General features: G+C 45.1%; 1 protein-coding gene across 1 annotated transcript; it reads right to left on the bottom strand.

The window, feature by feature from the left end:
• Positions 1 to 6607: 6607 nt before the first annotated feature.
• OTUD4 (OTU deubiquitinase 4) lies at positions 6608 to 76853 on the bottom strand. Its single transcript, XM_088448434.1, has 20 exons — positions 76224 to 76853; positions 68529 to 68612; positions 61049 to 61099; positions 59892 to 59938; positions 57761 to 57833; positions 56920 to 57001; positions 55128 to 55275; positions 54704 to 54761; positions 53898 to 54009; positions 52554 to 52618; positions 50239 to 50339; positions 49703 to 49827; positions 49444 to 49615; positions 33287 to 33449; positions 31689 to 31803; positions 25904 to 25953; positions 11657 to 11786; positions 10845 to 11102; positions 10685 to 10725; positions 6608 to 9243 (listed from the first exon to the last, which is right to left on the bottom strand). The coding sequence occupies exons 1-20, from the start codon at positions 76371 to 76373 to the stop codon at positions 8095 to 8097; spliced, it is 3174 nt and encodes a 1057-aa protein (XP_088304560.1). The 5' UTR covers positions 76374 to 76853; the 3' UTR covers positions 6608 to 8094.
• Between the last annotated feature and the right edge of the window lie 50919 nt (positions 76854 to 127772).

Genomic DNA, 127772 nt, shown 5'->3' with positions numbered 1-127772 from the left:
GGAGAGCATTGAAGACCGCACGGAGTTCCAAGATATTTATTGGAAGCTCCGCTTCTGTCGGCGTCCACCTGCCCTGGAACAAGTGTGGACCCGAAACTGCTCCCCAGCCCCGAAGACTGGCGTCCGTTGTCAACAGGACCCAATTTGGAACCCAGAACGGACGTCCCTTGTTGAGGTGGGTCGTCTTTAACCACCACGCAAGGGACAGGCGAACCTCCGGGGTGAGCACAATCGTCTGGAACTTCAGAGACTGAGGCAGCCCGTTCCACTTGGACAGGATCAGGTGCTCCAGAGGTCTGGAGTGAAACTGGGCGTATTCCACCATGTCGAACACCGACACCATGGAGCCCAGTAACCTCATCGCCGAGTGTAAGGACACCCGGCGGCTGTGCAGACAACTGCGCACCCTTGACTGTAAAGCAGAGATCTTGTCCTCCGTCACGAAGATCCTTTGCTGTCCCGAGTCCAATAAGGCTCCAAGATGCAGAATCCTCCGAGACGGGATTAGAGTGGACTTCTGCCAGTTGATTAGCCAGCCGTGCCGTTGCAGCAGTGCAATGGTCAGGTCCAAGTGGTGTAACAGGAGCTCTGGAGATCCTGCCACCAATAACAGGTCGTCCAAGTACGGCAACATGCGGACTCCTTGCAGCCGCAGAGAAGCCGCCATGACCGCCATCACCTTGGTGAAAACACGAGGTGCTGTCGCCAGGCCAAAAGGTAACGCCCGAAACTGGAAGTGGTCGCTGCGGATTGCAAACCGAAGGAACTCTTGATGGTGCAAAATAGGGACATGCAGGTAAGCGTCCTGTATGTCCAATGACACCATGTAGTCCCCAGGTTCCAGCGCCAGAATGATGGACCGTAGGGTCTCCATCCGAAACTTCGGGACCCGCAAAGACTTGTTGAGTGCTTTGAGGTTGAGAATCGGACGATATGACCCATTGGGTTTCTGTACCAAAAATAGATTTGAATAGAAACCCTGGCCCCTCTGGGAGAATGGAACAGACACTATAACTCCAGCCTGGAGCATAGTGTGCAATACCTTCCGCAGCTCCGTAGCCTTGTTCCGGTCTGATGGTAGACCCGTGGTGAAGAATCGAGCCGGGGGTCTGTGCCGGAAGGAGAGGGCGTACCCGTGGGAGACCACCTCCAGAACCCAAGTGTCTGTCGTAGTGAACGACCAACACCGGGAGAACTGCAGCAGGCGGCCTCCCACCCTGGGATCCCCCAAGGGGAGACCCGGACCGTCAGGCCGCAGGCTTGTCATCTGGCTTGGGGGCCGGACGTCTGGTACTCCATGCCTGTTTCCGGGGCTTGACCGATTTCTTAGGGCCAGCCTGTCGAGGAAACGACTGTGGTTTGGGCCTGCCCTGGGCCCTAGATGACCGAAAGGACGATGGTCCAGAACCAGAAGGAGCAGCGGCCGACGGAAGACAAGCAGATTTGGCTGCCGCCAGCGTGGCCACAATCTTATCCAGATCCGGACCGAAGAGAACTTCTCCGGTAAACGGCAACGCTTCCAGACCTTTCTTGGAATCTGCGTCCGCCTTCCAGGATCGCAGCCACAAGGTGCGACGAGCAGCTACCGCTGCTGAAGAAATTCTAGACACCAGAGTACTAATGTCTAGAGCCGCCTCGTTGATGTAGGTGGCCGAATCACGGAGATTGCCAATCAACTCCGCCTGTTCGGCCGGACAGTCGGATTCAAAAGAAGCCTCTAATGAATCCGCCCAGTGCTCCCTCGCTCTGGCAACCCAGCAAATGGCCATAGCCGGCCGTGCTGCCCCCCCAGCAAGGGAATAAGCGGACTTCAGGCAGATTTCTACCTTGCGGTCCGTAGCATCCTTAAGGGAGGACATGGATGGCATCGGCAATGTGGCACTACGGACAAGACGGGTCACGTGAGAATCCACCTGTGGAGGGGATTCCCACTTAGCAAAATAGTTATCCGCGAACGGATAAGCCACCGCCAGGCGTCTCTGCGGCTGGTATCTTTTGCCAGGTTGTTTCCACGCCTCCTCTAAATCGTCCACCAACTGACCCGAAAGAGGAAAGACTGTGGCATCGCCCTTCACATCTTTGAAAAAGGCATACTTAGATTTAGCCGCTGGGGGAACTTCGTCCTCAATCACCAAGGCTGTGCGGACCGCCCGAATAAGTCCAGGAATATATACTTTGGACTTAGCATCAGCATCCTTAGTATGGAGAGGTTCCTGATCGTAAGGATCCAGAATCTCCCCATCATCAGACGTCCCTTCGTCATCCTCATAAGGAGCGGACAGAGACGCCACCGGCCTTTTATGAGGCCGCATCACAGACTCCCCTTGCAACACATCCGATAAGTGCTGTACAGAACTCGTCAGGGAGTTAACCCACGCTGGCTCCTGAGAACCCGGGAGCGGGGAAATAGGGAGACTGTGGGGTACCACCAATTGTCGTGGGAACCCCTGCATGGGTGACGACACCACAGACTGCTGGGACAAACCCATCGGAGTAAACGCGGGCTGCGGAGCTAACTGGCCCACTAAAGCTGTTAACGCCTGAGTGAAACAAGCCCAGGGCGGCTCCTGTACCGGTGCTGTAACCGTAATAGGCCGCGCCATGGACAAACACTGCCGGCAAAGGCCCTCCGCGCTACCCTCCCCCTCCGCTAACGGTACTTTGCACGTGGTACACTGTAGCCGGAGGGGAAAATCACTTTCAGACATGATGGCACCACGTATGTGACCTCTCTCACCAATTAAGTATTAAATAGGCGAGAGACCACCCTGCAGCACCGCACCGCAAGAGCTTTAGCAGAAAGAACAGGGACAGTAATAAAGCTGACAGTTTAGAGAAGAAAAGTTACAGGCAGCGCTAGCACAGTCACATACAATGCAGAGAAATAACAATTCCTGCACTAACAGCGCTGATCACTCAACTACACAGACACAGGGCCTGGTAGGACACAGCGCTGCATACACAGACCTGAGCCACAACAGAGGAGAGGTATGCGGGGGGACCCAGACCACGATGCTTCCTTCCAGACTTCCAGCAGCGTTCACCATGCGTTGCAGAGAAGATGGCCGCCGAGGAGCAGAGAGAAGCTGGCCTGGGGGAAGAGCGCTGACACAGGGCCAGTCAGCACAGTGCAGAGAGGGCTGTGTGCAGCGGGGGAGGCGCCGGCTGTGAGACAGGGAAGGCGCACTCCCCTGGCATGCATTTAACCCCTGGGACGCCGCAGCGCTACCGCTCTGCTGCGGTCCGCTGTCCCAGGGGGTAGTGGAAAGCGCAGGTTCAGTACCTGGCTCCACGCTGCAGCCAGTCCCCAGGGAGCCCCCTGCCTGGGGACTTAGGACCATGTGACCAGCGGTGACCCACCGCGGGACCCCGCTGCTTACCTTTGTCCCCCTTGGATCCGGCCATGGTCCGGAACATCTGGGGTCACCGCTAGCTGTGACCCCAGATGCTCACCAGCATCCCCGGATCGGTACCGGCGTTCTGGTACCGGCGGGGGTGTAGGGAAGACAGCATGGACGTCAGGACTGACTGTCCATGCTGTACATCCAGATGTGCAGCCACAGCTGCACTGAAGAAAGCTTCAGGGGCTCTTCTAGCCCACACTCCGACAGGTGCACCCGACGCCGGCCGGGCACCAAACTAAACTGAGGTGCCTTGGCCCAGGGGGAACGGGGTATCGGAGGGGGATCTAGTGCATCCTGGGAGGCTGAAAGCTTAACTCTTTGGTGCCCTGCGACTGACGTCACACCTATACCCCAAGGTATCCTGTGGATACCCTATGGACCCTGAAGTAGAAATACACATATATACATACATATATATATATATATATATATACATACACATATATATAACTGTCTACATACATAGACAGTGTGTGTGTATATATATATATATATATATATATATATATATATATATACATACACACACACACACACACACACTATTGTGTAAAAGTTTTAGGCAGGTGTGGGAAAAAAAAGCTGCAGAGTAAGAATGCTTACATAAATAGATGTGTTAAAAATAAATTATCAATTAACAAAATGCAAAGTGAATGAACAGAAGAGAAATCTATATCAAATCAATATTTGGTGTGAAAACCCTTTGCCTTCAAAACAGCATCAATTCTTCTAGGTACACTTGCACAGTTTTTGAAGGAACTCGACAGGGAGGTTGTTCCAAACATCTTGGAAAACACCAGGTCTTCTGTGAATGTAGGCTAGCTCAAATCCTTCTCTCTTCATGTAATCCTAGACAGACTCGATGATGTGATCAGTCAGTGTGGGCGGCTGCAAGAATAAGATCCTCCCGAAGCTGCTGCTCTCAGAGGGACATTTCGGTCCCTCTGCTTCACTGCACCCTCCCCCATTGTCTGCCGTGCTGCCGATCACTGCTGATTGGTCAGCACAGCAGGACCCCCCCCACCCAGCGGGCGCAGAGATTAGCAGCAGCTGGGGAAAAATAAATTAACCCCCCCCCCCCACCCAAACCTCCTAGTGTGTACCTGGTGGCTACAGCTGCTGGTAAAAGGAAAGTCGCGATGTTCCGATTCGATGTTCCAATGTTTGAAATAATATATCCAAAATGATTTAATTAAATAAATTATATATAAGTAAAAATACATGTTCTTCACCTAATTTACTCATAAAAAACCCAGACAATTTAGGAGTGTTTTTTAGAAAAAAATTGTGTCAGTTGAGTGGTTAAAGATAGATGGGCGTTACTCTCATCATATTTACATTCAGTTAACAAGACTATTCACACCACACTTCAGACAACCTTACTGTTTCTTTGAGTTATTTCCTCTTATTCCATGCCCCTCAGAAGCTATAACATTTGCCTAAAGGAAGGAGAGGCACTATATTGTGTGGCTTCATAGCAAATAATTCAGTCACTGTGAGGAGCATTGGGGCAGCATGATTCTTACATATATTTTACTAAACTTTTATGTCCTACCTCAGCCCTAAATAGCAGTGGTAAACAGTAACTGCCTAGCATTTAAATGATACGGGCACAAAGCTGGCAGTACATTTCCCTATATATCTATAAAACAAATACAGTTGCACCCCTAGATCACAATATGGCTTACATAGATGCATATTTTTACCCTTTAGCTGGACATCTATTTGTATAAACCAGTATTTGCCCTCACATTGAGCCTGATTTAGAGTTGTACGCTATTGCTGCAGCAGCTACAGTTCTTTCAGCGTTAGGGTTTGCGAAAATATGCTAATGGCACAGTCCCCGGAACTTGTACCGAGACACCCACCGGAGCCATCGCTACTGTCCACAACTGCATACGTATACACAGCATCGGACGCAGATCATGCAAACATCGACACCTTGAGTGAGTCTATGGTCACTCATAATGGCTGCCGTAACGGACACCGGAGCCATGTTTCCTGCGTATGAGATCGTCCCTGAAACGGTGGAGACACACCTGCGTTTTTAGCTGACACTCTCCGTTGCCTCCTCCAAATGCTCCTTGCCTGTCAATCCCACTGTGAATAAAGACTGGCAACGTGCGACTATGGTAATGTACCGCCACACATGCGCAGTGCGACTCAGACACATGCACAGTGGAAATAAAACACTCCATTTGCAAAAAACATTGGTATTGCGTACAACTCTGAATCAGGCCCATTGTGAATTAAATTGGGTTCCTAAATTTGAGCAACGGATTCCTTAATACTAAATTATTTTGTCCACCTGTGTAATGCTACACACAAAGGGGTTTAATCAATTAGCCACAAGAGGGATAAGTTGTTGCTCTTGGGGATCTTTGTAAGCAGGTTGTGAACATTAATCAGCGACTCCAGAGCTACTCTAATTGAATCAAGCCCATGGTCTAACACACTGTTTCCCAAAGTCATTCCTCAGGGAGCACTAACAATGCATGGTTTCCATTTTTCCTAGTGGGTGCACCTTGTATATTGTATTCATTACTGACTGACACATTTTAAAAGCTTCACAGATGGAGCTACTTTTTTCACTTGTGATTCTGTGAGGAGACCTGGAAAACATGCACTGTTAGTGCTCCCTAGGGAATAAGTTTGGGAAACACTGGTCTAGCAGCTCTAAGGAGGTGATTCAGCTTAGGACGGAATTACAAAGCTTCACGCAAGCAGCTTTGCAATTCCGTCCTTGCTAATATGCAAATGCAGCAAGAGGTGATCCTGATGGTGGATGGCGCCGGGCCACCCGGCTAGCTAAGAAAGCCTCTGATTACGCAGGCTGGCCGGCTTGCAAGGCCAGGAAGCTGTGTCTGTGGACGCAACCCCTGGCCTTGCCACTCCTGGAAAACTGTTGCTAACACCCCGTTTCCTGGCATCACCACACCGCCCCTTAAACTCCTCTGTCTGTCAATCAGGCAGAAGCATAGCAGGGGGTGCGTGCGATCACGCAGGACCTGTTCTGCACATCCGCAGAACGGGTCCTGCGCACGCACACAGATTCCCGATAATCGGGAATCTGTGTTCACAATTGCACACTGAATCAGCCCCTAAGTAAATACTATGGTTCCATGTACAAAGTTAGGATTTATCAGCTAACTTTCAATAAACAATTTTATTTCGCATTACAAATAAAGATTCTAAGTGCAGCAGCCATTTTAAATAGACAAGTTTTACTTTTTATTTGTCAATAATCTTTTAACGTTAAACAAGACAAACACATAACTGATGTTCTGTTAACATGAATACCATGAGAAACCAAAGTTAACCATGCTTATGACTCCTTTAATCTGGATGTAGGGAAGAAATAAAAACCAACATACATAACATGTAAACATGATGACAGCAAAAGCTGCTTCCAAAACACACTGCACTCAGGAGATAGAGTACAAGAATATACAGTATGCTTCTCAGAAACCTTTACCGGAAACAATAAGCATCAAGTACATTCTAAATTTGCAAAGAACACATTCAAGAGTCCACCAAAAGCAACAAAAACCAATCTAAATAAAAAGGGTAAAAGTGAAAAGGGTGTATTTACATATATCAGCATAACAAAAATAATGTTACATTAAACTAGGTCTAAAAAACAAGAACACATTGAGGCGCAAGGATCAGCATAGTGTAAGTTCATCAGACTTAAAATAAAAAATAATTGATATGCTTACACGGCTTTATGATATGTCAGTGCAAAGTGTAGCCACCATGGTTGCTTTTAGGAGTTCTGTGCTGGAACAAAAGCTATCAATCATTCACTCTGCAGCTTTAAGTTATTGCTAGCAGCTATCGACCAATGTCCAATGTGCACGCTACCACCCCAATTAAATTAAATGTCCCTGACGTACGCTTCTGACCCACAAGTGGCATAATAAATTTCTACCACCAAGCAGAGCTTTAAACAAAACAGCTGCTAAATGTTAGCTTCCATCACAATAACCTCTATGGTGCTATGATGTATACGATAGATGTTATTACAGAATAGGGCAACTGAGAAAACACACACACATTATTCCCATGATGACTTGGGAGTTACATTAAAATAAAAAATACTGATTAGTTTATTCATTGCCTGAGACAATGCAACACTGTCCCTAGCACTGAAGTGGTTAAACAATTTTATTTACAAGTCACCATAAGCAACATTCAAGTTTCTCCCTCTTGATTATTGACAAGATTTGGGAAATCCAAAAATGAAAGGCCTTTGGAATGGAAGCACATTCAGAAGCAACATAGTCATCAGAACTCTAAGGCATTTATAAACGATCAAAGAGTGACACCTACATTTGGTGTAACAATCCAAAAATTTCACTGCATGAACAGTAACCCAGTGCTGAGGTGGGGGATGTCCCCCTCTTAGAACACCAAAGGTTTCCTTTTTTTAAACTTCTATTTAAATAAATCATGACCACATGGTCACTTTATTAGAAACAATCCCCACTTGTCAGTTTATTTTGCAATAACCACAATATTACCAAACACAAATGGTTAATCTCTAGCCAGGAGTTACAATTTTCCCCATATTAAACCTTTACCTGAAAATTAAAGAATAAAGGATTTTAATTTTATTATCTTGAATATACTATCCAAATAAATAAAAGTGAAAAGAAAAACCCCTAAAACTGACATCAGCTATGAATTTTTATTCATGATGTGGTCTATATGTGTCCCCCATTGACCGTCTCCGATTAGGCCTGCCCCTGACATTTCGATGATGCTGATAACCATCTTCCCTGTTTCTCTGCCCCTTCCATCCCTCATCATTTCTAAAATACTGGTAGCCTCCCCTGTTGGGCTGATACAACCTCTCATTCCGGGGCCTCCTGGTACCATAGGACTGATTGTAAAAGTTCTTTGACCTGCCTCTACCCAGTACATTAGATACCTCCCTCTCATCCTCTGAGCTCTCTTCCCTTGCTCTGTGTGGCCTCTCTTCAGGAGGATTTAGCGGTGCTGATGCTATGGCTACTGGATCCATTTCTTTCTCAGCAGACTCCCTGTCTTCTGATGTTTCAGGTAAAACAGACGGAACCGGCTGGATATCAGTCAACTTTGTAGGAAGACTCTGCTGCTCCAACATCTGCGGTCTATTTACAGTTATCACTTGTTCTGCTTTCACCAACGAGGTTTGTGGCCCAGATTCGCTGGCCGTAGCACCAGCAGAAAAGGGAGGCAAATCTGGTTTGCATTCACTCATTAACTCCTGGGGCTGCTTTATTGCTCTTTGAACTGAAATATTTTCCATGACAGCCCCTGTCGTAAGGGTTCCAGACAAATCTCTATCCTGAGGGGTGACAAAGACATTCTGTCGTACCAAGGCGTTTTCAATGTACCCTTGATATGGATAGCCATACCAAACAGGTGGGAAAAACGGTGACGCTATTGGAACAGGTGCCATGTAGGAGCCCTGTCCAAAAGGAGGTTGTGGGTATATGGTCTTGCTTGCTTGTGAGTCTTCAAAGTCACTACCCTGTGGCTGGAACTGGTGCTTTTCCGCTGATTGGTTAGGCTGGGGGGGAATTGATCCAGGCAATACAGGCATTTGGACAGGTGATGATAGCACTCCTGGGGAACATAAAGTTGCAGGATGCACGTTATGATTTTCATTCCTCACACCACTCTGATGAGCAAAGACTGAAGGGTCTACATCACTTTGGTCGACAGTGGTTTCCTGCACCCAATGGTTTTGTGGGTAAACATGAACATTTGGATACATGCTGCACATACTCAAGTACGCCTGATGAAGAGGGTGCAAGTACAAGTGTGGGGGCCACATCGGACACGTAAAAGCCTAGAAAAATAAAGTGGAGATTGCAAATAATTAATGTTTTGTTATTTAGAACACAAACAACATACAACATTTAATAATAGGATATAAACAGTCTGTGGAGAAGTATTGCTACAGATCTTTTAGTTATAAGTCCCTGACATTATGTAACGCTATAAATTGAGGGGTTCATGACATGAACAAAGACATTGCACAAGGTAAAGATGGCCCTGCCCAATCTAAGAGATATGGTGATGGCATCGGTTATTTCCATGCAACTACCAGTGGTATGGCATGGTTGCAATGATGTTTTTGTAAGCAGTCATATAGGGGTATTCAATATGGAGCGAAAACTCAGTTTTTGCGATGTTTTCGCACCAATGACGTCATTTTCAGAGGTTTTGGTTTTACACCGTAAAAAAACGGGGATAACTTTTCATCACTGAATAGGTGGCAAAAAAAAAGTGCAGAATTGGGGTTTAGGGGTGCAGGCTTAAAAAAAAAATTTAATTCCCAGGGGTGCAGGCTATTTTAAAAATAACGGTCAAAAAAAAGTAAAAAAAAAAATAGGGACACCCCAAAAAAATAATTAAAAAATTGGGGTGAAAAAAAAATTGGGAAAAAAAGTGTTTAAAAATAGGGAAATAGGTTCAGGGCTATTCTGCAAGTATGCAGGTGTATTCTAGAATAGGCTATTAGCGGCAGGTGCATAGTTGCAGAATTTTTTTAAAACTTACTTTAGGGACATAAAAATATGCTAGTACCCATTTTCATGTACCCCAAATTTGATGGGACCACTTAAAAAAACGAAAAAAATAACCTAAGTGCTCTTCTGCATCACTTCTTCAATGTCGGGAAAAAACACCTGCTGCGGCTATTTAAATCCCCGACTTTCATTTGCAGGCTAAAACGGGGGTACCCATAGTGATCCCCCATGTTTTTACAACTTTAAGGGGGTCCTACAATTTATTCCAGGAAAATTTCGTTTTTTTACGCAGATCCCATTTCGCAGCTTCCTGTTTTCGTAGGTTTTATATTGAATACGGGGATAAAGCGGGCGCGCGCCCGATACTTTATCCGGGGAAAATCTCCGATGTGGAGCGAAAAGTCCAGCAGAGACTTTACGCTCCCATATTGAATATCCCTCATAGTCTACAAATCACCATATAAAAAAAATCAAAACAAAACGACCCTGGTAACTACTGGTAACCCATTATCCACATCCATAATTATCTAGCAGCTGTTATAAAGACAACAACAATTATTAGAAGAAGAAAAATTAGTCTTCCAAATTGAAACAAAACAAAATGTGGTCATGAAACTACAAATTGAAATCTTTTTCAAAAGGAGTGAGGCATGTTTAAGGCTCAATGTATTTAGTACACAAAGATGCCAAGTACTGTATACTGTATATGATACAGCATACTCAAGAGAGGATACCCTACTGGGGAAAAGCAAAACTAACCTTTATGCCAAGGTTGTAGAAGAAATGAAGGATGCTTTTATCTAAAGGGTGACAAAAAAAGGGGCAAAAAAAAATTAATGCTGCATTCTTATTCAATTTCATTGGAAAACACACATTTTATATTATAAAAGACAAATCCCCTTCCCCCAATAAGACTTACCACTAGGTAGGTCATCTCCATTCTTACAAAGAGAGTAAGGAGGAGGTGCAGTGGCTCTCTCACCCTTTTCATTCACAGGAAATCCAGGATATAGTGGGTCCTGGTAAGCACTCAGAGTCTGAGGCAGAGGCAGTAAGGGCTGGTTAACTGCTGGCATAGAAACTGTAAGTGGTGAGTATGGAGAAGATGTCACCTGAGGATGTAACATAGCCGAGTCAGATCCAGTCTCGGGAGAAGCAGGCATCTGTTCTGGAATACCTATGAATAAAAGGCACTAGATTAGCCATTTCCTTCTGAAAGCACCTTAGGATACACATATATGTGGACAAAAAAAAAAAAATTAAACCCTGGAATAAACGCACAAAAAAAAAAAAAAATCATGGAACATTATTTAAATAGTAAGGAACTTGAAATGAAAATCAGCAGACAGTTTGTGTGATAAGTAACATTGCGATATCAACATGTGACTATCAAAATTCATCCACAGCGGTGAAACCTGCATGCACTCTCTGATGCACTATGCTATGGACACTGGTACCAAATACTCCATTGTGCAGACTTATTCATTTGTTTTTATTATGAATGTGAGCAGAAAAGTATTGAAGGTAAGAGGAGAACATGGCACAAATAACAAGTAACTTTAAAGAACAATTCAGCAGCAGCAATATTATATCTATTTAGACAATATAACATACATTTATTTAATGCTCAGTTGAAGTAGGTATTACATAACCTTCTTTACATATACATGAAATGCTTATTGAATATGAAGTAATGGTAGGATTGGATTGCCGTTTAGGAAACTGACTGACCTGACCAGGGTGTTACCATTGGGGGTACAGAAGGCACTTCGGTGGGTGTCTGCAGCTCAGCAGGGGATGGAAGAACAGTGACATCATGTAGTAAGACAGCTTCAGAGGTAGCAGGCGGCTTTGTGATTTCCTGTGAATTAAAGCCACTCATATGAGTGCATAAGCAAACATACCTACTTCTATCATTTCAGGCTTCTCACATTCTTTCACCCAGATAGATCTCGAAGCGTAATCTTCAGCTATACTTCTAACTATGGGCCCAATTCAGAGTGGTGCGCTAACCCCATGGTTTGTATACAACCCCGATCTGTACTGTGCTTGTGCCGATCAGTGTCTACGAGATCGCTAGCAGTGCCCCCCCTAATTCGCAGCACGATCGTCAGGCTGCTACCATTTGGGGGCGGAGTCAGGCAGCGTCTAAGAAAACAGGATCGTGTTGGCCTAGTTTTCTGGGCATGCTAAAGCCAGTGGCTGCTTCCTTGTACAAAGCGTCACTGGCCATCCTGAGTATCCTAAAGGTTACTCAGATGACTGAGGTTCACGCAGTGATTCCATGCTGCATCTTCTGACACAGCAGTGGATCACATAAGCTGGCAGGAGACATCTATTTACACAAGACTCCTCCTGCAGCATAATTTCAAATTGCCTCCGTGTACAAATACGCAGCGGTGATGCGATTAGCATACAACTCTGAATCAGGTCCAATAGTAAACTACTAACTGCTTTCTGCACAACCATGGCATTACCTCCCATAAAACACTCTGCCTATGATATTCTTAATTTCTGGAACACCTATCCATTAACATCTGCTCTTCATCATTTTAAAACCATCGTTAAGCAACACTTGCCTGGAGCAGGCATTTAAGCATCTATCCCATGTTTTGCACTTTTTCATCTAGAATAGCCAACATGTTTTCCACATAACAATTAGGTCTTTCCTCTCCCAGAATGCTACCAAACTGATTATTCACTCACTAATCATTTCTCGGCTCGACTACTGCAAACTTCTCCTCACTGGCCTCCCACGTTGCAATCTTGCTCCCTGCCAATATGTTCCCATGTTGCAGCTAGACTTCTTTTCCTCTCCCCTCTGCCCAAACCTGCACTGGCTCCCATTCCCCTACAGAATCCTCTTCAAACTTCTCACCTTCACGTACAAGGATCTCTCGAAGGCTGCGTACACACCTAAAGATATGTCTAGTGGGAAGAAAAATCTGGTAATGTATGGGAGCAAATAAGAATAGAAACTTGGGGACTTCCGGTGGGCGGACCAAACGACCTGGCCGCACTTTTAATGGGCTCCCAAGCCGGCTCCATATAGCCGAGACATAGCGCCGCCGGAGAGACTCACTGCCTCACCTAAAGCGGGTCTCTAGGATAACGCGGGTAAGAGCGGCGCATGCCCCGGCCCCCCGCACTGCCCCACAACACCGGAGTACAGCCGCATTGGAAAAGCGGCACTGCCCGCGGCCGCCATCTTGGATCGCGGCTGGGCATAATTTCTCCCCTCCCCACCTCCAGCAACAGCCACCGGGGCCACCATTAGACCCGAGGAACAAGCGGGACGCCTGGACACTGTTTCAGGGACGTTCCTCAGTTATAAGCTCCCCGCTGGCCACACATCACCCGCGGCCGCCATTTTTGGGACCTGAATAAGTTGCTGCAGCCAGCGCTTACCTCCTTTCACAATCCTCTCTATTTGCTGCTCATACCAGGGAGCAGGGTGGTGTTGCTGGGTCCTCATACTGTGATCTTGTCTTGTCTGGTCCAAAGATAGTGCTCACAAGCCATACTATAGGTTCTAATTTACAGACCCAGTGTCATATATATCCTGAACACCTGGGGCTCCCCCTAGTGGCTCCTGATTAAATCGCACGTCACATCCCTATACCATGGAGAAGTTTGTGGCCAGACCACAGCGTGCACCTAAAGGTCAAACTACTAAAGGGAAAGACAAAAATGTAGCTCCATCATCAACTCCTGACTCTCCTACTTCACCTCCAGCTGACAATATCCTGGATGGAGCCTCTAACTCGACTCAATTTAGTACCGCCTCAATAGCTAAAGCCCAAGAAATATCCGAGCTTCTTTCTCCCTTGCTTGACAAAAAACTGTCCGGCCTCAAAGAAGCTATAGAATCAGCAGTTTCGCAACTTAAGGAACATGGTCGACGCTTTACGGAAGCAGAACAACGTATCTCCAATGTTGAAGATGAGCTAACAGAGGCACAAAGCGTAATACGTACACAGGAATCAGCGATCTCTGCTATGCAGGAAAAATTGGAAGACTTAGAGAATAGGAATCGCCGCAACAATTTAAGGTTAATAGGCCTACCGGAATCTGTTAAGCAAAGAGATCTCATGGATTTCGTCTCTAAATGGTTACCCTCTGAGCTCAATTGCTCGGCTTCTTCCAGTACCCTCATCATAGAACGAGTTCACCGCATAGGCCCTGACCGTGCTTCTGACCAGAGAAGACCTAGGCCTGTCATAATGAAAATGTTGAACTACCTAGACAAAACTCGCATACTGGATGCCTACCGCAAATCAGAAGGCCTCACCTACCAGGGGCACAAATTGTTGTTGTTTCAGGACTTCTCGTATCAAGTAGCAATGAAAAGAAGGGAATACTCTACTATTTGTAAAGCATTATTTGATCTGGGACTGAGATTTGCATTAATGTACCCTGCGAAGCTGAAAGTCCTACATAATGGCAAACAACACTTTTTCGATTCTCCATCGTCTGCAAAGACTTTTCTGGACTCTCTAACTGACCAAATCACTCCTCAAAATGATATCGTGACTTAAGAAGATACATTTAATTGTACAAATCTGTCTCCTATCGCAAACATGGAGAGTTTGTTATTGGAAATCTATATCTTATGTTTGTTTTCAAGATTTCTGGTTATTTCAACAACTGCTAAACGTCAACGGCAGAATTGTCAAGATAATCTCTGGTTTGTTGTTTTTTCCCCTTCCTTTTGCACATTTACCATTCCTCCTCTTTCATATCCCCTTTTTTATTTTCTTTTATTTCTTTTTTTCAATTATCGATACTTTTATACCTCACTGGGTTTAAATAGGCCCGTAGAGCCTTATTTTTTGGTTCTTAAAATTATCAAAAATTGTAAGACTGCATTATGTTTGTTATATTCCATATATTATGGCAGGTCATGTTTTTGTTTTTGTGTTATGTGTATTTCTGTAATGGCACTTTCAAGGTTTTACTGCAGGCGCTCTCTGCATGCTGGGACTGAGAGCGTGATGGTCTCTTTACGATGGTTCACTTTTTTGATCTACAGGACAGGTATAGGATAACACAATGTCTCACTCTATTGCTGATCTCACTAAAACACAAAAAAACATAAGATTTTTAACTTGGAATGTAGAGGGTTTAAACACCCCGATTAAACGGCGTAAAATACTACAACAACTTAAAAAATTTAAACCTGACATAGCAGTGCTACAGGAGACCCATTGGAGACAGGGTGACCCCAATACTCTTAGAGACTCATGGATAAAAGATTATACAGCTGCATCTTTCACATCTAAAAAAAGAGGGGTGCTGGCGATTTTCCATAAATCTTTAAAATACACAGTTGTAGACTCGATCCTGGACACCGAGGGCAGATTTCTCTTTCTTAAACTGAATTTAGAAGGTGAATTAATCACGCTTGTCACTTTGTACGCTCCCACAGGTCACAACAATGCATTCTTCTCCGATCTCTACGCCCGACTCCAGAATTGGGCAGAAGGCGCCCTCGTCATAGGAGGAGACTTCAACACTACTCTTTCTCCTAGTCTGGACAGAACGGGAGCATCCGGTGAGTGGCGGGGCAGCACATCTCCAACGCTACAACTTCTAATTGAATCCCTCGCCCTAGTAGACCCATGGAGACATCTCCACCCCTTAGCACGTGATTACACGTTTTACTCCCACCCCCATCACTCCTCAGCTAGATTGGACTTCTGGCTGGTCTCAAGCTCATTAATTAATAGGATTCAAACATCTCATATAGAAAACATAGTCATCTCCGATCATGCGCCTACATGGTTCACGTTACAACTATCTACCCCCAAAACATCTTCCTTCAATTGGAGATTCCCCTCATACTTATTCACTTCTCCAGACTTCAAAAAATACTTAGAACAACAATTTCTTAATTATAATAATGATAATGCTTCTCATATTGGCGACATATCATTGTTTTGGGCTGCATCGAAACCAGTAGTGAGAGGGCATATTATGGGATATGTTTCCCATAAACGCCGTAAACTTAACACACGTTTCACGGAATTGAGTAAAGCCCTATCACAATCGTATGCCATTATGCTGCAAAATAACAACACAGAGACACGGCGGAATTATTTGAATAACAAAAATTTATATGACACATTGTGCACTGAAAGAGCCCAATATTATCTAGATTTCCAGAAACATCGCTATTTCCGTTGGGGAAATAATATGAGATATGGTAAGAACTTACCCTTGTTATCTCTATTTCTACGAAGTCCATAGGGTTCCACAGGATACCTTGGGGTATAGGTGTGACGTCAGTCGCAGGGCACCAAAGAGTTAAGCTTTCAGCCTCCCAGGATGCACTAGGTCCCCCTCCTATACCCCGCCCCCGGGCCAAGGCACCTCAGTTAGTTACCAAGCCATAGGCCGGAGGAGGAGAAGGAAGAGAGAGAACAAAGATCTGGACACATACAAGAATCACATTCTCACCAGAGGGAGACGGAAAACCGGTGACCAGAGCAAAGCCCATCTGCAGCACAGGTGCGACAGGGCGGGAGTCCTGTGGAACCCTATGGACTTCGTAGAAATAGAGATAACAAGGGTAAGTTCTTACCATATCTCATATTTTCTACTTCAGGGTCCATAGGGTATCCACAGGATACCTTGGGGATGTCCCAAAGCAGTATCCTTTAAGGGTGGGGACGCTCCTGTGCAGAAAGGAGAATCCGCCGCCCGAAGGAAGCATCCTGAGAGGCGAAGGTGTCAAACCTGTAATACCTCACGAAGGTATGGACAGAAGACCACGTAGCAGCCTTGCAGATCTGAACTGCCGAGGCACCACGTCGAGCTGCCCACGAAGGACCCACAGACCTAGTGGAATGAGCCTTCAGAGAAGGAGGGACCGGTAGGCCTTCATGAAGATAAGCTTCAGAAATAGCCATACGGATCCAGGCTGCCAAAGTTTGCTTTGAAGCAGGCCAACCCTTTTTACAGAAGCCATAGAGGACAACAAAGCGTCCGACTTCCTAAACAAAGAAGTGCGGTCAACATAAGTCCTTAATGCCCGCACAACATCCAAAGAGGCCTCACCCACGGAAAGACCCGGTGAGTTAAAGGCCGGAACAACTATTTCCTCGTTAACATGAAACTGGGAAACAACTTTGGGAAGAAACTCGGGCCGAGTGCGGAGCACTGCCCTGTTCCCATGAAAAACCAAGAAAGGGGGTCTACAAGAAAGAGCCCCTAACTCAGAAACACGTCTGGCTGAAGCAACGGCCAGAAGGAAAACAGTCTTAGCTGTTAGCCATTTAATATCCACTGAGCCCAGTGGTTCAAACGGCGGTCCTTGGAGAGCCCTCAGGACCACAGCCAAATCCCAAGGCGCCACAGGTGGAACAAAGGGCGGCTGAATACGGAGAACACCTTGCATAAAGGTGCGCACATCCGGGATTGTAGCAATCCTACGGTGAAACCAGACAGATAGGGCCGAAACCTGTACCTTCAAAGAAGCAAGGCGAAGCCCATGATCTAGTCCCGCTTGCAGGAAGGCGAGAATCCGAGACAGACGAAACTCCCGCGGTGCATAACCTCTCGGTCGACACCACTGGAAGAACGTATGCCACACGCGATGGTATATCCTCGCGGAAGACGGTTTCCGAGCTCGTAACATGGTACGTACCACAGAGCTGGAAAACCCCCAGGACCTCAGCATGGCCGTCTCAACAGCCACGCCGCCAAAGACAGCCGAGTCAGGTCCGGGTGAAGACAAGGACCCTGAGACAGAAGGTCCGGTCGTAGCGGCAACCGCAGAGGACTGTCCACGGACAGACCCTGAAGGTCTGAGAACCAGTGCCGTCTGGGCCACGCGGGAGCTATCAACAGGAGCGTCCCTCCTTCCTGTTTGAATTTCCGGATTACCCGTGGAAGAAGGGAGACCGGAGGGAACAGGTATGCGAACCTGAACGTCCACCGGACGGACAGAGCATCCACCAGAGACGCCCCTTCGTCTCTTGTGCGAGACCCGTACACCGGCAACTTGTTGTTGTGCCGGGACGCCATGAGGTCGATTTCTGGAAGACCCCACCTGTCCACCAGTAGTTGAAAAACGTCCGGGTGCAGGGACCATTCCCCTGGATGAACGTCCTGGCGACTTAGAAAGTCCGCCTCCCAATTTAGCACTCCCGGGATGAAGACCGCTGATATGGCCGGAAGATTGCGCTCCGCCCAAACCAGGATCCGAGAGACCTCTACGAGAGCCGCCCGACTGCGAGTTCCTCCTTGCCTGTTTATGTAGGCCACGGTGGTAGCATTGTCCGACTGGACCTGCACCGGGTGACCCTGGAGAAACCGCTGTGCCTGCAGGAGAGCATTGAAGACCGCACGGAGTTCCAAGATATTTATTGGAAGCTCCGCTTCTGTCGGTGTCCACCTGCCCTGGAACAAGTGTGGACCCGAAACTGCTCCCCAGCCCCGAAGACTGGCGTCCGTTGTCAACAGGACCCAATTTGGAACCCAGAACGGACGTCCCTTGTTGAGGTGGGTCGTCTTTAACCACCACGCAAGGGACAGGCGAACCTCCGGGGTGAGCACAATCGTCTGGAACTTCAGAGACTGAGGCAGCCCGTTCCACTTGGACAGGATCAGGTGCTGCAGAGGCCTGGAGTGAAACTGGGCGTATTCCACCATGTCGAACACCGACACCATGGAGCCCAGTAACCTCATCGCCGAGTGTAAGGACACCCGGCGGCTGTGCAGACAACTGCGCACCCTTGACTGTAAAGCAGAGATCTTGTCCTCCGTCACGAAGATCCTTTGCTGTCCCGAGTCCAATAAGGCTCCAAGATGCAGAATCCTCCGAGACGGGATTAGAGTGGACTTCTGCCAGTTGATTAGCCAGCCGTGCCGTTGCAGCAGTGCAATGGTCAGGTCCAAGTGGTGTAACAGGAGCTCTGGAGATCCTGCCACCAATAACAGGTCGTCCAAGTACGGCAACATGCGGACTCCTTGCAGCCGCAGAGAAGCCGCCATGACCGCCATAGCGTCCTGTATGTCCAATGACACCATGTAGTCCCCAGGTTCCAGCGCCAGAATGATGGACCGTAGGGTCTCCATCCGAAACTTCGGGACCCGCAAAGACTTTTTGAGTGCTTTGAGGTTGAGAATCGGACGATATGACCCATTGGGTTTCTGTACCAAAAATAGATTTGAATAGACACCCTGGCCCCTCTGGGAGAATGGAACAGGCACTATAACTCCAGCCTGGAGCATAGTGTGCAATACCTTCCGCAGCTCCGTAGCCTTGTTCCGGTCTGATGGTAGACCCGTGGTGAAGAATCGAGCCGGGGGTCTGTGCCGGAAGGAGAGGGTGTACCCGTGAGAGACCACCTCCAGAACCCAAGTGTCTGTCGTAGTGAACGACCAACACCGGGAGAACTGCAGCAGGCGGCCTCCCACCCTGGGATCCCCCAAGGGGAGACCCGGACCGTCAGGCCGCAGGCTTGTCATCTGGCTTGGGGGCCGGACGTCTGGTACTCCATGCCTGTTTCCGGGGCTTGACCGATTTCTTAGGGCCAGCCTGTCGAGGAAACGACTGTGGTTTGGGCCTGCCCTGGGCCCTAGATGACCGAAAGGACGATGGTCCAGAACCAGAAGGAGCAGCGGCCGACGGGAGACAAGCAGATTTGGCTGCCGCCAGCGTGGCCACAATCTTATCCAGATTCGGACCGAAGAGAACTTCTCCGGTAAACGGCAACGCTTCCAGACCTTTCTTGGATCTGCGTCCGCCTTCCAGGATCGCAGCCACAAGGTGCGACGAGCAGCTACCGCTGCTGAAGAAATTCTAGACACCAGAGTACTAATGTCTAGAGCCGCCTCGTTGATGTAGGTGGCCGAATCACGGAGATTGCCAATCAACTCCGCCTGTTCGGCCGGACAGTCGGATTCAAAAGAAGCCTCTAATGAATCCGCCCAGCGCTCCATCGCTCTGGCAACCCAGCAAATGGCCATAGCCGGCCGTGCTGCCCCCCCTGCAAGGGAATAAGCGGACTTCAGGCAGATTTCTACCTTGCGGTCCGTAGCATCCTTAAGGGAGGACATGGATGGCATCAGCAATGTGGCACTACGGGCAAGACGGGTCACGTGAGAATCCACCTGTGGAGGGGATTCACACTTAGCAAAATAATTATCCGCGAACGGATAAGCCCCCGCCAGGCGTCTCTGCGGCTGGTATCTTTTGCCAGGTTGTTTCCACGCCTCCTCTAAATGGTCCACCAACTGACCCGAAAGAGGAAAGACTGTGGCATCGCCCTTCACATCTTTGAAAAAGGCATACTTAGATTTAGCCGCTGGGGGAACTTCGTCCTCAATCACCAAGGCTGTGCGGACCGCCCGATTAAGTCCAGGAATATATACCTTGGACTTTGCATCAGCGTCCTTACTGTGGAGAGGTTCCTGATCGTAAGGATCCAGAATCTCCCCATCATCAGACGTCCCTTCGTCATCCTCATAAGGAGCGGACAGAGACGCCACCGGCCTTTTATGAGGCCGCATCACAGACTCCCCTTGCAACACATCCGACAAGTGCTGTACAGAACTCGTCAGGGAGTTAACCCACGCTGGCTCCTGAGAACCCGGGAGCGGGGAAATAGGGAGACTGTGGGGTACCACCAATTGTCGTGGGAACCCCTGCATGGGTGACGACACCACAGACTGCTGGGACAAACCCATCGGAGTAAACGCGGGCTGCGGAGCTAACTGGCCCACTAAAGCTGTTAACGCCTGAGCGAAACAAGCCCAGGGCGGCTCCTGTACCGGTGCTGTAACCGTAATAGGCCGCGCCATGGACAAACACTGCCGGCAAAGGCCCTCCGCGCTACCCTCCCCCTCCGCTAACAGTACTTTGCACGTGGTACACTGTAGCCGGAGGGGAAAATCACTTTCAGACATGATGGCACCACGTATGTGACCTCTCTCACCAATTAAGTATTAAATAGGCGAGAGACCACCCTGCAGCACCGCACCGCAAGGGCTTTAGCAGAAAGAACAGGGACAGTAATAAAGCTGACAGTTTAGAGAAGAAAAGTTACAGCAGCGCTAGCACAGTCACATACAATGCAGAGAAATAACAATTCCTGCACTAACAGCGCTGATCACTCAACTACACAGACACAGGGCCTGGTAGGACACAGCGCTGCATACACAGACCTGAGCCACAGCGGAGGAGAGGTATGCGGGGGGACCCAGACCACGATGCTTCCTTCCAGACTTCCAGCAGCGTTCACCATGCGTTGCAGAGAAGATGGCCGCCGAGGAGCAGAGAGAAGCTGGCCTGGGGGAGGAGCGCTGACACAGGACCAGTCAGCACAGTGCAGAGAGGGCTGTGTGCAGCGGGGGAGGCGCCGGCTGTGAGACAGGGAAGGCGCGCTCCCCTGGCATGCATTTAACCCCTGGGACGCCGCAGCGCTACCGCTCTGCTGCGGTCCGCTGTCCCAGGGGGTAGTGGAAGCGCAGGTTGGTCGCCTGGCTCCACGCTGCAGCCAGTCCCCAGGGAGCCCCCTGCCTGGGGACTTAGGACCATGTGATCAGCGGGGACTCACCGCGGGACCCCGCTGCTTACCTCTGTCCCCCTTGAATCCGGCCATGGTCCGGAGCATCTGGGGTCACCGCTAGCTGTGACCCCAGACGCCCACCAGCATCCCCGGATCAGTACCGGCGTTCTGGTACCGGCGGGGTGTAGGGAAGACAGCATGGACGTCAGGACTGACTGTCCATGCTGTTCATCCAGATGTGCAGCCACAGCTGCATGAAGAAAAAGCTTCAGGGGCTCTTCTAGCCCCCACTCCAACAGGTGCACCCGACTCCGGCCGGGCACCAAACTAAACTGAGGTACCTTGGCCCGGGGGCGGGGTATAGGAGGGGGACCTAGTGCATCCTGGGAGGCTGAAAGCTTAACTCTTTGGTGCCCTGCGACTGACGTCACACCTATACCCCAAGGTATCCTGTGGATACCCTATGGACCCTGAAGTAGAAAAAGCGGGCAAACTGCTAGCTAATATAGTGAGAAGTCAGAAAACATCCTCTCCCATTCTTTCTCTTAAAGGTCCCCTAGGATCATTACATACCAACGAGGACATTGCGGCCTCTTTCTTACAATATTACACAGACTTATACTCCGCACAGGATGATAACTCTGTTCTGGGGATGAACTTTTTGAAAGAGGCTAATCTACCTTCCCTCTCTGAAGAGGCCCGCGACTCCCTAACAACTCCTGTTTCGGAGTTGGAGGTTGCTCTAACTATCAAATCCCTGGCCAACGGAAAGACACCCGGCCCAGATGGCCTTAGTGCCGAGTACTACAAAATATTAAATCCACTTGTAACCCCTCATTTAGTTTCCTTATTTAATTCAATATTGAAGGGAGCCTCAACACCACCAGACTTTAACCAGGCCCGAATTATCCTTCTCTTGAAACCTGAGAAAGACCCTACGCTGACCCAATCATATAGGCCAATATCTCTGCTCAACCAGGATTTTAAAATCCTCACTGGTATTACCGCTCAACGTTTACAATTAGTATTGCCACATCTCATACACACCGCACAAACTGGGTTTATGAAAGGACGACACTCAGTGATCAACGTCCGACATTTGATTGCAGGATTAACTAAATCTCACCAAATGAGAAATAACCAAACGCTCCTTGTCAGCTGCGACGCTGACAAGGCCTTTGATAGGGTGTCGTGGAACCACCTACTGCGCATCTTCCAGCTACAAAACTTTTAGATTTTAAAAAATGGAAACATCTCCCACTCTCATATCTCGGTAGATGTCAATTAATTAAAATGATATCTTTTCCTAGGATTTTATATTTTTTTCAGATGCTCCCCTTGCTTCCTTTAGAATCTGATTTAAAATTGATTAACAAAGCGATCAGCAAGTTCATTTGGGCGAACAAAAAACCCAGGATTTCATTATTCAAACTCAGCCAACCACCTGCTTTAGGCAGAATTAATCTCCCTTGCTTAAAATCTTATGCTATTGCGTCAAATTACCGATACGCAATTGACTGGATTAGAGGAACAAATGGATTTGCTGACATGCTAATAGAGCAATCTTTTAGTGTTGAAATGCCATTAGCTAGTTTGCTACACACACGACCCTTGTCTTTTCCACCTCACGTAGCACAAAATCTACTACTACATACTACATGCTTGGCTTGGCGACGAGCCAGAACTCAAATGAGAGTCCCTCCCAATGTCTCCTTGTTCCTTCCTATCGGCCATAACCCAGGGTTTGATGCTGGTTTTCTAACACAGACTTTCAAAACCTGGAACACACAGGGATTGCGTTACATATATCAATTATTGGATCTCTCCACAATGACTATTTACTCTCATAACCAAATACAGGAAAAATTTCCCTGTATCCAAATCCCTTTATTTATATATTTCCAAATACGTAGTTATGTCAATACTTTACTCCCTAAAATTCCCATTATACCTGGGAAAAATGGTTTGGATGATGTGCTGTCTCGCTGCCTCTCTATGTCATTTTCCACTTCTATGCTATACACCTATATACGCCGGGAAATAAATTTGGAAGTGGAGACGGTGGGATTTGCATTCCACATTCCCTACCATACCCCTATCCACCATTTTAAAATCTTTTGTTAGACTTAATAAGCAATTAATTTCGGCTTCATACGCGGAAATGCAGTATAAATTATTGTATCGTGCCTATTTCACCCCCAAATTAAGACTCATCACAGGTACTTCCACAGACTCAAATTGTTTTAAATGTGGTCAACCTGATGCGGATCTAATGCATTGTATGTGGCACTGTGCGGAGGTACAGAGGTTCTGGTCCTTGGTACACACCTATATATCCACCAAGTTGGGAATTGCTTTTGAACTAACACCCGAGTGGGCTATGTGGGATATTGTACCATCATCTGGGTCATCCTGTGCCCTTGGAGGTGCCCGTCTATTACTAGCAAAGATTGCAGCAGCTGCGAAAAAAACAATATTATCTCAATGGATATCCACTGACACTTTAACGCTCAGTCTTTTACAACGTAGAATTACATACCTATTTAATATGGATTGGCTAGAACTATCCCTTAATAAAGACAAGGAAGCAGAGAAGTTCTTTAATATCTGGCTTCCATATGTTCACACATTAACACCTCAGGTTAAAGACACGCTTCGAGCTGCAGTTCAACTTACAGCCTGGTATAATGAAGAAACCTTGTCTTCAGGTGAACCACCATTTTAATTCCTGTATTGTTACGTTCCTCATGGATCCATTGTATTGCACATTACTGTTGTGGTCCTGTTGATGTCTTGTCATTTTCTGATCAACATGTTATATTGTTTATTGCGGTTTTACAATAAAAATATGTTTTAGAAAGAATAGAAACTTGCTCCCAAACACTGGAAAATTAACCAGATTTTCCTTCCGACCAGACAGATTGAACAGATATATCTATAGGCGAGTATGCAGCCACACTCTACTGCTCCCTACATCTCCAACCTCATCTTCTTACATACTCCCTTCCGTCCTCTCCAGTCTGCCAATGACTGTTGCCTCTCCTCTACCCTGGTTACTTCATCTCATGCTCGTGTCCAAGATTTTGTCCGTGCAGCCTCCCTTCACTGGAATGAGCTCCCTTGCTCGATCAGGCTCTCCCCGACATTGCACAGCTTCAAACGTGCACTGAAAACCCACTTGTTCATCAAAGTATACCCTTCCTCCACATAACCATGTCACTGTCCCTCCTGCCTCAGCCATCTCTACCTTGCCTACTTCCTGCATTCAGGTCCCGATCTACACACTCAGACAGATGACATGAGGCATGTCTCCCCTAGATTGTATGCTCCTAAGAGCAGGGTCCTCCTCCCCCTACTGTCTCACAGCTCTCTTCTCTAGCATTTCTATGACAGCCTTCACATTCCCAGCTGTATTGTGTATGGAGAATTGTTTTGCTAATTGTGACTTGTGCTCCGTTTACATTTTGGTTACTGTAATGTAATGTTCTGTGTACCCTGTACTGTATGTACGGCGCTGGCGGACCACTTGTGGCGCCCTATAAATAAAATGTAATAATAATAATAAAAGTAACTATATAAATATAATTTATTTTCCTGCAACATACTATTTAACCTATATTGCAGTCTTATAACTTACACAACTTCTAACTACACATATATACTTTTTTTTATTAAAGGCATTGGTTAAGTACTGTGCAGGGGTCAGAAGTAAGCTGAGAACAATAACAGACAAGATATAACAGTTAACAAAAGACCCCAGGATTGAAATTATTTTAAATGAGGGAGGGAAGTTAAGAAACAAATGAGAAGGAAAGGTAAAAAAGGAGTGGTTAGTAAGGGGAGAGAGGGAGAGTGGGGGGGGGGGGTTAATTAGGGGTGCTCCTAAACATTGAACAGGACTAAGATTCAAAGGTTTCATTCATTCTACTTATACTGGGTAAACACTGGGCGTTACATTGGATATTCAATCAGACCACTGATTTATTACAAGCGCGTTTGTCAGGTGGGTACCCCAGATATGTCTGAACGACGTCGTTCAGATATATCAAATCGGCTGTGCAGCATAGCCGATGGCCGATATATCTGCACATATATCAGTGCATGTTGCTGTGTGTACACTTACTGCAGGGACTGACGTCACAGCTGGGCAGGCAAATTCAAATGCCCGCCCAGCTGTGACGTCAGGACGACATGTCGAGAGGCCGATCGGTAAGTGTGTATACTTACCTGAATCGGCAGCTCGGTCGGCGCGACGTGCAGTCGGCCGTGAAGTTAACCTAGTGGGTACTCGGCTTAAAGTTGCAGCAAGGGGGTGTTATTAAAATCAGAACATTGACCCCATGTTATCTACAAAGAGGTTAATGAATTTCACGAGTTACTGATAATCCATTTCATAGCAATGTATGCATCTATTTCTTGAAATCTGGGTCCAAAAGAGCATTAGAATTCATTTAGGACTTACCTCACTTAATTTCTGGTCACTCGCTATTTCTGGCTGAGCCAGTTTGGAACCTTAAATAAAAATGAAAAGCACTGATTACTGCAAATGTAATACTACTAAGAATATTTACACTATAACCATCTTTATATACTTTTCCCAAATGATAACCGCTCCATCAAGACCATAAACCTAGCATGTGCTGGAATGAACCTGCCTGCTCCCCCCAGCCCGCTATAGACTTGAGAACAAAAGCAGCTTACATATGGTAACAGACGAACCCACAAATCAGCCTGAACACATGGACAAAACCCAGCAAAGAAATACCTCCAAATAGGACCTTCTCTCTAGTACAAGCTAACAAAGGACCTTCTCTCTAGTACAAGATAATCTGCCTTTTGAGCCATTTTATGTTTTGTGGTATCAAGGGTCCATGGGGGGAAATAATTTAACCGGTGTAGTTCAACAGGCCCGGAAAACACCTACTATAATATCAGACCATCATGGCTTCCTGCAATAAAGACTTGACAAGCCCAAAGCCTGTAAGTCCTGAATTCTGTCACAGCAGAAAATCTATTGCTTATGTCAGGTGTTCCCAAACTTTTTTGAATCACGGCACCCTACAGTATCAACATTTCTTTCATGGCATCCATAGGCCGTAAGTTTCTTGTTGAGAAACTCACCAAATATTATTACATTAAGTAATTGTGCTGATTTGCCACCCTTAGATAATGTTTGCCCACATATTTATGATTGGCAGCAATCAGCTTTGGTTTTGCCTGTCACACTGACTATTAATAATATAATTTGGTACTGGACCATCAAACCATGGCACGCCTGCAAGTGCCCCATGGCACCCCAGGGTGCCACGAGTTTGAGAACCACTGGCTTATGTAACAAACACAAAATGAAAAAAACATTCTATATTTGTTAAACTGGAATTGAATAACCTTAACTGAAAGGGGTACACGTGTTGAGTAGTGTGTCTTTCCCTATTTTATAACGGGGGGAGACATACTCCTGCCAACAAAAGGCCTGATATATAATATTATGTTTCAAGGAAAATAGAAGCTCACTGAAAAAAAAAAAACCCTTCAGAGCATTTGGAAGCGATATTTTTTGCCAATTATTCAGTCAGAGCATTCAGCAGGTAGGGCAGAAATGGCTGGTGCACTCTGGTCATGTATGGAGAAGTTTCTTTTATGTTCAATATCCTAGTCAGGCCACATAACCATGATGACTACAAACCCAATGAGGAAAATCCAACACTGCTTGTATGTTCCAAATTCTCACCCAGATGGCAATAGCAAAGCAAGCCTGCTTCATAACATGTAATGGTGACGTGAAACAAAGCAACATTAGGATTTAGTGGGTTGATTCAATTGCGAGTGATGACCACAATGTGAAAGTGGCATGATGGTAAGTAAACCCCACAGCAAATATCACAGTTTAAAGTTCGCAGCTGAGCCAGCTATGACTGTGTACAGAAAACTGTGATATTGGGGCTACCATAAGTGTGGCAAATGCACAAACTCACTCACTGGAAGCCCACAATTGAATCAACCCCAGTGAGTAAAACTGAACATTGTTTCACCTGGAAGTACTAAACTGCATAATTAGCCCAATCACGGACATTAAAGAGAGTTGTTAAGGTCTAGTTTTCATTTCCTGGGCTCTAGTTGCGCAGAAATAGATGGGTTACAGGACCCAAATTAGGCTAGCCAGGGGGAAAATGGAAATTATAAACTTATTTGAAACTTCTTTTCTTTGAATTTATTGGAGAAGACCAGATCATGGGGTATAGAGGCTACTCCAGGACAGTTAGCACTTTCAAATATTATGTTTTTGCTCCCCCCCCCCCCCCCCCCTCTATACTGCATCCTGCACAGCACGCTCATTTTTCTAACCAAGCTGAACACGGTAGAATTAGAGAAACATTTACCTCGATAAAACATTTATATTTTGGTAAGTTTTAACAGGAGAAAAATAAAAGTGTAATCTGGGTATATGCTCAGTGTCATCCAAAGAGAAAGGATTTAACATACCTATAAAAATCCTGTTTCCTCTACCATCATCTTGGGGGTTACTGGATCATGGGAATGTCAAAAATATGCCCCTTCGGGTGGATACACACTGACAGTACTGCAGTGCACAGCACCTTCCAGGCAAAAAATGGCTTCTTTAGACATTTACATAAAAATTCCAAAATTTAGCAGTATGTACAGAGAACCACGTGGCTGCCCGACAACTGTTAAGTCGAGGCACCATGCCACATCATACACGAGGTGCTCACCAGTCTGTTAAAACATGCCCTTACAGTGTACCACACCAATGTGCATGTGGCAAATTACAGATACACCTCGATATTGTTTGTTTAGATGCAGACCAATCTCTTTATAGGCATCAAAGAGGACTGAAATACCATTAGATTTTCTAAACATGTGGTTTTTTTTTTTTTTGCTATATAGCTTCAATGCCCTAATGGCATCCAATGAGTAAAGAGATCACTATTATTCCCTAGATAATTCTGACCCAGTGCTGGAATCACAAGGTCTTCATTTAACCACTAAACTGACTCATTTTACCCCCCAAAAAACGGTCAAAAATTGTCAGTTTTTTTGTTAATTAACGTTATAATGTATTTTTTTTAAAGAATATGTATTTTATTATCGAAAAATAGAACTAGGGGTGTTTTGCAATCCCCATCCCCCCTCATAAGCCCCCATTGTAAAAACATTTCCCACCCACCAGTAAAAATAGCTCCTTCTCTGGCAAAAGATCCCCAGCAGGATCACCCCCTACCCCCTAATGGTAGTAGATCCCAGTGGCAGTGCCCCCACCCCCCCGTGTCAATGGGCCCCCACTTTGCTACCCTCTCCCCATATGTCACTTTATATGCAGGTGTATTTTTTTATATATTCCCCGTCCCTTCTGGCCAAAAATCCTTTTTGTGGGGCATAACTCCTAGCCCGCTTGTGCCATATGAGGCCCCCCATTATCCACCCTCCCCCTGTGCCATAGCCCTGTTCTCCCTCACCTTATTGCAGAGCACAGTTGGAGCGTGGGTAAGGGGGATCTGATCATCTGTCCCCCCTGCTGCAGCTGATCTCTACACATGCAGAGATCAGCACATTTGTGCTCTGGAGGAACCATGTTCCTCTAGTCGTACTACTGGTTTACGGCGCATGCAGCCCAGAGTGCTGTTCGCATGGCATTCTGGTGAGCAATTTAGAGAGTGATGTCGGTGGTCACAGACCATGACATCACTCCTGGGGGGCCAGAGCAGGAGAAGAACAAATTTTCACCATAACAGATGGGAGACACAGTTGCAAGGGAGGCTGCTGTGTCAGCTAAAGCCTATGGGATGCAACCGTGCCAGGTAAGTGGCTAATTGGTATTTAGACATCACTGTAGGTGAAAAGATGGTCTAGTACGGAGAACAGCCCTATTCTCATGGAAAGTCAGAAAAGAGAGATTTCTAAAACAGTTCACAACTCAGACACCCTCCTGACCGTAGAAATAACCATTACAATAACAGTTTTCCATGTGAGGAACTTTACATCCACTGTATTGAGTGGTTTAAAAGAATGTTGTGCAATGTGTCAACACTAAATTCACATCCCATGGGACTAATAAGGATTGTACGGTGGTCCATAAATGCATCACCCCTTGCAAGAAAGTCTGCACCTCAGTTAAGAGCGCCAATTTCTTCGGGATAAAAACCAAGTGCTGTCTTTAGAGAGTTCAGTTTTAATCCATTGTGCAAACAAAATAATGCAATAAATCACAGCAAAGCAATATACATAACAAAAAACTATCAATATAAACACAAAATAAACTAGATATTCATGATTGTGACAAGAACTACTTAATATGACATAAAATCTGCATTTAACAAAACAAGAACTTTTAAAAAGGGTGTGTATTTATACTGTATAGAGTTGGAAGCAGCTTGCAGAGGTCACATGTAAGGAGTCTGATGAGCATTAGTGGAGTGGATGTTAGAATCTCACTCACAATATCCAGCAAAGCATCAGTTGGTAAGAAAACCAAATCCTGTAATGGGAAGTAGTTGGCATCCCGGCGGTCAGAGTACCAGCGTCAGAATCCCATCAGCAGTCGGAATCCTGGCTCCAGAATCCAGACAGCAAGTGTTAGGCACTAGGGGAAGGGTTAGGCTGCGGGAAAGGCTGTTAGGGCAGAGGTTCCCAAACTTTTTTGAATCACGGCGCCCCAGAGTGAGTATCAGCATTGTTTTCATGGCCCCCCTAAGCCAAAAGTTTGTTATTGAGAAATTCAGAAAAAAATTTATTAAAAGTGAAGTAAATTGTGCTGACCTGTCATCCTTAGGTTTGGTTATATAGTGGTGGGCAGTTTTGCGCTTCTGTGTGTCCACATATTTAAATTACATTGACCATAAATAATTTGATTTGGCGCTGGACCACCAACCTGAGGCACCCCTGCAAGTGTCCCGAGGCACCCCAGGGTGCAGCGGCGCACAGTTTGGGGACCACTGGGTTAGGGGGTGTTAGAATTAAGTAATTATCCTAACCCTAACAGGAGTCTGACTGTCGGGATGCCGCTGTCGATATTCTATACCCAACCCTCTGTACTCGCTCAGTTTAGAAATGAAGTGTTGCATGTAGTTCCTGCATATGGACAGAGCTCCTCACATGCAGTGAGAAAAATAATGTGCACTTACTGATGAACAGAGTCTTAATAGAGCACAAGGCAACATGATCTTAGAATTAATGTGTGATATTAAATAGGTATTGTCACAATCATGTGTCATTCATTGTGTTTAATTTATTGAAACAGTATTTTTAATCTAGACTGCAGAGCGATGATTTATTATATAGTTTATTTTTCTTGGTTTGCCAACTTTATCACAGCAGCTTGGGACTGATCTGGTTACTTTCATATTAACATACTTGCTGTTGCCCATGGCTTCACCAGTGATCGCAAAAATGCACAATAGCATGTATTCTACCCGGTATAGAGGGACCAGGGACTCATTTTTAAAAAAAGACGGGTCCCTGGGGACGCACTGTACTGTGGCAAATCCCTGAAGGCTTTCAGGGATTGGCCGCAGCACAGCGCGTCCCCGGTGACACGGCCCAACACCCTTGAGAGACAGCGATGTCAAATAGGCACCGGTCGCGAGCCAGTCAGAGCTCGCAGACCGGCAGCCAATCAGCAGTTTTCCACCTTGGGATGAACACTGCCAATATTACCTTTTGTTCTGCCCAACACAGGAGATTGCAGATTTAATTTCCCTTCAAGAAAGATTCATGCTCATTGATATACGCCACAGCAGTGTTCTTATAGGCTTTCCCAGCAACAGAAGATGTCCCTGAAATGGATCATTTAGCCAATGACAGAGTAGAAGACCAAGGCCCTTATTCACTACCTGGGTCAGCAGGGAAAACAAGACCCACATCAGGGTGCCAGCAAGATCATTAGTGGCACCTCTTTATCCCGCTGAAGTGATATCAGCCCAGGGGGGTTAAGCAAGTCAAACGGTTTTGTAAAGTAAGAAAAATAAGATTACAATTGACATATAGACATCGAAGTAGCACTAACTTTTTCTGTGGGCACCAACAAAATTCCTGCAACATGGGTATACAGAGGAGAAAACCATTGAATATTTTAAAGTGCAAAATTCCTGGAGAGGCCTCTATACGTCATGTTCCAGTGTTACACAAAAAGATGAGAGAATGTTCTTTTGTTCTATGCTTAAAACTAAAAATGTAAAAGACTAATGGAAATTCTGCAACTAAGATATATAAAAGTAGAATGTATCCTTTACTTTTTAGGTCTTCTACTTCAGATTTCCTCCTGGTGCTTTTCTCGCTGTTTAGGGTGAGACTCTTTTTCACAGGTAACCCATCAGAACTCTGTACAGCAGCATCGACGACTGAAGCCTGGGAAAAATGCAGTGATTAATTGGGAATGAAAACCAACTATAACTATGTATATATATATTTTCCGTATCTCACACAGCTCTTCCTTATAGACAATATAGATTTTAGTTTAATCGTGTCTGATGTTGACATTAGATCACAAACATTTTTTCAGACAGGCAGAAAGCCCACAAAAACACATAGTCTAACCCCAAAAAAGCAACAATTCCCTGTTGAATCATTGGAAACTCAGATTTAATAATGCTAAATGCAGCATACACTAAGTGTGGCAGGTACACAGCATTTTGATGCCTGGAAAAACAAGGTATTCATAAGTTGCGTAATACTATCCCACAAGCATCAGCATACAGCGTCCTAACACACACAGCACTGCCAGAGTGGAGAGATGCACTGATACAGAACAGCAGTTTCATCAGTAATTTTAAATGATGTTCAAGTTGAACATAATGTTCATGATGTCAAAGTGATGTATGTAGTGCTAAAGGGAAAAAAAAAAAAAAAGGCAGACAACATACAAGTAATAATTACACGTGTCCTTATACAAGTTTGCTGCAGTCGCGCTAAAAAAAAAAAAAAACCCTCTCGGCGTGCTGGGTCCTGTGCTACTTTGCTAGTGGCGGGCGTTTTTTTGGCGGAAAATGTGTCTAATCGCAATGCTATGCGATTAGAACACAACAGCAGACTGTGCTTATTAATTGGGTATGCAACACTTTTATAACAAGTGTCACTTATCAAATTAATCAGCAAAGTCTACTGGTGCTAACTAGTCGCATCGCGACTTAGACTCATTTTCTGCAAAAAAAGACGCCTGACGCTAGCAGAGTAGCACAGGATCCGGTGCTCACTCACGCCAGAAAAGTCACGCTGTGTGGTGTTTTGAGGCTAGCTGTATGAGGACACATCTGTACTTCATCCTAGTTTTTTCTTTTAGGCAAAAATATTAAAGTACACACTAAGAAGTGCATGGAAGCTATCAAACTGAACAAAACATCAAAATGGCATTGTAATAAGAAGTGCATGGAAGCTATCAAACTGAACAAAACATCAAAATGGCATTGTAATAAGAAGTGCATGGAAGCTATCAAACTGAACAAAACATCAAAATGGCATTGTAATAAGAAGTGCATGGAAGCTATCAAACTGAACAAAACATCAAAATGGCATTGTAATAAGAAGTGCATGGAAGCTATCAAACTGAACAAAACATCAAAATGGCATTGTAATAAGAAGTGCATGGAAGCTATCAAACTGAACAAAACATCAAAATGGCATTGTATTTTACATATTTGATTGTCTTCATAATACATAAGGAAAAAGTTATGAAAATAGGTGCAAATTAAGGTCTCCTTAAACCTGGGGACAATCTCCATGAGATAATGTTACTAAATAAAATTAAATATAATTAGAGCTGTTTTACTACTTTTATCAACACAAATGAATGTCTGATCTTTGTGTACGTAAAAGAAACCAGATAAACACTCACAGATAGGGCTGGAAATGCCTCTGTGTCCCTGTGCTGCATCTCATACAAGGATTTGGACTCCTCAATGACTTGTTTCTCCCGACGTTCCTCAGGAGTCAGACCAAAGTGAAGATTCTCTCTTTTATAGTAGTTTGATTCCTCACTACGCTCCCGCTCAAACTTCCTGGGAAAAGAAGGAAGCACTCCTAGTATACTCCCAAATTTACTTGCATAGATTCTTCAAGTTAAATAAATAAAACCCTTAAAAGAACATGTTTGAATACAAAACAATGTAATAAATCTCTTATCTTGCTTATCCTACTTTTTATAGCAGAATACAAAAAAGGGATAAACCATTAACTGGATAATGAAGATGAAAACATTAAACAAGAGCACAACAATCTGTGTAACAGATCCCACTAAATTTGACTGGTGCAAATATACAGAGAAAATAAATCTGGTATTGTGCAACCTCCAGACAGCAATAGATAAGAAACCTGTACCAAAAATCTTTTATTTGGACGGCCATCTTTACCAGCAGCCATTAGCAATCCCTCTCATTAGTGGCTCCTCATCTGCAATTACATATATTGTATATTTGTTATGGCTATATAGGTTTATAGGAGATACAGATAATGGGCCCGATTCAGACTTGGGAATAGAGAGATCTCTCTCTCAACTGTGAACCTAAACATACCATATTGCAATGTAAGGGGTGTAAATACATACATTTTTTTTACATGTGTGGTAAATAGTGGCTGCTTTTGTATGTAGCCCACAAATACTGCACAGCTTTATTATTACTCTACAATTTACATGTCAGTTTGGAAACACTCCTCCCAAATCTAAATCTCTCTGCACATTTTAAATCTGCCCCACCTGCAGTGCAGCATGGTTTTACCAAGATGATCAGTTGAGAGAGATATCTCACTCTATTCCCAAGTCTGAATCAGGCCCAATGTTTCCTGCCTTAAGGAAGCATTGAGAATGTGTTTTAATAAAGAGCATGAGCCAAATAGCAGTGCTTGCAGCTAGAAGAGAACTTGGGGTAGATGTACTAAACCTTTGAGAGAGATAAAGTGCAGAGAGATAAAGTACCAACCAAGCAGCTCCTAACTGCCATATTACAGTAGGCTGACAGTTAGGAACAGATCGGTATGTACTTTATATCCACCCACTTTTTCTCTCTCCAAAGCTTAGTACATTCACCCCTAAATGAAGGATAAGAATTTAAACCAGAAGATGGTTACAACAATATTTAGAGAGAGGGTGGTAAGGAAATAATGATTGGACTGAGAATGGCTGGCTATCACGAGCCTAGAACAGCAGACTACTATCCTTGTAGACATCTACACCGGTTGTTACTTTAAGGGAGATGCATCAAACCCTCTAAAGAGAAAAAGTGGAGACTTTGCTGAATAAGAATGAGATGCATTTGATGGATTCTAAGATGGCTCTGAAAAGTATGTGTAATCTCTGCTCGCCACGTGCAGTACCCAAGTTTTTCCCACAGACGTGTAAATGTTTGTATCAGAAAGAGCCAGGCTCACAGGATTTAGTTACGATACATCTACAGGAATAAGAGTTATGGTATAACATACCTTTGTTAACTCTTTTTCTTCAAGGTCCATGGGGTCCATAGCCATTATGTTGGGTATGAATCCCGGTCACCAAACAGTTAACACAAACGAGCTCTCTGCTCCCAGGATGCACCGGGTTTCCTCCTCATATACCCCACCTCCTGCCTCAGATAGCCAGTAAGTTACCAAGCTCAAGCAGGCAGAGACAAACAAAGGGTAAGAAAGAAAAGACCCATACTTACGAGTCCAGACTCTCAAGAGAAGAAACTACGGAAAACCTCCCCCAGAACTACAGGTGTGTCTGGGTGGGTGTCCTGTGGACCCCATGGACCTCGAAGAAAGAGTTAACAAAAGGTATGTTATACCATAACTCTTATTTTCTTCTTCGGGGTCCATGGGGTCCACAGCCATTACGTTGGGGATATCCCAAAGCAATAACCCTACGGGCGGGGACGCTCTGGACTCTCGGAAGAGAGGAGAATCTTACGCCCAAAGGAGGCATCCTGAGAGGCAAAAGTGGCAAATGCATAAAATTTGACAAAGGTATGGATGGAAGACCATGTGGCTGCTTTACATAATTGCTCAGCAGAAGCTCCCCGGCGGGCCGCCCATGATGGACCTACCGCCCTAGTAGAATGTGCCGTCACTGAATCCGGCACACGCATACCAGCCTGTGTATAAGCCAATGAAATTGCCATGCGAATCCACCTGGCCAGTGTCTGTTTATTGGCTGGCCAGCCACGCTTATGACAACCATAAAGCACAAAAAGTGAATCGAACTTCCTCCATTTGCTCGTGCGTTTAACATAAATTCTCAACGCACGGACCACATCCAGGGAAGCCTCACCTTGTGAGAGACTTGTGCCCTGAAATGCTGGAACTACTATTTCTTCATTAATATGAAATTTAGACACCACTTTCGGAAGATAACCCTCCCTAGTACGTAGTACTGCTCTATCTTGATGAAATATCAAGAACGGCTCACGGAAGGAAAGCGCAGCCAAATCTAACACTCTACATGCAGATGCCATAGCAAGGAGGAATACCGTCTTTGCTGTTAGCCACTTGATGTCTATTGAATTTAAAGGCTCGAACGGAGGCCTGTAAAACCTTCAGGTCCCACGGAACAACCGGGGAAACGAAGGGAGGTTGAATCCTCAACACCCCCTGCAAAAAGGTCTTTATATCCGGTCTCAGAGCAATTTTATGTTGGAACCAGACTGAAAGAGCTGACACCTGTACCCTTAAAGAGGCCAGGCGGAGCCCTTTTTCCAGACCACTTTGAAGAAAATCAAGCACTCTAGAAATCAGGAATTTATGTGGATCATACCCTTTCAGTTCACACCACTGAAAGAAAGTATGCCAAACCCTATAATATATACTGGCTGAGGATGGTTTCCGTGCCTTCAGCATCGTCCGTATAACAGATTCGGAAAACCCCTTTTTTCTCAAGACGGAGGCCTCAAGAGCCATGCCGTCAAAGATAGCCGATGAAGATCCGGGTACCAGCAGGGACCCTGTAGCAACAGATCCGGTCTCAATGGGAGAGGCCATGGAGTGTCTATGGAGAGAGACCGTAGATCTGTGAACCAGTGCCATCTCGGCCATGCCGGAGCTATTAATATGACGATGCTGCTCTCTTGTTTGATCTTTCTGACAACTCTGGGCAGAAGAGCAAACGGGGGAAACAAATATACCAGCTTGTAACGCCACTTTACTGTCAGTGCGTCTACAAACTCTGCTCTCGGATCTCTTGTCCAGGATCCGTACCTGGGAACCTTGTTTTTCCTTCTTGATGCCATCAGATCTATTTCTGGTAGACCCCCACCTGTCCACAAGGTTCCGAAAAACCTGTGGATGTAGGGCCCATTCCCCTGCATTTATCTCTTGCCGACTGAGAAAATCGGCTTCCCAATTCAGGATTCCTGGAATGAACACGGCAGATATCGTGGGCAGATGAGTCTCTGCACGTACCAGGATTCTTGATACCTCTGCCAAGGCAGCCCGACTCCTCGTGCCCCCTTGATGATTTAAGTAGGCGACCGTGGTGCGATTGTCCGACTGTATCTGCACTGACCTGCCCTTTAAGATTTCCTGAGCCTGCACTAAAGCTTTGAATATAGCTCTTAATTCCAGGATGTTTATCGGTAGCCGGCTTTCCGTCACTGACCACTTTCCTTGGAAAGTGTGTGACCCTCTCATCGCCCCCCAACCTTGAAGACTGGCGTCGGTTTTGACCAATGTCCAATCTGACACCCAAAAGGGGCGACCCTGCCTGAGATGCTTTGTCTGCAACCACCAGGTCAGGGACAACTGTACCTCTGGAGAGAGACGCAGCAGCTGAGACCTGATCGTGCGATGATCCCTGTTCCAGTGAGACATAATGAATCGCTGTAGTGGTCTGGAGTGGAATTGAGCGTATTCCACCATCCTGAAGGTGGCCACCATCGACCCCAGGACCTGCATGGCTACTAGAACAGATATCTGCCTGTTGCAATGCAACCTGCGTATTCGTGATTGTAAGGCAAGGATCTTCTCCTCCGGCAGATATATTTTCTGCACCACGAGTCCAATCTCGCTCCCAAATGGCACATCTGTTGTACTGGCCAGGGTGACGACTTTTGCCAGTTTATGATCCAGCCGTGACTGTACAGATATGATACTATCAGCCTCAAATGATCCTGTAACTGCTGTGGGGACTGCCCCAGCAACAGGAGGTCGTCCAAGTAAGGCAAAATCCTGACGCCTTGGCGTCTGAGGCATGCCATCATCACTGCCATCTCCTTGGTGAATACCCGAGGGGCTGTGGACAGGCCAAACGGCAGGGCCTGGAACTGAAAACGTTCCTCCCCTACCACAAAACGAAGAAATTTTTGATGAGCCTGTGTGATTGGGATGTGGAGGTAGGCATCCTGTATATCTAAGGTCACCATATAGTCCCCCTGCTCCATTGCCAACACAATCGATCGCAATGTTTCCATCCTGAACCCGGGGGCTCAAACAAATTTGTTGAGCGCTCTCAGATTCAGAATAGGCCGGTATGACCCATTCGGTTTCTGAACCAGGAACAGATTGGAGTAAAACCCCTCTCGGAACTGGTTCTCTGGCACCGGAATCACTACTTCTGATGCTAGTAAGGCAAGAATAGCCTTCTAGAGGGCCAAAGCTCTTTCTGAACCCACCCGTCAGGGCGTACCCTCGGGGAAACAGCTCCCCAAAGTCAGGCATCCTCCGTCGTGAGTTGCCAGGGCTCTGAGAACCGAAGCAGTCGGCCCCCCACCCTGGGATACCCCAGAGGGAGGCCTGTCCCATCAGGCCACTGGTTTATCCTGGACCCTAGATCTTGGACGTTTGTTCTGGGTCCTGCCTTTCTTGGTGGAAATCTCGCTGAGGGCTGACCTTTGGCCTTGCCCTGCGGCCGAAACCCCCGAAAGGACGCCCTCCTCAATGTGGCGAGGTTGCTGATGGCAAACCTGCCATTTTTGAGGCTGCCATGGAGGATACAATTTTGTCCAGTTCTGGACCAAAGAGAACACCTCCTGTGAATGGAAGGAATCCTAGGGCCTTTTTGGATCCGGCATCTGCCCTCCAATCCTTCAACCAGAGGATCCTACGTGCCACCACGGACTCAGCTGAAACTTTAGAGGAAAGGATCCAAGGCGGCATCACCCAATAAGAGGCTCCTTCTCTAATAAAGGAGATCATATCCAGTTGCTCCTTAGAGGCATCTGGTAAAGACTCCGTTAGAGTCTTGGCCCACTCCTCAATAGCTCTTGCTACCCAGGCAGTTGCCATAGCTGGGCGGGTGGCCGTTCCTGCCAGCGAAAAAATAGATTTGAGACAAGTCTCCAGTCTCCTATTCGTGGTTTCCTTCAGCGAAACTGCTGGGATTAGCAAAGTGGTACGTTTAATCAGCTGTGCCACAAGTGCATCAACTGATGGTGGATTCTCCCACTTGACACAGTCCTCTGCTGGAAAAGGATATAGAAGCGCCATTCTTTTAGACGAATGGCTTCTCTTATCCGGACGGACCCAGGCTTCCTCCATAAGTTCTGATAAATGTTCAGACTTTGGGAATTCTGCCTTAACCACTTTCTGGCGCTTGAACAGGGGGGCTTTCCTAAGCGGACGATCCCCTTCCTTGATATTTAACACCGATTTTACAGCCCTTATCAGAAAAGGGACATCGGCTACTGGGAAATGATCATCACCTCCCTCGGAGCTAGACTCCTGCAAAGAGTCCTGTGCTTGTTCCTCGGAGGAGGCGGCACTGGAGTACTCACCCATGTAAGGCGGTACATGGCGCCTAGATTTAGGCTGCTTTGGCTTGACAGCCTGAGGCTGAAAAACCCCCGAGGATGATGCCATAACCTTACCAGCACCAGGGTCCATCCAAGGCGGCCACATCATGGGCATAGGATGCACCTGCTGAGGCAAACCCCAAACCGGTGGTACCGGGGCAACCAGCCGCTCCGCCACCTGAGCCATAACCTGAGAAAATGATGCCCAAGGAGGCTCAGGGCCTGAAACAGGCAAACTTAATTGGTGTGGTGGCTGTCTGAAACAGTTCCCACAAAGCCCATTTTGTAGAAAATCCTGTGGTGACAAACCTGCCTTGCAGGCTACACAGGATATCAGCAACGGGGCTCCCGCCACCTGACCCTCAGACTCAGACATATCAATTATGCCACTGGTTCTGAGCGTATATGTGCTGCTTTCTACTCTCAACCCACACACCTGTAGCAAGGGAAGGGGAGAGACAGTGACAGTATACAGGAATTACAGTTCTTTTACAGAAGAAACAGTATCCATAAACAACAATCACATGTCATGCATAAATACTCTGCGAGCCATACGCATATAAGCGCTCACTACCACAATCAGCCCAAGCTTAGGTAGGATAGAGCCCTGTAAAAACCTAGACCAGCAGTAGGCAAGGTATACAGGGAGACTGCCCAGCGTCCTCGATTGTAGGAGCAGCATTCAGAGAGCAACTGACATACACGCTGGCTGCCCTATATGGAGGCTGGGAGGAGCAATCCACAATCAACTGTGCCAGAGGACTGAACTAGCGTGTGGATTGGGGGAGGGGCCGCCGGGGAAGCGTACCTCCCCTATGCTGCTTGGACCTGCCCGGTAAACTGACCTGGCCGCCACCACAAGCCCCGGCTGGTCAGGAACATCAAATCCCAGCGGTCTAGGCTAGGAGAACAAGCCGTATGCCTCCTGACTGCAGCGCGCCTCCGGCCAGTATCACCGCCGTAGGCTCGACCGCCACGTGGTCCCGGCATCAGCGGTCGCCGCAACCACCTGCTTACCTGCCATCCCCTTGATCCGGTTGCGGTCCAGGGCATAAGAGTCCCTGCCGAATCCACAGCCATGGACCTGCCAAGGCTAGCGGTGCGGCGTCGGAGGAGGTAGTTGCAGCGCGTGGCCGGTGCGCCTGGAATCAGGCGCGAGGCTGCTTCCAGGACAGCTCAGACCACCCGCTGAGATAGAGAGTAAAAGTCTCTCTTTTTCTTTTCTTTTTTTGTTACTCGTCTGCAGGACTGCTCCCGCAGTCCCACTGTCTATGTGGTGAACACACCAAACAGGAAGAACTGGCTACCTGAGGCAGGGGGTGGGGTATATGAGGAGGAAACCCGGTGCATCCTGGGATCAGAGAGCTCGTCTGTGTTAGCTGTTTGGTGACCGGGATTCATACCCAACGTAATGGCTGTGGACCCCATGGACCCCAAAGAAGAAAGTATATGGTATGGTCAGATCTTGTTGGGGCAATATGCATCATACTCCAGATTTCCCAATAAAACCGGCCCTTATGCATGTACCATCATCCCCAGACTCCTTGAAACCCAAAGTGAAGTATAAACAGCCCCCTACTGTAAGCCAATACTGATTAGTGAGGTGATCTGCCTTTGCACTTCTCCCACTCTAGCAAGTTACCGTGTGGTGCAGTTTTTCACCTATCTGGACACTGTGGCATTCCCTAGGCTCTCAGATGAAGCTTGTTGACACCTGGAACTATATTTTAAACCACCACATCTCAGCGAGATGGAGCTGAAAATTTAAAGCAGCACTAACGCTCAGTGTAAAGCCCGAAGTCCTTTACACTGAATGCGAGAGTCGCTTTAAACGTTCAGCTGCAACCCGCCGAGAAGCAGTGGCTTACACAAGCCGCAGATTTGTAAATATAGCCCCTGGAGGATATGCAGTCGAGATGCCGACGGTCTAAATGCCGACTGTCGGCATCCCGACTGTCTAACCCCGGCAAGGGTCGAAATCACGATCATTTTACATACGCCGGAAGCCCCTTCGACCAGCATCCCGATCGAAGGTAAGCCGGACGTGGACAGCCGCGTTTGGGAGGGTTAGGTTTAGACACTTAGAGGGAGGTTAGGGTTAGGCACTAGGGAGGGAGGTTAGGGTTGGGGGGGGGGTAGGTTAGTTAGTACTTACCTTTAGCGCAGTCGGGAGTTTCACTGGTGCCATTCTTCCGGCGTCAGGATTTGAACCGGACATGTGTCTGGCGGTAAATCATACCGATCCCCCCTGGAGACTACAATGAAGGAGATTCTTGTGCCCTTCTATCTTTAAGACCCCCCAGGCCTCAATGCTTTTACGAAACATGGGTAATCACCTAATTCTGAACAGCAAGAGCACATCTCCTTTCAATTTCTCAGTGTTCAGCCGATTCATGGGATTTCTGACCTCAATCCAGGAAGTCTTTATAGAGTAGTTGTAATTTTTACAGAAGGGAAAGGAAAAGATCCAGCAGCTTGTTAATAAGTTCAAATCTCTGCAAATTAGCTCTTATTAGCTCTGTGTTGCGCAACTGCAATTCCATTCCAACAAGGGGACAAACATTTGAAATATATGCACTCAAATGAATATAATAATGTTTCTACTTTTTAAAAGTGGCCATTATTATGGTATGTGTTGGATAAATAACGCTCCTGCCTTACGTTCATCAGTTCTATGAAAGTACTGTAGGTCATGGATTCCCTTGACAGGGTGCACACTACTGTAACTTTGAACTATCTCCCTTCTTTTCATGACAGCTGTGCCCTTTAATCCATTACTTTTATACACTAGCAAAGTGAACCATTGGTATTTAGGTCTGGTGAGAGCTATATATCTGGCATGAAATCACTGTGCATATGCTCAGAAAGGTGATCAGATGCATAATCATTAGAGAATGGCGGGTACAAATTCTGGGTGGCAAAGATGATGGTCACTATCACTAGCAAACAGATTCGGACTATCTGGCTGCACATATTTGCTTTTTTTGTTGTTCATTTATATACAAGTTTGTGTTAAGTATGTGCTCCTTCTTAATAAAACACACAAATACTATGCACAAAACACCAATTATGCCTCTAAAAAACAAACACCACAGTTGCTCATATTGAGTAAAGGCTGATGGATTGGCATTGTACAATTGTGAGTGTGCGCCTGCATATTACAAGTACTGAAATATACTATGTTTTTTCAAACACGCTACAATAACCACCACTATTACAACTATGCCCATTGTTGGAAGTAATACGCACTTGGTTGACCCAGAGATGAACATATTTTAAGACTCTTGGAATGATCCACAGGTAGAAGCAGTGTCGATGTTGGACACAAGCGGACAATGTTGCAAGTCTGCGCATGCATCAGAGTTGAACTGCGCATGCGTCTGGATGGTTACCGCCGAGGTACACAGAGCGAAATTGGAGGCAAAAGTGTTTTTTTCAGACGCAAGAGGGCAGCAGCTTTTTCCGCAATTGCACGGACTCCAGCAGCCATGTTCAGAGAGACATTCTGCACCTACATAGGGCTGGTGCAATGTTTGATGGTGCAGCTGATAGTGCGACTCTTTGCACAAAGAGGTGGAGTAGCATCAGTGGGCATCTCTGTACTAATTCCACTAGCTGCAACATTAGCATTAAGACACAGTTTATTGAAGAGACAAGATTCCATGGATTCGGATAAATGGATTTTACTGTACAAAAAAATCCTGTGTTCACCATCATCCACTGAGGGACAAGAGTTACACTGGAGACGGTCTTTATTGGAGGGAGCGCGTTGTGGATGCCTGAAGCACCCGGTGCTCAAAACCAGCCTCCGCATAAGTATCAAAAAAGTAAAATTTGACAAACATATGCACGAACAACCAGGTGGCAGCCCAACAAAGCTGAGCAAAAGAAGCTCCATGATGCACGGCCCAAGATGAACCCACCAAATGAGTAGAATGAGTCAAAATCCTGGAGGGCACAGGAAGGTCAGACATACAGATGCGCCCGCGAGTGGGTACACGCACTGCATTCGCACCCATGACTCCATAGGATTGCATGGTGCGATCGTAGTGCGCAGCATAGTGTAACGTAGCATATGCTGCTGTGGGTAATTGCATGGCACAATGTGTGCGCACGTTTGTAGCGCGATCGTCAAGGATGTAAGAGAACACATCTGTATCACTACGCAAATCCACCGAGCCACTGTCCACTTAGAGGGCATTACAGATGACAAACAAATCATCAGTCTTGTGGAAAGAGGAAGTCCAAGAAATGTACCCAAGAGACTGAACAACGTCCAGAGCATGAGCAGAGAAAGAATCCTCATCTGGAAAGCTGGAACTACAATGCGTTCATTAATGTGGAATTTAGTCACAACCTTAGGCAAAAAGATCGATGAGAGCTCCATTCAAAACCTATCGTTGTGAAAAATCAAATAAGTAGAACGAAAGGACAGAGCACTCAAGTCAGACACACGTCTGACAAAGGCAAATCGCCAGAAGGAAAACGGTCTTCCAAGTTAAATACTTCAAATCAACTGAGTCCAGAGGAACAAAGAAATAAAACAGAAACATTTTTTAGAACCACAATAAGGTTGGGGGTAAGAAAATGAGGTTGAAGGTGAAGCACCCCCTGCATAAAAGTTTGGACAGCAGAAAGCAAGGCCAAATGACGCTGAAACAATGATGGACAGAGCAGACACCTGCACCTTCAATGACCCCAAACGAAGACCAGCAGCAAATACTGAGTGGAACCTGAAACAATGAAAAAATTAGGAGGGAACCGTTGCCCCTTATACCAAGACACATAGGCCCGACAGATAAAATGATAAACTAGAGCAGAGGCCAGCTTCCCGGGCCCAAAGCATGGTCGGAAAAACCTTGTCCAGAATACCCTTAGCTATTAAAATTGAGAAATCAACAGCCACGCCATCAAATGCAGCTGAGGCAAGTTCCGCTAAACAAACGTACCCTGACGAAGAAGGTCCAGCCGCAGAGAAAGAGGCCATGGGTCGTCTATGAGAAGACCCTGAAGATCAGTGTACCAAGCCCTTCTTGGCCAATATGGGGCCACCATGATTACCCTTGCCCACTCCTGCTTGATGCAGTTGAGAATTTGCAGGAAATGAAGAAACAGGTAAATGAGACAAAAGGACCAAGGCAGAGACAGAACGTCTACTACTAGAGCTGCAGGATCTCTGGTTCTCGAACAATAAATGGGCACCTCGTGATTGAGGAGTTAGGCCATTAGATCTACTTCCGGAAGGCCCGACTTGTCCACTAGATCCTGGAACACCTCCAGGTGAAGAGACCACTCGTCGGGGTGAAGATCCCGACGGCTGAGGTAATCTGCCTCCCAATTTTTAACTCCTGGGATGAAAATTGCACAGATGACTGGCATGTGCTGTTCGGTCCCCTGGAAGATATGAGTCGTCTACTGCATCGTCAGGCGACTCTTTGTTCCAGGGATTGGACCTGGATGGGCCAATCTTTCAGAAGCCCTTGAGCAGCAAAAAGAGCCCTGTGAATTTCTCTGAGCTTGAGGACGTTCATGGGGAGCAATGCCTCTTTTCGGGACCAGAGGCCCTGGAACAGAGACTGATGCACCACGGGACACCCCACCCTCTGAGGCTGGCATTCATGGTGACTATTCCAGATGGAGAAAAGTCTAATAGGTGTCGTGTCCAACCACCATAGAAGGTACAGATGAGCCTCAGGGGAGAGAAATCACACGGGACAGGTGAAGGTGTGGTCAGATCCAGTTGAATCCTGGAGTGGAATCTGCCGAACGGGACTGCCTCAAACGTTGACACCATCTTCCAAGAGGCACGTGCCAAAATGGAGCAGACCATCCTCTTCCGGAGCACCAGACGAATCAATGACTGGAGTGACGATACCTAGTCTTGTGGAAGGAAGATCCTCTACAAGGACATGTCAAACAGCATTCCGAGAAATATCAAATGCCGAGACGGAACTAGATTTGATCACTTGTTGATCATCCAGGCGTGTAAACGAAGTTAATTGCAGATGACAGAAAAGTATCTCTTAATATGTCACATTGAAAAAAAGATCGTCGAGTTAAGGGACGATCGTAACAACCAAGAACCGAAGCTGGGCCACCATCATCACCATAATCTTAGTAAAGACACAAGGGGCAGAGGAGATCCCGAACTGAAAGTGGGTATTCGCAAACCAAAGATAGGACTGATGGGGATGTGTAAGTAAGCATTCCAAATGTCCAGGGACACCGGGAATTCCCCTTCTTCCATACCGGTAGTTACTGACCGAATGAACTCCATCTTGAATTTGTGGAAACTCAAATGAACATTTAAGGCCTTGAGGTTGAGGATGTGTCGCACCGATTCATCTGATTTTGGAACGACAAAGATTGTAATAAAAATCTTTGGACCTTTGTCCCACTGGAACAATGACCTCTGACAAAAGAAGTTTTTGGACTGCCTTCATTTATAAGAAAATAAAAGCCTTCCAGGCTGTAGCCTGAACGAGCGCCCAGCATCATCGAGCACTTAAACTAATCTGATTCAGTGGGCTAGAGAGGAGCCAGTTTCCAGTCTTCAGAACTAAAGTGCCAGGCTTCACTCTCCATTGGCTATAACCCTGCGTAACTCCAGGAGTTCCCCAGTGGATGATAGAGAGTAAATATAATTAATACATTTTATAATATATACACACACACACACACACATATTTATTTTTTATTATTATTATTAGAAAATCCCCAAAGGTGGCACTCACATAATAAAATATAAATGTGCAGGTGCCTTCCAATTCAGGTCAGCCACAGAATGACTCAACAAGTACAAAATCCACAACGGCGGCACTCTGACTCCAAAGACACAGAACAGGAAAATGTGATTGCTATCACCAACGTTTGAGCATTTATTTCAGTCCCTTCATCAAGGAACAGTGGCTGAAATAAACGCTCCGAAACATTGGTGATGGCAATCACATTTCCCTGTGCTGTTTCTTTGGAGTCAGAGTGCCGCCGCTGTGGATTTCTATTATATATATATATATATACACATACATACATACATACACACACATATATACACACACATATACAAAGTTTTAGGCGGGTGTGGAAAAAATGCAGCAAAGTAAGAATGCTTTAAAAAAATAGAAGTGTTAGTAGTTTCTTTGTATCAATTAACAAAATGCAAAGTGAATGAAGAGCAATCTAAATCAAGTCAATATTTGGTGTGACCACCCTTTGCCTTCAAAACAGCATCAATTCTTCTAGGTACACTTGCACAAAGTCAGAGATTTTGTAGGATTATATAGTCAGGTGTATGATTAACCAATCATACTAAACAGGTGATGATGAGCATCATTTTCATATGTAGGTTGAAACACAGTCATTAACTGAATAAGAAACAGCTGTGTAGGAGGCTTAAAATTGGATGAGGAACAGCCATCTCTGCTACAAAGGTGATGTTGTTTCATGTTACATGTCATACACCATGGCAAGACTGAGCACAGCAAAGGTATTTTTACTGCACCACTGTATTTATACTGCAAGGTCTCTCCCAGGCAAAGATTTCAAAGCAGACTGGGGTTTCAAGATGTCCTCTTGAAGAAGCACAAAGAAACAGGCAACGTTGAGGACCGTAGACGCAGTGGTGGGCCAAGGAAACTTAGTGCATCAGATGACAGACACATCATGCTTACATCCCTTTGAAATCAGAAGATGTCCAGCAGTGCCATCAGCAGAACTGACAGAAACCAGTGGGACCCAGGTACAAACATCTACTGTTCGGAGAAGTGTGGCCAGGAGTGGTCTTCATGGAAGAATTGCGCACAAAAAGCCATACCTTCGATGTGGAAACAAGGCCAAGCGAGTCAGCTATGCACGAAAACTTAGGAACTCGGATGCAGAAAAAAATGGCAGCAGGTGCTCTGGACTGATGATTCAGAATTTTAAATATTTGACTGTAACAGAAGGCAGTTTGTTTGCCGAAGGGCTGGAAAGCGGTACAATAGAGAGTGACTACAGGCAACAGTGAAGCATGGTGAAGGTTCCTTGCAAGTTTGGGGCTGCACTTCAGCAAATGGAGTTGGGGATTTGGTCAGGATTAATGGTGTCCTCAATGCTGAGAAATACATCCGTCATGCAATACCATCAGGGAGGCGTCTGATTGGCTTAAAATTTTTCTGCAGCAGGACGACCACCAAACATACAGCCAATGTCAGTAAGACCTATCTTTAGCGTAAAGAACAAGGAGTCCAGGAAGTGATGATATGGCCCTCACAGAGGCCTGATCTCATCATCGAGTCTGCCTGGGATTACATGGAGAAGGATTTGAGCAAGCCTATATCCACAGAAGATCAGTGGTTAGTTTTCGAAGATGTTTGTAACAACCTCCCTGCCAAGTTCCTTCAAAAACTCTTTGCAAGTGTACCTAGAAGAATTGATGCTGTTTTGAAGGCAAAAGGTTGTCACAACAAATATTGATTTGATTTCTCTTCTGTTCATTCATTTTGCATTTTGGTAATTGCTAAATATAAACTATTAACACTTCTATTTTTGAAAGCATTCTTATTTTGCAGCATTTTTTCCCTTACCTGCCTAAAACTTTTAAACTTATCAGCTACTCATATAGAGTCCCCTGTTAGTGGGACTGGATAATAGAAATGGAAAAAGGTCTGAGTTAGCGCTTCACTTTACAGTTTAAACAGGAGAATTCATTAAAAAAAAAAAAAAAAAGGCCGTTCCGGATTAAAACGCCAAAATAAAGCTATAGAATATAAAAATATTCACATATAAATACCTAGTAGTTTTTTGTGGACAAAAAGCTGTTGACACCCTTATAAAAGCTTAAAAAATATTTTATAAAGTACCAATACAATTTTAGACGGTGCTGATTAGATTTACAGGGTTCCACATTTGAACATGGAGGATTCACCCTTAGGCTTAAAGCATATATTCATAGTGGTGTAGTCACCGAATTAGGATGAAAAACAGTTACCCTACGTGTTTCGTCTTCTTGGAGACTTCTTCAGGGGCTAGTCTCTGTGCCTTCACCTAAAGGAATACCTATTGCAAGTCCCAATTGGTCTCAAACATACTTTAATGATGGATATTCTTAGGAAACGCTTGGTTCTCAGCACCTTCAATATTCAAATAATAGTCAAAATTCTGTAAGTTATTAGTACTGGGTAGTTGAATTCCACCCAGGTAAGAAGAGCAACACATTCACCTTCTTTCCACATGGATTCTAAGTGGCTTATATTTGACCCTTTAGAGTGGAAACACTGTGTGCCCCATTGTTAAACGGCACACTTAGGGCCTGATTCAGAGGTGGACTGAATGTCGATTGCAGACTCAGTGGAGCAAGGTTTTGCTACGGTGCATGCACCAAAGCAGTTGTGTGCACGTTCGGCAATGGAGCAGAAACAGTGTGCCAAGAGAGGATTTTGTCTCATTATCAGTAACAGGTAGCCAGCGTTTTGGAGAGCTACCGGAGGGTTGGGGTTCAGACAGGCGTGTCAGGGCAGTATGTCTGCAGCGGACATGAGACACCAGAGGTGGGTGTCTCTGAGCACGACACATAAGTTAAATCTTTAGCATATATTGCGTCCTTAACCGCACCTGCGAATGCAACTACGCTCACCTCTGAATCAAGCTCTGTGTCTCTTACATTTAGTTACACATTCATAGAAAAATTAAGGGCATCTAAGTGGCAGATGCAACTGTCCATCCTGGCATCTTACAATGGAATAGCCAAGTCAAAGTCCTGACCTTAATCCAAACAAAATATTGTGGAAGGACCTGTACGGAAGAATGGGGTAAAATTCCTCCAAGCCGATGTTCAGGACTAATCAACAATTACCGGAAACATTTAGAGGCAGTTATTGCTGCACAAGGGGGTCATACCAGATACTGAAAGAAAAGGTTCACATACTTTGGCCACTAACAGAAATGTGAAATTGGATCATTTTCCTCAATAAAGAGCTCGTCTAATTTTTTTGACTCATTTGTTCCTCTTTATCTGCTTTTAGGACTTGTGTGAAAATCTGACGTAGTTTTAGGCCAAATTTCAGCAGAAATATAGAAAATTCTGACGGATTCAGAAACTTTTAAGCACCACTGTGCATAACAAATTGAGTGGAAGATGCAAAACAATTTTCTCTGCTCAATATGTCTGTTCATTTACGGACTAGGGCCTCTAATATGAAATCATGGCACTTTAACACGAAATCCACTTTAACATTACTTTTTTATGGATTCCCCCCCCCTCCCCATCAATATACTGTATGTAACCACATAAACAGGACAACATGCCATTGCAGCTTACCTTCCAGGCACTTTTGGAGGAGTCCTACTCCGTCCCTTGCTCTCAGTTAGACTGGCTTGATCTGAAGACTGCCAGTGCTGCTTGGCCGCAGAGGCTTGTTGCAGGCGAGGAGACGAGGCAGGCTGAGACTTTATTGGTTTCCCATAACCCTTTTGTCCCCTGTAGTCCTTCTCTAACAATAACAAATACAGCATGTTTCTTTGTATCAAAACCCCAATATTATCTTAGAGAATCATATAGGATATCTACAGATACTTACCAAACTGTACAGCTGGGCCAATTGCAGACGACTTCTTCAACTTTTTCCCCGCAACAGTGTTCCAGCCCTCGACAGTGCTTGTTGCCAAGTGGGCTGGTTTAAGGTTTTTCAGCTGAACATCAAATCTACAGAAAGAAGTTATACTAGGACTGGAGTACAAATAATGTATACAGTATATAAAAAGCACAAGACTCTAGGTGTAGCTACATTGGCTCCATCTAGGTGCACTCCTAAAATGCCACAATTATATACTGTAGTTCGCAAAGGGTACTTAAAATAAAATGCCGCATTTGTGACACAATTGGCTGAATGGTGAAGGAAAGTAGACATCAACCAAAAACATACTGCCAAAATAAACCCAATGAAGTAACGTATAAGAGTATGTAGATTTCATAAAACATACAAATCCAGGAGTGGTCTGAGCCAGGGAATAGGAGTATACACTGAAATCTACTGCAATTACACAAGGCACCAATATTGTATTCTTACATGCCCTGTGGAAAGAGCAGAGGTTTAACTAAAGCAAAGACACATACTTCTGTCCCAGCTCCTCCACAAATACAACAGCTGGTCCATTCTCCACGCCGACTTCCTGGATGTGCGCATCATAAAACACTCCTCCTGGCTCTAAGCAGACCTACAATCAGTAAGGGTTATTAAGTTCCAAAAACTTTCAATTAGAGCAATTACCACCTTTACAATTGCAGTTATGATGTCGACAATCTTAAAAAAATGTCAACAGGCACAATATTGACATTCTCAGAATGTCGACATGATCACAATGTCCACATGTGAAATCCCAACGCTCTCAGAATGTGGACATTAGGGTTAGGCTGCGGTACAGGAGGTTAGGATTAGGTTATTGGGGAGGTTTGGGTTAGTAGGAAAATACTGCTCTGTCATATGTCTGCTACGGAAAGGCTCCACACATTACCGCCGGAAGCCGCTGATGCAGTGAGGAGCAGACTGCTTGTCGACTTTCTATCATGTCAACATTTCAGCGGTGTACACATGACAAACGTTGACATTTCGGCAATGCCGAAATTCTCATGTCGACATGATGACTGTCGACCTTGTATACCACATCCCAAAATACAGCAGACCAAACGTTTATATGTACATGCAGCCATTACCTTCCAAGTATTTTCCTATGCTGTTACCATACTTTAGTAACTCAAAGCAATACTAAAGTAATGACTAAAAATAACTGACTCGAGCTGCTCACTACATTTATAGTGAAAGCTAATTGCTCCTGCATTAGATATCCCACCAGCTTAATATTGGGCCTGATTCAGAGTTGCACGTAAACCTGATGGTTTAAACACAACTCTGATGTGGAACACGTGCCCGATCACTGACTGCAATCGCAGTCCCTCCTAAGCCTATTTGGGACCGAGGGAGGGGTGGTGATAGTTAGTGTTCTTAAATACAGGGGGCATCTGCCCCATGTGCAAGGTGTGCTGAGGCCAGTTGCTACATCTTGCCACGCAGCTTCACAGGCCCCGGCAGAGTGAAAACACCATCCATCTTACATAACCTAAGGGTTACTCAGATAGCCGATGTTTTCGCAGATGATTCGATGTTGCATCCCGAGACTCAGCAGTGGATCATAGAAGCTTGCAGCAGGCGTCTCTTTACACAAGTCGCCTCCTGAAACATTAGCAGATTTACAGCCAGCTGCTGTGTGTACAACTCTGAATCAGGCCTACTGCCTTACTAGCCCAATACACTGACTTGAATACAAACCTAGTTTGGTTTTAGCCATAAGGAACTTAGGGGACTATTTACTAAGTTGTGTTAGGAGATAAAGTTAACGGTGATAAAGTACCAGCCAATCAGCTCCTAACTGCCATTTCACAGGCTGTGTTTGAAAAATTACAGTTAGGAGCTGATTGGCTGGTACCTTATCTCCGTTCACTTTATCTCCTAACACAGCTTAGTAAATAGACCCCTGGTCAAGAAGCACATGGTAGCATAAGTCCAGGAGTTTTTTTCTGAAAATTATAATAACTAAAGTATATGGAAAGCATGATTAGGAGTGGAAACCATTATCTAACAAAGGTTTGTGTTTTGGTGCTTTTTTTATAAGGAGTTATTTACAAGTATATTGCTTGCTAATGTCTGATATTTACTGCTTTGGGGTACTAAGATCCTAGTGATTTAGTTGTATCAAATCTTTTTTAATGCTGTCCAAACACATAAAAAGAACAGTAGTAAAACTGGAAGAATAAACTTAACAGGTAACACTAGATATGCTAGAAAGCACATGGTGAAGGGAATGACGTACACACCCTGGATTTGGAATGCAGAGGGGTGTATGCATAAACATGTGAGAACAGTTAATAAGGTTTAAGAAAGCACAGTACTTCCAGGAACCAATATAACACACAAAAAGTGCATACCAAAAATTTCGTTGCTTATATTCTTTCTAGATATTAGCCTACCACTTAAAAAAAAAAAAAAAAAAAAAAGGATGAAAGTCATATTTTGGAGTGGTGCACATTAGAGCCTGCACTAACGCACACAGATCAACGCAGCATTAAAATATTATTCTTCCCTAAGGTCATTTATAGGGTATATTTGGGACTGTTTTTTTTTTATTTAAGGAGTCAATGCAATTAAGGGAAAATTGCGGGTGCTTCTAATTGAATCAACTCTGTAGATTGTTGTATATAATGGAAAACAACATTCAGCGCTGACAACTGTTCAGTCAAGAAGGTTGTAAGGTGTCATTTTTACTAGTAATCAAAGTACAAAGTACAATGTTCTTTTTGTTTTTGTACTATTACGGTGTATATTTTTCTTTTTATTTGAGATATTTGTATTTATGAAACAAAAAAAAACAACTCACTTGGCATTTGTCTCCAACAGAATACTGCATTCCGGAAGCAATGGAGAAGTCCAGCTTTTCCTGATCTAAACAGACACAATCATACCCAAGCATTATACAGAAGGTGTGAGTAATAGAACGTACGTTAATACAATGAATAGTAGTTGCCTTTTCCTGACATGCAGTGTAAAGAAGACAGACAAAAATACACAATATTTCAAATACATTTTCAAAGTAATTGAAACATATTTAAAAGGCTTATTACCATTAATTAGCATTTATTTTGTACTTCGAAGTTTCTAAAATGTGTGCATACAACAGATTTCAACATTTATGCTATTAGAAAATACTCTAGTTAAAAAAAAAATACATATACATATTTGTATAACTAAAAATATGTAGTCACTTGGGGCAGGGGCAGCCGCGGCGTACGGACACATTCAGTAGACTCCGGGCACAGAACACCGGGAAAGCGGCCTCTGTAGAGAGGTAAGTATTTGGAAGTATGGGTGCAGGGTGAGTGATGTATATTTAGCATTTTTGCACTTGGGAGTTTAATTTTCTATGACAAGGGGTTTGTTTGCAGCTTGCGCATTGATCCATGATGCCCGCGGCCCAGAAGTCAATTTAGCTAATGATACTAAAGACCGATTTCTGTAACGGATCTTCTCATTGGGGGCACGTGGATGGAGGAAAAGTGAACTACAGCCCATTGTAGTCCTTACATTGCTATAGCTGCACCAAGGACAACCACAATACCTGGATGCAGTGTACGTAGGGTTTAAGAGGCCCCATTGCGGCAGTGTCTACAATAGGAATATTGACAGAATAGAATGGCTGAATAACCATCTAGAGAGGGAGAAATAACCTGATGTACAGCCATAACTAAAGTATACACAAAAGCTCTATAAAATGCAGAATAATTGTCTAACACTGCAGATATTCTTAACCTGTGGGTTACCCCTCCAATAAAAGTATGCCTAAGGGGGTTTTAATTTCATTTTGTTGTACAAGTTGCTAATTTCCCCAAACTTAAGTTTAACAAGACATACTTTCAATTACAAGGCATTATTATGCCAAGACATAGCCATAGGTCATAAAGCTGAATTCAAAATATAATCTAGGTTCTGGCCAAAAAAAAAAAAAAGGTAAGAGCCTCTACTACTCATGCTTGTGAGAAAGATGTAGGTTATGGAAGCAGAAGTAACGAAGGAGGTAGCCAGGTCTGTACCCCATTTTGTACAATACAGCACATCCATCTATTTTTACTACATGCAGGGACTATGTAATGGGGTTTGCAGGCAATGGGAACTCACACTCTGCTAATCCTGCTACCATGTGTTAGTGGAAGAAAAGCATTTTTACCTCTCTGTAATTTCATCCAAATCTCATATTCCACATTTCTGTAAACCCCCGGGTTAAGTGATCGAACAACAGATGAAGGGACTCTGGGTAGCTCATCATTTCTTTGTGAAAGCTGCAGATTAGGAGAATTTTGGGTAAATCACACTTTAAAAAAAGAAGACAGTTCTTATACCAATAATTGGTGTTACAATGTTTGCAAATACAACCAACGAGAATAGAATGTGTGTCTGTTTATTTCACAAATATTCACATTGTTGAAGTACAAGAACAATTCTCAGTGCCCTGCAACACTTACTAATAAATATATATTCAACTTACATATGGCTTCTTGCTAATTCTTTTTAAAGGGTGCATATTCTCTACGGATCATATATATACGGAAATAAATACCCAAATATATTTAACATCGGTCACTAAAGCAGAATACATGGTCTGTTAAGATTGTGCTTTATAAACGCTAATGAGCCAATGCACACACGCTTTCTGACATTAATTACCACTGCTTCAATTTCAATGTTGTCAGCATTATGAAGTGTTAATGCCGTTATAAAAGAGTTTGTATCAAGTGACTTGTACGCTATGCTGCAAGGAGGCAATGAGAACATGTCTAATGTGCAGATAACATCTGATGTTGTGTCTGCACTGTAACTGGCACGTTTTTAGGATCCAAGTTTTCAAGCCTTAAGAAGCCACGCAACTGCATGTGATCATTGCAAATGGGCATACAGGAGGACAAAGCATCTGTGATGTTAGGAAGTGCATTTGGGGGAATGGTCTGACGTCCTCATACAACATCTGAAGCATACCTTTCCATCCTTGTGAGTCTTAAACCCATTCATATCAGCAAAATTATGTTGGTTATTCCTGCAATTGGAGAAAATCAATAATTCACATAAAAAAAGCAACAATCTATATGTAAATTCTCCATATCTTAACATATAAATTCAGCAAATTGTTTGGGGTCTCTCAAATTATTGTTTTATTCCATTGTCTTTTCTATTTGTTTTTCAGCAGCAACAATTTAATTAGAACCTAAGCAAACCTTAAAAAAAAACAAAAAACTTATTTTGTGTTTATTAGTCTTTAAAAAAAAAAAAAAAAAGTAACTCTACAGCAGGTAACACATACTTGAATTAAAATAAAATTAAGGAAATCTTCATATATAGTCACTGGGAGTCATTTCTATTAGCTTAAATGACATACATTAATGCACATTACAATCACCCTTACCCAGCATCTGTGCTTTCCCCATCAGATCCGGAAGCACCGCTCTCAAACACCTCCTCTTCAGCTTGGAGGTCGATACTGGACTCTTTTGACACATATTTTTCAACATCAACCTCAAATACCTTTTCATAGAGCAATTCATAAATTATAGCTTAACAAATAAAGAGAGAAGCATGTCAGATTAGTTGGTAGAGGGGTAAGTCATTATCTGCACCAACACAAAAGCCATCTCTAAAACTGTATTACTGTAGACACATCATCCCCAAATAACATGCACAGATTGGCATCAAATTAGACTTAAGCTGGGTACACACATCATATAGCGCGTGGTGTGTATGCCAGGAGCAATCGTTCACGACGGTCAATCATTGCATTGTCCCATCCGTTGTTCTGCACAGCAGATGGGATAATGCAATGAACGGAGCAGAACAGTTACATGCAACGTGTAATGGCATCGCAGAGCTGTGCACCGAATCGTACAGTGTGTATGGTGCGCACAATGTATCGTTACTTTGCATCGTCGCTGGGTCACATCAAAGCATGTTGTGTACCCAGCTTACGGAACAGATTCAATTACAAGCCTATTTCCTCATGCTGCAGAAAACCGCAATTAATTGCAGCCCGTCTGCGGGTTACGAGGGGCTACAATTAAATAGCCCACGGCCGCGATTACAAACTCGCAGTTCACGAGACGCAATTGCAAAAATATGCAATTGACTCACCCGCGTCAAGTGCTTAGAGACGCCCACTGAAAGCATCACATATCCGTCGCTCACGCACAAATCCGGAAAACACAGAACGCAGATCAGGTGGCCATCAGTTTAAGGAGTCTAAGGAGCTGCGGACACATCGTGTCTCCAAACACGCAGAGGGCTCTCCTGTTGCGAGCAAGGATGTAGTGGCTAATGTATGCACACCCTGTAAATAGTGTTTGAACAGTCCAACACCCCCAGACTGGTTTTTATATACAGGGGGATTTAACTGAAGGTGCACATATCCTGTACTTCTAGGAAGCTGCCCCCTCACCATACGTCAGTGTCAGTAGAACATCGTAGAGAAGAAGAATGTCTTCGTCTCAGAAAAAAATAAATAATCTGACCACCAGGGGAATGGGAGGGGGTCTGGGTAATCCGAAAAACCCTCTGCATGCGCCACTGGCAGGGGTCTAAACCATGGAAGCTCCATGCTTCTGATTGTTGGAGGAACTGGAGTACAAATTCAGTAAATGCTGTAACATAACAGGTCACTCATGAGGTATGAAAAGGCCAGATGCTGACAGAAGCTATTTAGGGTGAAGGCTTCCTTTGTTTTAATATGCTAGGGGGTATATTTACTAAAGTGGAGAGTTTTTAGAAGTGGAGATGTTGCCCATAGCAACCAGATTCTACTTAACATTTATCTAGAAGCTTCTAGAAGATAATAGCTAGAATCTGATTGGTTGCTAAGGGCAACATCTCCACTTCTAAAAGCTCTCACTTTGGTAAATATACCTCTAGGAGTTTGATTATACCACCAGATAAACCCATTGCGGCTTTCAGAATAAGAGAACTTACAGATACAAACTACATCCATCCAGATCTATGAAAACTTTTAAGAATAAACCTGACAAAATGTTAAGAATTAGCTTGAATGTTTTTTCTTTGATTACACTTATCTATATTCCTAATTTCCCATACAAAAAAAAGGTATAACCCATGTACAACAAAGCTAGTGGACGTGGACTAGATATTTATGAATAATGTTCCATACATAGTAATGAAATAAAGTTCCATAGAATTATCCTACAGTTACTTACATTGGCACAAAGCGGCATTCTCAGCAAAGTCAGCAGAGTATATAATGTCATAATGATTTCCATTAGAAAAACAAAGCATTATCTAAAAGAGAAATGCACAAGCATCAAGCTTTTATACAAGAACGAACACAAAATAGTCACCAAAGAAAAATTTTAAGTGACGAAAAGGTATATCTTTTTTACTGGAACACGTTCCCATTACTCACACTGAGAATACTTGTATTATCACTGCCTCAAAAGACTTTGACAGATCTTGTATTATATGGCAAAGATATTGCTTAAAACTCCCGGTACCCAGAATGAGCTATAAAGTATCACAGCCTATGGCAAATCTTCACTTGGGGGTAGGCCCCAATCAACTAAACCTGGGTCTAACCTGCTAAACTTGTGAGGTCATAAAAAGTGGGTGGTGACTGCTCCACACCCACCATTCATATGATGTTAGGCATGACCCGGGTCACTCAACCAGGGTTATTTTTTCAGGGATCCTTGCACACTGTGCCATGACCAGGGTCGACCCAGCAATATCCTGGGTTATTTCAGCAGAGTGAGAGTGGTATGAAAGGGGTATTGTTCACTACTGCTTTTTGCATCCTAATACACAGAAGTGCTTGTCGCATTGCAAGTACATTAGAGGACACTAAATGGATGACCATATAATAAGGTTCCAGTGGTTTCACACAAGCAACTGATAAAGCTCTAAAAATATATTCATCCACTTTATGAAAGGTATATAATAATTTGGTTGTTCTCAAATAATACTGGAGTAATAGCATCAGTTAACATTCACTTGCGCAATATATATTACACCTAAAATTTGTAGAGTGAAATTCCAACCAACCTTATCCGAAAAGCCATTATCAGTGACATGGGCAGGAGAAACATAAGGTTCTTGATAAATTATAAAATCTTTCCTTAAAAAAAAAAAAAAAAAAAAATCACTTATTTTAAAAATGCATTTAATTAACATTACAATCAATTCCTTTCCCTGAGAAAAACATGCAAATAACTTAAAAACTGCATATTACATATACAACACAAAACGTATGTGCTTGAATGGACTAAATAAGCCCACACAAGTACATTTACTGATAAGTATTATGTAATTTCTAGAACAAACAGCTAGCTTCATTTGTAATGTTGAATCAGATTTTCATGTACAGCTTCACTTTAAATCAGGGGTGGGCAATAAGTGGCCCACCAGCTACTGTTCAACTACACATCCCAACATGCCCTGCGACAGTTTTTATCATGGCCAAATCGCAAAACTCTGCCAGGGATTGCTGGGATGTGTTGTTCTATTCTAGCTGGAGGGCAGCTTATTGCCCACCCCGGCTTTAAAAGATGAAACCACACAAAGCTGAATTTTCTGTGTACTGAATTTAAAAAAAGAAATCTTTAAGTTAAATACCACTGAAATTCATTTACCCAAGGCTAATAGTCTAGTGCCGCTCTTTGCAGTCCCGTGGCTTTCATCAAGCCAACAGCACGTTGCCTATGTGTTGACAGTTTGTCGGTTTTAAACAGGCAACTGGAAAAAGAAGTGAGAAGCAAGTCACCAGATCATGAAGTATGCCGGATACAGGTAATGGTGCATACACATGGTCAGATTTTTCTTCAGATCTGAACGATACAGATTTAAAAAATCGTTCATATCTGAAGGAAAATCTGACATGTCTGAACAATGCGCGATAAGCATTCCCAATGGTCAGATAACTATATCTGACATCTGATGTGTTTGCAGTCAGATCTGGATGATTCCATTCATTTTAATGTAGTCAAAAATCGTTCATAGTTCAAATCGTTGGTCAAATCGTTCAATCGCTCATCTGACACAGTTGACAAATCTGCTCCATAAGGGAATGGTCAGTGTTATTGTGTAACTTATAGAATTTACCCCAAAACTGAAAATCCAGATATGCTTTCTGTTAGCTATCCTTTAGGTTTATTAACATTTAACAAAAAGGTAAACGTGTGAAAATGTTACTGTGTAATGTGGCTTAGGGAGTGTGGTTCAAAAGGTCGACAATATAAAAGGTCGACATACAGGAGGTTAGCTGGTCCTGAATATCGACATTAAAAATGACGACGGTCATTAGGTCGACCAACAGTCAGTCGACAGGGTTATATGAACGCCATTTAGACACAAGGTTGTTTTTTTATGTTAGCCTAAAACTAAACTTAACCAACCTTTTGAATGTTGACAATTTATACCAGTCGACCAAAATACATGGCGACAGAATGATGGTCGACCTAATGACCATGTATACCTTTTTACTGGCGATTTTCAGAATGTGTCGCCCATCTGCGGGTCGACATTCTGAATGGCGACCTTTTTTTTTTTTTAATCGTCCACCGGTATCCGGTTGATGGCTAGCCAAAGATCACTAAAAGTAGTCCATAATTTATTGCTTCACTTTCACAATAAATATCTCAGAGAAACAGGTCTGCACATAAGCCTCCAGCTGTCGCTCAACTAGTCAATGACTAGGTACCTACTAAGCAAACTGGTCATTATTCCCCTCTATAGGGAATTACAGCATGGTATTACAGCCTGTTATGTTCTGTGTATCAGCAAGTCTGGGAAATTTTCTCTTACTAAATAAAGACAAAAATATTAGCCAACACTGAATTATTATACAGGTTGTGACAAGAATGATAAATTATTCAGCAGTCTAGGCAGCCTGTGGTGCGCTGTCGAACTACAATTTTCACTATAGAGCATGCTGGGACTTGTAGTTCCAGAAATCTGCATATTTTTTTTGCTTTTGGAAAAATATGTAAATATGTTGTTTCTATCATTTTAAGCGATGTGTGGATACATTCTGAAACCCTATTTACACAGAGCCTTTTGTAATGTGTCTGAAAACACACTAATACACAGGGACATGACTTGTTTGGAAGTAATGTGTCATTATGCTGGTTTCCTTTGCATTTAAAGAAAATTAAAAAAAAACAGACAGATTCCTTACTTGAACATTAAGGAAAGTGCACTTATTTCCACTTGACCAACCCATTCCTGCAGGCAAAAGAAGAAAAGAAGAGAGATTGCGTTAAAGTCATATGACAAGCATAGTGAGTGACACAGAGATGACTGTTCAGAAAAGCATCAACCATGCAGGAAACATTTACAAAGGGCACATGCAGGCAATATTCTCTCTTCATGGCATTAATCACTGACAGAATATATGCCCAAAATTGACCAGAATAGAAGGCTTTTGTTTTTAGTCGTAGTAGTCATTTTGCATGATCCCTCATAAAATTATTAGAATTCACTATTCTTTCTTACAAGCAAAGCAAATAGTCCCCTATGCAATTTTGGGAGCGTACGCATGATGCTTTCTGCAAAACAATTGTCTACTGCCAACACATTCTTTACATTTAGGCGACAAATTAATTCTAAATATTCTCTGTTCACAAGCTATGACATCACATAGAGGAACCGATGCGCCTTAGCACTGAAAAGGGGCGATTCAATTATTTATTTTTGCTGCGCTAATAAATGGTAGCCCAGTGTAGCAACTCAATTGCTTTGACCGCCCATTCATTATTGCACTTGCCAATTAGACCAGGATTAGTCACGTAAAACGGCTACAACCGTCTAAGGTCCACGGACTTATCGCACACTTCTGCTCGCCACCTCAGGAAGCAGCGAGCAGAAATGCCTATCGCTCTCGAAAGGATCAACAACTGAACTGCTCCGTCGGGCGTCCATTAGTCAGAGTCACCGGCCAAAACCATGGAATCGCCCCCAAAGAGTTCATCACAAATTTCTAATATTCAACTTGGCTAAAAAAAAAAAAAAAAAAAAGTTTCCCTCTTCAAGAACAGCTGGCCCAACTCTTTGCAGAGTCATGGCATTAGCTAGCTCACCCACTCCACAGTACGGGCCTTTTTTTGGCACATTAGACAAAAACCACAGTCAAATCATCTGAAATCATCATATGAACCTTGTTGTATTTTGCCCTCAGCGAGACTTTAATCATTAAACTGAATTCTGCCCAGAGAGTGCCCTACTCCATCTCTCCACACACAGATAAGGAAGCCGGAAGTAGCCCATGTAACTGGTTAACCTATTATTAATAAGGAGCAATATACTCGAATAATGTACATTTAACATTCAACCCACCTGTGGATTTTCCAGACGTTTCAGATACTCCTCAAAAGAACCCTCAATAAACTATAAAAAAATAAAAACCACAATATAAAAACTGAATGTATTATATAAACAAAGGTGAATTAAAAACATTTTATCCATTTTTAAAATATCCTGGCCCTCTAGTCAAAATGTGCACTTAAAATGCTGCTCATAAACACATAACAGCAAAGCTAAAAAAAGAAAAACGAGGCCAGTAATAAAAGCAGATAGAGTCATTTTCTCCCATCACTCTGGTACCCGCAAGCTCAGGGATACTGGGAATAACGGCCACTTTCAGCACAGTTTTGGTAGGCTTCTGGGAAAGATAAGCACTATTCTAAATACAATACTGCTAGTTCACACTAAGGGGGAGGATGTATTAGAGAGAATTAAAATGAGAGAAAGTGTAGAAGTTTCCCACTGCAACCAGCTTCTAGTTATTTATCTAGCACAGCCTGGCCGGGATGAACTAAACGTCAAAATGCGGTAAAACCCCCGAAAATGCAGTTTTCGGGGGTTTTACCACTTTTCCCAAATGTACTAAGCACCTTGAGGTGGCGTTACCCAATAGAAGCCTATGGGCTTCTTTTCGGGACGCTCCCCCTTGCAGGGATCAAATTGGATTGCTCCCAAGATCCCCCACGCTCTTCTGCGCATGGGCAGAAGGACGCCAGAGGGACTTCCGGGTGTTAAACTCGGAAGTCACTCTGCTTGGCAGCATCGCAAAGGACAGCTCTTATCGGGAGAGCGCTCCTTTGCAATATTCTTGGTACATACCACGGTAATGAACGCGGTATGTACCTGAAGACAGACGGAATGTACCGTATCGCTAACGCTATGCTTAGTACTTCCCGTCCTCTATAAAACATGACTGTTAGAAGTTGATTGATCGCTATGAGCAACTTTGCCACTTTCTCTAAGATTTTATACATCTCCCCCCAAGACATAGGGCTCACATTGCCAAGCCTATATAGCTGGATGTTGGTTTCCAATCGCCCAATGCAAATGTAGTTCCTCCGTTTTAGTGGTAATAAGGAAAATGTCCAAGCAGTCTAGCCTTAGATACGGATCTCAGGGGGTTGGAAACACTCAAAAATGTATTTATTTTTTACTTTGAAATATATGGCAGTCATCATTGTCAGCATCGTCGCTGGCCTATACAAACAGCTCGGATCAGGATACATTTGATGTCCGTGTTCTCATTATTTCGCAGGACGCATTATGAAGGATTGTAATTTAACAAAGTGACATAAGTCTACAAAGAGGCCAATAGTGGTACTACAAAGCAAACAATGTAATGACTTATTGCAGTAACAGCATGGTAATGTGAGGCACAATCTAGCTCAGACGTGCTTTTCAGATTTCATTTTTTAGAAAAAACAGGATTTTGGTACTTACCGTTAAATCCATTTCTCCGATTCCACAGGGGACACTGGAGCTTCATGACAGTGGGGTATAGACGGTGGGTTGAGTTGAGCCTGGCACTTTAAAAATCTACAAGTGTGACTGGCTCCTCCCCCTCTATGCCCCATCAGCCCCAGTTTTAAAGAACTGAGCCCGAGAGGAGACGGAGAACAGACTGAAGAACAGAGAAGGAGAACAGGAAAAGAAACAATCCAACATACTGACACACTGCAAGAACACAGCAGGCTGCAGGGATAAACAGTCACACAACGAAAACAGACCAAACTGCAGCAGAACAAGCAACTGAGAACAGGCAAGAAGCACTGGGTGGGCGTCCAGTGTCCCCTGTGGAATCGGAGAAATGGATTTAACGGTAAGTACCAAAATCCTGTTTTCCCCTTCATCCACTAGGGGACACTGGAGCTTCATGACAGTGGGAACGTCCCAAAGCTACCCTCCTGGGGGGAAGAGTGCTGAACGCCCTGCAAGACACTACGACCAAAATTTGAAGCAGAAGCCGCAAAAGTGTCAAATCTGTAGAAACGTACAAAAGTATGAACCGAAGACCACGTCGCTGCCCTACAAAGCTGTGAAGCCGAGACACCTCTACGTGCCGCCCAAGAAGTACCCACAGAGCGCGTAGAATGCGCAGAAATGGATACCGGCGGTGGTCGAGCAGAAGCAACATATGCCTGACGAATAGTCAGACGAATCCACCTGGCCAAAGTTTGTTTAGACGTAGGCCAGCCACGCCGATTAGCATCATAAAGGACGAACAGAGCCTCTGATTTACGTAGCCCCTCAGTACGGGACACATAAATGCGAAGTGCCCGAACCACATCCAAGGAGTGAGAATCCCCAGAAGAGTCCGACAACGCTGGCACTACAATCGCCTGATTCAGATGAAAACCCGAGACCACCTTGGGCAAAAAGGAAGGGCGGGTACAAAGTTGCGCCCGATCTTCGTGAAAAATCAAGCAAGGGGAATGGCAGGACAAGGCTCCAAGTTCAGACACGTCTGGCCAAAGCCAGGGCCAATAAAAGGATCATCTTCCAAGTCAAATACTTCAATTCCACCTCCTGCAAAGGCTCAAAGGTGGATGACTGAAGAAAAGATAAAACAAGATTCAGGTCCCAAGGAGCCGTGGGTGGCACAAAGGGGGGCTGAATTCTAAGTACCCCTTGAAAAAAGGTCTGAACCTCCGGAATCAGAGCTAGGCGACGCTGGAAAAAAATAGAAAGCGTAACCCCGCATCGAGGCCTTTTTGAAGAAAAAGAAGAAGACGTAAATGAAAAGAGGAAGTGGAGGATCCACGACCTTCACACCAGGAGATATAAGCCCTCCAAATGCGATGATAATGCGCTGATGTTACCGGTTTTCTAGCCCTAAGCATGGTAGGAATGACCGACCTAGGAACTCCATGGCTTCTTAGGATGGCGGTCTCAATAGCCACGCCGTTAAACGAAGCCGCCGTAAATCCGGGTACACACATGGACCCTGTTGTAGAAGGTCCGATCGTAGCGGAAGAGGCCAAGGTTCGTCTGCCAGAAGGAATAATAGATCGGAGTACCAAACCAGACGAGGCCAATCCGGAGCCACTAGGATGACGGTGGACGACTCTCGTTTGATCCGCTTGAGAATCCGAGGGAGGAGCGGAAACGGTGGGAACAGGTACACAAGGCTGTACGGCCAAGGGATCAGTAAAGCATCCGCTCCCACCGCTGCCGGATCCATGGTCCTGGAGCAGTAAAGGGGTAGTTGATGATTTATCCGAGATGCCATCAGGTCTATCTGTGGTTTCCCCCATCTGCAAACCAGTTGATGAAAGACCTCGGGATGAAGGGACCACTCCCCGGGATGAAGATCCTGACGACTGAGGTAGTCCGCTTCCCAGTTGTCGACTCCCGGAATAAACACTGCGGAAATGACCTCTACGTGTCTTTCTGCCCACAGAAGGATGCGACTGGCTTCTCTCATTGCCATCCGACTGCGGGTTCCTCCTTGGCGATTTATGTATGCCACTGCCGTGGCGTTGTCGGATTGTATCCGAACCGGAAGTCCTCGTAACAGAGGAGCAGCCTGCATCAAAGCTCTGTAGACTGCCCGCAGTTCGAGAACATTGATTGGTAAGAGGGACTCCTGCTGCGACCAAAGCCCCTGGAAGTGATTGTCCAGAACCACCGCTCCCCATCCGCGGAGGCTGGCGTCCGTGGTGACCAAGGTCCAATTCCAAATTCCGAAGCGACGACCCGCTAACAGATGCTCCATCCGAAGCCACCAGAGCAAGGATATGCGGGTCCGGGGAGACAGACGCACCAGCCGATGCATCTGTAGGTGGGACCCGGACCACTGAGACAGAAGATCCAGTTGAAATATTCTGGAGTGAAATCTGCCGAATTGGATGGCCTCGAAGGAAGCCACCATTTTCCCCAGGAGACGGATGCAAAGATGCACAGATACTTTCCTGGGTCTGAGCACCAGACGAACCAGCTCCTGTATGGCTATGGCCTTGTCCCTTGGCAAGAATATACGAAGCAGAACAGTGTCTAGAATCATTCCTAGGAACTGAAGTCTCTGGGACGGCATCAACTGAGACTTCTGGAAGTTCACAATCCATCCATGTTGAATGAGAATCTGATGTGTAAGGGACACTTGGTGTAAAAGGACTTCTGCCGTCGGAGCCTTGATGAGTAAATCGTCTAGGTACGGAACTATCGTCACCCCCCGAGAGCGCAAGTGAGACACCATGACGGCCATCACTTTGGTGAATACCCTGGGAGCTGACGAGAGACCGAATGGCAGGGCCTGAAACTGGAAATGAGCTTCCCTGATGGCAAATCTGAGGAAAGCCTGGTGAGGAACCCAAATTGGGGCATGCAGATAGGCGTCCTTGATATCTATCGACACCAGAAACTCTTCTGCCTCTAGTCCCGCAATGACAGAATGGAGAGACTCCATCTTGAACCTGTGAAATGAAAGATACTGGTTCAAGGATTTCAGATTCAGAATGGGTCTGACTGACCCATCTGGTTTCGGAACCACAAAAAGGTTTGAGTAAAACCCTTGTTGTCTTTGTGCAGTGGGAACCGCCACAAGGACCTCGGCCAGCAAAAGTTTCTCGATCGCTTGACGCAAAATTAGTTGCTTCAAGGGATCGATGGGCAAACCTGTTGTAAAATAACGCCCAGGAGGAGTGAAAGCGAACTCGATCTTGTATCCTTGAGATACCAGATTTCGAACCCAAGTGTCTGGAGAAGTCCGTCTCCAAACCTCCGAGAAACGCTGGAGGCGAGCCCCCACCTTCGGATTTCCGAGATGGGATGGGAGCCCGTCATGCCACAGGCTTGTCTGCTGGCTTGGGATCTGGACGGCGGGCAATATTTGCTTGACGTCCTCTAGCACGGCCTCCTCGCCCCGCTGAAGACGAACCTCGCGATCGTCCCTGAAATCTTGCAGATGCTCGAAAGGAAGGTCCCCTAAACGAGCGACGCGGAGGAGGTGCTGATGAAGGTAGAAAAGTACTCTTACCTCCAGTGGCCAGCGAGATCCATTTGTCCAGCTCTGGACCAAATAAAATATCGCCTGTGAAAGGAAGAGCTTCCACTGCTCTTTTTGACTCCGCATCCGCTTGCCAGGCACGAAGCCAAAGTGCCCGGCGAGCAGAGACCGCCGAAGCAGAAATCCTAGCGCCTACCTGGCCGATATCTCTGGAGGCGTCTCCTAAGTATACAGCAGACTCCTGAATATGTTCTGCCAAGGTAATCAGATCTGCCCGCAGAGTGTTGGATCTAAGACCCTCAGTCAATTGTTCCGCCCACTTTTCCACAGCCTTGTTGACCCAAGATCCTACCAAGGCCGGCCGGAGAAGTGCACCCGCGGCCGTATAAATGGATTTCAAAGTGGTTTCTAATCTCCGCTCTGAGGTTTCCTTCAATGTAGTAGCTCCTGGAACAGGTAACGTGGTCTTCTTTGACAACCGAGAAACCGAAGAATCCACAGGTGGCGGGGTCTCCCACCTCTTCCTATTTTCCATAGGAAATGGGTAAAGAGAGAAAAAGCGCTTAGGAATCTGGAATTTACGGTCCGGATTCTGCCAGGCTGCAGTCATCTGTTCGTCCAACTGAAGAGAAACAGGGAATGTGACGGCCATCTTCTGTGACCTGGCAAATAAGGAGTCTTCTAACGATTCTGGAGCTTCCTGGCCAGAAATCTTAAGAACTTCCCTTACCGCTAGAATGAGTGCGTCAATACCTTGCAATGCCTCAGGTTCTTGTGAGTAAGTCTCTACGTCTGATTCGTCCAGCATCTCCCCTTCCTCCTGAGACGAGTGATCCGCTGCCGAATCCTCATCCGACTGGAGAACCGCCGGAAGAGCCCTCTTCTTAGATGAGCGACTTACCGTAGCTTCAGGAGCTTTAGACGCAGAACCCATCGCTTGAGCAAGGCTATTCACCGAGCGGACTAAATTCTGAGCCCACGCTGGTTCTGCTAGAAAAGAAGGGTGAGATGTGCCAGGTAGATCTCTGGCAGCCTCCCGTTCCCTACGGGAAGCGGCTAATTCAGAAGAAAGGTCCGCCATGACCCCTGCCAAACTATTTATGAAGGAGGGAGTGACAGACTGCGTGTTAGCACTGTCTGCTTCACACGTCTCGCACAGGGAAGACCCTTCGGAGCGAGCATGGGTAAATTTCTTCCTGCACTTAGTGCAGGCAAACAGCTTTAGTGATGCAGTTTTTTCTGTCCTGGATGTCATCATGTACTCACAGACAAGCACCACATACAACTCAGGAATGCAGAAGGAGTATAGGGAGAAGCAGAATTACAATAATAATGCTACTCAAGTATGGGAGCAGACAGAGCAATAAGGGAGGAGCAGAATTACAATAATAATGCTACTCAAAATGCAGGCAAAGCATTATAGGAGGAGCAGAATTTCAAGAATAATGCAACTCAGTAACAGGGGCAGACAGGCATATAAGGGAGGAGCAGTCAAGTCAATAGGACCAGAAGGTAGTTAAAACCACCTTCTGTAATTACAGACCCCCTGTAGAAGCTGTCAGATTTCTCCTCTCCCCCTCCGCTCAGTGCCTTCAGGGAATGTAGAAGCTCCTCTCTCTGAGGCGCCACTCCCGTTCAGAGCGCGCCAAACTAGCCCAGGCAGTGAAGGAGGAAGAGGAGGAGGGACCTATAAGCTCCTCCTCCTAATGGCCGCCGCTATTGTATGCGCGCGGCATACACTTATACAGTGGGGACGTCCTCATGTGTCCCCGCACTGACAGCGGGGGCCAGCGGCACGACCGCCGCCAGTGATAAACGTGCCGGTGCCTTTTACACAAGCACCGGCACGCAGAGGCAGGACCGCTGTGAGCGCGCCTACCTAACAGCCAGCGCCGGTGTTCTATCGCACACCAGCGTGGCACTGACAGCCGCGCGCTGTATTCAGACCCAGCATATTATTTACACCTCTCCTGCTAGTCAGGAGAGGTGTGCTACTTACCGGGCTGCTGCAGCCAGAGCGCTGGGCAGCGAGGGGAGAGCGGGGACCCGGACACAAGCCAGTGTTAGCTGTGGCGGGCCCCGCTGAGTCTGATGACTCCTAACTGCCTAAAGCAGCCTCCCCTCCATAGGGTGACCGGACACAGGCTGCAGTAGCCATGTGGTCCCCTCTCTGGCGGCTCCCACGATGCAGGCAGACTGTCACAGCCAACAGTCTGCCTGTCCTCTTGCTTTGTTTTTCTTTTACAATTTTTATTTAATTTAAAGGGCTGGAGACAGCCCCTGTGCACCGGCTCTACTCGGGCACATTCTAAAAACTGGGGCTGATGGGGCATAGAGGGGGAGGAGCCAGTCACACTTGTAGAATTTTAAAGTGCCAGGCTCAACTCAACCCACCGTCTATACCCCGCTGTCATGAAGCTCCAGTGTCCCCTAGTGGATGAAGGAGAAATAATTATCTTCAAAGTTTTGGATTTTGCATACTACATTTGTTGTACATAGGTTTATTGTATATAATCATAGGTCAAGATTGCAATAATACATATGCAGAGAAGTCTAAATTTTACTTACAGCTTCAAAGTCGGTCCGGTTTTTGCGCAGGTAATTTATACAGGATTTCCTGATTTCTAAATGCTGTGCCTGAGAGTGCAAAACCTAAAGACAAGAGGACATTAGCCCATATGCTTGGCAATCTGTGCATTCATATTACATTATAAATGCCTGTGACTGCTGTAACGATTCCCATCCAGTTAGGTTTTGAAATCTATCTTTGGCCTTGATTTAGCCACTGCTGAACACAGATTCCAGATGGTCAGGAATCTACGCAGGCGCTAGGCCCATACTGCGCAGAGCGGCAGCAGGCTGTCAGTGTTTGACAGTCTGCTGACGTTTCTGGGTGGGGAGGGGGCGGCGACAGCCTCAGTTTCCTGAAACGAAGGCGTGGCGCTGCCGTTGGGGGAAAGGGGAGAGGCCAGGATCTGTTGTATTGCACACATTGTTGCCAGTGTTGGATTGCACAGTGTTGCCAGAAAGAAGCGTATGCTGTAAGCATTGTGCAACAAGAATAGAAGTTGAATTGGGAAACCAAATAAGGACGACTATAGGAGAGCGTCCCATGCTGAGTCATGAGGTGCAATCCATCCTATCAAACACGTCACTGACCAGTATATAGCACTGCAACAAAAAAACGTATGTTAAACATTTGCTGTAACTAATTACTATGCTGGAGTGACAAATAACGTTTAGCTTATTTCCTTCAAAGAGAGATTGTACAAGCCTATTATTACTTCAACCTGTACCTACTCACTCACTGCATTTGCACTACACAAACTAGCATAAGTGCACGTGCAGGGGTCCTAGTTGGCTGATCTCCCACCTGAGGGTAGAGACTAGTTATAACCAGATGGCAGACCCAAGTGCACTTTAAAGGTAGGTGTGCTGAGGAGAAATGGTGCTATATTTATTATAGAGCGCCTACATAAACAAAGTTACAAATCAGGCTGCGCTCACTTTGTTTATTATTTCTATGCTTTGGGGAGGGGGAGATCAGCACCCCTTTTTAGCAGCACATTTAGATATACTTGTACTTTATTACTATCTCAGAGATTCAGAGATTATTTTATTTTGTATATATTAAGGTTAGACACCCTTATACCATAGCGCCCGGTTTTCTTTATACTTTTTCTGGGTTAAGTGCCGGGCACAATGCAGTTACTGAACACGCGAATACCACGACTAGCCAAGAGCCGCTAGTTATAGTGGGTTTTCGCTTGCACCCTCAGGAGGGTTTGATCAGAACTCCTCTAGTCGTGGGCGTACTAATGACTAAATGTCGGGCACATATCTGCGTTAATAACGCGGACCTGCAAACGTGATTCAAATTTGCAAAGGACAGCTTTCCCGATAAGAGCTATCCTTGGTGATAGACCTGGGAGTCCTTCTACTCATGCGCAGAATGACGTGCGCCACAAGGGACACTGGGAGAGATCCCATTGGATCCTACTCAGAAGGAACTGCGAAAAGAAGCCCACAGGCTTGCCCACCAGGAGCTTGGTACATACAGGAATATTCAGCTTTAGTACCCGCCCTTATTCTTCTCCCAAATGTGCAAGAGACACAAATGGACGAAAGAAGCTGAAATAAAGGTGGGTCAGTGTGTGTGTGTGTGTGTGTGTGTGTGTGTGTGTGTGTGTGTGTGTGTGTGTGTGTGTGTGTGTGTGTTACAGGTGAAGGGGTAAGGAAGAAGGTGGGAATCGGGGACAGAGTAAGAGAATAGGAATAGGGGTGAGGATCTGAGAGTTAGAGAATGCGGAGAGAAGCAATCACAGAGAGGCGTGAGAGTGGGATGCGTGCGTGTGGATGGACGAATAGCATGAGCGCAAAGGCGTGCACTACATAAGGCTGGAACAAACATTGAAAAGGTGGATTATATAATGCCTGCAAACTGTGTGTTTATTTCAGCCCCGAGTGCCACACTCCATTGTATGTATGCTATAGCTGAGAAGGTGTGGTATATCCTGTCGACATCCACAATGCCGACGTGGTTGTATTATTGAAAATTCATTATGTTCACAGTGTGTTTTCCCTCTATTTCTATACCTAAACCTTAATAGAAATGTTGACATTATGATAATGTCGACATTCTGTCAATGGTCACATTTTGCAGGTGTCGACATGAATGAATACATCAGTATCAACCTTCTGCAGTTGATGTGGTTGTCTATAAAGGGCTACAAAATCAAAAGTATAGGTCAAATGATTTAATAGTCATGAACTGCTGTGTAAGGCTGCCTAGAATACTCATGTTACCTGGATCCTTGGAATATGCTTTAGCACCAGTGGTCTCTATGGTTACAACTAAATTACCTTTCGTTGTTTACAGGAATTGAAAATAGTTAAAATAATATTGCCTTATATAAAACATCTATCAATACCAATCACACACACAAAGGTATTTGGTATTACGGTTTTACTAACACTGCTTGCAACTGCCCGAGTCATTGCACCTGCCTTTTCCCTACAACTCTTTCTGTCCTTTGTAGACGTGTGAGAATTCTCACAAAACAGCTTGGGATATAGCTTAGCAGCAAGGAGCATGGTGTTCTGTAATGGGGTTGTGGTCAGAAGAGAAGAACCTAACAAAATCTACAACCACCACTGTAGGGGGTATATTTACCAAAGGTCAATTTTGATCGTTGATCTCTACATTGATGTTGTGCTTCTGGAGCTAAATCACACATTTACTAACATACAATTTTTGATTTGGTTAGTAAATGTGCAATTTAGCCCCAGAAACACAATATTGATTTATCTAGATTTAAAATTTGACCTTTAGTTAATATACCGCTAGGACTTAAAAATAAAACCGCACAACTTAAGACATTCGTACAAAAATGTTAATACAATTGTGAAGAAAAAAAAAAAAAAAAGACACTTGTCCTTATTAATCACTTGCCAAGTGCTCACTGTAAGCGTATGTTGGCACAATGCTCAGAAAATCACACTGACAGACAGGGACTCTGGAATAAAGGGTGCAAGGAAGCTTCATTGAGTCCCAGGAACCGATTACTGACACAGCGCTGAAGGTGAAAGCTGTAGTGACATCATAAGGAGGAGGGTCCTGTTAAGGTTACAAAGTGCAGAATCGTATGGGGGCAATTGAATTAGCCAAAATGTCACCATTACACTGCAAAATGTTTTGTAGGCCTCATTAGCTTAAATCGGAGTTAAAATTAAACTTGTCTTTTTTAGCTATATTTGCTAAAATCTAAGTTGAATAAGACATTTTGATCATGATTCTTTACTTTTATGTCTACAGGGCACTAGATATGATTTTGGCATCACTGTATTAATCTTACCTAAACCTAGTAAAATTAACTTTGTTTGAATAAACTAAAACTGGAAGCTTTATGGCATGTTTGAGTCTACCTTATAATGGACGAGTAGGTACAAGCACTGCATAAGGACAAAACAGACAGGTGTTTCATGCTGCCTCTGGCTGTAAATGCTTAACACTTCAACAACCAGTATTACTATGTCACACGGTGCCTGTCATATAACTGCTCCACATGATTTTCTTATTACACAATAGTGATATAATATCCAATAACGTGTGAAAAGGGAATCGGTATGATAATACGGTTCGATTCCTGGCAGCGCCTGGCCGACATCAGAGTTCCCGGCAGCGGAAGCCCGACAGCGCTGGAAATCCCAATCGTGGATAGGTAAGTATTCTCTAACCTAACCTCCTAACCCTCCTTAGGGGTGCCTAACCCTAACCTCCCCCCCAAGTGCCTAATCCTAATCCCCCCTCTAAGTTCCTAAACCTAACCCCCCCCCCCCTTCCCCGCTGCCTAAACCTAAGTCTTCCCGGGGGGGGGGTGCCTAACCCTAACCGTCCCTCCCCCTTGCCTAATCCTAACTCTCCCGGGGGGGTGCCTCAACCTAAATTCCGCCCCCGGGGGTGCCTAACCCTCCCTCCCCCTAGCCTAACCCTCCCGGGGGGTGCCTAACCCTAAGTCCCCCCCAGGTGGCCTAAACCTAACCCTTCCCCCCATGGCTGTCCACTTGCGGCGCCCGGCATCCATTCGATCGAGATGCCGGGCGCCGGTCTCCCGGCGTCAGGGAAATCCCGGGCGTCTACATCCAGGCGCCAGCAATTTCATCCCTCGTCGGCATATGACAGTCGGGAAGCTGGCTGCCGGTATTAAGGCAGCCGGCTTCCCGATTGTATACCGTGAGAAGCTAGTTGTGGTGGAAGGGGGTATTGCATCTTTGGCATCTCGATGCTGGTGTAAAGTAAAGCCGGATACACACTATAAAATTGTCGCGCCGATCAGCTGATAATTGGCTGATTGGCCCGATAAATGTATAGTGTGTATACAGGAGCCTTAGCCGTCAAATGTCTTCAAACGCTCCAGCAATGGCCTGATTGGGAGGTCGTAATCTGATGTGCTGTACATGCTAATGGTGCATACACACGGTCAGATTTTCTTCAGATCTGAACGATAACTATTTTAAAAATCGTTCATATCTGAAAAATCTGACGTGTGCAACAATGAACGATGCGCGTTCCCGTTCGTCAGATAACGATATCTGACATCTGATGTGTTAGCAGTGAGTTTTGTACAATTTCCATTCATTTTAATAGACTGAAATCGTTCAATCGTTCATCTGACTGTGTATGCACCATTACTCTTTCCCAACCTCCTGATCCCACTGCAGAAATCTGAAGGAAGTACACACTGAGATAAGAACTGCACAGTGTGTACAGGTGCACACCGATCCGATAATTGCTCTGTCGGATCAGTGTTTATCGGTTCAGCAGAATTTCGGATAGTGTGTACCCAGGATTAGTATAGACAGCTGGTAGGCATGCTGATTGTATCTAGAGGGTGAAACAAACAAGGATGGACAATATCAATTATGGGGGAAATGATAGGAAGATGGGCACATACCTATTGAGGCTTCAGTACTAAGGGGGAGATGTATGAAGGGGGCAGCTATCATGAGGTAAATGCCTGGACCTGCTTCCCCTTTTTTGCAGGATAGTGCAATCACTGTCTGCATGTATGAACAGTAGGTCTGTCGAAGAGGGAGAGTGTTAAATTACCTGGTTGCCCAAATACACTCTCCCTCTTTCGGGTTCTAACTGGCACTTATAGTGCATCTGTGCAGGCGCCGGTAGAGAAACCACTCAGCGGCACCTGTGGCACTAATGGAAAAAAGATAAAAAATCTTTTTGAATGCACAATCCTTGGGCTTGTGCTAGCCAGGGACAGTGCTATGCATGCAGCAACGACATCTGCCCAGTCAGTGCCACTGACCGTTCATACATCTGCCTGCACAACGGCACCCTATCTGGAAGATAGGAGCGCCGATAATGACAGGGGCGCATTGCTACACGCAGGGAAGTGGTCACTGTAGCACCGTTTTCCCCCTATCGCCCCTTCATACATCTCCTCCTAGGTCTGTAAGAAGCAGCAGAGAAGCAGCTTTAGGCCAGTACTGTATAAGGAGCAGATAGCAATAGATTTCTAGCTAGGTCTACAAGGAGTAGTAAAGGAAAATGGTCTTAATGCCAAGCTTGTGTCCTTTGCAAGAGCACAGTGACTCATGTGTTAGGCCACTGTTTACTTATAATCCTTACAAACCTAAGTGGGAATTGCCCACTATCATTAAGGATATGCCAGTGACACAGAACACCATTAAAAATGATATCATACACATTTGATATGCGATTTGTATAGTGTTAATATAAAAAGCCAGTTTGTATGTTCCCTTAGAGCCAGTTCTGTAAAGTGTACTAAAGCACAGAGGAGTTAGCACCTGGGGCATACAGAACAGAGAAGCACAATTAAATCTCTAAGAATATAAGACAGCAAGGCCTTGGGGGCAGTTTTATTATAAAAAAAAATGGGAAAAAGTCAGTACAGGGTTTATAACAACATAAGGATTACAGTGACAAACCATGCAGGGAATATGTGAGATCACTGATAAACAATCCGAGTCACTTTGGGGGCCTCATTAGGTGGCCCTCTAACCTTCAAAAGGGCCACACATTACTCTCAATCTCAATAGTAATTTAAAGTAATACATTTGATCAATGAAAGAAACTCCTATCTATAATAGGATATCAGCAGAACTTTTTAAGCATCACAATCTAACAAATAAATATGACAAGCAAGAAGGAGCTGGGGGGTGCAAGTGAGGGCTCGGAGGGCCGCTGTAGCCCATCACTATCATAAATGGTTGGCTGCCAAAGTGATAACACTACATATTATATATGAGACAACTTTAACTTAATAAGCACCAACATAAGAATACAATTGTACTGCTTCCCTAAGATCCATAGGGGTCTATTGAGCACTGATTTTTTTTTTTACATAAAAAAAACGGAAACTATGATTTCCGTATTTTTTATGTAACTCCCCTATTCAACAATGGGTTAATGGTGATGATAATGTAATTATCTTCTCCACTAACTCCCATCTCACTGAGTACTACTCCCATCTCTACAGTGCTTTAACGCTTTTTGCTATTCAGCATAGCAAAAATGTTAAATCACTCGATAAATCATTACTCTAGATAATGCCATTTCAGAATGGAGTTATATGAAAAAAATGCCTTAAATTTCCCAAAAACTGCAGGGACAGTGGAATATTTCCCTTAAGTCCCTGCAGCATCTTTGTAAGCCCACCCAGTCTTCGTGCCTGCATCCAGGTGATCGGCGGCAGGTAAGTCATTCTAGAGCATTTTAAAACTCCCAAAATTGATTGATGTTGTATACAGGCTTTATACTAGCCTGTATACATGTATAATTATGTTCTATAATATTTAAAATGTATATATACATTTTAAATATAAAAGCACATAATTATACATGTATACAGGCTACTATAAAGCCTGTATACACATGTAAATCTATTTGGACAGACTGGAGCTGTACTTACCCCTCCGCGGTCACCGGGAAGCCAGGACGGAGACAGGGGGAGCATCGCAGGGACAGCGTGTTACCGTAACCGCTGTCCCTGCTGAAAATCTTGCTGAATAGCTTACTAAAAATTTGACAACTGATAATTATTTGTGACGATGTTGCCCGATAATATCGTGGGCAACATCGTCACTGTTACTGAATAGACCCTTTGTACTTATTAATCTGATTTGCACTAGACAAAAGGTTAAAATCAGATTTAATTTTACAGGTCTTAAAACATCTGTGCTATATATATATATATATATATATATATATATATATATATATATATATACACACACACACACACACACATAACCGTCCAGGCCTGGAAAAATAGTTTTGGGATAATTCATTGACCAAGGCCGTAACTAAGGTAGTGCGACCTGTGCCATGGCACAGGGCACCGCAGGGCAGGGGGTGCTGTTCGGGCCTGTCAATTTTCCTGTTTATTCTCATTCTTACTTGTAGCTTCCTCTTCTTTTATCCCCAGTATCTCCTGGCCTCCCCTATCTCTTCGCTGGCCCTTCCCAATGAGGCCATGGCCCTTTTTCAGGTGCAGAATCTTATGTCCCTAGCCAATGCTCTCTCTGGCACAGGGCACCAAAAAGTCTAGATACAGGTCTGTCATTGACAATTCCCTTTGTATTTAAAAGCCACCGTATTTTAAATTCATAATAAACAATTCCATTGTGCTATAATCACTAATATTAAGACTACATATACTCCCAGTGTGTGTGTGTGTGTGTATGTATATATGGAAAACATAAAGGGGTGTTCCCAGTCGTTACCTGCTCAGCCACTGCCCTAAACAGACAGGAGCCATCCTTGGTAACCTTCTTTCTGTATAGCCCATTAGACCTCAGATAGGTGTCCATTGCAGTCTCCTTCTTCCTGCTGGCATTATTTTGGGCTGTGTCTTTCCGTCTGGGCACATCCATTGTTGCTGCCCACCTTTGACCACACAAACGCCGATACCAATGCACAGGCACGCTAGCTGCTGCCGCTCCTTATCTAGCCCACATGGCAGAAGGAGAGCCGGGCGAGGGGAGGAGAGGGGACGTGTGGCATGGATCCTGTCTGTAGGGTGCATGAGAGGGGCACAGAGTGGCATGCACGGATCTCCAGGTGCAGTGCCAGCTGGATGTGACAGACAGGGCCCCCTGCTACTGTGCCACAGCCAGCCAGGAGCCCAGGTGCATGACTAGGCGCTGGTGGGCTGCACAGGGATGTACTGGCAGCAGCAGGGTACACACAGCAAACGCGGCCCGGCGGCGACTGCGATGGAAATGAAAGTGTTCCCCGAAAGGTGAAAGGGAAGAAAAGTTTTGTTTTCAGTTTGGTGGTGAGTCAGGGGCAGGGCGGTGAGAGCAGCAGTGTGTGCAAGGGGAGGAGGAGCAGGAAGTACTCGTAGTGCTGCTGGGGCTGGTGATCACCTTGGACAGGCGCAGCAGAGCAGCACATGACCTGGACTACAAGCCCCACACTGCCCCGGCCTGCATCACAGTGCAGCAGCTGCTAAAGATACTTTTACGTTTCTATTATAGAACATTCTACATTTTGTTTATTCACCTGAGAAAGATACTACCAGAGGCGGTTACAGTCATGTCAGTAGGGAACAGATGGTCTAGTTTATTTATATCCTTACTAAGTATACCTACCAACGTTTGAAAACAATACCCAGGGATACTTGTTAAATATTAACGTGTTGCAAATAGCAATATGCCTCTGCAGCAATATTAGACCTAGTCATTTTAGTGTTGTGTAACTTTCGAGGAAGGGATAAATGTCACAGTAATGCTGTGCATCAGCGCTGAGAGGGTTGGGGGAGCAGGTACTAGTTACTCAGGCCTGTTGGGAGGCCCAGGCCAGCTGCTGAGGGGACAAAAATATCAGCATTGTGTCCAGCTCTAATTCAGGCTCAAAGTACCAACAAATCAGCTGCTAACTTTCTTTTTAAAGGCTGTGTTTGAAAAATGAGTTAGGATCTGATTGGCCGTTACTTTATCTCTTTCCACTTTATGGGGTCTATTTACTAAGCAGTGTTAGGAGACAGAGTGAAAAGTGATAAGGTACCAGCCAATCAGCTCCCAACTGTCATCTCACAGGCTGTGTTTGAAAAATGACAGTTGGGAGCTGATTGGCTGGCACCTTATCACTTTTCACTCTGTCTCCTAACACTGCTTAGTTATACCCCTTTTACACCAGAGCAAAAACCTGGGTTTTTGCTGGGTCTACCCAGGTCGCAGCTCAGTGTAAATGGGTCCCTGAAAAATAACCTGGGTCAAGTGACCCTGCAATCCAACCCAGGTAGCTACCAGGGTTGGACCAAGGATGGACCCAGGTAATGGTGCAATGTAAACGGTGCAACCCGGGTTATCTGACCTGGATCATGCCTAAAATGAGCTGATTGGTGGCTGTGGAGCAGTCACTTCCCACTTTTAATGACCTCACAGGTTTAGCAGGGCAGACCTGAGTTCAGTGTGAACAGGGCTGACCTGGGAGTAACCCAGATGAAAGGTGCAGTGTAAATGGGTCTGACCTGGGTCAAACCAGGGTTGGAACCATGTCCAAAAACCCAGGTCGGACCTGGGTTTTTGGTGGAAAAGAGGTATAAATAGACCCCTCTATCGTGCATACACACTTAACGATTTTGTAACCAACGATTTTCTGTCAGATTTTCCCCTGAAAAAGTGAATGATGTTTGAAGTGTAATGAACGATTTTTTGAATAATGAACGAATAATGTTCCTTCCCTTAACCACTTAATTGACAAATTCTTTTACCAAAAACCGCTCCAAAATTGTCCGTTTCTTTTATGATTGAATTAGGTCAAGAACATTATTTTAAACTTATCCATCACTATTTTATTTGAAAAAAAATATTTTTTTAAAACACAGTATACCATAAAAATAGCAATTTTTATGTTATACTGTAGTGATGGCCATTCATTTTTATGTTATACTGTAGTGATGGCCATTGACAGCTGTACCATCGATGATTCAACCATTGTTAGAAGCCATCAATTGTTTAGCGATTGGTCGAGATCTGTGTAGACCACAACTGCCGATGTTTCCTAAACATCGATTGAGGGTTGCCATCGATGGTGCAACAATGATGGCCACCAGCAATGGCAAACCACTTGTTTTCAGTCAGACCATTGATGGTTTGCAAACCATCGATGGTTGCCACCCATAATCAGAAGCTCTGCGATATCTATCGATATATATATATATATATATACAGTCAGGTCCATAAATATTGGGACGTTGACAGAATTTTCATATTTTGGCCTCTATTCACCACAACAATGACTTTGAAATGAAACAAACAAGATGTGCTTTAACTGCAGACTTTCAGATTTAATTTGAGGGTAATTACATCCAAATCAGGTGAACGGTGTAGAAATTACAACGGTTTCTATATGTGCCTCCCACTTTTTAAGGGGTCAAAAGTAATGGGACAAACTAAACAATCCTAAATCTAACTTTCACTTTTTAATACTTTGTTGCAAATCCTTTGCAGGCAATTACAGCCTGAAGTCTGGAACGCATAGACATCACCAGACGCTGGGTTTCATCCCTGGTGATGCTCTGCCAGGCCTCTACTGCAAATGTCTTCAGTTCCTGCTTGTTCTTGGGGCATTTTCCCTTCAGTTTTGTCTTCATCAAGTGAAATGCATGCTCAATCGGATTCAGGTCAGGGGATTGACTTGGCCATTGCATAACATTCCACTTTTTAGCCTTAAAAAACTCCTTGGTTGCTTATGCAGTATGCTTCGGGTCATTGTCCATCTGCACTGTGAAGTGCCATCCAATGAGTTCTGAAGTATTTGACTGAATATGAGCATATAATATTGCCCGAAACACTTCAGAATTCATTCTGCTGCTTTTGTCAGCAGTCACATCATCAATAAATACAAGGGAACCATTGGCAGCCATACATGCCCACGCCATGACACTACCACCACCATGCTTCACTGATGAGGTGGTATGTTTTGGATCATGAGCAGTTCCTTTCCTTCTCTTCCCATCACTCTGGTACAAGTTGATCTTTGTCTCATCTGTCCATAGGATGTTGTTCCGGAACTGTAATGGCTTTTTTAGATGTTGTTTGGCAAACTCTAATCTGGTCTTCCTGTTTTGTGGCTCACCAATGGTTTGCATCTTGTGGTGAACCGTCTATATTCACTCTTGTGAAGTCTTCTCTTGATTGTTGACTTTGACACATATACATCTACCTCCTGGAGAGTGTTCTTGATTTGGCCAACTGTTGTGAAGGGGTTTTTCTTCACCAGGGAAATAATTCTTTTGTCATCCACCACAGTTGTTTTCCGTGGTCTTCTGGGTCTTTTGGTGTTGCTGAGCTCTCCGGTGCGTTCTTTCTTTTTAAGAATGTTCCAAACAGTTGATTTGGCCACACCTAATCTTTTTGCTATCTCTCTGATGGATTTGTTTTGATTTTTCAGCCTAATGATGGCTTGCTTCACTGATAGTGACAGCTCTTTGGATCTCATATTGAGAGTTGATAGCAACTGATTCCAAATACAAATGTCACACCTAGAATCAACTCCAGACCTTTTACCTGCTTAATTGATAATGAAATAACGAGGGAATAGCTCACACCTGTCCATGAAATAGCTTTTGAGTTGATAGTCCCATTACTTTTGGTCCCTTAAAAAGTGGGAGGCACATATTGAAACTGTTGTAATTCCTATACCGTTCACCCGATTTGGATGTAATTACCCTCAAATTAAATCTGAAAGTCTGCAGTTAAAGCACATCTTGTTTGTTTCATTTCAAAACCATTGTGGTGGTGAATAGAGGCCAAAATCTGAAAATTCTGTCAATGTCCCAATATTTATGGACCTGACTGTATGTATATATATATATATATATATATATTGTGAAAGGATCACTGGTAAAGTGGTCTGTGGCAGGTACATTTGTCCCAGATTCCTGTCTTTTGTGTTTTAAACCCCCAGGAGAAAGTCGGCAGTATAGCAGGCTTGAGTTTCGGTTTTTTTGAAAAGCCAGTTTGGGACCTGGGGGTTGTGGGTGAGAGGAGAGGGAGGGCTCCACCCACGGCCACTCCAGGTTTTGGTTCTCTTAGCCTGGTAACAGGCTTGATTGGGTTCCCACCTGAGAGTGGCCAATATAAGCCTAGTGTGTTGAGGGCTGATTGTCTCACCTGGGAGAGCAGACAGGGAGTTTGCTCAAAGACACTTGGAAAACCTATCTGTGAGTACTGTGCTGTGCTGTGCTGTGCTTTGTTGCTGGCGAGGGCATTAGGCCCTGCCAGGTTCTGGTAGTGAGGGAACTACCTGTGAAGTTAGTGCCCCGACAGGGCTAGGATTTACGTTTATGTTTTCTTTGTGTTATTTCTGACATTGTACAATAAAGACTGGCGCCGACCAGCTTGTACTTGCATCCAGACTGGTGTGCTGCTTCCCTGCTGCTGTGTGTGTGTGTGTGTAAGGAACGAGTCCTCTACCCAGGAGAGGGACCCCCTAACCTAACTGTGTCACAATATGGTGGAGAATGCGGGCAACCACACACACTAAAGTTGCAGCAAGAGGAAAACTTTCCATTTAAAAATTAAAGGGACAGACACCCAATTTGTGAGTGTGGAAATAACACTGTGTCCTTGGAGTCCCATAGAGGAGGCGTCAGCCAATGCTCAGATAGGCAAGGTTCAGCTTCCAACCTACACCCCAGGACAAAATGGAGGACATTGTTAAGGCCTTGCTCCAAGCTACAGCAGCTCAGCAGGAATCTACCAGGGCTCAGCAGGAGACAAACAAACTTCAGCAGGAAGCTACCTGGGCTCAGCAGTAATCCTCCAGGGTGCAACTGTTGGCCTTGGAGACAGCCCAGAGGCAACAACAGGTCGCCATCGAGGAAAACAGCCAGGCCATAAAAGAGGTGGTACAGCAGCTGGTCGCCCGGCCCAGAGATGTTAATACTGGTCCTCCCACCACCACTCACTCCGTACGAGCCAGTCACTTCCTCCAAAAGATGACTTTGGGCGATGATGTGGAGGCCTATCTCGCCGCATTTGAAAGAATGGCCGAAAGGGAGAGTTGGCCCCAGGAGCAGTGGGCAAGTCTGGTGGCACCTTTTTTGTCTGGGGAGCCACAAAAGGCCTATTTTGACTTATGCCTGGCTGATGCCAAGGACTATAAAAAACTAAAACAGGAGATCCTAACTCGCTTGGGAGTCACCACCTTTGTTCTTGCCCAACGGGTCCACCGCTGGGAGTTCCATATGGACAAGCCTCCACGTTCACAGATGCATGACCTCGCCCATCTGTCCTCAAAATGGCTACAGCCCGAGACGCTGACGGGACCACAGATCGTGGAAAGGGTCGTGATGGACCGGTACCTGCGATCATTACCTGTGACTCTGCGCAAATGGGTGAGCCATGCAGACCCTAAGTCCGCAGACCAGTTGGTCGAGCTGGTGGAGAGGTTGAGGAGCTGATGAGTATGCCCCACCGAGCCCCGATGGCGCACCGGCGAACTCCCAGAGACACTGGTAAGAGTGTTCCAAGGGAGAAGGGTGCTGGGCGGTGGAATGTACCTAAGACGGAGGGTGTAGAACCTGGAGACAGGCCTGCCAGCCGGGAAGGTTCTTGCCCCGTAAACGACTAGACATTAATATGACTCAGTGTTTCCGATGTGGTGGCTTCGGCATATTGCCGCTAATTGTGCACTTACAACTGAACCTATGCAATGTGATACTGCTCATGTCTACCGCAGGGGGTCTTTCTTTGCACAGATAGCATGTACGGCTGACCGGCAGGCTGAGAATGATAAGCACGTGTGTACTCACTGTAGATGGCAACCGAGTAGAGGCACTGTTAGACTCTGGTAGCTTGGTGACACTTATAAAAGCTGAGCTGGTGAACCCTTGAGGCATACAGGGAAAACTGTTGGTGTGACCTGCATACATGGGGATACTCGATATTATGTTACGGCCGAGGTGAACATCGAGGCACCATGTGGCTCTGCTATAGTTTCTGTGGGTTTGGTGCATGGTCTGATGTACGATGCAATATTGGGGAGAGACTTTGCTCACTTCTGGAAGTTGTGGGAAAGCCGTTTTGTTCCAGAGGTGAACAACCCCGATCCATTTGAGAAGGTTGTCGATGTAGTGGGGGAGGGAGTTTCTTCTGAGTCAGAGTTATTCCCTTTTTCTACTATGGTTGGCGATCTAGAGAATGCGGAATGTGACGGTGGCCCACCAACTGATGTGCCTCCCATTGAGGTGGGAAGTGTTGTTGGGCCAGGTGATCGTCTGCCTGATTTAGAGGTCAGAAGAGAGGTCTTTGCCGTGGAGCAGTTGAATGACTCTACTTTGGTAAAAGCCAGGGAGAATGTAAAAATAGTTGATGGTAAACCCGTAGACCCTGATAGTCCTTTGTCCTATCCCTACATGGCAATGTGTCAGGATTTGTTATATCATGTGACTAAGAAGGGGGAAGATATTGTGGAACAACTAATAGTTCCCAAAGCCTACAGAAGAACAGTGTTGGATCTGGCCCATGGTCATATAACGGCAGGCCATCTAGGGGTAGAGAAAACCACTGAGCGAATAATGCAGAGGTTTTTCTGGCCCGGGCTTCATAAGAGGTATCTGACTTTTGCGCATCCTGCCCTGAGTGTCAATATCATGCTCCCAGGCCACATTTTAAGGGTCCACTAGTTCCATTGCCTATCATAGAGGTGCCGTTTGAAAGAATAGCGATGGATTTGGTTGGACCCTTAATGAAGTCTGCCAGGGGACACCAGTATATTCTGGTCATAATGGATTACGCTACCAGGTACCTGGAAGCGATCCCGTTGCGCAATACGTCAACCAAGACCATTGCCAGAGAGCTAGTTCATGTCTTTAGCAGGCTGGGTATACCTAAGGAGATACTAACTGACCAGGGTACACCGTTTATGTCCAAAGTCATGAAAGAGTTATGCCGCCTGTTCAAAATCGAACAGTTAAGAACTTCGGTTTATCACCCCCAAACCGATGGGCTGGTCGAGAGGTTTAACAAGACGTTAAAACACATGCTTAGGAAAGTGGTCGACAAGGATGGTAGGGATTGGGACTACTTATTGCCGTATTTATTGTTGGCCATAAGAGAAGTTCCCCAGTCCTCCACCGGGTTTTCACCCTTCGACTTGTTGTATGGGAGACACCCAAGGGGGTTACTAGACATTGCCAAAGAGACATGGGAGGGGCAGTCTAGTCCTTACAAAACGGTGATTGAGTATGTTTCTCAAATGCAGGAGAGAATTGCTGCGGTAGTGCCGATAGTGAGAGAGCACCTGGAACAGGCTCAACAGGCACAGCAGAGGGTATACAACCGCAATGCTCGATTACGCAGCTTTGCTCCTGGGGACAGAGTGTTAGTATTGGTTCCCACTGTGGAAAATAAACTTTTGGCTAAATGGCAAGGGCCCTTTGAAATCTTAGAAAGAGTTGGGCAGGTCAATTACAAAGTTTACCAGCCGGGGAAAAGAAAGCCGGAACAGATATACCATATAAATCTGTTAAAGCCCTGGAAAGATAGAACGGTACTGTCGGCCGTCCGAGACCCTCCAGTAAGTCCAGGGCCCTTAGTTCCCGAAGTGACAGTGGCAAAAACCCTGTCGGCAATTCAACAACAAGAGGTCAAGGAGTTTCTGATTAGAAATAGGGTGCTGTTCTCTGACGTACCTGGGAAAACCTCGGTCATTAAACATGACATCATCACTGACCCAGGGGTTAAAGTTAATCTAAAGCCCTATAGGTTACCAGAAGCACAAAGAGAATCGGTGTCGAAAGAAATTAAAAATATGCTAGAGTTAGGGGTTATTGAAGAATCACATAGTGAATGGTCAAGTCCCATTGTGTTGATTCCAAAGCCCGACGGGAGTGTGCGTTTCTGCAATGACTTCCGAAAGTTGAACAGTGTTTCAAAATTCGATGCCTACCCGATGCTAAGAGTGGATGAACTGATTGAGAGACTAGGGATGGCAAGGTATTTAACCACTCTTGACCTAACCAAAGGGTATTGGCAAGTACCGTTAACCGAGAGTGCCAAGCAAAAGACAGCTTTTTCAGCGCCAGAGGGCTTGTTTCAGTACAAGATGTTGCCCTTTGGGCTACATGGGGCACCTGCTACCTTCCAAAGAATGATGGACAGGATTCTAAGGCCCCATAGACGGTATGTGGCTGCTTATCTGGATGACGTGGTCGTTCATAGTCCTGATTGGCAGTCTCACTTACCCAGGGTACAAGCAGTGTTGGACTCCATCTATAAGGCAGGTTTGACAGCCAACCCAAAAAAGTGTTGTCTAGGCATGGAGGAAGTCAAATATCTGGGATACACCATTGGCAGAGGCCTGATAAAGCCTCAGCTCAATAAAGTTGATGCCATACAAAACTGGCCACGGCCTCTGAATAAGAAGCAGGTGAGAGCCTTCTTGGGAATTACGGGGTATTACAGGAGGTTTATACCCAACTTTGCCACCATGGCAGTCCCACTGACTGACCTGACCAAAGGCAAACAAAAAGTCATGGTAGAATGGTCCTGAGGCAGAGAAAGCTTTTCAGGAGTTGAAAGTAGCATTGTGTTCCCAACCAGTCCTGATGACTCCTAATTTTGAAAGGGAATTTATAGTACAAACCGATGCATCAGAGGTAGGTATAGGAGTGGTCCTGTCCCAGAACAAGGAGGGTGAGGAACACCCTATTTTCTATCTTAGCAGAAAGTTGAATGTACATGAGAGAAACTATGCCACAGTGGAGAAGGAGGCGTTGGCCATAAAGTGGGCGTTAGAGGCTCTCAGGTACTACTTGGTCGGAAGAAAGTTCAAATTGATCACTGACCATGCCCCTCTGAAGTGGATGTCTGAAAATAAGGACAGTAATGCGAGAATTACAAGATGGTTCTTGGCGTTACAAACTTTTAAATTTTCAGTGGAACACAGGCCAGGAAGCCAGCTGGCCAATGCTGACGCGTTGTCACGAGTTCATTGTTTGGGGGCTTCAGTTGTTCCGCCCCACAGGTCAAAACAAAGGGGGGGGATATGTGATAGGATCACTGGTAAAGTGGTCTGTGGCAGGTACATTTGTCCCAGATTCCTGTCTTTTGTGTTTTAAACCCCCAGGAGAAAGTCTGCAGTATAGCAGGCTTGAGTTTCGGTTTTTTTGAAAAGCCAGTTTGGGACCTGGGGGTTGTGGGTGAGAGGAGAGGGAGGGCTCCACCCACGGCCACTCCAGGTTTTGGTTCTCTTAGCCTGGTAACAGGCTTGATTGGGTTCCCACCTGAGAGTGGCCAATATAAGCCTAGTGTGTTGAGGGCTGATTGTCTCACCTGGGAGAGCAGACAGGGAGTTTGCTCAGAGACACTTGGAAAACTTATCTGTGAGTACTGTGCTGTGCTTTGTTGCTGGCGAGGGCATTAGGCCCTGCCAGGTTCTGGTAGTGAGGGAACTACCTGTGAAGTTAGTGCCCCGACAGGGCTAGGATTTACGTTTATGTTTTCTTTGTGTTATTTCTGACATTGTACAATAAAGACTGGCGCCGACCAGCTTGTACTTGCATCCAGACTGGTGTGCTGCTTCCCTGCTGCTGTGTGTGTGTAAGGAAGGAGTCCTCTACCCAGGAGAGGGACCCCCTAACCTGACTGTGTCACAATATATATATATATTAATATAACTGTTTCTGCTTACCCGCACATTATATATATATACACACACTACTGTTCAGAAGTTTGGGGTCACTTAGAAATTTCCTTATTTTTGAAAGAAAAGCACTGTTTTTTTCAATGAAGATAACATTAAATTAATCAGAAATACACTCTATACATTGTTAATTACACAGCTAGAATATGCCTGTGCGGCCAGTAGTACACTCCCAACACTACGCAGCTCCTTGTGAAAGTGTTTGGAAATGTGAGGGGCGCTTTTAAAGGGTGTGTTGGTAACTTGTGCATTGCATAGTGCACTTCGTAGGAGTGGCGCATGATAGCAGGCGCGTACGCATATTGCTATAAATAGCAACGCCAGATTTCTTTAAATTTGCAGTCATGGATTCTGAGGAGGGCAGTGTAGAGGACTGCATGATTGATATACATGATTTTCTGGACAAATTTGGTTTGGGAATAGCATCAGAAATTGAAGTTGTGGACACACTTCCAGATGTGGCAGAGAAAAGTGTGCCTGATCCCACACCAGATGATCCTCCTCCAGCACGTACAAACACATCACCTCCAAATGTGGCTGGCCCATCAGATGGAATGATACACGGTCAAGTTAAACCTTGTCAGGTTATAGATACCCTCATCCAGGTGGCACTAACCAGATTCACTTTTGGACTTAAGATTCCTTTTTCTGTAAGGAAAAAAATCTAGGTAAAATTTGCAAAGATCATCAATCGGAAGCACTCCACTCATTTTGAGACATCTTTTCTTCATAAAAAGTAAGTTTAATCATAAAATTTCTATTTTTTGAATACTGTGGACAAAATGTTTTATTTTACTCTTGTTTACCAAACCAAAAATTAGTTAAAATAAAAAATGTTAGCCAAATGGTCAATATATCTATATCACTCATAACAAAATGTTTTTGCATAAAAATAATTGAAGCTAAATTTATCAAAAGGTGGAGTGACCTTTGCAGTCGACTCAAGATGAAGCTGAATTTGCGGAGAAAACACTTTAATGGGCCAGGGGTCCCCTCCCTGACACCTTGGCTTTGACCCAAAGGCAACATCTACATTTAGGGGCCTTAGATTGGAGGATAGTGGTGGAGGCAAAACTAGACCATCAGGAGCCTCCACAAGATGACCCACATGCTGAGTCTGGTAATTATTTGCATACACCTGTCTCTGTATCTGTCTATTTTTTGTTTTACTTTATAATAATAATTTTTTTTCTACCATGTTTTAGGAACTGACATGGCTGAAAGCCTGCATATGGATGGGGTGACAGCACAACCTACATCAATTGTGCCTCCCCCATCCTCCACTGCCACCCTTACCCAAGTCCTGGATGGGTTTAAGGTGGCAGTGTTAAGGCAATCAGTAGCCATGGAGGATGTCCAGGCCAGCATTTTGGAGCAAAACTCCTTTCTAAGGTCTATAAGCCAAGATGTCAGGGAGATCAAAGAACATCTGACTGGCCCAATAGAAGGTGAGGTCGACCAGTGCCCTGCTGTGGCTGGACCGAGCACCCAGCAGGGTCCACCTGGATCCGTAAATTCAGCTTACCGGCGTCGGTTGCAACGAAGAAGAAATCCAATTGATGATCTTGAATTTATTTCACCCAGCACTTTCCAAATGTCTGTCCAAAAATTTAATCTGGTTAGTGCACCTGGAAGGCCCAAAAGAAATATCTTGATTTTGTATCGTTCCATGTGATGGACCTGCCACATTTTGAGGTGATGTGTTTGTAGGAGGTGGAGGAGGCACATCTGGTGGCGGCACAGGCACACTTTCCTCACGCTCATCTGCAAGTGTGTCCACATCTTCATTTTCTGATGGTAACCCTAAACCAAATTCGTCCAGAAAATCATGTATTTTTAATTAATTAAATTGTTTGCTTGATTTATTTTGTAAAAAAAAAACTTATTTTCAACGATGCATTTATCAAAAATGTTAATTCTAACTATTATGGATTTTGAATTCTAAAAAATCCCCAAAAAATAAATAAAAATAAAATATTTAATTTTCAATGAAAGAATGTTTTTTGCACCTTCTTCAAACATGAAATAAAAAAAAAATCTACTATGGTACAACAAATCCGGCCCTGGCCTGCAACAGTATTGTTAAAAAGGCATGTATTTACTCTGGAATGGCATGCTGGGATGTGCAGTTCCACAACCAAAAAACGACTTTCACTTTAAAAACAACAAAAACCAAAAAAACATGTATTTGTGAACTTTAAAAATATAGGGACTATTGTTTGTGAATTAAAAGTTTTTTGGGATTGGTATCTTTCTTAATATCCAATCAACAAACAAAAAGAGAAAAAAAAATATGCTAATTTACGCATCCACTTTGCTATTATACAATGCAATGAGTAACACCTGCTACTCTATTAATTGACTGCATACATCAGCAGAGGAAGAAACCATTGGCTGCACACGCAGTGCTTGAGGTAGACCCTGGGCTACCGCAAGCACTGCGAGTAGTTCCATCGTAATAGATGCGAACTGACGTGTATAATGACGCGGCCTTTAAATTATGCACGCCCTTAAAACTCCGTTTTTATGGTCAGACACGCCTGCGTTCGCAGCACCACTCCCCCGTTCACAAGCACCTTCCCCTGTTACCACCCACAAACGGCACTATCTGTCACTCAAAGTAGCAGGAAGGCTGTGTACTACGAGCGCACGTTTCCCCATCGCTGAAGTTTCCTTGCGCATTGCGAATTATACGCATGCACACTGAGCAAAAATCTCCCGGCAGTGAGCAATCGCACCTTAGCGAGCGGGTCTGAATCAGGTCCTCTGTGTGGGCCCATCTGGGAGTTGACCACATGTCACACTACACATGCCAGCATTCCCTGTCACAGTGCAAGTTTCTGTGCTACATATGCTGAGATGTGTAGTTCCACTTCAAATGGAGTGCCGCACACTACCTTCCCCTGTGCTACTGACATACAGTAACTTTCTTTTGTCTACTGACAAGCCGTGGGAAGTCACGCCATAGCTGATTTAAATACAAACGCCCACAAGTAAGACGTCTGTATGATAAACAATTGGCAGAGGTCCGTACACACTGCGCTTTCTGAACAATACCAAAACGTCAGGAACAACATAGTATCTGCAGCACATACTGTATTGGGAGCTGGTCCGATGGGTTTTTAGGCCGACTGTTGAGCCCTGGTGCTGCTTACACACTACACAATTATCACACCCAGCTGACAGATATAGCATGTCTGGCCGAGAATATGAGTGGTGAATAAGGGTTGCAGACCCATCTAAATTAATGATTATTTCCCTGCAAGTCTGTGCTGTGTGTTAAGCCGGGTGGAGCAGCATGTGTTGTGCAGGCAATAGTAAAAGTCTTAAAGGGGAAGATTTTTTTTTTTTTTGGGGGGGGGGGGGTTTGGTTGCATGTATATTAAAGGGGCTTCTGCTGTTAATAAGTAGTGAATGTTTAAGTTGTCACTGCTACATGCTTAAGGATGCCAAATTTAAATTCACCAGCAGTCATCAGGCAGATATGGAGCAATTGTTGTGAACTCTTACTAATTAAGCTGTGGGTCAGTACGCAGTAGGCACAACAGACCAGATGCAGACACACTTAACCCTTGCCCAGGCTCAGCTGGAATGTAACTAGCTCTCAGGGCAGAGGTGAAACAAAATGGTTCAGGGACTTTACCTTTTCAAAAGATGATGCCAGCCAATGATGTGGAGTCTTATCTGCTCACTTTTGAAAGAACTGTCACTCAGCTAAAATGGCCGGTAGAGGAACAGGCTGAGAGACTGGCCCATATTTAACAGGATAACCCCAAATGGCATATATGGACCTGCCGCTGCAGCAGGCAGAATCATACTCCCATTTGAAAGCTGCTATCCTAACCAGCAGTGGGGTGATGGGTCCAGCGAAAGCTCCAAGGTTTCATGATTGGCGCTTTAACTCTGATGCCTCTGTTTGTACACAGTCAAATTAGCCCGCCTTGTGCATACCTGGCTGCAGCCAGAAACAAATACAGCTTTACAAATCACAGAGATAATAGCTGTTGACCACTGTGTGAGGAGCTTTGAACGAGGCCTACAAAGGTGGACCATGCAGGCGGATCCTTGGAACTATGAGGATTTGGCCTGGACCATCGAAAGATATTTGGCCTTGTGGAAAATGTTGAAACCTACAGACCGGGGGCCCAAACCCGTGCCTTGCCCAAGCACAAAGCGATACCAGGAGAGAGTTATCCCTGATTTCAGCCTACTTGGTACCCCCAGGAGCCACACGGGACCTTCCGTCTGTAATGGTCGTGTGTGTGCATGGAGCCGTGGAGGAGTACCCATTGGTGAAGCTCCCACTGATTTGGCAAGGAAAGGAAGTACAACTGGTAGCTGCAGTGGCCCCCCGATTGCTGTATCCCCTGCTCTTTGGTCAGGACTTCTCATATGGGAGATTATTTCCTTTCAGGAGGAGACAAAGCCCGCAGATGGTGGAACAACAAGAGAAGAGAACTTCCTTCCAATACAAACTTTGCCTGGGCATGTGGAGTTACCGCAGGAATAACAGGCTTCCACTTCGGAAATTCTAGATGCGGAAGGCAACGAGGGGAACTGGAACCAGACTGTCTAGGGCTGTCAGTGTCAGACTGTGGACGTGACCAAGTAAATTACCACACATTGTTGAATGCTTTAGAGATAGATGAGCAAATAAAGCGTCCCTTACCCCCAGAAAGTAAGCCTTACTTTGCCTTAAAAGGAAATCTGTTATAACAGGTAGCATACCTGCGAGGTAGTAACGTTTATCAGTTATTAGTGCCTCAAGCTCAAAGTTTATGAAGGATATGTGTAAATTGTTGGGTGTGAGAAAGCTAACAACTTTAGTATATCATCCGCAGACTGATGGGCTAGAAGAGAGATTTAACCACACCTTAAAATAGATAATATTACGGTCCGTAGTCCAGGATAATCGGTAATGGGATCTTTTGCTACCATACTTAATGTTTGCCATAAGAGAAGTACCCCAAACATCTACGGGTTTTATGCCCTTTAAACTTTTGTTTGGTAGACAGCCTCGGGCATCCTCGACCTGTTGAAAGAAGGGTGGGAGAAACAGCCTCAGATCCCTATGTGGTACAGTTCGTGTCCCAGCTGTACCAACGCATTCGCGAAATGGAACCTCCACTTCAACAAAACATACAGCTTGCTCAAAATCGTCAAATAAAATATTATGACAAAACAGCGGTTAGTCGGACATTTAAGCAGGGTGACAAAGTTCTAGTACTGGTACCTACTCAGGAAAGCAAGCTGTATGCCAACTGGCAAGGACCGATGAAGTGATAGAAGCGGTCGGGCCCATCAATTATAGAGTTCATCAAGAAGGGAGGTGGAAGCCAGAACAAATCTATCATATCAACCTGTTAAAACCCTGGAAGGGGGATTCATTTATGCCTCCAACATAGCGGTAAAGAGTCCAGGTTGTCCTGTTTCTATAGAGGATACTCTGACTCAAACTCAATGGCGACAGGCCGAGGAAATCGTAACAAATAACCAGCACGTCTTCTCTCCTCTACCAGGGCAGATGCAGATTATACAGCATGATATTATGACTCCCCCAGGAGTTACAGTAAAACTGTGACCATATCTAATTCCCAAAGCTAAGAGAGCAGCAGTGCGGCAAGAAGTTCAAGAGATGTTGCCGCTGGGAGCTATCGAAGAATCCAATAGCGACTGGAATAATCCAATCGTCCTCGTTTCCAAACCATCAGGCACCCTGAGGTTTTGCAATGACTTTCGGCAATTAAAAAAGTACTCGAAACTTGATTGCTATCCCATGCCCCAAATCAATTAAGTAGTAGAACATATCGCTAAAAGTCATTATTTGACAACTTTAGTTATGACGAAAAGGTATTGGCAAATTCCACTAACAAAGTAGTCTAAGGCGAAGACGGCACTCTCAACCCCTGACGGGTTATTCCAATATCTACCTTTTGGTCTTCATGGGGCCCTAGCCACCTTCCAGAGAGGTATGGATAGAATGTTGAAGCCACATAGAGGTTACGCATACCTCAACAACATTGTCGTCTTCACTAAAAATGCTTTCATAATCCTTGTTTTTACTTTTAAGAATGGCCACTAGATGGAGCAATTCTTCTAATAATGAATCAAACAGTAACCCAGTGGTTCCCAGTCTTTTTTGAATCACGGCACCCTAGTGCATCAGCATTGTTTATACGGCACCCCTAAGCCAAAAGTTTGGTATTGAGAAATTCAGCAAAAAATGCTTTGAAGTAGTAAAGTGAAGTAAATTGTGCTTACCTTAGGTTTGGTTATATAGTGGTAGACAGGTTTGTGCTTCTGTTTGTGTACATATTTTCATTACATTGACCATAAAGAATTTGATTTGGTGCTGGACCACCAACCTGAGGCACCCCTGCAAGTGTCCTGAGGCTCCCCAGTGTTCCACTGCACACAGTTTGGGAACCACTGCAGTAACCATTCAACCCACAAAAATATTTTAGTATGCCATTGCCATGAGTAATTATCATTATTATAATAATTAAAAAATAATACAAAAAATGATATTCTCTATTCAATATACAGTATTTGTTTTGTGTAATTTATCTTACCATACTTCAAGCAAGAATTATTTGAACAGGACAGAGTGTTATATTGGTTTCCAATTTATTTCCCAAATGGATTAATCTGTGAGGAATTTATGTATTTAATGGTAACATAAATTATATATATTAGGGGTGTGCACCGGCCACTTTTCGTATTTTGGTTTTGGATCTGCATCTTTCTTCGTGTTTTGGATCTGGATTGGTTTTGCCAAAACCACCCTTCCGTGTTTTGGGTTCTGGGTTTTGTGTTTTGGATCTGTATTTTTTTGAAAAAAAGCATAAAAACAGCTAAAATCACAGAATTTGTGGGTTTTTCTGCTCCTATGCTATTATTAACCTCAATAACCTTAATTTCCACTAATTTCCAGTCTATTCTGAACACCTCACACCTCACAATAGTGTTTTTATGTCCAAAAGGTTGCACCGAGGTAGCTGGATGACTATGCTAAGTGACACGAGTGGGCGGCACAAACACGTGGCCCATCTAGGAGTGACATTGCAGTGGCAGACAGGATGGCAGTTTGAAAAACTAGGCCGCAAACATTACATAATGCAAAGAAAAAAAAAGAGGTGCAAGATGGAATTGTCCTTGGGCCCTCCCACCCACCCTTATGTTGTATAAACAGGACATGCACACTTTAACAAACCAATCATTTCAGCGCCAGGGTCTGCCACACGACTGTGGCTGAAATGATTGGTTCGTTTGGGCCCCCACAAAACAAGCTGGCAATTAATCTGTCCCTGCACAAACTGGCTCTATGGAGGCAAGGTGTCATCCTCATCCTCCTCATTCACCGATTCCTCACCCTCTTCAGTGTTGTGTACATCCTCATCCTCACAGAGTATTAATTCGTCCCCGCTGGAATCCACCACCACAGGTCTCTTTGTATGTTATGAAGGCTGGTCTCCCTGGAAGAGTTGATAATTCATTTTTATGAACATCATCTTCTCCACATTTTGTGGAAGCAGCCTCCTACACCTTTCGCTGACAAGGTTCCCGGCTGCACTAAACACTCTTTCGGAGTACACACTGGAGGGGGGGCAACTCAGGTAAAATAGAGCCAGTTTGTACAGGGGCCTCCAAATTGCCTCTTTTTCCTGCCAGTACATGTACGGACTGTCTGACATGCCTACTTGGATGCTGTCACCGATGTAATCCTTTAATAGACAGACGCACGCTTGTTGCTGCTGCTTTGAGGATGCAGGTGTGGCTACAGCCCACACAATTCACAAAGACAGAAAAAAAAAGACTTTTTTATATTTTGTGGAGCGCACTTTGAGGGTTACACAGACAGATGCACGCTTGTCGCTGCTGCTTTGAGGATGCAGGTGGAATCTAGACGGGATTTGGAACCGGGGACACACTACCTCCATCAATTGTCTAAATCCCACTGCACTAATGGCAGATACCGGATGCACGTCTAACACCAACATAGCAGTCAAATGCGAAGAGTGTGCTCTATAATCCAGACAACTGTGGGTAACATAATTTATAAAATTACTGCTTTCAGATACATCGCAAAATAACTCCACTGGACATTACATCAGCACTGTCTGGCCTCACTCTAGTAATCACCTTTGGTGTTGTTTGTAGAAGTGACTTTATAATTTGCACAGAATTAATACAGACATTATTAAAACCATTACCTTAAATCCAAACACTCTTATTAGTCCAAACCAAATGTTATGCAAACTATTTCCCTTTTCGCTCTATATAAAAATATTTCAATACTTAATTCTTTGAAAAAGTCTTCATTTATTCTGCCATAATTTGAGACAGACCTCAACCTTTAACAAATAAATGTTTGTTGATTTTTACAAGTTATGGGTCCAAAAAGGAAAAGGCTGTGACCAGAAATATTCGATGCAGTTTCCTTGGAGTGCGACACCAGAAAAAGAGAAGTGGCTGTAGCAGATGGAGCAAATGTAGCGTAAAATAATTATCAGTGCTTTCGAAATTAGAGTGTTCACAGACACTTCAGATATTTCAGGGATAATTGCAATGCATGTTATTATCTGTTGACATCCATACTTTTTAGCATTAAATTAATGGACAGCACCACTTTACCAGCTGACCACTCGGTTGGCCATAAATCATTAGTATTAAAATTGTATTTCTGTTTTCCTTACAAACTGATGACATTTTACTTATTTAGGGAGGCATTCAGACTGATAGTATAAATGTCATGGTACTAGCACTTAGGTGCTTCAATGGTCCAAAGAGATGGGAATCACTCTGTGCCAGGTCAGGGCAGTAGGATGGTGGTCCAGTACTTGACGTGTGGGATTGGTGGTTGGGTGTGGCCTGGCAGTACAAAGCAGCAATATGACACCTGTCCGCAACAACCCAGGTCGTTTTCAACAAATTGCCCTCCGAAAAAGGCTCAATGGGTCACAATAGCAGACCACATACACAGTATCTTCCTTGGTGAGGAAATTAATTAACAAGAATCATGCCCTTGTGGTCCCAAAATAAGGTCATCATGACCTTCTTGCTGATGGAGTGGTTTTGAATTTCTTTGAAGGTGGGGACGGTGCATTTTTCCATGTCATGGATGCTTGCTTCGGCTCCGGTGTCACAAAATGCACCCATGTTTCATCGCCTGTAACAATACACTGCAGGAACTGCACTCCCTCCTCATGGTACCGTGTCAAGTGTATGACAGAAAATCCCATTATTGGTACCCAGCGTAAACACTTTTGCATGTACCCCAGTTGTTCATGAACGATGTCATGCTTGTACCCACTGAGATGTTCAACTCGTCAGCAATATCACTAACTGGAATGCGTCTGTCCTCCTGATCAGACCTTCAATGCGGAAAAAATTGTCATCTGTGGTGGACGTGCTTGGCCAGCCAGATCACTGCTCATCTTAAATGTCTGTCCTGTTGTTATCAAAGGCAGTGTACCAAACCTGTTTCCATGACATGATGTTATCGCCATACACCTTGACAAGTTGGCAATGAATTTCAGCTGCTGATGTGCCCTTTAGACACATAAATCTGATCACACTACACACCTCACTGTTTGACCATGTTTCCGCCACCCTGCCATCTTACAGCTGATATTAGGACAGTGTGACTGATATGAGGCACAGTCTAATGACCATGAGGGGAAGCAGTGGTCTACCTGCTCTGGCCTGGTGGGAAATTACAATAAAATAGAGAACATTACACACATGAGAGGTCTTGATACCTTACTTTTTGAATCACGTGTGTGTGTGTGTGTGTATATATATATATATATATATATATATTATATACTAGCTGAAGTAACCGGCGTTGCCCGGGTTTAAATCTTCAAGTTATTAAGTTTTATTGTGTGATGTCATCCAAATTCATTCAGTGGAAGGCCCAGAACAGGCTCACTGGGTTAAAGTTCTGCCCATCGTATACCAATGGGATGTCCGACCAAGATCCCAAACACTCCATTAGGCATCCCAGACCAAATTGCCACCCCTCTGAAGTTTTAATCCAAATCCATCCAGTGAAAAGCCCAGAACAGGCTTCCCGGGTCAAAGTTCTGCCCAGCATACACCAACAGGAGGTCCAACCGGGACCTCAACCCCCTAGTATGTCTTCTGGGATCCAATGTTACCACTCAGTGAATTATTCGTCCAAATCCATGCAGTGGAAGGCTCAGAACAGGCTCCCCGGGTCAAAGTTCTGCCCAGCGAACACCAATGGGAGGTCCGACCAGAACCCTAACCACCTTAAAACCTGGCCAGGATCCAACCGGACCACCTCGCATTGGTTTCATCCTAATTAGTGCAGAGGTATCTGAATGCATAACCGGACAGATAGACAAACAAACAGACCAGTGAATTTTATATATGAGGGGCATATCTATAATGGGTGCAGGGTGTGAGTCCCATGCCGGCGCTATCATCGCTGTAAACATCACCTGGAAAACGCAGATGCAGGCATTTTCCCATCATCTTACGAGCGCGCAGTATGTATATTGCTGGGAAAATGTCACCCAGAGTCTACTGCTGCAGCAATGCGCTCAGTGTGCTGCCGGCCGCTGGAGAGAGAGGAGGGGGCCCTGGACGGAGACTGCACATAGGCCCCTCCTCTCTTAGCCGTCGCTATCCAGGTCTCGCGCGTGCGCACGATGGAGCCGGCTCCCTCGTGCGCACTGGGCTAACATCGACCTGCTTGTGAGCGGGTCTGAATTAGGCCCTCTGTCAGACAGTGTCAACTCAACTAGTAAGGTACATATGAAGAATCCAGATGAGGGTTTATTTCAAGCTGATATTCTTGTAATTATGCACAAAATAGTAGGTGAAAAGATGATAATTTGCCAGAACTCAAAGCTAAAATGTCAGACACACAATGAGCTAGAGACAGGAAGAAAGGAGGGCTGATGACATCAGATCCTAGCTACAGAGAATCAGGAAGGACAAATTTAACAAGATGCAAAGCCTTGCAATAGTAACATGGCAGTAACTTAACAGCATATGAAACATATATCGTGGGACATGACACAAACACTGTCAAGTCTGTTTTGCAATCACAGACATTTTCCTGAGGTTTTCAATACATATAGGTCAGAAACCTGGGACAAATATACATCTCCCGTGTATGATCTTACCAGTGCCTTTGTCACAACATATATATATATACAGATATACATACATACAACAAACACACACATATATATATTTTTTTATATATATATAATGATTATCCTCTGCGGGCGAGACACTTTGAAGTGTTTGGTTGTTGCATTTCCCTTGCTGGTTCCTGCCTAAGATAGCTAAGCTCTGATTTTACATCTAAATGTATGCATTTTTATTTTTATTATATTGCACATGACTGGTAATTTTTTATTCTATATGGATATAAACCAAATTGATGTGGCTATCCTTTGAGTTTATCACTGTGCAGAAGTCTGCTAATATACTCACCACTACAAAAAGATTGAAGAAAATCACATAATATTGGCTCTGGTACGAGCATAACTTTTTAATAGTTTTATTTAATCAAATAATTTACAAAAATACTACGCCTAGTAGGCGCCTTTGTCTCCATAGCCTTTACAGATTTATATACACTATATGGGCAAAATTATTTGCCCACACTTGTTAATTATTGAATTGAGGTGTTTAAATCAGACCCGTTGCCACAGGTGTATAAAATCAAGCACCTATCCATGCAGTTTCCATTTGCAAACATTAGTGATACAAAATGGGTCATTGCTCAGTGACATCAAGTGTGATACTGTGATAGGATGCCACCTTTGTAATACAGTTTGTGAAATTTCATCCCTACTGGATATTCCACGGTCAACTGTAACTGATGTTATTAGAAAGTGGAAGCGTTTAGGAACAACAGCAACTCAGCCACAAAGTGGAAGACCATGTAAAATCACAGAGCGGGGTCAACGACTGCTAAGGCGCATGGTGCATAAAAGCCACCAATGCTCTGCTGATTCCATAGCTGAAGAGTTCCAAACTTCCACTGGTATTAATGTAAGCACACAAACTGCAATGGGAGCTTAATGGAATGGGTTTCCATGGCGGAGCAGCTGCATGCAAGCCTCACAACCAAGTCCAATGGCAAGTGTTGGATGGAGTGGTGTAAAGCACACCGACACTGGACTGTAGAGTAGTGGAAATGTGTTCTGTGGAGTGAACAATCGCGCTTCTCTGTTTGGTAGTCAGATGGGCGAGTCTGGGTTTGGCGGATGCTAGGAAAACGTTACCTGCCTGACTGCATTGTGCCGACTGTGAAGTTTGGAGGAGGAGGGATAATGGTATGGTGCTGTTTTTCAGGGTTTGGGCAAGGTCCCTTATCTCCAGTGAAGGGCACTCTTAATGCTTCAGCATACCAATACATTTTGGACAATGCTATGCTTCCAACTTTGTGGCAACAGTTTGGGGAAGGCCCTTTTCTATTCCAAAATGACTGTGCCTCAGTGCACAAAGCAAGGACTATAAAGACATGGTTTGATGAGTTCACTGTGGAAGAACTTGACCTGCCCACACAAAGCCCTGACATCAACCCCATCGAGAACCTTTGGAATGAACTGGAATGGAAATTGTGAGCCAGGCCTTCTTGTCCAACATCAGTACCTGACCTCATAAATGCTCTACAGAATGAATGGGCACAAATTCCCACAGAAACACTCCAAAATCTTGTGGAAAGCCTTCCAAGAAGAGTGGAAGCTGTTATAGCTGCAAAAGGGGGACCAACTCCATATTAAAGTATATGTATTTGAACACAATGTCATTACAGTCCCTGTTGGTGTAATAGTCAGGCGTCTGAATACATTTGTCCACATAGTGTGTATATATATATATATATATATATATATATATTCTAACATGGGGTATTGAAATGAGGACTCCAGACACGCAACTACTTGGTAAAGCAGTGTCTTCTTAATGCTATTAGACACTGCACCTTAGCATACGTGAGATTTTTCCTGGACACACACAGGCGCATAACAGAAAATAAGCAAACAACAAAAGTAAATGTCTCAGCACTTCTTGTGCTAATGCCTGTGGACCATCCAGGTTCTGGCACCCTAATGCTAACCACCTCCCCCAGCCTATCGCCTGGCCAGCTTGTCCGGTATCAGGAGCAATGAGCAACAGGTGTGTGAGAGTTTTAAACCCTAACTGTACTGCTGACTTCCTGCTGGCTCTGGACGACCTGGAAAACAAGGAGTTCCATATCTCCACTTTGAGCTGTGCAGCCCAGAAAACCCGGAATTCCAAACTTCTATTGTAACTGCAGAATGTGCTGGTCTTGTTTTCCTCTCCCTTGGAAGGAGTTTATCCCACCAGAATGTGGGCAATTCAGGTAAGAGAAAACCCCTCTCACCACACATTCTCCCCTTTCACTTTTCCAAGCTTGGGGAAGTGCACTTTTCTTTTCGCGATTGCCAAGACAATTCAGCCTTCCGAACAGGGCCGGATTAATAATGGGGCTGATGGAGCTACAGCTCCAGGCCCACTATCAGAATAGGCCCACAGACAGAAGCATCTATTGTGTGCAGCTAGACAGGAATTTATTTCTCCTATGATAGAGCAGTCTGCCAGAAGCCATCCGAGGCCCCGCCCCCAGGCTGCACCCCCCCCCTTGCCTGGATCAAAAGGCCGATACATAAACATTATAGCGGCGCATGGAGGGCTTCGTTAGCCCTCTCAGTGCCGCTTACGCGCCCATGACCTGCACGCCGTGTGACATCCCTGTGCGTACCGCCCACAACCACCGCATCCCGAAGCACCCCGGCCCCTTCTGTATATCCACCAGCACAGCAGCTCCTTGAAGGCCGCCGGGTACTGAGGTGAGGTCAAGATGTTCGTCAGTGCTGCTGGCCAGGCATAATACAGGGCAGGCAACAGGCTTAGCCTTAGCTACTTATGACAGTTTAATAATATATATATATATATACACTTATGTATGTACACTGTATCTATATATATATATCTACAAATATATATGCATTTATATAATATTAAATAAAATATATATATATATATATATATATCTTTTCTAAATAAATATATATACTGTATATAGAGAGCATACATATATATATGCAGATGAGTTGCTTTTCTTTGGCACAAGCATTGGCAGGTCTGTGAGCAGGGGTGTAGCTATAATGGGTGCAGGGTGTGCGGGGAACATGGGCCCCTGGGTACAGGGGGCCCCGCACCGCACACCCTGCACCCATAATATTACTTACCTCTCCGGAGTCTCATGCCACGGCCATTTTCCCGGTGACCTGTGCATACACTATAGACTCTGGGCACACTCTATAGCTGAGCTGTGAGGAGGCCTGTGTCGGAGACTGCACACTGACCACCTCCTCTCTAGAAACGCTCCTGTCTATGAGCACAGAGGATGGTGCTGTGCTGGCAGGGTGAACCCCACTGACACAGGGTGGAAATAAGCCTGTTGGTCCATTAGTTGCCTACCCCTGCCATATTCAGTGGACATTCTAGATTTCCCTCTGTGAAGTGGCCCAGATAGGGCTGATTTGTCCTAATCCTTTCTGTTCCTCACTCACTCTCCAGTTGTGAACGTTCCCAGGCGCTCTGCTGGTTTCACTGTCGCTGGTTCAGAGAATCAGCTGCCCCACCGCAGTATAAAAGCGGCTTCAAGGACCAGGGGGGTGGCTCCATCCTGTTGTGGACTTAAGGTAAGTACGATGAGTTTGGTACCCTCAGGGACACATACTTGGGCAAACTTTTAAACTTGTTTCCTTAACCACCCTTTTTCCCCACACTCACTGCTGTCAGTGGGTGAGATGAGTGCTACAAGCTGGCATTCCAGCTGATGCCCTGCAGAACTGTTGTGACATTCAGTTAGTTCCACAACAGCTGTAAGTGGGTGGGGGTTCTAACTTGGATTGATATAGAAAGTCTCCAGGTAAAGTGGGCTCTGCTTTTCATTGTGACAGTTGACATTGTGTATTGGTGACATTGCAATATGGCATAATGTGTATTGTGGGGTCACCACAATGTGGCATACTGTGTATTGGGGATATTGCAAATCTGGCATAATGTTTATCGGTGGGCATTACAATGTGTCATGATGTTTATCAGGGACCCTAGGATGTAAAATTTTTTGGGGCCCTACTATGTGGCATAATATGTATTGGGTGGGAGCTACAATGTGACATAGTGTGTTCCAGGGCACTAAAATGTGGCATAGTGCCTGATTCTGAGTTGGATGTAGAAGCGCTTGCAGCAGCGTCTATTAGTGGTCACCCACCTGCGGCTTTATACAAATGTCTCTACAAACTGTTTCCCATCTGTACATCCGTGCTGCCGAATGCACTTTCAAGTGCCCGTGCACTCTGTAATACAGAGTGGTGCATACGCCACCATCAGTAACACCAATCCTATGGCAGGTGCTGTTTCTCCTATGCCTGCGGCTGTGCGTCTGTGTACACTGACACTCCCGTGAAACTCCCATAACACACCCTTTACACAAACCATATTTGTGTGCATTTCTATCCTGCTTTCCAGTCACTAAACAGGATTACTCATAACTTTTCCACAACATTTATCATATAGTGAGTCTCAATCACAAAAGCACCTTTTCTGTGCGTACCGCATGCTCCGTAGGGTTGTTCAGCAATTTTTTTCAACTATGCATGCTCCAAAATTTCTAAACTACGTGATCATCTGGATTGTGCATGGTTCTAAGTCAGGTACAGAATGGGGGAATGGGGGGCACTGCACTGCAGCATAATACTGTATGCCAGTGGTTCCCAAACTCTGCGCTGTGGCACCGTAGGGTGCCTCGAGATACTTGCAGGAGTGCCTCAGGTTGGTGGTCCAGCACCAAATTAAATTCTTTATGGTCAATGTAATGTAAATGTGTGCACAAAATCAAGCACAAACCTGGCTACCACCACATAACCAAACCTAAGGATGACAGGTAAGAACAATTTACTTCACTGTACAACTTCACTACATTTTTTTCAGAATTTCTCAATAACAAACTTTTGGCTTAGGGGTGATACTCTAGGGTGCCGTGATTAAAAAAAAAGTTTGGAAACCACTGCTGTATTCATTGGTGTCACTACTAAATAAAACAGATGGTGATCATTTTCGCATCTTCAATGTGTGAGTGGAAAGGGAAAAAGTGAGATTTGGTGGCAGCAGGACGGCAGTATGTGCCCAGATTTGGTGCTTCTGTTTCACCTTTGGATATAAATAGAAATTAAATTGCAGATGTCTTACCTCCCATTCAGGGGCATCCATTATTCCCCCCTAACTGTCCTCTGCCATGCATGCAGTGTGTGTATATGATTTACTGCTCCTCTTGCGTGCTCCAGAATGTTTGTATAAAATGTTGTGCACTAATTACATTAAATTAAGCCTTTGCACTGTGCTCTACAGGAACGTTGTTACACTATTGTTTTGTTATTTTTCTCAAATATTTTACATTATGATGGGACTCTGAAACCGTGATGTAGGACCTAAAATTTTATACGTTATGGGACCCTTGGACTGTGGTTGACAGTAGACAGCAGCTATGCCTTCCATGGTGCTAGCCACACCCCCTGTGCAGACCACACCCTCATAGCACTGGTTACCCCCTGCTCCCCACATCAGTAGTCACACCCCCACCGAGCTGGTCACACCTTCTGCGGCAGCACAAATAGGCCCGTCAGAAAGGTCAGCTCCAGGCCCATGTGGACCTTAATCTGGCACTGCTTCCGAACTACCTTTCCAGGCGTGTCTTTTTCATACCCCCTGAACGTGGTGTGTTCTGCCAGAGGAGCAACTATCCTTCTTTTCTTGCGGACACCGGGTTCTGCTCTTTTCTGTTGCCCCACAGACAAAGTATCCCTCAATGAGCCAATGCTATATTCGAGCGGTCTAGCGAGAAGTACAGAGACCGGGCATTTTTCTTGCCGGATGGCTTGTCGCTGTGCCTCTGCTTTACACCCACTCCTTCAGGTGTATTTATCTCATGCTCTATTAAAGCAGTGCACTATGGCAGGGAAAAAACAGATCCTGATTTTTGCAAACTAAGGCTTTCGCTTCTATTCGTCATTTTGCTGGCAATGGGGGCGATTCAATTCAATGCAAATTGGAGCGAGCTCCCGGAACTATTCAATTCAGTGCGCTATGTGGTCAGAGAATGCCGGTTATCGCACCTATCGTGCCTTAACAAGGGTGTTAAGGTGCGTTAACCGGCATTCTCTGACCAAAAGTGACGGGCGCGCGGCTGTAGCGTTGCGCTAAGCAGAAAAACAGCTGTGCTCCCGCACTTTGGTCAGATTTCTCCTTGCATCCCCTAGGGGGGTGCAAGAAAAAATCCTTAGAGCGCCCAAACAGCGCGGTGTATTGAATAGCTGCGGGAGCTCCCTCCAGCAGCTATTCAACATCGCGTTGAATTGCATTCCCCAAAATGTGTCCGCCAGTGTAACGTCTGTAGGACCAGGCGAATGAGAGCAGCCCCCAGGAACCTGAGAGGTGGCAGTTTCCTGCACATCCATGGCAACATCTATATTGGGTGTAACCTCTTTGCCAACATTTTTCTCTGGCCATAACCAGGCAAAGTGTTGCAAATTTCTTTCCTTAGACATTAATTGCGCAGAGGTTCTCTTTTGAAAGAGGGCTGGCCATGCATTTCCACTCTTCTCCCTTTTCGGAGGTAGGGTCTTGGAGACTTTACATTGGTGTTGTGGTTCCTTTAAGAGCTCAACAAATCCTGGGAAATTGCATCCCAATATAATAGGATAGGATAGGGGAGCTTAGGAATACCCGTGGTGACCACCTCATAAGAGCGCCCTTTATGGTGAAGCTCACTCGCACTCGGGAAAAGTTTTCTGTGGATCCATAAATGCAGAGTACTTCAACTAACCCTGGCACCTTTTCCACTGGCCTGGGCAGGACAGCCTCTGAGATCAGGGTTAGCTCACTCCCTGAGTCTATAATAGCTGGGAGTTCTCTGTCATTAAGTAACACAGTTTCCCATATTAACGGGGATCCAGCAGTACCATCTTGCAAAAAGCGGGGTACGTAGTGCCCATACTAACAACCCCACACTCCATAGGCTCTGTTTTTCTGGGACAGTCCCATTTTATATGACCTGGCTCTCTGCACTCATAGCAAATGACCCTGGCATTTCCAGTGGCATTTCCTTGAGGAGGGGATACAGTCGGGGTCACAGGCCAATGGGGTGCCATCTTAACGGGTCGCTCATTCCCTGGTTTCTTTTCTAGCATTTTTGTCATATTTCCTGCAGTCTCATACCACTCCAACACTTAACTTAATCCTTAATCCCGCTCCAACACTTAATTTAAATTCTGAGGATCATCATGTATGACCCAGCGCTGCATACTCCACCTAGGGTTCTTATACACTGGTCAACAACCACCATCTCTACCTGAGCGGCAGTGCGAGCTTCTGCCTAGAGCCAACTCTGCCCCTGTCTGGTGAGTTTTGCAACATGCTTCCGAATATGGACCCCTGGTAATAGTGCCAATTCATGGAAGTGCTGCGCTTTCCCAGAAGGAGCGAGACCTGACCTGGCCAAAATAGCACTTTTGACTAGGTCATATTTCTCCGCATCAGTAGAGGACAAATCAGCATAGGCTTTCTGAGCCTCACCAGTGACATAGAGGGCAAGTCTATCAGCCCAAGTATCTGCTGGCCATTTTAAACGCTGTGCCACCCTCTCAAATATCAGCAAATATGCCTCTGGGTCATCTGAGCTAGACATTTTGTTCAGATGCCCAACACCTGTTGTGCCCATTGACTGGGTCACTAACTGTAACATTTGTTCCTCTGTCTTTTGGTGAGAGGTCAAACAAATTTACTGTGAAAAACTTCCTCCATTTTTATAGTAGTAGGGGTATGTACAAGTATAGGTGCTTTTAGATAACGGGGATCCAGCAGTACCATCGTGCAAAAAGCGGGGTATGTAGTGCCCATACTAGCAACCCCACACTCCATAGGCTCTGTTTTTCTGGGACAGTCCCATCTTAAATGACCTGGCTCTCTGCACTCATAGCAAATGACCCTGGCATCTCCAGTGGCATTTCCTTGAGGAGGGGATACAGTCGGGGTCACAGGCCAATGGGGTGCCATCTTAACGGGTCGCTCATTCCCTGGTTTCTTTTCTAGCATTTTTGTCATATTTCCTGCAGTTTCATACCACTCCAACACTTAACTTAATCCTTAATCCCGCTCCAACACTTAATTTAAATTCTGAGGATCATCATGTATGACCCAGCGCTGCATACTCCACCTAGGGTTCTTATACACTGGTCAACAACCACCATCTCTACCTGAGCGGCAGTGCGAGCTTCTGCCTAGAGCCAACTCTGCCCCTGTCTGGTGAGTTTTGCAACATGCTTCCGAATATGGACCCCTGGTAATAGTGCCAATTCATGGAAGTATCTGCTGGCCATTTTAAATGCTGTGCCACCCTCTCAAATATCAGCAAATATGCCTCTGGGTCATCTGAGGCAGACATTTTATTCAGATGCCCAACACCTGTTGTGCCCATTGACTGGGTCACTAACTGTAACATTTGTTCCTCTGTCTTTTGGTGAGAGGTCAACAAATTTACTGTGAAAAACTTCCTCCATTTTTATAGTAGTAGGGGTATGTACAAGTATAGGTGCTTTTAGATAACAAGCCAGTTTACACAAATAAATATATCTCTTTCTTTCAGCAAAGCAAATGTAATTCACATATAACACAGAAAATGAACACACTGTTTTCTTATTTTTTTGCCAGCAATGCAGGAGTTAAACAGAACACAGGAAAAAAATATGGCTTTTTCTCTTCCAGCACTGCAGTGCTTAATTAGGCCTCAGTAATATGTGTCTTGCTCTTGTTCAGTCAACAGGTGAACTTAATTAGACAGCATACTAGCTGGTGAAGATACTAATCAGCATGCAATATATCTCAAGCACCTTAGTAAAAATAAAGCACAGTAACTTTTTTTCTCATTACATATAAACAGCTTTTGCACAATAAGTTACACAATGTCCTTAATATAACTGCGGTTCTTCTGGTTCGCCATACTCACATATAACAAAAGTTTTGCCTTGTCAGCTCCTTTAATACACCATAGGCGTCTAGCGATTGTGCTGCGACACAGCAGTGCAGAGGTCCCAGGAACAGGCCACCATATGTAACACGGGGTAATGAAGTGAGGACTCCAGACAGGCAGGTACTTTTTAAAGCAGTGTCTTTTTTTTAATCCAATAATTTTTTATTGAAATTTTAAACATATAAAAATAAATCAATACATAAAGAAAAACACTAGTATACAGATTAGGATCAGAGACCCCTCTCCCTTGACGTAAGGTGAGTCCAGCCACCGTGCCCAGATGTCTAGCCATGCACACATAGTTCTCATGTGCAACAACTGCGTTAACCAAAGAAAGCCACGTTCCTAGGTCTAGGCCATCTGTCGCCATCCACGTTCTTGCTATACACACTTTGGCAAGTATGCAGAGATTAATAATGTAGTGTTTGGTGTATTTGTCTACTACGTCATCATCTATTACAGCTAGTACACATGCCTGAGGGGTAAATGTCCTGAGATATGCCCTTAGAAACAATGATACAGAATACATCTTCCCAAAAGGAGCTAACTAAGGGACAAGACCATAATGCCAAAAGGTTCCTTCAGACAAATTGCATTTAGGACAGTTTGAATCCATCCTACCCCCTATTCTTAGCAACTATTCAGGTGTCATATATATGAACTAGAAATAATTGAATCTGCTGGTATCTAACAGCTGCAGTGGCTAATCTGGGACTAACTAAGGCTTCCTTCCAAATATCCTCTGCAATTACCCCCATATCAGCTTCCCATTTCAACTTAATAGTTAGCAAATCAGTAGTATGGTGCATATTCAACAAATTAGAATATATCACTGATATCAAATGTCTAGAACCAGCAGATTGTAGTAAACTTTTAACAGGGGACTATAGTATAACCAGAGAAGCATCTGTGAATTGGGCACTAAGTGCATGTCTGAGTTGGAGATAGCGATAAAAAAAATATTTTGGGTATATCAAACTCTTGTTGGAGTTGCTAGAGGACTTCAAAATCCCTGTAAGGTACAATTGTTCAAGCAACACCACTCCCTATTCTCCCCAGACTTCTCTAAAGGCGCACATCCACTAGGCAATATTAATGTGCGATTGCACGATTACGACATCGTAATTGTAGAAATGCTCATTAATCATGCACAAATCGTGCACTATAATGTCGGAAATAACCAGCAATGCGTGCTCCCGCTGGTCGTTTCCGACATCAATCATTGCCCGAACATGCCGGTTAATCTGCCGATAATGACAGATTGGCCATGTTCGGGGATGATGGAGGGTGCCTACACTGAATGACTAATCGTTCAGTGTAGGCACTGCAGGGGATGGGGAACGACAGTACTATTACGATGTAATCGTACTGTTTTTCCCTAGTCGCCTAGTGGATGCGCGGCTTAACTTGCAACGAAGAAAGTTCCTTAAGTCCACGAGCATGAGCAAGAGGAGTATCTGGGTCTAGGCCCTCTGCTTGCATTATACGCGAGACCACCCTGCAGATAAGAATAGCCTGTCTAACCAGCGGGATATTAACTATCTGCAAATTATCACTTAACAGTAGTTGACAAGGTGATAACCCTGACGAGGATTGCGCCAACAAAAGGGCATGTATGAGTCAGCAGTATTATAATTAATCCATTCCCATAGGTGCGCTAATTGTGCAGCATAGTAATAGAATTTGAAGAGGGGAAGCGCCATACCTCCGGAGTCACGGGGCCTAGTGAGAGTGTCCAAGTATAGTCTAACCCTTTTATTAACCCAAAGCAATGAAGACAGTAATCCATCTATCTGTTTAAAGACCTTCTGAGGAAGTGGGAGTGTTGAAGCACATACAAGAGCTTGGGCTGCAAAACCATTTTGACAAGATTAACTCTGCCCGTTAAGGTCAAGAGTAATTTTCCCATAAAGCAATACAAGATAAGAGATATTGGGTGATAAGTTTAAGTCTGTTTCGGTAAAACAACTATGCCTCTGACATGGAACCGGGAGCAGAGCCACCATCAGGGGGGGACTGCTGGGCCTCCTGTCCCGGGCCCGGAGAGAGATGGGGCCCGGGTGGCAGCGGCGAGGAAGAGCATCAGTGCTGCGGCATTTGAACAACTAACATAGAGCCGTCCGCAAGCCAATCAAAGCTCGCGGAACGGCAGCAATCAGGAGAAGCCGCTCCTGATTGGCCGCTGTTCCTCAAGCTTTGATTGGCTCACGGCCAGCTCAGTAGCATTCAGCTGTCCGTGAGCCAATCACAGCTCACGGAACAGCAGCCAATCAAAAGCGGCTGCTCCTGATTGGCTGCCGTTACGCGAGCTATGTTTGGCTCGCAGCCAGCTCCATAGTTCTAATGGCACAACGCAGCCAGATGCTCTTTTTCTCCACCTGGTGCCTGCCGCCAGGTGCATTACTCGCCGCTGCCACCCTGGCCCCTTTCTAAGGTTTGTTTCTGTTGACCCTGTCTTGTGCCCCCACTTGATTACAGCCAGCCTTCCCTAAGCCCTCTCCTTCCCAGCCATCCTTCCTTCCCTGCCCCCCCCCCAGTGCGGCCAGCCTTCTTTTCCTGCCCACCCCCCCCAGTGCAGCCAGCCTTCCTTCCTGCCCATCCCCCAAGTGCAGGCAGCCTTCCTTCCCTGCCCATCCCCCAAGTGCAGCCAGCCTTCCTTCCCTGCCCATCCCCCCAGTGCAGCCAGCCCTCCTTCCCTGCTTACCCCCCCAGTCCAGCAAGCCATCCTTCCCTGCCCACCCCCCAGTCCGGCCAGCATTCCATCACTGCCTACAACCCAGTCCAGGCAGCAGTCCTTCCCTGCCTACCCCCCCAGTTCAGCCAGCCTTTTCTGCACTCCCTCCCCCTTCTAGTCCAGCCAATCAGCCTGTTTTCCCTTTCCTAGTCCAGCAAGTCTTCCCAGTGGCACCCCTATGTCTTGCCAGCCTGCCAGCCTTCTCTGCCCTGCCTCTCCCCTAGTCCAGCTGGCTTTTCCTGCCCTTTGCCACCCACTTCCACTTCCCAGCCAAGTACCCCCGCTTTTTTAGCCTTCCCTGCCCTGTGCCCCCCCATTAATATCCAGTCTCCTCAACCCTGTGCCCCCCCTCCATGTCTAGCCATCCCTGATTTACACCCCAATAGCTGCACCACCCCCGAAGTAGCTCCACCCACATTATCCACAACTTCACCCAAGTCTGCCCTATACCCCGGGGGGGCCCTGCCTATTTTGTTAGTACCGGGCCCCAAAATTTCTGATGGCAGCCCTGCTCAGGAGGGTGTTACTTTCATAAATTTTGTTAAAGAGCTCAAGCAGCTGGGGCACATAAAAGTTTTTATGTTTTCTTATATAGCTATAGAGGAATCCCATCGACACCTGGGGCTTTTCCATTGGGGAAGGAATTCATGGCCATTCATCAAGAGTTATAGGGGAGTCAAGAAACTCTCTTGCCTCTGAGGAAAGTATTGGAAGACATATATTCTGCAAAAAATTATGCAGTGCCTGTTGAGTACAAACTAATCTAGAACTATATAGTTGTTGGTAATAACTTACAAACTCCGCTGCTATATTCGGAGTCCGCATGAGTGACATTGTCAGAGCCAACTATTTCTGCCACCGAATTCGACGAACACTCCGCCCGTGCCAGATGAGCGGAGCTTCCAGACAGGTTGGCCCTCTAAATTCAAGCTAACTCAGTGCGGAAATACCCCCAGTTTTCATACTGAACCTTGTGAACTCTCGTAAGTAGGTCATGCATGAGCAGTGCCAGGTCAATCCTAGAGAACGAAAGGTGAGTATATGAAAAACATGAAAACTGTGTCACAGAAGGATATCTTGCCTTCCAGGCATCAACCAGGCCCAGCCCATCAATCATGCCCGGAAAGCCGGAACCCCTCACATGCACACCATCAGTGGATACACTATGCCTGTCTAATACTGGGTCCAGGACATTATTGAAATTTCCCACACAGATAGTGGGGATCCCCGGTGATGAAGCCAGGAACTCAGCCACCTTTTTAAGAACATCATGAGAGTAGGGGGGAGGAATATACACTGCCAATAACAGTAAAGATATCATATTAAACTTACATTTAAAAAAAATATCTACCGCAAGCATCATTGCACCTGGTCTAAAGCAAATGGAACAGATTTACGCACTAGTATAGACACACCCCTAGACGCCAAAATATGCGTCAAGTGATATGCTCAACCGACTCAGGGTAATTTAAAGGACAGCAATTTCCCACCGACCAGATGAGTTTCCATAAGACAAATTATATCAGATGCATATTGCTTGACTTGTCTAAGCACTAAAGATAGTTTAACTTTGTCATTTAATCCCCTCTCGTTCCAAGTGAGGATGTTAATATTGCGTGACACCATCACTTAATAGCATATTTTTGACATTGTAACAGCCAAGAGAGCCCACACCATAACAAATTATAAATAGAACCATACCATTTCAAAAACAGTAGAAACAGAACAATATAACATCCCATAGAAAGGAACCGTGTGGTCCCACCCCTTAAAATGCCCCCCACCCAGTACACCCACCCCAGCCATGGCATACCTTCCACCTAACGGGATGCAATCGGGAAACCAGCTGACGTGATTCCGACAGCTGGCTTCCCGATTGCTTTATCCTGGCGTGGGTTAAATGACAGTCATTTTCCCGACGCCGGGAGACAGATGCCTGGCATCCCAATCGAAGGGATGCCGGGCGCCGCGAGTGGACAGCCGCGGGGGGGGTTAGGTTTAGGGGGGAGACTTAGGGTTAGGCACCCCCCCTGGGTGGGTTAGGGTAAGGCTAGGGGGACAGAGAGTTAGGGTTAGGCACCCCCGTGGGGGACTCAGGGTTAGGCACCCCCCCGGGGGACTTAGGTTGAGGCAGCGGGGAAGGGGGGTTAGGGTTAGGCACTTTGAGGGGGATTAGGGTTAGGCACTTTGGGGGGAGGTTAGGGTTAGGCACCCCTAAGGAGGGTTAGGGGGGTTAGGTTAGTATATACTTACCTCAGGACGATCGGGATTTCCAGCGCTGTCGGGCTGCCGCTGCCTGGATCTGTCCATCTGTCGGGCTGCCGCTGCCGGGAATCGAACCGCCGGCCATGCGTCAGTGTTCACTGCGGACAAGGCGATTGCTTGTGGCGGCTCCAGGAGATTACTGTGGCTTTGTCTTACATACTTACTGTCGATCCCACATGCTGAACTATGAAATTTTATGTGTACGTTTTTTAAGTGTGCTATTATTAAATACACTTGATACTTTATTCATTGTGGTGCGCATCCCTATATTGGCTCCTAAAAAACCTTTGTCCTGCGCCTATCTGGGAAAGCAGATTTTGAAGCTGCACCTCTCACAGGGACTCCTGTTAGTGAAGCCAAAGGTTAAGATGGGTGAATTGTCTATGAGAGGGCGCTATTCTAGATTTAATAAATATCGAACATTTTAGGTACTGTCACTTAAAGGTACAGTCACTTACAGTTAGGGTAATTTATATAGTTGATACATACACTATTATTTAAATCACACACAACACACATATAGTTATAGTTCAAAAACACCTACCACTTTATATATATATAGATATATATATATATATGTATATAGCAGTCCAATCGACCGGGCAGTCCTTTAACTCCAAAAAAGAAATTAGTACTTGCCTTGGTACCCTCCCCGGATGAAGAAACACCGAACACCGATACTCAGCAACAGGTAAAACGGCGGCACTCACAGGACTCAAAAAAGGTTGAAGAAACTAAGGACCTCATTCAGAGGCGGTCGTTAGTTGCAAGCGATCACACTTAATCAGGGCGGCTGCTTACATCCTGAACGACCGCCTCCTTGTCGATCGCTAAGCTGTTGGTTAACACCCACAGCTCTAGCGACGGACATGGGTGATGGTCGCGATGGTTAAGACCGTCGCGACCATCGGGGCTTACGACCAGACCATAAGGTTGGGTCTGGGCACTCGTAAAGCCCAAGGGAGCTTCCTGCTCTGATCGAGCAGGAAGCTCCCCACTGACGTCAGCATTGATGTCAGTGGAGCCGCCCCCAAACAGCAAGCGTTCCGACGGGAACGCCTCCATTTGGGCAGGCACGCCACATGCCCGCCTCCCAAACTGGGCAAGCTGTCACTCACCATCGACAGCTCGCCCCGTCTGCTGCAAGACCCCTAGCGACGGAGCGTCTGTCGCAGCGCTCGCGAGCAGGTCTGAATTAGGCCCTTAGTATCTTAAACCTTTTTTGAGTGCTGTGAGTGCCGCCGTTTAACCTGTTACCATATATATATATATATATATATATATATATATGCGCCTAGATTGAATGTTTATGGAAAAAGATGAGAGCACTGAAAAGAAATATAGAAGGTAGCCAGGGGCATATTTATAATGGGTGCAGGGGTGGCCCGCACACCCTGCACCCATAAAACTTACCTCTCCGGAGTCCCACATCGGCTCCGGTGTCTACACCTGTATATGCGCAGTACAGGGAAAAATGGTCACGCGGCCATTTTCCCAGTGACCTGTCCATGCGCAATAGACTCTGCGTACACTCTAGTGCCCAGAGTCTATAAGTGCGGAGCTGGCCGTACACCGCTCAGTGTGCAGCCGGACGGAGAGGAGGGGGCCCATGACGTAGACTGCACATGGGCCCCCTCCTCTTTAGAAACGCCCCTAAAGGTGGCTATGTATCTATTATTAAATAGATACCAATTAGAGAGATATTCACTCACATTTATGCTACAAGATTTTGCATTGCATTTATGACAAAAACATGTATCTATATAATAAACAGTTGCACTTTTTCACCATGTATTTTTACATCAGTAACGATGTTATGGTCTGGACTCTTCTTCCTGTTCATAGGATGCAGCTTTCCATTTGTAGTGTTGCCAAGAAACTTATCTCTGCATCATGATTGTTTAATTAACAGATAGCTATTTCTGTCTTTTAAGACTATCATTTTTTCGGATTTAATATAAAATGTTATGATATTTGCCTGATTGCTTACTTGTACGAGTTGGTTATGGTTCCCATAGACAAGCAAACAGTTGTTCTATAAAATGTTAATAAATAGTAAAATTAATGGTTTTATTGGAAACTGCTGATTGGTTTTCAGACTTTTAAGTATCCCAGTGAATCATTATGGATGAATTCCTCTGATGAGTTACAGTATGCCACATAGTGAATAAACCTGTCAGAAAAAGCCAAAGGAGTTCACACATAAGGCTGCCTCAGTATCTCTGTATGAATAAAAAGTGCCGCCAATTAAAGTAAAGTAATACTCACTACGACATAGCTGCTAATTCATTGTGATGTGCGGCTCCCATTAACTGTCATATTAACAGTGTGAATGAAGAGCAGTCGACACTAGCTAGATCCTAGCCGCCAATTACTTTCATGTGCCTTAGCCACAGATTGTTAGATACATCAATGTGAATAATAAGTGGACTCTTTACATCGACTTCATACATGATAATTTGGTCTCCCAATAAAGTGGATTAATCACTGAAAAGATAAAGAGTTACTAATTCACTAGAGCTTTGGAGAGGCCAATGAACTATAAGTAATACACCCTTTAATGTACACTGCAGAAGTACTGTGTTCCTGGTGCTCTGGGCAATGGACCACAGGATGCGCAGAGAGGAAGGAGGGCAGGTGAAGAGGACACGGGTCTGTCCGGAGTTTCAGACTGCCCCCAAGATGGCATGAGATGCCCCCTTCAGCCAGTGGAGCAGTATGTATAGAGGGTATCGGTGGACACAAAGGGTTGTGGTCATGACCCTACACGCATGGCCAGACCAATATTGGAGCCCGATAAACCTCCTAGTGGACCTGGATGGCAGCAATGTCACAGGTAAATGTAAGGACCATGGAAGTGCACCAATGCAGAAAGGCCTCCAGAATTGATGTAATTGAAACCTGCTAGCTGTGAGTTGGAATTGTCCACAAATAGTGGACAATTACAAAAACCTATATTGATGTGAATTAAAAATAGTCCATTTAAGAATACAAACCTTAGTAGCAAAGAAGGTAATCCTTCTATTTTCTACAAACATATTTATTACAAAATCTCAAGATGAAAAATAGATCACTGAGATCTAATTAAATCCTAAAGTCATGTCTGCAGAAGTGGGAATAATAAGTGAGAATAGTAAATCTGACCACGCACAATTAGATCCAGACGTTTAGCTTGGAGGCCAAACTGCCAGGTCCCATGGGGTCCCCTTACTGAGGTGCCCATAGTCCACACACACATATGTAGTGGTCATTGGCCGGCTGCATGTTTGGCCAATTGTTATTGTTGATCATTAGTAACCAGTGAAATCCCACTCAGGTACAGCTTAATGTGGTCTAATCAGATAAAATGAGAAATTCAATGTATGTGTGTGGCCACTTTAACGGATTAACAAATCTATTACATTGTGAAAATGTTAACTGTTTCAGTATTGTTACTGAAGTCAGTATTGTTATTAACATGAACTCCGGCGTTATCTTACCTAAAGCAGAATATAGATCTGATATCTTCTGCATTCAGGCTGTTAAATAGTTACACAAATCATGTGGAAACTGCTATTTCCTTATATTTTTTTTAAGTGACATCAGGTTAATAAATAGGCCTCTAAATTACACACAGTGCTGCCAAATGGAACTATTAGGCAGACAGGCATTGATGGGGCATGATGCTGATTATTTATTTTTTCTTTATACAATAAAATGTTCCTTGTTTCACTATTAAGAGGCCAATTTATCAATGATCACGCCCAATGCGATCTGGGCATAATATTAGCACCCATGATTGCATTACAGCAGTGATCGCGCTGAATGAAATAAAATGTGGGTCCCTAGGACCCCTCACTTTTAAAAATTGGGGTCCTACTCCACAGTTTCTGGGTCCCATCACAAATTATGCCCCACTACGTGTAACGCGTAAAAACTCGCTGTAGCAAATATTTTGCTCTGAGCATAACATTGGGAGAAGGGCACAGGGATGGGAGGGAGAGTACATAGGAGAGCAGAAGGGGTACAGAGATGGAGAGAGGGTATGAGGGGGCACAAGAGAGTAGAAGTGGTACAAACATGGGGAGAGGGGAACGGGGCACAGGTGGGAGGGCAGAGTACACAGGAGAGTAGAAGGGGTACACATATGGAGAGAGGGTATGAGGAAGCACAGGAGAGCAGAAGGGGTACAAACATGGAGAGAGGGGAATGGGGCACAGACGTGTGAGGGCAGAGTACACAGGAGAGCAGAAGGGGTACAGATATGGAGAGAGGGGAACAGGGGGCACAGGTGGGAGGGCAGAGTACACAGGAGAGCAGAAGAGGTACAGACATGGGGAACGGGGGTATGGGATGGGAGAGCAGAGTAGGATTTAATAAGGGTCATGTATATGTATAAACCCTATGTATAAAACATGGGTTTATCAATGAGAAACATCAAACAGGTCACTCCAAGTTGTTTTATTACCGTAAGTAAAGTGTCTGCGGCACACCAGTTATACCCCAAAACATTCATCAAGTCCTGGTGCTGTGCCCATAAGTGCTTCTAGACAGGATCCTTGGATGAGCTCTCCTCTCCTTGTGCTGTGCGGAACCTCTGGTAACGGTGAACAGCAGGTGGCGCCCTGTCACAGATTTCTGCAGGGTGCTTAATGACAGAGCCGTAACTAGACTTTTGGTGCCCTGTGCCAGAGTTAGCATTGTCGCCCCCCCCCATTTTTTAAATAGGGACATAAGATAGAGTACCTGAAAAAAGGCCATGGACTCATGGGGAAGGGCCAGGGAAGAGATAGGGGAGGCCAGGAGATGCTGGAGATAAAAGAAGAGGAAGCTACAAGTAAGAATGATAATAAACAGGAAAACTGATAGGCCCAAACAGCGCCCCCTGCCCTGCGGTGCCCTGTGCCATAGCACTGGTGGCACTACCCTAGTTACGGCCCTGCTTAATGAAATAGGTATGAGAGGAGCTGCATCATTCAGTTCATGGAAACGAATCTCTGTCCGTCTCATAGGTGAAGCCCCCTGGTGGCAAATCGGTTGTGAGGGGGCTGGAGGTAGACACAACCCAGCTGCAGTCCCATCACTGTCCTCAGCTGCCACGCTCTGAATCATTGTAATCAGCTAGAAGAGCCAGGCGCTTGCGGTCCTCGTTGCTTTGTACTCCCAGCTCAGCCTTGCACAGGCAGTCAGGCACTCTAGGCGGCAGGACACTTGGAGCAGCGTGGAAGTCAGGTGGACCAAACAGTTGGCAGCTATTGGATGAGACACCCCCGGCTGTGATTGGTTGGTGAATGCTGCTGGCGAGGATTAGCTGCCGCTGCAGCTGCTGTGTGTGCGCAGCAGCAGCCAATCACCGCTGGCAGCATCTCCCCAACCAATCACACTGGCGGTGACTGGCTGTTGCTGCGGTGCGCACACAATGCGTCCTGGGGGACCTGGTCATTTAAATAAACCGAGTCCCTCACTTCCTGTATCGCGTAAAAATTAGGGATGTGCAGGCTCGGATAGGTTCGAATGTGCACGCCGAGTTCGGATTTTTCCCTCAAAAAACGTGACTCAGAAAGAGGCAAAACATCATCTTGCATGGACAAACATCATCATTCCTGGACAAAAGTCCGAACTCAGCGTGCACATTCGAACCTATCCGAGCCTGCACATCCCTAGTAAAAATGCGCTATATCGCATATTTCTCGTTCACTGATTACAGTATGCGATCATAGAGCTGTGATGTATTAACTAGCACCCGTGGGGACAGGGGCTTCAAACGGAGGTCTGTCCCTGCAATGTGCTTGGAGTGAAGTAACCACATCAGCAGATGCTCCACTCTTGTGCTGGGGCTCCACTGCATACATGGTGGCCATTGCTGGAGAGAGTTCCTCCGGAATCCCCTCCCAGTAAGATTTGTGATGTGTAGCCCATAGGCTACAGCGGCACAATGCCATCTTTATATGGCATTAGCTGCAGGGACCAAACTCTGGAATGCAAAGCTTGGTAAATCTGACTGCTTCGCAACAGCTATAGAAACCTATGGGGGATGCTGCTGCTGCCGCTGTCGGGTATGGAGGGACATGCTGCGGTCCCTCTATAATGCATCTGGGGAATAATAAATATCTGCAGGTATACCCTGAAAATGGGTATTTTCGGGTAATACGTGGCAAATATTTAATGATAAATGGGCCCCAAAATCCTTGATGAAGCACAGTGGTAGAGGAAGGGGAGGAGGATGGGGAAGGAGAGGAGGGGAGCGGATGACCGAAAGTACAACATAGAGGTGAGATGGCAACAAGGATGGGTGGAGTGAAGGAACCCAAAATGGGACCCGAGCTGCCTTTTCATGTCATGTTACTTCATGTTCTGACTGAGAAATGTGACAGGTAAGTCAGAGAAGTGAATGCGGCCAAGCTGGTGGTTTAAAGTTTAGAACAGAGGACCAGAAAGTGAAAGCTAGTGGAAATTTAAGTCCCCAATAGTGGTCACACTACAATGTCATTACACACTACCTTATCTTTCCTACTAATCTCATCCCTAATGCCAGAATACTTTCCCAGTACAGCTCAGCTTTCCTAATGAAAAAGTGTTTCCACATAGAAAAAACTGAATAATCACTTAACATATAGTATAAATAAAAAGTATGATAAAATCTGGAGATGAGACATGAGCTATTAAAGCTGCCCACCCGTGTATTTTCTGCTGTGTAATAGTCATTCTGGCAGGTTCCATACTGTAGCTTAGCATATTAGGAATAGTAATAGTGATGTGTGTTAAGGTGACAGCTATGTAGTAGTTGATTTAGTCATTAGTACAGCTGAATTAGGTCAGGGTGTCATAGAGGCAAATGCATACCTCCCAACATGACCCTCTCCAGGAGGGGCACAATGCTCTGGTCCTGGACTTCCCTGGTAAGAGGTGAGGCTGCAGCGTAGGTTCAAAATTGAAATAGGGGAGCCACACCAACTGTCATTTCACACGCTGCCAAACATCACTGGCTGGGACTCACTGGCAGTTGGTGTGACTCCCCTATTTGACTTTTGGACTGTACTGCAGCCCCACCTCTGGAGCCGCCACTAATCATAAATTACCAGGGAAGTCCAGGACTAGAGCATTGTTTCCCTCCTGGAGAGGGTCATGTTGGGAGGTATGTAAATATATTATCCAAATGAATGAGGAATACAGTACCAGCATTGGTACTACAGATGTAGACAGAGTTAAACGCATGTTGGCCATGATTGCACTCACATGCGTGCATATCAGACAATGCCTATAATCACCCACATGCAGAGTTGTATTCATTTGTGCAGCCACCCGTCACTGTACACTTGGTTTCATAGCAGTCACCAATATCACCATTATCACCATTATCAGTGGGCACTTGCATCAAAACTATACCTGGTACAAAAGACCTGTCAGAAAACAGGCATAATTATACATATGCACAACTATGCATAGCCCGTAATTCCCTTGGCACAAAGCCTATGTGAGACCATAAGTCAGGACAGTTCTGTGCACTTGCATTGCCACTTCCCAGCTGCAGCCCTAATTTCAGACAGATTTAGCAAATTCCCTTCTGATGGACATACACAAAGATGCGTAAATTAACATGCGCTATATGCAACAACTCGCCGTGTGCATCCATTCACAGAGATCCATCTGGCTCACAATCAGTTCCCCTTTGTTTAAGTAACCCAGAAATAATAATACATTTTAGAAGAAAGCACAAAGCTTTAGGACATAGGCCCTCATTCAGAGCCGTACGCTCTGAGCAGAGCGCACGCTCTGAATGAGGGCCGGGCTCCATTTTCATGGAGCGTCCTCCTGGACGCTCGTATAGCTGTGGGTCACCACCCACAGGCTATACGAGCGTGCTTTGTGATGGCCGCGATGGTCGAGACCATCGCAACCATCGAATTTGCGAGCCGGAGCCTGCGGTTGAGGTTTTCAACCGCAAGCTCCGGAGTGATTTTGGCTCTATCAGAGCCAAAATCACTCCCACTGACATCACTAGTGATGTCAGTGGGCCGGCTTCTGACGGGAGGCGTTCCCGTGGGAACGCCCCCGTCAGGGAGGCACGCCCCCGGCACGCCCACCAAAGGGGGCGTGCTGTCAATCAACATTGACAGCACGCCCCCTTTGATCGGACACAACGAGCGAAGGACTTTCCTTCGCTCGTCGCGTCTGGCGCATGCGCACGACGGAGCTCCCTCCGTCGTGCGCATGCTCAGTGCATAACATCGACCCACTTGCGAGCGGACAGCCGCTCGCGAGTGGGTCTGAATCAGGCCCATAATTCATTCAATTGTTTCACAATCAAAGCATCCACTGTTTTCTTATGATTATAAAAAAAATGTATGTTGTGAATATTTCTATTTTGCTGTAAAAAATTAAATAACAAAAAACATGGCTAATCTGGCAAAAAAAATTTACTTTCTTCTTTATCAAACCAATGCCAAAATATTGCAGTGGCGTTTTGCTGGGTGGTTGTTGAGTAGTTCAAGGTAGTGATGTATGGTAATTGTGACTGACAATTGTGTACTCAATTGTATAATACTTAACAAAATACTGCAGTGTAGCCTATTCCACCATGGGGCCACAAAATCTTTATTCATATCCCAAAATAATTACAGTTGCACTTTATTTCTCACTGGCTCGTAAGGTGCCTACACACATAGTGATGTGCTCACGATCCGACATACTGTAGTGTACAATTTCCCCTGAATTGCTCCTCGGGAGCTCCCCAGCAGTCGTGGTCACGATTAGGTAAAAAAAGCTGCCAATTTGATTCACGACCTAACAATCTATCCTGCAATGGATTCAGTATGATTTAATCCCGACAGCGGCAGCCCGACAGAGGAGGAAATCCCAATCGTCCTTAGGGTAAGTATAACTAACCTAATTCCCCCCCCCTAACCCTACCCCCCAAGTGCCTAACCCTAATCCCCCCCTAAGTGCCTAAACCTTCCCCTTCCCCGGAGCCTAAACCTAAGTCCCCCGGGGGGTGCCTAACCCACACCTCTCCCCGGGGGCTGCGTAACCCTAACCCCGCCTTTCCCTAGCCTAAACCTAACCTCCCAGGGGGGTGCCTAACTCTAAGGATCCCCTAACCTAACACTCTCCCCACGCGGCTGTCCGCGCACGGCTTACCTTCGATCGGTAAGCCGGGTGTCGGGCTCCCGGCATAGGTCTAATGACAGGAATTGGGATTATCGACGCCTGTCATTAGTGCCTTGCCGGGATTAGACAGTCAGGAAGCCAGCGGTCGGGATTAAGTCCATCGGCTTCCCGACTGCTTCCGCCTGCAACATGTCGGAAGTCCAAATCATGAGATCGTGCATGATAAATCGCACTTTACCAAACAACACACGAGGATCTTCACGATTGGATGGAAATTTAAATAATGGGCGTGGCTAGCTAGGGGGTATAAAAAGCAGCCACAATTTTAACCCTGTGCACATTCTGCTTTGCTACTAGTGAGGCTAGGTGTATACCTGCTGAACCCTGTACATTGCTACTGTTCTCTGCTTTGTATTTGGCTTGCCTTTTACAAAGTGTCTTCTACCTGCAAGTGTGTGCTACCTGCATTCTATCCTGTTCCTGAATTCTGTGCTGATGGAGCCCTATCGGTATAGAGTGATGGTCGCCTATGCTGGCCTCAAGGTGATGAAGGAGAGGGCCCAGCGAAGGAGGAGAGCATGCTGGACCAAGGAGTGGCTGCCACAAAGGAATACTCGCTCTCACATGTCCCTGCTGATTGAGATCAAGGAGAACAACCCGGACGACTACCGCAACTACCTGCGCATGGATGACGCCACTTTCCAGGAGTTGCTGAGTATGGCGACCCCCCACATCCGGAGGCAGGACACAAAGTGGTGGAGGGCAATCCCTGCTGAAGAGAGACTGGTGGCTACCCTGAGGTACCTGGCTACAGGAAGGTCACTGGAAGACCTGAAGTTTGGGACACTCATCTCCCCTCAGTCCTTGGGCGTCATCATCCCGGAGACCTGCAAGGCTATTGTTAAAGTGCTGCAGTACCAGTATTGCAAGGTAAGAAAAAAAACACACTACACATTTGTTTCTTGTGAAAGAAATAAGGTTTTTGTTTTTTCTTTGTGTTTTTTTTTAACTCTTTATATAACTGTGTTGACAGCCAATAAGGCTGCATTAACAAGACTGTGCCAACAACACTACACAGTAATAAATAAAAAAATTTTGAGGTTTTTTTTTAATATATCGATTTTACATTATGTATATAAAATGTAGAAAACAGCATTATCACCAAATTTTATCAATCCCTATAGGTAGGCTGCTGTATGTCATACGGTGGGTCAGACGCCAGATTGAACAGACCAATACACACATGGCCCAAGTACAGATTGTGGCTCCGGCTTCCATCAATCTGTACTTGCGCCATGTGTGTAGTGACCTTGTCCAATCAGCGTCATCACCACTGTTAAGCATACAGCATCTATTGGGAGTGATAAAACTTGGTGATAGTACAGGCAACAAAACAAAAAAAAAATTACATTTGCTAATAATGGGGCAAATCATCCTCTGCCTCCACACAGAGCTGTATAGATAGCCTGGCTTGTGGATGGGGTACTGGGTGAGGGAGTAGCCTCCAACTGGGCAGAGGTGGTTGGGGCAGGTGAATACAGAAGTGGGTCTGCAATGTATGTTGACCCATGTAAATTACAATTTAGTGACCTTATTAATAGCTCATACACCAGCCTTTGGAGATTTTTATTTGTTGGGTCATCCATTTTACGCATTGTACTATTGATATGCGCTGTGAAATCATCAATGTCATACGACTGTTTTTGCAGGATGCGTTCCACTTGTTGCAGAAATATGTCCTCCTGCTGCTGCTGCTTTTTCCCCTGCCTTTTTTGTTGTTTTGCTGGTGAGGTGCGGAACATGATGGTGGGGGTTGAATGGTTGTTGGTACTGGGGAAGAAGGATCCACCTCGCTGTCCTCGATCAAACTTAGATCCGGCATGGAGGACATATCAGGCTCTTGGGTGGTAGTCTATATAGGAAATTTTTTTTAGAAACAATACTATAGTCATGTTTTAACCCATTTTTTACTATTTTTCTAGTTTCCAAACACCGTGGATGAGTGGAAGAGGATCGCTGAAGAGTTTGAACAATGTTGGAATTTTCCTAACTGCGGAGGAGCCATCGATGGAAAACACTTATGCATCAACCCACCTGCCAACACCGGATCATATTACTACAACTATAAAGGCTTCTTCATCATCGTTCTCATGGCAGTGGTGAATGCCAACTATGAATTTTTGTTTGTGAATGTTGGCAAGAATGGCCGTGCTTCGGATGGTGGGTCCTTCAAACAGATGGCATTCTACCACAGACTCACCAACAAAACCCTCAACTTGCCGTCACTGGATGAGACAAAGCACGGCCTAAATTATGTTTTTGTTGCAGACGAGGCTTTTGCTTTGCATGAGCATGGGAAGAAGCACAGAGGGGCCTGACCAGACAGAGGAGGATCTACAACTATCGTCTATCCCGGGCACGGCGCATTGTAGAAAATGCATTTGGAATACTCAGCAACCGTTTCCGCATTTCCACACCACCATAAACCTACGTGTGGACAAGATAGACTGGGTTGTAATGGCGTGATGTGTGCTGCATAACTTTCTGCGAAGGAGAACTACACAACGAGGCCCAGTCACAGTTAGACGCAGGAGATTCGGAGGAGATTGTCCAGTTTACATCAGTGTCTGTACCTCCAATTCCAACAACATCTACAGCACGTGCCATAGAAGTGAGGGAGGAGTATATGGTCTATTTCAATGGACCAGGTGCTGTGCCATGGCAGGAGGACTGTCTGTGAGATAACTGACTATAGTGGACAATTAGGATTGATCTAATATGTAATGTTTAAAAAAAGAAAAGGTTTTGGTTTATGAACTGTATCTCTACTTACCAAAACTTCCTCAGATGGTCCACTCACTACTGCCACGTCTTCTCCCTCTCGCTCGACCATCAGGATGACAGACTGGCATTGTGGCTCCTGATCGCTGATGAAGGTTATCAAGTTATAGTACCACAGCATTGGATGATACACGTCGTCGGTGCCTGCTCCGGAGCTTTTCAAATCGTCCACTTTCTTCTTCTCCTTGACGTAGACCGTACGCAGGTTCAGGATTTTGTGGCGGACTGTTTTCAGGGTAGGATCCGCAATAAACTTTTTTGTGTACTCAAACAAGACCTCCAAAACTGCCAATTTCTGAGACTTACTTTGGTATTGTCTACAGCTTATCTGCCATAGACATTCTTTGGACTGTAGGATCTCGAGGAATACAGTCACAAACTCGCACTCGCTATCCATAGACATTCCTAGGAAGAATAAAAAATAAGGACATATACATTTTTAGCTATAATTACAATTGTTTTGTGATTTTTAATGTTGTTTATTTTTACAGTTTTAAGGATGTTTTAATATGGTTTTTTTTTACAGGATTTTAATGTGTTTTAATTGTATTTTGATATGTTTTTTTACAGGATTTTAATGTGTTTTTATTTGTATTTTAATATGTTTTTTTAAAGGATTTTAATGTGTTTTTAATTGTATTTTAATATGTTTTTACAGGTTTTTAATATATTTGTTTATGCTAATGTAATAGATTTGTTTATGTTGTTGCAATGTATTTGTTATTTTGTTTATGTTGTTGCAATACATTTGTTTATGGTGTTATATTGCAACATCATAAACAAATATATTACAGCAACATAAACAAAGGTAATATCTTTTTTTTATGCTGTTGAAATATATTTTATGTTGTAATAGAATTGTTTATGTTGTTGCAATGTATTTGTTTATCTGTAATATATTTGTTTATGAAATTGTAATATATTTGGAGTGTTTTCATATTTTCTAGGTATTTATTAGATGGGCCGTGACATTGGTGGGCAGTGAGTGGGTAGGTGGGTGGCGCACATTGGTGGACATGGGAGGTTAATGCATGACCCAGCCACCGCCCACCTCATTTCAGCAGGCGGTGGCTGGGTCATGCATTTATAGGTGGGTGGCACACATTGGTGGGTAGGTGGTTGGCGCACATTGGTGGATATGGGAGGTTAATGCATGACCCAGCCAGCTCCCACCTCATTTTGGCGGGTGGTGGCTGGGTTATGCATTTATAGGTGGGTGGTACACATTGGTGGGTAGGTGGGTGGCGCACATTGGTGGACATGGGAGATTAATGCATGACCCAGCCACCGCCCACCTCATTTCGGTTGGCTGTGGCTGGGTCATGCATTTATAGGTGGGTGGCACACTTTGCAGGTAGGTGGGTGCACACATTGGTGGGCAGTGGGGTTGCATCAATACAGTACCAATACTCACCAAAGTGCAGAAATCCAGACTTCAGGTGTGCAGGCTCAATCGTGCATCCTCCTATCCACGATGCTGCACAAGATGGCGATTGGGCGTGTACAGGGTCCTGTCAGTCAAAATATGCGACGTACAATGAATCATGAGATACATCGTGAGTAAAAAGAACTCATGATCGGCAAAACACTGTGTCCCGGATTGGCAAATCTTCCCTACAGCATGGCAGATCTAAAGATGCAATATACGACGAGCGGGGATGCGTAATGGCATCGTGATTGTGAGTGGACACTCACAATTTGGGCATATTTTGCACGATTTGTCGCCATGATTCGTCGAAATTGGCCAAATCATATAAAATATCACTATGTGTGTAGCCACCTTTACTGTAAACTGATGATGAAACAACCACAAAATAGTAGCAGCAACTTTGTGTTACAGATCATGAACATAGGCAAAAGTAGACAATTAGTAATGGGTGGTCCCAGTTCCAACCCCTTGGCAGAACATATGTTACCTTCAGCGTTACCAGTATAAATATCTGTCAAAGGGACGGTATGCTGCGTGTCACGAGGGGAGTGGTCAATCAAAATGGGGGAGTGTCCTCATGACACTCCACCTATTCTCATCACTATGGGAGCATTCTTCTACATTCCGTTCCAAATACACCTTACCTATATGGAGGTTTCTCTGCAACGTAGGACCTCTGAAGAAACTGATCCTCCCTGGGCAGATGGTGTCTCGTTTGTTGGTATTCATTAATCATGTAGAAGATCACATGATCAAAAATATACCTGTTTATGTAGAAATATAACCAATGTCATCATAATACAACAGAGGTTCAATCAGACTCATGCCCTGTGTATCCCCTCCTGCCACTTGTGTCTCTCCAACCTCCTTTCTTTACAGTCTCCTGCCCTGTTTCTCCAGCTTCCTGCCTTCTGCCATGTCAATCCAGCCTCCTGCCTGTGTATCTCCACCTCAATTCCTGCCGAGTCCTTCAGCCTCCCCTTCTGTGTCAGTCAGCCTCCCCCGTGTGTCAACCAGCCAACCTCCCCCTGTATGTCAATCAATTAGCCAGCCTCCCCGTGTGTCAGTTAATCAGCCAGACTCCCCCCTGTGTCAATCAGCCAGACTCCCCCCTGTGTCGTGTCTTAACCAATCAGCCTCCCTGTGTCTCTAATACTCTGTCTCTGCAGCAAACAGCCCAGCCGAGCACAGCACACACTTACCTCCACCTGCAGTGTCGCTCATGCCCAGTCCTCTCCTCTGCGCTTCAGTTCTTCACATGAGGAACGCAGAGAGAGAGAGCGTGGCATGCTGTCATCATGTCACATCGCATGAGGCCCCTTGAATAAATGCAGCAGAGGAGGCAGAGCTCTGAAATTTCTAAAACAAGTAGTGTTAGTGCTCCCGATCCTTACCGGACTATCTACAGTGGTGGCCGTGGACGTTAAGCATTTTAAATTTGTGGCAGGCTGGCTAATGGGTGGTCCGGTGCACCCACGGACCACCCCTTAGTTTCACCTATGAATATAACAAATATAAGGCGGGAATACATGGGAAGTAAAGTGTCCTGTGCTGTTTATCCTTAAATGGAATATAGAACTAAAGCAAAGCAAAATGGTTGCGTCCAGTGGCGGCTCCAGTGGTGGAGCTGCTGCGCAGTTTAAAATTCAATTAGGGGAGCCACACCAACTGCCAGTGAGTCCCGTGTTTGGCAATATTTGGAAGGGCAGTTGGTGTGGCTCCCCTATTTGAATTTTGGACTGAGCTGCAGCCCTACCTCTGGAGCCGCCACTGATTACATCAAGGTTTGCTGGGCCAATTTTCTGAGCACCAAGTTGGATGGTGATCAGACAGTACGAGACATTTGTGACCCACATTGTATCAGGGACATGGTGGTGAGATTGTTGGGGGTTGTGCTCTATCCAGGAGCGTTGCAAGACAAATGGGGTTCCATAGCAAAATACTAGTATCAGGGCCGGTGCTAGGGTGATTGGCGCTCCCCTGCATACTATAAATTTGCACCCTCCTACGAGTATGTCCTCTTGACATGTCTCTTTACAATGTTTCATATTTTGAAATGCAACGTGCAATATGTTGTAAAATAAGTGATTTGACTCCTCTATCTGTACTCACCTTAATTAGTACTCCAATAAAAAGATGTAAAAAAAAAATGCACCCATCTGTTTTACATTTTACCATTTTATATTCTTTATGTTTGTATGCAATTGATATACTAGCTTAGCTTAAAGCTAGTTGACTGGCCCCATCACGGACGGGACATAAGTTACATTTAAATTTAGTAAGTGGTGTCTGTGTAAATAAGTGTGTGTGTCAGTGTTTGTGTCAGTAAGGGGTGTCTGTGTCAGTAGGAGGTGTCTGTGTAGGTGTGTCTGTGTCAGTAATCAGTATCTGTGTTAGTAAGAGGTGTATGTCAGTAAGTGTGTGTCAGTAAGCTGTCTGTGTAGTTAAGTGTGTCTGTTAGTAAGTGTTGTCTGTGTCAATAAGTGTGTGTGTCAGTAACTGCATCTGTGTCAGTAAGTGTGTTTGTATCAGTATCAGTAAGGGGTCTGTGTCAGAAAGTGGTTTCTGTCAGTAAGGGGTGTTCCTGTCAGTAAGGCAATGTGTGTGTGCATGCAGCTACTGTATGGGGGCAGTGTGTGTGTGTGGCTATGGGGCAGTGTGTGTGTGTGGCTATGGGGCAGTGTGTGTGTGTGAGGCTATGGGGGCAGTGTGTGAAATGTGTGCGGCTATGGGGCAGTGTGTGTGCGTGTGGCCATGGGGCAGTGTGTGTGTGCGGCTATGGGGCAGTGTGTGTGTGTGTGGCCATGGGACAGTGTGTGTGTGGCTATGGGGGCAGTGTGTGTGCAGCTATGGGACCGTGTGTGTGTGCGCGCGTGGCTATAGGGCAGTGTGCGTGTGTAGCTATGGGGGCTGTGCGTGTGTGTGCGTGTCTGGGGGCTGTGTATGTGTGCAGCTACAGGAGCCAAGTGTATGTGTAAAATTGTATACAGTTGAGGGAGTGGGGCCCGAAACTGATATCTTGCTTAGGGTCCCATGTGATCTAAATCCGTCTCTGACCCTTACACATCTTCAACAAACCCTGGCTTTGCTACATAATGTGCACCAACTAATTACCTCATAATATTGAACAGGTAACATCAATATAAACTATT

This window comes from Taudactylus pleione, unplaced genomic scaffold (assembly GCF_031769625.1).
Source record: "Taudactylus pleione unplaced genomic scaffold, aTauple2 ptg000021l, whole genome shotgun sequence".
In the NCBI taxonomy this organism is placed as follows: Eukaryota; Metazoa; Chordata; class Amphibia; order Anura; family Myobatrachidae; genus Taudactylus; species Taudactylus pleione.
The sequence above is the reverse complement of the archived record's forward strand: the minus strand, read 5'-3'. Positions and strand labels throughout refer to the sequence as shown.

Coding starts and splice junctions, on each gene's coding strand:
- OTUD4 (XM_088448434.1), bottom strand. CDS start 76,373: ATGGATGTGCCCAGACGGAAAGACACAGCCCAAAATAATGCCAGCAGG. Junction 49,828..50,238: donor GTGGAGGAGCTGGGACAGAA/GTATGTGTCTTT, acceptor TTCTTTCTGTAG/ATTTGATGTTCAGCTGAAAA. Junction 31,804..33,286: donor AGGCATTTCCAGCCCTATCT/GTGAGTGTTTAT, acceptor CATTTTTCCCAG/GCTTCAGTCGTCGATGCTGC.